The following is a 144,179-nucleotide window of genomic DNA, read 5'->3' on the forward strand; positions in this document are numbered from 1 at the left end:
CAATAATTGACTACAGCAGTCACGTACAAGAATGACATGTCATCAATACAGGAAAATCAACAGGGACCGGCACTTTCCTGTTCTTTGCTAATTTTTTAATACATAATAAACATTGAACCTCAAGCTCCGAAGCTCATTCAAATGGTGGCTACAGGTAGCCAGAATTTTATAATTTAACTCTGTCTATGCATGGGATTTGAAGATCAGTTTTAGAAAAACAGAACATCTACCACTATAAAGATACAATGCATTTGGAAAGCCTTCAGACCATATACATGTTTTCACATTTGTTATGTTCAGGCCTTGTGCTAAAATAACAAAAAAATTTAAGTTTTCCCTCCATCATTCTGCACTCAATACCCCATAATGACAAAGTGAAAACAAAATGTTCATAATCTTAGCTAATTTTTCGTAAAGGAAAAACTAAAATATTGCATTGAGACCTTTTACTAAGCACTTAGTTAAAGCACATTTGGCAGCGATAACAGCCTCCAGACTTCTTGGGTATGATGCTGCAAGGTTTGCACACCTGGATTTGGAGATTTTCTGCCATTCTTCTCTGCAGATCCTCTCAAACTCTGTCAGTTTGGATGGGGACCGTTGGTGGACAGCCATTTTCAGGTTTCAAGTTAGGGCTCTGGCTGGGCCACTCAAGGACATTCACAGAGTTGTCCACAAGCCACTCCTGTGTTGTCTTGGCTGTGTGCTTAGGGTCATTGTCTTGTTGAAAAGTGACCCTTCAACCCAGTCTGAGGTCCAGAGCAATCTGGATCAGGTTTTCATTAAGAATATCCCTGTACTTTGCTCCATTCAACTTTCCCTAAACCTTGACCAGTCTCCCTATCCCAGCCACTGAAAAACAGCCCCACAGCATGATGCTGCCACCATCATGCTTCACTGTAGGGATAGTATTGGGCAGGTGATGAGCAGTGCTTGGTTTCCACCATACATGACGCTCAGAATTAAGGCCAAAGAATCTTGTTTCTCACACTCTAAGGCCTCGTGCACACGACCGTGCCCGTAATTACGACCCATAGAAATGAATGGGCCCGTAATTATGGGCGATTTTACGGTCATGTGCATGGAGCCTTTGGCTGGGTTCACACGAAAATGTTACGTCCGTAATGGACGGAACGTAATTCGTCCGCAAGTCCTGGACCGAACACAGTGCATGGAGCTGGGCTCCTAGGATCATAGATATGTACGATGCTAGGAGTCCCTGCCTCTCCGTGGAACTACTGTCCCGTACTGAAAAACATGATTACAGTAAGGGACAGGTGTCCTGCAGCGAGGCAGGGACTCTTAGCGTCGTACATAACTGATGCTAGGAGCCCGGCTCCCTGCACTGTGTTCGGTCCGGGACTTGCGGCCGAATTACGTTCCGTCCATTACGGACGTAACATGGTCGTGTGAACCCAGCCTAAGAGTTCTTTAGGTGCTTTTTTTTTTTTACAGAGGAGAGGCTTATTCCTGGCCACTCTGCTATAAATCCCAGATTGGTGGAGTGCTGAAGTGATGGTTGACTTTTGGAAGCTTCTCCCATCTGCACACAGGATCTTTGGAGCTCAGCCTTCCAAGACAAGTGCCGGGCTGTCTAATGAAAGCCGGGCTTTTGCACTTACAGACGAAAATTAAGTTACCTCCTATCCCGGCCGTTTAACCACCTAGATGCCACAGTCGCTATTGACCACAGCATCTAAGTGGTTTCAGAGTGAGGGGACTCCCTCTGTCTCCCCATCGGCACACCTGCAATGCAATGTTTTCCATAGCAGCCAGGGGCCTAACAAAGGTCCCCAAGTCTGCCATCAGTGTATGCCTATTAGGCCCTGCCTATAGAATGCCAGTCAGTTTTACACTCACAGGTATAATACACTGCAATATGGTGCACTGCAGTCTATTATAACAGCGATCGATCAGGCGATCGCATAGGGAAGTCTCTTAGTGGGACTAAAAAACAGATTAATATGTTAATAATAAAGAAATGGAAAATCCCAAGTAACAACAATTAAAAATAGATTTTCCCCACTAAGGCTGTGTTTGCATCAGCATTGTCTTTCCATTGAGGGGTTTCGTCTGAGCTTTCCGTCTGGGGAGCCCCTTTAACGGAAAGGCAAACGGAAACCATAGTTTCTGTTTGCATCACCATTTATCTCAATGGTGACGGATACATTGCTAATGGTTTCTGTTTGTCACCGTTGTGAAAGGATTTTGTTTTTTTATGGAATCAATAGCGAAGTCGATTGCAATATTGATTCCGTCAAAAAAATGGAACCCTTTCACAACAGCAACAAACGGAAACGATTAGCCAAGTATCCATCACCATTGAGATCAATGGTGATGCAAATGGAAGCTATGATTTACGTTTGCCTTTCCGTTGAGGGGTTCCCCCAACGGAATGTTCAGATGGAACCCCTCAACGGAAAGACAACTATGATGTGAAGAAGCCCTTAGTGCGTTCACATATATCAGTTGCATCAGCATCAGGTTTTTTTTGTCTCTCAAGTGATTACAACTCATGCAAAAACTGATGCAAAAATGTATCAGTTGCCATAAGGCTTTTTCACAATTTTTACTTCAAAACCATCAGTTGTCATCAGTTTTTACCATCTGTGTTTAACATCAGTTTTTACCACAATCGTCCAGCCAAAAGGTAGTCTAGGGTCTGAAAATGTGCCAATTTTATCAGAGTGGTGCATAGTTTGTGATAGATTGGATATATGATAGATTAGATAGATGTTGTGTAACATGTCAGGGCTCTTCTTCTCTGCTCCGGCCTTGGTGCTTCACTAAAGTCTGACACTCACATTGTAATGTCATATGTGTCATATTCAGTGCAGCGCCAAGGCCGGCACCAAGAGAGAGAGAGCCCAAAAGGCAACTGCTGTCCACTGACCTCACCTCAGATCTTTGAAGCAGCCTTGTGAGCCTGCAAAGACACCAAAATACTAGCCCTAACTTTAGGGAGTAGCTAGTTTTTGGCGCCTTTACAGCTACCCAATCCCATCTCACATCTCCTGCCACCCCACACTATGCTGGGATTGCTGTTGTTTTTATTCACACAACAGGGTCCGCGTGTCGGCTGTTAAAAATGGCCGTCTATGTCCGTTTTTGACGGCCGTTTTGCATCTGTTTTGTATCCGTTCCAAGTCCGTGTTTCCGTTTTTGACAAATTTTTAAGAACAGATGAATTTCATGTGTAGATAATGAAACCGTGCCCTCTGTATATAGTGCCACACACCCCATGTAGATAATGCCAGTTCCCCCTGTAGAGTGCCACACTGCTCTCTGTATATAGTGCCACACCTCCTGTAATTAATGCTGCAGTGCCCTCTTTAGATAGTGCCACACCCCCCTGTAGATAATGCCGCAGTGCCCTCTAGATAATGCCACAGTACCCCTGTAGATAAGGTCACACAGCCCCCTGTAGATAGTGCCATACAGTGCCCCGTGTAGTGTCATGTACAGTACTCCCTGTAGATAGTGCCACTCACACTGTCCCCCTGGTAGATAGTGCCACTCACATTGTCCCCCCACAGAAGCTCCCTCTAAAGAGTGGAATCCCCGACTTCACAGCAACAGCTTCCAAATGCAAATGCCACACCTGGAATCAACTCCAGACCTTTTACCAGCCGATGCTGCTGCAGAATCAACTGTAGCCTCTGTCGCCTGGTGCCGATGTGTTCTCGCTCGTCCGACACGATGCAGGACCTGGGGCAGGAAGTGACGTCACAGCGTGATGTCTCGAGAACACGCTGTGTGTCTGTGCACTGCCAGAAGCTGGGTGGTAACGAAGAGAAGTGGATGATGCTGATTCGTCAGCATCATACACTTCTATTCACAACGCCCAGCTAGTAAAAGAAGTAAAAACGCCCAGATGTACATACACAATACACGCCCACTTGTACATAACTTTAAACACGCCCAGTTGTACTTAAGAAAGCCTCATTTGCATAAATATAAAAATGGTAAATGTTTTGGTAAACTGCTAAAATTCCAAAACTTGTGCCACTGTCCAAATAATTCTGGACCTAACTGTATATGGACTGTGGCATCAAGGGCTACCCCTGGAGGGAATCCCCTGCCACAGTGGCAGCAATGATCTGGGGATTACGCTGCTAGTGGGAGCTACTGTGGCGCTATCTACAGGGGACATGGGTGGCACTAAATTTCGCTCCTGCTGCCCGGCCAGAGCATCGGCAATGCTGTGGCTGCGTATTCCCACGCCAGGTGCTGCGTGGGAATCACAGCCAGAGCATTGCCAACGCTCTGGCCCGGGCAGCTGTAATCCCCATATATGGATAGCGATGTCAGCGGTTACCTCTAGAAGCGGAATCTCTGGCCAGAGTATTGCCGACGCTCTGCTGGCAGGGGATTCCACTCCAGGTGTGGCCCCTGACGTCACTGTCCATATATATATCCCCGGCCAGCTAGGCGTCGGCAAACAACTCCTTTTAAGTAGCATTTGTATTAACAAGTGCACAAAAAAAACATATGAAAAGTCCAGCCACAGATAGATATTTACTTTTATTTTAGGTATAAGTTCCAAAATGTTGTTATTTATTGCTATTGATTTTTAAACTATTTTTTTGGTGTATGCAATACATGTATACCTAGAAATAGAGTCACTAATCCGTGATCTCATTCTAATCACAGCTACGGTAAGTCTCAGGATCCAAAGCAATTTTTGGTATTACATGACTCGTGCATGACCCCAATGAAAATCAGTGCCTTCATTTCCAAGTACAATTTGAGAGACACTGATCCATGTTCTCATTGGTATTACCATGATTCACGCGCAACATCAAAGTTTCCCTAAAGGAGAAAAAGTTGCCTGACACTCAAGAATTCCGACATGGATGTAATTCTTGCAACTATTACAAGTTGCCTGCGACTTTTTTCCCCAAAGATAACAACGAGGAGTTGTAGTAAAGATGTGATTTTACTGTAACTAGCTGGCAACCAAAGTTCACTTCAGGGCCACTGACTTAAAGGAAGTGTGTAACTTTTGAAATTGTTATTTTTAATAAAAGAATGTTTTTAAAAATAGTGTAATTTCAATAATTGTATTTTTTTTTATTAATAATAATTTATTCTACAGGAAGTTTAAATCTTTATTAGCATCTATGTAGTGTCGCTGCAGGACACATATGCTGTACGACAAACGCACACACAAACACACACACACACACACACACACACCATAAGGAAATTAAGGATGTCAGGTGACCTTATCTCCTACTTGACAGCGGCGACAAGAACCTGTGCTTTGCCACTGAGTAGTCCCAAAAGGCAGTGGAGGTGTTAGGTCGCCAGCAGGAAAAGGTGCAAGGACAAAATTACAGCAACCGTTTTACAGTTTTTTTTTTACTTGAGCAGTTTTTAATATTAGCTCCCTCTGCTGGCTAATACTGGGAAAGATGAAAAAATACAATTATTTCATTATTAAATCTAAAAAAAATTGGTGACACATTGAAGGCCTTTGGCTTGTGTGACCTTTTTGAATGGTTAGACTATAAATTAAAACCAAACAATTTAACAAGTGTGGTAACAATGGTTGTGACGTTTGTGAACACATCTTTTATATTACTATACAGCAAAAGTTCATAGTATTACATTTGGTAGTTAGGGCCAAGTGGCGTAAATGCACCATCTGCAGCTAGTGTCAGTTGTATGTTACACCTGATATTTTTTTTGCAACAGCCTGGATCAAACAGAACTATGATCCCGGCTGTTCAACCCGTCAGAACCTGCTCCCTCTGTCATTTCATCAATGGACCCGCGACTTGATTGTTGTGTGGCGATGTGTTTGCATGCCATTTAGGAACTACCATCTTTGCGCTCCTATTAGGACGTGTGAAAAAAAAGTTTAAGAAAATGTTTCAAATATAAAAATAACATTTCCCATTAAAAAAATGCCTTTTTAGAAAGAAACAATATATATATTTATAAAACAAATAAAAAGTTTACATAATTGGTATCACCAACACCATAACGACCCACACGGTGAAGGAGTAAAAAAAAAAAAAAAAAACACACCTGAAGACTATGCCAGATTGGCTGGTTTTTGTTCATCTTGCCTCCCAAAAAAATGGAATAAAAAGTTGTATGTACCACAAAATGGCACCAATGAAGCTCTACAGCTCACCCCACAAAACATCAAGTCCTCACACAGATCCCTTGACGGAAAAATAAAAGTAATAGGACTCAGAATATGGCAACATAAAATCAAACAATTTTACTTATGTATAACAGCTTATTTTGAAAAGTCATCTGAAAGTTTAGGTAAATATTTTTATTTTTTTAAATTTATTAACATTTTCATTATCACTCACAGTATCTACAAAAAATATATATACAGTGAATACATACAAATGTACAATAACACATAGCAAGTCCCTTAGACTACAGATTTGATCAATGCAATGTAAGTTCAACAATAAAAACTATGGTTGCTATAAGTTTCTATAAATTTTTTACTGTGTAAATAAATTATTTCCTTTTATTGCGTTTTAGATTCCGATGCCTAGTCCCCCGAGCACAAATCTACAGTAATACTATGTTCACACATTACTCAGAAGTCTCTCCATGTTTATGGCTAACTTTTTATAGGGCACTGCAATTTACCCTTTAATCGTGAGGTCAATATAAAGAATTTGCAACAAAATTAAAAAAATTTGTACAGATTTTCTGAAAGACTGACTATTCAATTTTTTAGCTAAAAGAAATTGTATTCTTTGAAAAGTTATACCATTTTCCAATATATACTTTCTATATCAATTTCTGGAAAATGTTACAACTTTTCATTACACAAAAAATAACATTTATTTTCTGAAATGGGAAAATCCGCTTAAAGACTACATTTTGCCTTTTGGTGCATACTTTCTTCCTATTTTATATTTTTGGGTGGTGGAGAGAGGGATCTAATCCTAGTTTTCCTGATTGGAGGGATGAAAACTAACTTAGGAACATTCTACTGTAGCAGACACATTTTCGCACTTTTATCTTGTATAACTTTCATCTTCTTCATACCCGATGCACATCTTGCTTGTTTCCTTACTTAGGACACCTTTGAATATGAAACACAAATAACATGGATTACCTTTACGTGATATACCACTTTATGATACTGCTCAAAACAAAAACTGCTTTTATTTGCTCTATTTTATAACCTACCCCTTCCACATGTACCTAAATAGTGTCATCTTCTCTGATTCTATATGAAGCTGTGAGAAAACAAACCCACAGTACCTGAATATCAAATCAAAAGCATATGGAGGCACAATATGGGCCCGTTAGGCCTAAATAACCAAGCAATTGTTTTATTTTTTTCATTTTTGGAATTAAAAGAGTGATAACTCTTATTTTTCGTCGACATAGCTGTATGAGGGTTTTTTATTTTTTTTGCAATATTAGTTGTAATTTTCAATGGCACTATTTTTGGGTTTATATAATTTATTGCATAACTTCTAATAACCTTTTTTGGGAGGGGTAATTGAAAAAAACCAGCAATTGTTTTGAGCGTTTTAAGTTTACGCCGGCCACTGTATGGGCAAAATTATGTGTTACTTTTATTCTATGGGTCACTACGATTATGGCGATACCAAATATGTATAGTATTTTGTTAATTTTACTACTTTTGCAATCAAAACAATAATTATTTGTTTTTGCATTGCCATTACGTTTTTATTTTTCCACTGAAGTAGTCATATGTGTATGTGGGCATATTTTGTGTACGTGGAAATTGTTGATTTAACTTTTATTAAAAAAAGAGGGGGGTATTGGAAAAAAAAAGCTATTCTGCCATTGTTTTTTTTTTTTAGCTTTTATGTTGTTCACCATGCCATTTAAAAAATGTGTATGTCTTTGTTAGACCCCTGGCTGCCATGGCAACCCAGTCGCTGGCTGCCGATGGGTGACAGAGGGATCGCCCTCTCTCTGTAAACCACTTAGATGCCACGGTTACTATTGACTGCGGCATCTAAGGGGTCAAAAGGTTTGTTAGAGCTGGAGGTCCAGCCTGCATGGGAAATTGCAGGATTTACTGTAGATTAGGCTGTTGTAAAAAGGCAGTGGCCTAGCCTATGGCCTGTTAGTGACCGCCTTAAAAAGGAGCCAAATTGCACGAAGAATCGTACTAATCACAATTTTTTTTTTATTGCATAAATGCAAAATAAAAAATGAATCTACTTTGCAAATAATCTAGAATATTTTGTGAATACAGCTTCTATGCAGACCTTTGTGTCTCCATAGTTAGAGACTACAAACAAACCCTGTGTGTAGTCTGATTCTACAGTTATGTGTAACTTCCTGCATCTAACGAACCCCTATTCTTGCTAAGTTGCAAACTCTAGAGAGGGGGAGGCTTGTTGGAAAGGAGTAAAACATAGCTGCAGGATCAGACTACACACAGGGTTTGTTTGTAGTCTGTAACTATGGAGACACAAAGGTCTGCATAGAAGCTGTATTCACAAAATATTCTAGATTATTTGCAAAGTAGATTCATTTTTTATTTTGCATTTACGCAATAAAAAAAATTAGTAATTAGTCAAATTCTTCCTGCAATTTGGCTAGTTTTTAATGCGATGAAAACACATAGCTCAACATATAAGCTCTATACACAGATTAGTAGAATGTTTTAATCAAGACCATCTAAATTTTGCTCAATTTCTTTTTCTTTTCAGTTTCGATTGGAACAATAAAATTGGTTGCAAAAGTGTGCATAGTCTTACGTGACACAGAATACTATACATTTTTGCATTAACAACCAGAACTAAAACACTTACCTTAAATATATTTCCAGTGCTTCTTAAAATGGTTTGGACTAAATAGAAACATAAAGCAAGGTCTTTATAGCGGACCTGTCATAAATAATCATCATTTCTTTAGCAATTTATGATGGAGATTCATTATTTAACAGGAGGAATTTATTTTAAAGCAATACTTTTTTTAACATAAAAGCCTACCTTGTTTGCTTTCCGGTCTGTAAAAACAAACAAGGAAAAAGTTAATGCAGATTGGTAGGGACTAGAACAAAAAAAGCATATTATGTGTGTTAATGGGAACATTACATACATTTTTGTTTGTGTAAAAAAAAAACTGTTTCTAAAAATGTGTATAGGGTTGCTGCATACATATATTTTTTTCTATAAATCAGCTATTGCCATAATTGTACTTAATTTTTCGTTCAGCCCCCAGAAAGATATTCATAAAAAATTTTCAACACATTTTATGTAGCCCAACAACAAGCTGTCATTCGGCTAGGTCATTGGAAAAATTTAAACTTTAGGTCATTAAGGAATTAAACCCACAAAAAGAATTGGACATATAGATAAGGGTAGTTGTTATTTTAGGCCTTGGATGATTAAGGCTAGATATAAACATTAGAAAGCGGTTGGTCCGAACGCTCGTTCAGCTATTCCTCCCGATTCCCCCATGCACTCGGCCATATACACATACTCAGGTTTAGCGTGCTTGTGTTTTGAAACGTTTTGTTTTAAACAAGAGAACTTCAGGTAACAAACAAAACTATTAAGAACTAAATTTTTTGACTAAATTTTTTGAAAAATGTTATATTAATTTAGAGATTGATACAGCAGAGGGAAAATGTTTATCGGGTGCTAAGGTACACAACCAAGGTTCCAAAAGGGAAACACAGAGGAACGATATGCAATTTTATTAAATTTTTTTAACTAATTATGGAAAACTATGTGGTTAGAAATACATTAAAAAACACCAGGGAAAGGGGGACCCTGCAATAGGGAATGTAATCCCCCAGATCCAATTCATTAATTCATAGGGCACCTAATATTCAGGACTTAGAATTCTAGAGTTTAAGGTAAAGGGAGACATTACCTATAAACATGAAGGGGTAATATATGAACTATAGTTCCATTATGGCCTCCAGTAGGTGGGCAGGGGACTACCCAAATTAAAAACTACAGTAGGGAAATACCTGTATTTTAAAAATAATTGGGCTAGAGTCCATAGTTGGTCTGTGCATTTTAAAAAATATGGCTGCTCCCCAAAGGGATTGATATTTTGTGGAATAGAATTAAGGAGGTACTCTTGGAGGGGGGCGGATAGGAAAAAAGAGATCAGTAAAAGGGAGATGGAATGGATGTATAATAAGGGCACCATGACCCCTAGGGGTTTAAATATTGATTTTGAAATTAAACCTTTATAGTGGATTAGTATGAACTTGCACTTTATTTATTGGCACTTTGAGAGATATTTTGATATTGAATTATCAGCGATAATAAATGTATACATATAGTACATTTGTAAACATTATATAGTATTTGCACATCTTACCATTTGACAGTACAATAGCACATTATTCTGTATTGTTAACTATATGGAAAGTATCGTTTTCTTTTAGTCATATATTGGCACTTTATATGGAAAAAGTAAGTTAAATTGATTATTCTGTAGGTAGGTCATTTATTTACCCCACAGCATAGGCATGGCGTCATGATTAATAATATCTGTCAACCCCGGTCAAAAAGAAAAATATTTATGGTAACCACAATAAAAGGAAGATCGAAAATGGGAGTCTACTTTTTTCCAATGCTGATCAATCCTCTTGGTCAGGCCCCATGCACACGACCGTATTTTTCATCCATCCGTAAATACTGTCCGTAAAGCCAGATCTGTAGTCATTTATAGTCATCCGTAAATAAACTGCATTTATGGAAGGGTGTCCGTATTGCATCCGTATTTACGGATCCACTAAAAAACAGGGAGAAATCTAGGGTTATCCCATGGCGTGGCATAGCAACGCTTCCATAGTCACGGACGGCTACGGATGCAAATCCGTAGCAATCCGTAATTACAGAAGCGCCCATAGACTACTATGGAGAGTCTGTGCTGTAATTATGGTAAAAAAAAAAAAAGACATGTTCTATCATTTCTACGGTACAGACACCCATCCGTAAAAATACGGAAAGGTGTCCGTAGCCCATAGAAGTAAATGAATGGGTCCGCAATTACGGTCCGTAATTATGGATGAAAAATGCAGTCGTGTGCATCGGGCCTTAGTCTGTAATAGTACGTGATCTAAACGGAGTATGTTTAAGTTGTTTTTATTGTTAATTTTAATTGTCTTATTGGTTAGTCTGTAATACCATAGTAGGTGATCTAAATGTAAAAGTAGGTTTGTTTTTATTGTTCATTTTATGCCTTAAACCTATTTGAGCCTTTGACAGTAGCGCTATTTAAGCTTCCTATTTGTCTTTTATTTATGTTTAAGTTGTACGATTCTAAATAAACTTCTGATTACGAGCTTCTTTTATTAATAGTAGATATGATTGACTGGCACGAGACCTCATGTTCTAAAAACTTATTTTATGAATCGGATAGTAGTGAACCAGCGTTGGCTAATATGGATTACATGGCTGCTTAATAAATTTAAGAAATAAAAGGCAATATAGTTTATTAACTGGATTAGGGCGTTCGTATAAATGAAACCATGCTGGTCTTTCATGGAGGCTTAATGATTTTAGAGAGATTGCACGTGCCTAATGCAATTCATTTTATTATGTTTTTAAGGGCACTATTGTAATATGGGAATAGATGCATCAGTATTTGGTGTGCATTGTTTTATCTTTTAGGCTGGGTTCACACGACCATGTTATGTCCGTAATGGACGGACGTATTTCGGCCGCAAGTCGCGGACCGAACACACTGCATGGAGCCGGGCTCCTAGCATCATAGTTATGTACGACGCTAGGAGTCCCTGCCTCGCTGCAGGACAACTGTCCCGTACTGTAATCATGTTTTCAGTACGGGACAGTTGTCCGGCAACGAGGCAGCGACTCCTAGCGTCGTACATAAGTATGATGCTAGGAGCCCGGCTGTGTTCAGTCCGGGACTTGCGGCCGAAATACGTCCGTCCATTACGGACGTAACATGGTCGTGTCAACCCAGCCTTATTGAAATAGCCGGATGAGACAAAATTGTAGTCAGTCCCGGCAGCCTATTTAAAGGGGAATCAGCCGGTTATGCTTTGCCTGAAGATTGAAGTGCATCTTTGTCTAGCTATTTGTTCTTATATAGTGACATCTGTCCTGACATCAATGTACAAAGGACGGCTAGATCTAATTCTGTTGGGCTTTGCACGTAACTTTAGATCATTCTGGTGCTGTTATTTCCACTGACTTTGAATCTGTCCTGACATCAGTCTTGATCCTGGATTATCCTGCTGTTTCCTCCCATGGATTTGTCGCCTGGTTCTTGTGGTTCTAGTCCTGGTAGTAAATACTGGCCTGTCTATCGATTATGATGCGGTTAAAGACGAGATCAGAAGAACTCGTTGCCGAAACTCATTGCTAAAGCTGGCCGAGGTGAGTATAGTAACAAAGATATTGCTTAATTTATTTTTTATTTGTGCCGTTAGAATATGAGTCAATAGCAATAGAAAGTTATATAATCACTTATGTTAAAAATTGCCTCCCCTGCTGCGCCTCACCAACAACTGGTGAGGCCGACTTCACAGTTTGAGATACACGGTCCTATATTAATGTCAAATTGTGGGAAGATTCCTGCTTATTACTGTCTCACTCTGGATTGCTAGTTCTAGTATTTTAGTGTTGCGATATAAATTTTTATTTTATTTTAAAATAACCTTTTTATTCAATAGTTACTTCCTGTCTGAATAAAAGATTGGAGACTGAAATTCAGAGAATGCAGTTCATCTGAATGTAATGACTGAGTTGGTAAGAGGACATAAGCCAGGAGATCAGCCCAGCTGATGTTCACCAAGAACTTGCCAGTAACGACTGGTCACCATCCGACTCTTCATTTATGACCAGCTGGTAGCTATTTAATTCCATTAGGACGGACTGCTTGGGCTTTGCTAATCTGAAATACAATGGTTGCAGCCCATGTGGCAGACAGATGATCAGAACATGAGGGAGTGTTATATGGAGGCACATGCAGTTTATAAGCCGAAACCAAAGTGATTATAGAGCCAGAAGCACAAAAAGGCCACACATGGCTGACACCTGGTACAGCTGAGACAAGCAGAATCCATTTGGGTTGGCAGGAAAAAAAAATTATATTATAGATTAGAAATATATTATTTTCAGATACATCTTAGAAAATGTTAATTTTTTAAGTGTATTAAAAACTTTAACAAATATGTTTTACATAACTAAAACGATTTACAAAAACAATAGAAAGTCATGAAAAACAGCAGTAATTACCTTTAAAGTATATAATCACACAGCAGAAAAGAACCAGAATCATAAAGACGATAAAGACCATTAGAAAGTTCCAAGCCAGAGAATCTGTCAAACAGCAAACAAGAATATTGTAAATGATTTGCAGCTACTGATTGTTGAAACCTGAACATATAGATCGTTTTCTAATAATCCCCAGCAGTCAGGCGCTGTGGAAAATGAAAGGTTTTAGAAAGACTGTAGGATGTTAAAAAGTACTCCCACACAACATTTATTTAAACATATTAGGCGAACACACCAGCAATATTCTAGCATTTTTATTTGTTTCCTCCCAGCTCCGTGACATTTATGCAATTTGAACCCTTTCATTATGGGCGACTGAGTCATGTGATCTCAGCAGGGGAGTAGCTAAAGGCTCATGGGCCCTGGTGCAAAAGTTCTTCTTGGGCCCCCCCAAATTTCTTCTCATGGTCGACGGCCCGCAGATTTCAGCTGTATCAATAGGTCTCCTAAGTGACTCAATGATGCAACACTAGCAGCGAGGGGCGTCACTAAGGTCTGAAAATATATGGGGCAATATATATATATATAGATATCTATAGCACTACGACCCTATAGATATTGATAGGATTAGATACATTGGCTCAGCAGACAGTATCACACATGATAGGCTTAGATACAGGGCCCATTCGCTGACATTGCGGCTCCAGCGCTGGACCTCGGAAAGGTAAGTATAAGAATTGTTTTGCTTTTTTATGCGTTACAAATTCTTTTTGGGTTTGTGTTTTTTTACAGGTTCGGATGTTGGACTACTTTGATGGCGCCATTTCTTTATTCTCAATAAAATGGTTAATGAGGGTTCTGTGTTTTTTTTTTTAATTTCAATAAAATATTTTTACTGTATATTTGTATTTTTTTTTAACTTTATTACTACCGCCTTCGTAATTGTCTCCCCACACAACCCTCATTAACCATTTTATTCAAAATAAAAAAAAGATGTCATCAAAGTCTTCCTCAAATCCAAAGTAGCCCGATGACCGAACCTGCAAAAAAACACAAGCAAACAAAAAAAAACATTAGTAACACACATTGTAGGGGTAGAAAACAAAGGGAGGAATCCTCCAGCTCACCTGACACAATGTGAGTGTCGCTGTCAGCGCCTGGATCTTTTTCGTGTCGGTACACGTAGCAGGAGCAGAGGTAGAAAGGAAGTTAAATCCAGCGCTTGGGTAGAGGTAAAACGGAAGGAATTTCCAAGTTTAATGAAGTTCCATTAAAAAGTCCATTGAAGTATGGTCCTGGTGTGTGGGTAATGGGAGGAATGATCCTGTAAAGCTTACGCGTTTCGGACGATAGCGACGTCCTTAGACTTGGCTGTAGCTACAGCCAAGTCTAAGGACGTCGCTATCGTCCGAAACGCGTAGGCTTTACAGGATCATTCCTCCCATTACCCACACACCAGGACCATACTTCAATGGACTTTTTAATGGAACTTCATTAAACTTGGAAATTCCTTCCGTTTTACCTCTACCCAAGCGCTGGATTTAACTTCCTTTCTACCTCTACACATTGTAGGCTTAGATACAGGGCCCACGTTTGTTGGACTGTGTTTAAGCCTAACACGAGCTAGGCTTAGATACAGGGTCCAGCAGACAGGATTACACATGGGCCATGTATCTAAGCCTACCATGTGGTTGGCTTAGATACAGTGCCTAGCAGACACCCGCCGGGACCCCGGCTAATCAGCTATTTTGAAAGGGGAGCAGTGCTCGTATGAGCATTGCTTCCCCTTCATTCCGGTCACTTGTTCACTCTGTGAATCGCCGACACACCACAATGATATGAGAGATAGATAGATAGATAGATAGATACAGTGAAGGAAATAAGTATTTGAACCCTTGCTGATTTTGTAAGTTTGCCCACTGTCAAAGACATGAACAGTCTAGAATTTTTAGGCTAGGTTAATTTTACCAGTGAGAGATAGATTATATAAAAAAAATCAAAAAAAAAAATCACATTGTCAAAATTATATATATTTATTTGCATAGTGCACAGAGAAATAAGTATTTGATCCCTTTGGCAAACAAGACTTAATACTTGGTGGCAAAACCCTTGTTGGCAAGCACAGCAGTCAGACATTTTCAGTAGTTGATGATGAGGTTTGCACACATGTTAGATGGAATTTTGGCCCACTCCTCTTTGCAGATCATCTGTAAATCATTAAGATTTCGAGGCTGTCGCTTGGCAACTCGGATCTTCAGCTCCCTCCATAAGTTTTCGATGGAATTAAGGTCTGGAGACTGGCTAGGCCACTCCATGACCTTAATGTGCTTCTTTTTGAGCCACTCCTTTGTTGCCTTGGCTGTATGTTTCGGGTCATTGTCGTGCTGGAAGACCCAGCCACGAGCCATTTTTAATGTCTTGGTGGAGGGAAGGAGGTTGTCACTCAGGATTTGACGGTACATGTCTCCATCCATTCTCCCATTGATGCGGTGAAGTAGTCCTGTGCCCTTAGCAGAGAAACACCCCCAAAACATAATGTTTCCACCTCCATGCTTGACAGTGGGGACGGTGTTCTTTGGGTCATAGGCAGCATTTCTCTTCCTCCAAAAACGGCGAGTTGAGTTAATGCCAAAGAGCTCAATTTTAGTCTCATCTGACCACAGCACCTTCTCCCAATCACTCTCAGAATTATCCAGATGTTCATTTGCAAACTTCAGACGGGCCTGTACATGTGCCTTCTTGAGCAGGGGGACCTTGCGGGCACTGCAGGATTTTAATCCATTACGGCGTAATGTGTTACCAATGATTTTCTTGGTGACTGTGGTCCCAGCTGCCTTGAGATCATTAACAAGTTCCCCCCGTGTAGTTTTCGGCTGAGCTCTCACCTTCCTCAGGATCAAGGATAACCCACGAGGTGAGATTTAGCATGGAGCCCCAGGTCGATGTCGATTGACAGTTATTTTGTATGTCTTCCATTTTCTTACTATTGCACCAACAGTTGTCTCTTTCTCACCCAGCGCCTTACTTATGGTTTTGTAGCCCATTCCAGCCTTGTGCAGGTCTATGATCTTGTCCCTGACATCCTTAGAAAGCTCTTTGGTCTTGCCCATGTTGTAGAGGTTAGAGTCGGACTGATTAATTGAGTCTGTGGACAGGAGTCTTTTATACAGGTGACCATGTAAGACAGCTGTCTTTAATGCAGACACCAAGTTGATTTGGAGCGTGTAACTGGTCTGGAGGAGGCTGACCTCTTAATGGTTGGTAGGGGATCAAATACTTATTTCTCTGTGCACAATGCAAATAAATATATATAATTTTGACAATGTGATTTTCTTTTTTTTAAAATATATAATCTATCTCTCACTGGAGAAATTAACCTAGCCTAAAAATTCTAGACTGTTCATGACTTTGACAGTGGGCAAACTTACAAAATCAGCAAGGGATCAAATACTTATTTCCTCCACTGTATGAGAGATAGATAGATAGATATTAGATAGATAGATGGATATGAGATAGATAGATATGAGATAGAGATAGATAGATAACTAACAGATAGATAAATAGACTTTGTCTGTTATGCTAAACAGTCAGTCCTGAAGTGTGACTGCTCAGCATGACAGACTTACACACAGTGAAGGTGCTACTTACATACATCGGGTGTGGGGTCAGGGAGCAGCAGGAGTCAGGATTCCTGGGAGGAGCAGACATTACACGATCTTCTTGCTGTAGCCATTCCTTTCCCTCTGCACAGGCCACGAGGAAGAGGGAAACAGCTAGAAGCGAGCTGATTGGCTGGACAGCACAGTGGGCGGGCAAGAGTCTCCCCCCTCCGTGCAATGACTATTTCACCGCCGAGCTGCCACCAATGCTTTAAAATACATTACTGGGTCTCTTTTGTACCCCAGCAGGGACCCAGCAATGCAGAGGAATCATTGTAGCACTACCGTGCTACTGCGGTGAGGGGGGCCTGCGGGCCCCCCTAGCTGGGGGCCCGGTCACAGTTGCGACCCCTATAGCTACGCCACTAGATCTCAGTCTGACCACCAAAACTCTACACATGCTCTCATGGGTAGACAGGAGGTCAGTCTCCCTTGTGTGGAAGACTTTCTGTAAACTACATGATTACATCATCACCTATCAAATCCCTCCTGACATCTCTGAGACCCCTCCTCTCCCCACCCAGCTCCACCTTCCTTGTTCCTCTGTATGTACCCCATATATATAGGGCTTCTGAAGATCTTGTTTCTACCCTAAAGGGATCAGGAGTGAAGGGATATAATAGGTAAGTGCATATAATTATTAAATGCAGCGCTATAAAACTGCCCTGACTCGTACTAACTGTTTATACTATCTGTGAGTGTTGTGTGCAGAGTCCAGTGTATTTATAGGAGATGCTGCTTCTCATTGCTCTCCTGTGTAAAAACTCAGATAAATTTGTCACTAACAGGAGGCAAGGAAACAAGCTGAAGCTGCATCACAAAGGAATATACTGATACTCTGCAGTGTGAATTATAAGACAAAAGTTCTGTCACTGATCCATCACTTGCTGCACTTAGATAGGACTCAGAGCCAGTGGCGTAACTATAGAGGTCACAGCGGTCGCAATTGCGATCGGGCCCCGAAGCCAGGGGGGCCCACCCCCCTGCACCACGTCAATGAAAAGTTACTATAGTAACTGGGGCCTATGTAATAAACTACACAGGCCTCCGTTACTATAGTAACTGACAGTACTTACCCTGCTAGTTCTGGAGCGCAGTGGAGGTCCTGACGTCACAACGCTTTGCGCATCGCTTGACGTTAGGACGCTGTGCGCTACGCACAACATCCCGACCCTGGATGGAGTCGGGACCTCCGCTGCGGCTGAAGAGGAGGGTAAGTTTAATGGTACTTTCTACTGAAGCTGATAGGTCGGGGTCTGACTCCTGGGACCCCCTGCCAATCAGCTGTTTTCATTCCGCCCACTTGACACTATGAATTACAAACAACGTCCGTGTCGGCGATTTACAGTGTGAGCAAGTAAGGAAAATTAAGAGGAAGCAGCGCTCATACGAGCGCAGGTCCCCCTTCAAAACTGCTGATTGGTGGGGGTCGCAGGAGTCGGATCCTGACCCATCAGCTATTGATGGCCTATCCTGAGGATAGGCGATCAATGTTTAGGGATTGGACAACCCCTTCAAGCCTACCATGTGGTAGGCTTAGATACAGGCCCTCAGCAGACAGTAATCTTATACTGTATAGGATTACTGTCTGATGGGGCCCTGTATCTAAGCATCTTACCATAACCACATGGTAAGCTTAGATACATGGCCCATGTGTGATCCTGTATCACACATGCACATTGGCCCTATATCTAAGCCTACCATATGCGTTACTAATGTTGTTTTTTTTTTTTAAAAAGATTTTTGGGGGGACCCAAGAAGAACTTTTACATCGGGGCACATGAGCCTTTAGCTACGCCCCTGCTCAGAGCAGGGCAAGTACAGTGTGATGAGACTCTGCAGCGCTTGCTTCTGCAAAGTCAAAGGCATGATAGAAATTGTAGGCTACATTAGGAGATCCATATCAGATGGGAAGAAGGAACCAGGTTGGCAGACAACTCATAACTCACATATTAACTAAAATAGGTATACACAGGTCACACACAAGAGCCTCTACATTATTCTTTTAAAATAGCCTATGTTGAACTATATAAGCAAAAAAAATAATGCTTCTTTAAGTGGCTGCTTCGTAAACATGAAAAATAAATAGATTCTCCATCTACTTCTTGGAGAAAGGGACCACGATTAGGGTGCTGAGAAGCTCCATGATGATTACTAGTTGATATGGTGCTTGAATTATCTCCTGTGGAGAAGATGACTGGCAGAGGGATTAAAGAACAGTATGTGTTTTAAATTCTGCACATTTGCAGGATTGCAAGTTATAGTAATTTCTTCTACATTTTACTACCACAATTCTATATTTTTTTAATAAGTACCCCCTCCTGTGTGTGTAATTATAACTCAAAAGCTGGGGTGCACAACCTGTGGTCTGGAGGCCTACAAGTCTACAAAAATCCCTGCTCCTATTATCGCCACTTTAGCTTATATATAGATATTTTCTTAGATATCAAACGTCTTCTTTTTAGGTTAAGAGCTCCATTAAAGGTATACAAGTATGGGAGAGCAACAACCACCAAGAAGCATTCAAACAGGGTCAGACTGGCCCACAAGATACCCAGAGGATTATCCTGTGGGTCCAGGCTCTGACAGAACAATAGGCCCAAAGGTTCAACAGAAGACAGCCCCATTTGGATCTGACTGAAACCAGTCTCTTAGGCCCCATGCACAAGGCCGTACCCGTAATTGCGGGCACAGCCGGCTGCCGACTGCCATCTGCATTTTCGGGCTGTGCTCCCATGCATAGTATGGGAGAACGGCCCGCAAAATGCAAAAGAACGGAACATTTCTACGGCACGTACACCCATCCGTAGCAATACGGAAAGGTGTCCGCGTTCAATGGAAGTGAATGGGTCCAATGGAGGTTTTTTACGGTCGTGTGCATGGGGCCTTACTCATATGATCTCTTTTTTTATGGGTTAATTGACAGAAAACGATAAGACCTTATTAATATGTCCTTTTGTGTAAAATGATAACACTTACAGTACAATTAATATCGGACATACACATGTTCTGTATAGTTGGTGGGTGGGCCCTCAGAATCGTGGTTGAAAGGAAAACCCAATCTGACATTGTATACAAAATTTACACTATATATGAATATAATACACATTGTATTGTTTCTTTTTAATTGTAATAATACCATGCCAACATTACCTAATACTGTAAGCGTCACGCTCTTTCGGATTGCTTTCTTAAGACTTTCATGTTCCACATGGCAAGTGAATGTGACACCATTGTCGTGGAGGGAAGCTTTGTATAAGAAAGAGCCAGAAAGGTTGTAAGTACCATTCCGATTGATCCTGTGACTGCTATAGATGACATTCGACATTAAAGATGGCAAAAGTGCAGTATTTTGATGCTCACGCAGCCATTCGATACGGACATCTAATGGATAGTAATTGGAGGCATCACAAACAAACTTCTGCTCGTCTCCTTCTCTCAGAGTCACTGAATCCACATTAAGGCTAACCTTGGGGCTTTCTGTAGGAAGAGATGTTATTCAGAAAAGGTTTTAAAACAATTTCAGTAATTTATCCGTAGCGTACCTCTTTACAGATTGCACACACAAGCTGTAATAAATATACAGAATTAAAATAGTCTCTAATGTACAGGCGGAAGAGGAGGGTAGACATCTGTTTAGCTACAGAGGGTGCAGAGGTAGCAGTGGCACCCAGGCCCCGGTGTCCGAGGGGGCCCAAAGGTCCCTTATTTACATAAAAAGATATCAGTATTGTAAATGGCACATGGTAAGTGGGGCACCCGTTACAGATTTTGCTGTTGCGGCTAGGAACTTGAAGTTATACCTCTGAGGAAGGTAGAGAGCAATGATTAAGGATGGAGATGCACACAATTGGCTTTGGCTTAAAAAACGGCAAGGACCGTGTGCATGAAACGCAGCAAAAAAAAAAACAACAAAAAAACTAGCGTCGCATTGATTTAATGGGAGATCAAAGACGTAAACCACTCAAAGAAAGCGCATGCTGGTCCTTTTTTTTTTTTAGCGACCGAAGGCCATCTGGGAAAAAAAAATGTGTCTGCATCCCATTGAAATCAATGGTGGGCGATTCCCTTCACACAGCCACAGAATTATATAATAATATTTTGTCTGCCTGCAGCCTCCACTAAGGGGGAGTTTACTGAAGAAACGTATACAGCTTTCATTAACCCCTTAATGACCGCCGATAGGCCTTTTCACGGCGGTCATTAGTGGGCTTTATTCTGATGCATAAGCCTTTTCACGGCGCTGCATCAGGATAAATAAACAGAGCAGGGAGCCGTTAAATCTCCCTGCTCTCAGCTGCCAGAGGTAGCTGAGGGCATCCCTGCTCGAACAGGTGAGATCGATATTAGTATCGATCTCACCTGTTTAACCCCTCAGATGCGGCGCTCAATAGGGAGCGCCGCATCTGAGTGGTTTTGGAGAGAGGGAGGGAGCTCCCTCTCATCCCACTGACACCCGGCGATAAGATCACTGAGTGTCTGTGTCTTCGATGGCAGTCAGGGGCCTAATAAAGGCCCCCAGGTCTGCCTGTAGTAAATGCCTGCTAGGTCATGCCAGAGGCACTTTTTCCCCTTACAAAATGCTTTACTATTAAAAAAGACTAAATAAAGCAAAAAAGTTACACATATTTAGTATCGCCCTGTCTGTAACGACCCTGACTATAAAGCTATTACATTATTTAACCTGCACGGTGAACATCGTAAAAAATTAAATAAAAAAAACAATGGAAAAAATTGCTGTTTTCTGTGAATCCTGACTTAAAAAAAATGTGATAAAAAGTGATCAAAAAAATGCATCTACTCCAAAATGGTACCAATAAAAACTACGAGTCGTCCCACAAAAAAAAAGCCCTCATACAACTGCATCGGCGGAACAATAAAAATGTTATGGCTCTTCAAATATGGAGACACAAAAACAAATAATTTTGCAAAAATAGTGTTTTTGCTGTGTAAGTAGTAAAACATACAAAATCTATAAAAATGTGGTATCGTTGCAATCGTAACAACCCGTTGAATAAAGTTATTGTGTTATTTATACCACACGGTAAACTACGTAGATTTAGGACGCAAAAAAGTGTGGCAAAATTTCTGACTTTTTTCTACCCCCCCAAAAAAAAGTTAATAAAAGTTAATGAATAAATTATATGTACCCCAAAATGGTGCTATTAAAAAATACAACTTGTCCCGCAAAAAATAAGACCTTATACAGCTATGTCGACGCAAAAATAAAAAAGTTATAGCTCTTTGAAATTGACGATGGAAAAACGTAAAAAATGGCTTGGTCATTAGGGCCCAGAATGCAAGCAGGGGGAAGGGGTTAAACTCCATAATAAACTTGTACACAGTATGCTCCCCCTAGTGACAGCTGCAGGTAGCATCTTTGTCTAAAGCCGCTTCCAGAAGAGCGTAATATGGGTGTTTTTTTTAACCTGCATTACGGATGCATCACCAAGACCTCCAACGATTCATGAGAACTGGAGTTAGAGTACCATAAAAGGTGTTCTAAATCTGTTTTTGATGAACCACGGGAAGTCCATGTCTTGCGTCCATAATACAGGAGCTAAAAAGCACCCATACAGCTGTTTTAATGAATAGTGCCCCCTATAAAGAATTTCATACGACTGCAAAATGTTTCTATATACAACTCTATAGATAATTCGTGGTGTAGTGTATCCCCCACCTGGATTATTGTGAATTCACTTCTCCGTAGTATCGAAAATAAAGAAAGAATAGATCCGGAGTACTAAAATATAACTTTTACTGATGTAGGTAAAAAATGAACAAACATGTAAAACAACATGAGGATCCTATCTGCCAATACTGCATGCAAATATATATTTTTTGATTTCCATCAAAATATTGTCAAGATTTCCTGTTGACAGCGATGAACAGCAATAAATCAGTCCACCTTTTGTATGGTTTCCTAGTGTGAATGGTGCTTGATTCTTGGATCACATGTGGAAAGAGTGTAAAAAAACAACAATGGGGCAATTGCCCTCCTACCCCGTGTCTGGTTGGTAGTCTTCCACGTGAATGTGTCCAGAGTAAAATATTAAATCCTCTCTTTGGAAGGTGAAAAACGACAGGTAATTCTCCCAACGCGTTTCCTGCTGACCAGGCAATTCCTCAGGGGAGATAGGTCGCTGAAGCAGTGATGTCCAAAGTCAGGGCTTACTGCTTAAAATGTAGCTGTCAATCTTGATAGAGAGGAATGCTCAATAACTTAGAGCATGTTAAATCAGAGCAGCAGTTATTTTCAATGTGCTGCTCAGCTGTCATTTCTTGCACAGGGAAAAGCTCGATTAGAGCAAGTTTGCAGTGGCAAAAGGAATCCTTTAGATCAATCTTGCAGTGGCAACGATTATATCCTTCCTGGTAGGAGGTAAACAAAGAACGCCTGTCCCTGGCGTGTGCCGTCAATGTACTGAGGGATTCCCTGCTTTTTATGCTCGATTATTTCCCCTAGCCCAACCCACCTATCACACCCCCTTGTGACGTATCGAGGGAGGTGTGTGTTAGAGGTGACAGATCTCTCCTCCCCGCGGCTGAAACGCACGCCGGGCATGAAAATCATGCCACGGCTGTGTGAGCAGTCGCGCCGAGAAAGAGTGCCACTTAGAACCCCCGGCAAACTTATCCAGATTAGTATACTGCAGATATAACTGCATATCCTGTCTGCGAATGAGTGCAGACAGGATATGCATTAAGGTGACGTCCCTTATGGTGACGTAGCGGCCAATGATTGGCTGTGACGTACCCAATGTATTTCTCGTGCACCAGGTCCGTGTGCCGATACAGGCATCACGGGTCTGTGTTAGAGAAAGTAACATGGAAGATATCCATGCTTGGTGATAAGGAGCGTGGTCAGGGAATAACTGGTGGGATGATGAATAGGGAAGTGTCAGAACGGAACAAATGCCGTGTGCAAGGGACAGTGATGCCGACATAAACATGTCAGCACTCATTGAACCAGGGACACAGCATTATATCTGAACATAATCAAAAAAGCTATGTTTAGTTTAGGGTAATCCATTTGTAAATAGTGAAGTGACTAAAATTCTTTGGATATTTAAGTGGCAAACTGAGTTTGATATTTTTAAAGCTATTATCAGAAGTTGAAAAAATTCAAAATGTATTAAAGATACTTAGCAAAGATATTCTTCAATATTTGAATATTGAAAATAAAGTGTATTTAAATGAAACAACCAAAGTCCAGTTGTTCATTTAAACCATTTGGTACCATAGTTCCTAGTTTGAAAATCCACTTGGATTCTCTTTGTAACAGAGTTCTATCCAGATCTCCACCCCTTATGGATGGTCGTAATTGTTCAATTACCATAAATTTAAGGCAATTTGGATCTCCTTTGTGTTTCAAGTGTACATGACGGGAAACTGGTTTATCTCTCTTATGGCGCACGTCACCTATATGTTCTAAAATTCTCTTTCTGAATTCTCTTGTTGTTTTTCCAATGTAGTCCAAGGGGCATGAGCAGGTGATTTTATATACCACGTTGTTGGAGCTACAATTTGAGAAGCTTTTAATCGGGTAATAAATTCCTGTGTGTGCACTGTTGAACATTTTAGTGATTAGTATGAATGTACACGCTTTACAGTGCCCACATTTGAAGGATCCATTTATTTTACGATCCAGCCAACAGCCTTCACTTTTTGTGGTTTCTAGATGGCTGTGCATTAGTTGGTCCCCGATACTTCTACCTTTTCGATAGGTAACTTGTGCTTTAGGTGTAACTATCCCCCTAAGATCTGTGTCCATCTGGAGAATTCTCCAATGCTTGTCTAATATACTCCTGATTGTATGGTTTGCCATATCAAATGTGCCTATTAGTCGTATAGGTTGTTGTATAGTTACTTTCTTTTTAGGTATAAGTAATTCCTCCCTTTTTGATGAGTGTGCATGTTGAAAAGATTCTTTCAAAATTTTTGATGGGTAACCTCTCTCCATGAATCTAGCCTTAAGGTCCCTGGCCTTTACTTTAAAATCATGCGGGTCAGAACAATTTCTTCTAAGACGAAGATATTGGCCCTTAGGTATACCTTTTTTAAGTGGTAGAGGATGGTAACTCTCCCACCGCAGGAGACTATTAGTGGCTGTGGGTTTCCTATAGATTGAGGTTTTTATTTTTCCCCCACCATCTATAAAAATATGCACATCCAAAAAGGGTAGGGAATTCTGACCAATTTCAAAAGTAAATCTCATTCCTATGTTGTTCTGATTTATGGATTGAACAAATTCTCTGAATATGTCATGTGGATCGGTCCATAAGACAAATATATCGTCTATGTAACGCGCCCACATTGAAATCGGAAGGTTCTGTAAACACCGTTCGTCAGTGAATATAATGGTTTCTTCCCACCAACCCAGGAACAAGTTGGCATATGTAGGAGCACATGAGTTGCCCATTGCAGTGCCCCTGAGTTGGTGGTACATTCGTCCGTTAAATAAGAAATAATTTTTAGTTAGAACAAACTCCAATAATTTCAATGTGAGCGCGTTATGGTCCCTATGATGTATTCCTCTAGTGTCCAGGAAGTGATGTACTGCTCTAAGTCCCATTTCGTGAGGGATGGATGAGTATAGAGCTTCTACATCTATACTGCATAAAACAGTACCTGGTTCAGTTGGTAAACCATCAATTTTGGAAAGCAGGTCCATAGTATCCCTTGTGTAGGAGGGTAGTGTTTCCACAAATCCTCTCAAGACCCTATCCAAATAGACCCCCACATTCTGTGTCAAACCCAAAATACCAGAGACTATAGGGCGCCCCTTCAAGGGATTAGTACCCTTGTGTATCTTGGGAAGAGCATAGAATGTGGGGGTCCTAGGCTTATCAATCATCATGAATTTGAATTCATGCTCACTGATGAGGTTGTTTTTCATTGCTTCATTTAATATTTTAAAGAGCTCTCTTTTATATTTGGATGTGGGATCTTCTGTTAAGATCTCGTAACTGATGGGATCATTCAAAATATTTTGGCACATTTCGATATATTTTCTTTTATCCAGTATTACCACATTACCCCCTTTATCTGATGACTTAATCACTATCTTATCATCCCTTGCTAAAGCAATTAATGCGTTGTTATCATTTCTGGTTAGATTAGTGAACTTTTTTTGTATATTGATCTTCATTAGGTCATTAATGACCAAATCCTGGAATACGTCAATAACTGACGTCTCTCCTATTGGGGGCATTTTCTGGCTTTTAAGTTTGCAATTGGTGAATGGACCTGTCCCTCTTTGTTTGTCATTGGAGGCCAATAAGTTAGCTAGGTCTCTTGCATGCGGTAATTCTTCGAGTGTAATCCCTAACTCGGAGCATTCTTTTTTGTCTTTTAAACTGAATAATTTGTGCCATTTCAATTTTCTCGTGAACAGATTGATGTCTTTCACCCAATTAAAGGTATCAAATCCTGTTGTTGGTACAAATGATAGTCCTTTAGTAAGAATAGAGGTCTCGATATCAGAAAGTTCTCTTTTGGATAAATTAATGACCGTAAGCTCTTTTTTGTTGTTTATTTGCGGTTGTTTGGTTTGTTTCGTAGTTGGTAAGGAGTTCTCGCTTCCTCTCTGTCTAAAAAAGGAGAAATTTCTGCATTTGGTCCAAGGTTTTGACTTGCTCCTGCAAAGTTGGAGATACCCGAATTTTGCGCAAAGTCCCATCGTCTATGAGGGTTTCTATCTCTCTGGGAGTATCTGCTCCTTCCAAAACGGCTGGGATTCCTTCCTCTGTTGTTTTTTGACCAATTCTGATAGTTTGATTCTTGGTCTGTATGGTCTGTATCAGATGAGGATTGATCTGTTTCGATTCTGGATTTTCCTTTTTTTACTTCAAATGTATATATTTTGTTGTCCTTGAAATCTTGCAAATCCCGAACGAACTGGTTGTGTTTTCTTTCTGTGAGATTAAATTGAAATTTTTCAAAAGTATTTTGTAACATCAATTCTTTCGCAGTGTATTCTGGTTCAAACCAGGTTTGAGAATCTTGCTTACACCTGCAATTAGATTGCAGACTCCTGAATTAATGCACAAATGGGAAACTGAAGCAACTAACAGCTCCTTGAGACTAATTCAGATCTTACTGGATGAAGAAAAACGCATTCTGGACATTACTACAAAAAACTTGAAAGAACAGATCGAAGTTGTCCTTAAATTCAAATCCGAACCAGAATACACTGCGAAAGAATTGATGTTACAAAATACTTTTGAAAAATTTCAATTTAATCTCACAGAAAGAAAACACAACCAGTTCGTTCGGGATTTGCAAGATTTCAAGGACAACAAAATATATACATTTGAAGTAAAAAAAGGAAAATCCAGAATCGAAACAGATCAATCCTCATCTGATACAGACCATACAGACCAAGAATCAAACTATCAGAATTGGTCAAAAAACAACATAGGAAGGAATCCCAGCCGTTTTGGAAGGAGCAGATACTCCCAGAGAGATAGAAACCCTCATAGACGATGGGACTTTGCGCAAAATTCGGGTATCTCCAACTTTGCAGGAGCAAGTCAAAACCTTGGACCAAATGCAGAAATTTCTCCTTTTTTAGACAGAGAGGAAGCGAGAACTCCTTACCAACTACGAAACAAACCAAACAACCGCAAATAAACAACAAAAAAGAGCTTACGGTCATTAATTTATCCAAAAGAGAACTTTCTGATATCGAGACCTCTATTCTTACTAAAGGACTATCATTTGTACCAACAACAGGATTTGATACCTTTAATTGGGTGAAAGACATCAATCTGTTCACGAGAAAATTGAAATGGCACAAATTATTCAGTTTAAAAGACAAAAAAGAATGCTCCGAGTTAGGGATTACACTCGAAGAATTACCGCATGCAAGAGACCTAGCTAACTTATTGGCCTCCAATGACAAACAAAGAGGGACAGGTCCATTCACCAATTGCAAACTTAAAAGCCAGAAAATGCCCCCAATAGGAGAGACGTCAGTTATTGACGTATTCCAGGATTTGGTCATTAATGACCTAATGAAGATCAATATACAAAAAAAGTTCACTAATCTAACCAGAAATGATAACAACGCATTAATTGCTTTAGCAAGGGATGATAAGATAGTGATTAAGTCATCAGATAAAGGGGGTAATGTGGTAATACTGGATAAAAGAAAATATATCGAAATGTGCCAAAATATTTTGAATGATCCCATCAGTTACGAGATCTTAACAGAAGATCCCACATCCAAATATAAAAGAGAGCTCTTTAAAATATTAAATGAAGCAATGAAAAACAACATAATCAGTGAGCATGAATTCAAATTCATGATGATTGATAAGCCTAGGACCCCCACATTCTATGCTCTTCCCAAGATACACAAGGGTACTAATCCCTTGAAGGGGCGCCCTATAGTCTCTGGTATTTTGGGTTTGACACAGAATGTGGGGGTCTATTTGGATAGGGTCTTGAGAGGATTTGTGGAAACACTACCCTCCTACACAAGGGATACTATGGACCTGCTTTCCAAAATTGATGGTTTACCAACTGAACCAGGTACTGTTTTATGCAGTATAGATGTAGAAGCTCTATACTCATCCATCCCTCACGAAATGGGACTTAGAGCAGTACATCACTTCCTGGACACTAGAGGAATACATCATAGGGACCATAACGCGCTCACATTGAAATTATTGGAGTTTGTTCTAACTAAAAATTATTTCTTATTTAACGGACGAATGTACCACCAACTCAGGGGCACTGCAATGGGCAACTCATGTGCTCCTACATATGCCAACTTGTTCCTGGGTTGGTGGGAAGAAACCATTATATTCACTGACGAACGGTGTTTACAGAACCTTCCGATTTCAATGTGGGCGCGTTACATAGACGATATATTTGTCTTATGGACCGATCCACATGACATATTCAGAGAATTTGTTCAATCCATAAATCAGAACAACATAGGAATGAGATTTACTTTTGAAATTGGTCAGAATTCCCTACCCTTTTTGGATGTGCATATTTTTATAGATGGTGGGGGAAAAATAAAAACCTCAATCTATAGGAAACCCACAGCCACTAATAGTCTCCTGCGGTGGGAGAGTTACCATCCTCTACCACTTAAAAAAGGTATACCTAAGGGCCAATATCTTCGTCTTAGAAGAAATTGTTCTGACCCGCATGATTTTAAAGTAAAGGCCAGGGACCTTAAGGCTAGATTCATGGAGAGAGGTTACCCATCAAAAATTTTGAAAGAATCTTTTCAACATGCACACTCATCAAAAAGGGAGGAATTACTTATACCTAAAAAGAAAGTAACTATACAACAACCTATACGACTAATAGGCACATTTGATATGGCAAACCATACAATCAGGAGTATATTAGACAAGCATTGGAGAATTCTCCAGATGGACACAGATCTTAGGGGGATAGTTACACCTAAAGCACAAGTTACCTATCGAAAAGGTAGAAGTATCGGGGACCAACTAATGCACAGCCATCTAGAAACCACAAAAAGTGAAGGCTGTTGGCTGGATCGTAAAATAAATGGATCCTTCAAATGTGGGCACTGTAAAGCGTGTACATTCATACTAATCACTAAAATGTTCAACAGTGCACACACAGGAATTTATTACCCGATTAAAAGCTTCTCAAATTGTAGTTCCAACAACGTGGTATATAAAATCACCTGCTCATGCCCCTTGGACTACATTGGAAAAACAACAAGAGAATTCAGAAGGAGAATTTTAGAACATATAGGTGACGTGCGCCATAAGAGAGATAAACCAGTTTCCCGTCATGTACACTTGAAACACAAAAGGAGATCCAAATTGCCTTAAATTTATGGTAATTGAACAATTACGACCATCCATAAGGGGTGGAGATCTGGATAGAACTCTGTTACAAAGAGAATCCAAGTGGATTTTCAAACTAGGAACTATGGTACCAAATGGTTTAAATGAACAACTGGACTTTGGTTGTTTCATTTAAATACACTTTATTTTCAATATTCAAATATTGAAGAATATCTTTGCTAAGTATCTTTAATACATTTTGAATTTTTTCAACTTCTGATAATAGCTTTAAAAATATCAAACTCAGTTTGCCACTTAAATATCCAAAGAATTTTAGTCACTTGACTATTTACAAATGGATTACCCTAAACTAAACATAGCTTTTTTGATTATGTTCAGATATAATGCTGTGTCCCTGGTTCAATGAGTGCTGACATGTTTATGTCGGCATCACTGTCCCTTGCACACGGCATTTGTTCCGTTCTGACACTTCCCTATTCATCATCCCACCAGTTATTCCCTGACCACGCTCCTTATCACCAAGCATGGATATCTTCCATGTTACTTTCTCTAACACAGACCCGTGATGCCTGTATCGGCACACGGACCTGGTGCACGAGAAATACATTGGGTACGTCACAGCCAATCATTGGCCGCTACGTCACCATAAGGGACGTCACCTTAATGCATATCCTGTCTGCACTCATTCGCAGACAGGATATGCAGTTATATCTGCAGTATACTAATCTGGATAAGTTTGCCGGGGGTTCTAAGTGGCACTCTTTCTCGGCGCGACTGCTCACACAGCCGTGGCATGATTTTCATGCCCGGCGTGCGTTTCAGCCGCGGGGAGGAGAGATCTGTCACCTCTAACACACACCTCCCTCGATACGTCACAAGGGGGTGTGATAGGTGGGTTGGGCTAGGGGAAATAATCGAGCATAAAAAGCAGGGAATCCCTCAGTACATTGACGGCACACGCCAGGGACAGGCGTTCCTTGTTTACCTCCTACCAGGAAGGATATAATCGTTGCCACTGCAAGATTGATCTAAAGGATTCCTTTTGCCACTGCAAACTTGCTCTAATCGAGCTTTTCCCTGTGCAAGAAATGACAGCTGAGCAGCACATTGAAAATAACTGCTGCTCTGATTTAACATGCTCTAAGTTATTGAGCATTCCTCTCTATCAAGATTGACAGCTACATTTTAAGCAGTAAGCCCTGACTTTGGACATCACTGCTTCAGCGACCTATCTCCCCTGAGGAATTGCCTGGTCAGCAGGAAACGCGTTGGGAGAATTACCTGTCGTTTTTCACCTTCCAAAGAGAGGATTTAATATTTTACTCTGGACACATTCACGTGGAAGACTACCAACCAGACACGGGGTAGGAGGGCAATTGCCCCATTGTTGTTTTTTTACACTCTTTCCACATGTGATCCAAGAATCAAGCACCATTCACACTAGGAAACCATACAAAAGGTGGACTGATTTATTGCTGTTCATCGCTGTCAACAGGAAATCTTGACAATATTTTGATGGAAATCAAAAAATATATATTTGCATGCAGTATTGGCAGATAGGATCCTCATGTTGTTTTACATGTTTGTTCATTTTTTACCTACATCAGTAAAAGTTATATTTTAGTACTCCGGATCTATTCTTTCTTTATATACAACTCTACCAGGGCCACTACATTTATGAAAGCATGCAATCTTACTGCAGCGACAAATTCTCTTTGTATTTTAGTCGTATCTGTTAAGTACCAGTAAGTATCAAGATATACAGATAGGACTGAAATGCAAAGAGAATGATGAAGCAAAAAAAGTTAAATTACATACCTCTGATTTGCAGATGAATCTGCTGATCTGCGAAGAGAGAACCTATAGATACAGAACACGTAAAGAGTCCTTCATTGTTCAAAGCTACATTGTTCACAAGTAGCGAGGCATTTCCAATTTGTAATTGTTCTACTTGCATGTAAATATCATTCCTGTTATATTGTAACTGTTTTGTGAATCCATTGTAAGAAAGTATTTTTACTTCTTGACCTCTTCTACCCCTATAACTCCAGGTGACTGAGACATCGGCCTGGTGATCCACAGTGAATGCACAATCCAGGAGCACACGGTCTGTTAGTCTTGGATAGACATGAGGGGTTTTGGTAAAAATCATGAAAGTAGCTGCAGAGTAAACATAAATGTGATAAAAGGACTGAACTATCATTAAAACATTTAGTAGTGACAATTGTTGTTTAATTGATGTTATTTCTAAAGTTCCTGGCCCAACTAATAAAATCCAGTGACAGGTTGAATATACACAGTCACGTACGGCAATATACTCAATGACTTAAACTGAATGTTCACCTTTAAACACCATTTAGTTTTAAGGTCCACAATTTTAAAGAACTTCATGATATATCTTTAATAGGGTTGGCTCTCTGATAGAGCTTCAAAACACCCCACAACCCTTCACATAGCCATAGAGTTAAAATTCTGGCTACCTGAAGCCACCACTAGGGGGAGCAGAGGAACTTCCTGTATACAGATTTATTAGTGAATTTATTGGACGCCACATGTAGTAATTTCCTAAGCCTCACCTACTGGTGACTGAACGCAGCCACAATCTGATCATTTCACTCTATAGCCAGCCATACACATGAGATAGATACATGGGACAGTTGATGACATTTCTGCAATAAATCTGCCACGTGTCCACATAACCTAAAAAAAACAACTCAGCTCAAAGCAGCAAAAAAAGTCAGCCTATAGGATGGTCACCTAGTTTTGCAGATTCAAGAACATTACGATAGCAATTCTATATCTGTGACTGTTTTCTATATCAGCACTGTATTAACTAGAAGTCCCTATTTAAATAATTGAAATTTTGCTTAGACTTTTCTTATTATCGACCTACCTAACACATGATGCTTGTCATCTGCGCTGTCTGAAAGTTTTGTGAAAAATGTTGAAGCGTGAAATTTGCCACCAGTTTGCTGTACTGTGTAGATATACCAAGAATCAAGTGCATTATTTGTATTTGTAACACCAGGCCAAAGAATCTGTGTGTTGTCTGTGAAATATGGTTTGATATCACATTTCACATCTTCTAAATCCTCCTTTAAAAATGGCCTTAGATTTACTGGTGAATCTGAAATAAAAAAATTAAAATATAACTTTGAATAGTACCTGCAAACGTTAAAGCAATGATATATCACAAAAAAAAAAAAAAAACAGAACGGAACGGAACAATAAAGAACAATCATTTAGATAGTCAGCTCTTATGGGCGTTTCTGCTCTCCTTTTACATAGTTACATAGTTGATAAGGTTGAAAAAAAGACACCGGTCCACCAAGTCCAACCTATAATCCTAAGGAAGGCAAAACCCCCATGAGGTTGATGTCAATTGCCTCATTATGAGAAAAAATCCTCCCAGACTTCAAATATGGAAATCAGGATAAATCCCTGGATCCACGTCCCATTTTCCAGATTCTAATACTCATAACCTGTAATATTATATTTTTTATGAAAGGAATCAAGTCCCTTCTTGAGCTTGTTCAAAGAATCAACCACCACAACATCCTGTGGCAGAGAGTTCAATAGTATCACCGCTCACAGTAAAAAAATCCCCATCTATGATGATGGTGAAACCTTTTCTTCTCTAGACATAGAGGATTCCCCCTTGTCCTTGTTACAGGCCTTGGTGTAAAAAGTTCATTACTTGTACATTGTAATTAGATCTCCCCAAAGCCGTCTTTTTTTCCAAACTGAATAGCCCTAAGTTTGATAACCTTTCTTAGTACTGAAATCCGCCCAAACCCTTAAATTACCTTAGTCGTCCTTCTTTGCACCCGTTCTAGTTCAGCCATGTCGTTCTTATACACAGGTGCCCATAATTGTACACATTATTTCATACATGATCTGAGTAGTGATTTGTATAGAGGCAAAACTATGTTCTTGTCACGAGCATCTATGCCTCTTTTGATGCATCCCATGATTTTATTTGCCTTGGCAGCAGCTGCCTGGCACTGGTTGCTAAAGGTAAGTTTACTGTCCACCAATATCCCCAAATCTTTTTCAGTGGTAGTTTTACCTAGTATTTTACCATTTAATGCATAATTGTAAAATCTGTTTCCTTGGCCTTACATTTATCAAGATTAACCCGTTAGTGACCGGCCCATATTCTTTTTACGTCGGTCACTAACGGGCCTTATTCCGATGCCATAGACTTTTTACGTCGCGGTATCGGAATAAGTAAACAGAGCAGGGAGCTGTCAAATCTCCCTGCTCTCAGCTGCCAGAGGCAGCTGAGGGCTGGAGGCGTCCCTGCTCTGCCGGGTGAGATCGATATTAGTATCGATCTCACCCGTTTAACCCCTCAGATGCGGTGCTCAATAGTGAGCACCGCATCTGAGTGGTTTTGGAGAGAGGGAGGGAGCTCCCTCTCATCCCACTGACACCCGGTGATACGATCGCCGAGTGTCTGTGTCTCCCATGGCAGCCGGGGGCCTAATAAAGGCCCCCAGGTCTGCATGTAATGAATAACTGCTAGGCTATGCCGGAGGCATGACCTAGCAGATGCCTGTCCGTTTTAAACAGAAGTACAGAAGTATTGCAGTGTATTATAATAGCGATCGCAGAATCGCATATTAAAGTCCCCTAGTGGGACTAGTAAAAAAGTTAAAAAAAAAGTTTAATAAAGTTAATTAAAAAAAAGTGAAAAAAAAATGAAAAAAACACTTTTTCCCCTTACAAACTGCTTTACTATTAAAAAACCAAAATAAAGTAAAAAAGTTACACATATTTGGTATCGTCGCGTCCGTAACGACCCCGACTATAAAGCTATTACATTAGTTATCCCGCATGGTGAACGCCGTAAAAAATGAAATACAAAACGACAGAAAATTTGCTGTTTTCTGTGAATCCTGACTTTAAAAAAATTTGATTAAAAAGTGATCAAAAAAGTCGCATCTACTCCAAAATGGTACCAATAAGTCGTCCCGCAAAAAAAAAGCCCTCATACAACTGCATAGGCGAAAAAATAAAAACGTTACGGCTCTTCAAATATGGAGACACAAAAACAAATAATTTTGAAAAAAATTCGTTTTTACTGTGTAAAAGTAGTAAAACATACAAAAACTATACAAATTTGGTATCGTTGCAATCGTAACAACCCGCTGAATAAAGTTATTGTGTTATTTATACCACACGGTAAACGGCGTAGATTTAGGACGCAAAAAAGAGTGGCGAAATTTCAGATTTTTTTCTATTCCCCCCCCAAAAAAAGTTAATAAAAGTTAATCAATAAATAATATGTACCTCAAAATGGTGCTATTAAAAAATACAACTTGTCCCGCAAAAAACAAGACCTTATACAGCTATGTCGACGCAAAAAGAAAAAAGTTATAGCTCTTGGAATGCGACGATTGAAAAACGTAAAAAATAGCTTGGTCATTAAAGGGGTTGTCCGAGATATATTTTTATTTTAAAGTTAAACACACAATGCACACATTAAGTATTCCCTAATATACTTACCTGTGCAATCTTGCTTCTGTTCTCCGTTCTGGCAGCTCTTTTCTGCCGATCACATGTCTTCTGACGTCACGTTTTCTTCCTCCTCCACTGTCGTGTCGTGTCCCGATCACATGGTCTCGCCCCAGCGAGACCTCGGATGGGACACGACACGTCACTGGAGACGTGACGTTTCTGCGCGTGCCCGCCCGCCCAGCCTATGCATCTTTTCACTGTGAACGCGCCTATGCATGTTCACAGTGAAAAAAGTGAAGAGGGACGGCACCCGCGGACTAGAAAGGTACAGTGACCTCTGTACTTTTAGTTCTTCCCCTATCAAAGCCTACACATAGTAGGCTTTGATAGGGAATTATACAACACTATGCAGCACACGGGTCGCATGCAGCCCTTGAGGCTGTTATCTGCGGCCCGCGGGACACCGTGCACTGTTTAACAACTGGTTCCTGACCGCTGGCTGTATTTTTACGGCCAGCGGTCAGGGACGGGTCCTTAAAACCCGAGCCATAGACTTTCTACGGCTCGGGTTTTAACTTGCTGCCCGCGCGATCGGGCAGCTGTATGTCGGGTCTCCGGCTGTCAGTGACTGCCGGGGACCCTGAGGAGAAGACAGAAGCAGCTTTAGCTGCTTCTGTCTTCTCCGATGTCTTTTTACACAGCGCTCAATGAACGCTGTGTATAGGAATAGAGACAGCAGCGGCGCTGTCTCTATTCCTCCCGGTGATCATGTGACTGGTCACATGATCACCGGGTGCCGTTAGTGGCAGACTGCTGCTGTGTCTTACTAGACCCAGCACAGCCCTATTAGTGACAATCGTCACTATGAGAGGGCTGATTTCCCCTGTAACTGGGGCTGCTGTGCAGCCCCAGTTACAGTGGAAAAACATGTAAAAGAAAGAAAAAAAATATATAAAGTTCCCCAAAGGTCTTTTTTGACCTTTGAGGATCAGACTACAGTAATAAAAAAAATAGTAAAGTAAAGTGCAAAAAAAAATACAATAATAAATACACATAAAATACCCACCCCAATAAAATACCGTTCCCCCCCGACAATCATTGTTATAACGCTAGCGCTGACCCAATTACCCTAATATAGACATGTAATATATTAAAATTTACGGTAGACAATGACGATCACAAATAAAAGGTATATTTTAGGGTAAAACTATGTTATTACCAAAAAAAAATAGCTGAAACGTAAAAAAGCTTTTTTTTTACTAATATTTTCAAACTTTATGAAAGAAAATTCTAAAATGGCAAAAAAGGTGTGTATAAAAATGATAAAAAAAAGAAACCTGCATTATCTACGGAAAAAACGTCGCAAAAATCACGTCGTTAGCCCAACAAATAAAAAAGTTATAGCCATTTAACTAACGCGTGCTAAAAATGGCTAAACGGTGTCTGGTCCTGAAGGCTCAAAATAGCGCGGCCCTGAACTGGTTAAGATCTTCTGGGGTCCTGTATCTAAGCCTACATTGTTAGGGTATGTTCACACGAGGGCGTCCATAACGGCTGAAATTACGGGGATGTTTCCGCCTGTTTTTTTTTTAAGCGGAAACAGCGTAGCAAAACTTGTAAAAAACGGCCCGAAAATGCGTACCATTGATTTCAATGGGAGGCGTCGGCGTCTTTTTCCCGCGAGCAGTAAAACTGCCTCGTGGGAAAAAGAAGCGACATGCTCCATCTTCGGGCGTTTACACCTCTGACCTCCCATTGACTTCAATGGGAGGCAGAGAAAGCGTATTTCCGTTGTTTTATGCCCGCGGCGCTCAATTGCCGTGGGCGAAAAACATGACGGAAAACGACGCGAAAAACGCAGCAAAAAAAGCCGCAAAAACAACGCCAAAAAGGCTACGATAAACGCCGCGAAAAACATCGCAAATAAAGCCGCGAAAAAAGAGGCAAAAAACGCCACGAAAAACGACAGGAAAAACGCCATGAAAGACGCAACGAAAAACGCAGAAAAAAAACCGCAAACAGCGACGCAAAAAAAAGAGGCGAAAAACGACGCAAAAAAGGCTACGATAAACGCCACGGAAAACGTTGCGAAAAACATCGTGGAAAAAGCCGCAAACAAAGAGGCAAAGAACGCCGTGAAAAACTACTGGGAAAACGCCACGAAAGACGCAACGAAAAACGCTGCAAAAATAGCCGCAAACAACGATGCAAAAAAAGAAATGATACGAAAAAGGCTACGATAAACGCAACGGAAAACACAGCAAAAAAAGACGCAAACAAACAAGCAAAAAACGCCAAGATAAACGAAGCGAAAAACGGCCCGAACAAAGCGGCAAACAAAACCGCAAACAGCGCACAAAAAACTCCGGGAAAAATGACGCAAAAATCAACGTGCAGGGAGAGGTAAATCTGCCGCAAACTTCAAGACGGAATTTTGAGGCAGATATTCCTCCGGCAAAAAAACTCTGTGTGAACATAGCCTTAGTGGAGAGAGACGTGAGATAGAGGAGGGTGGGCGAGGGTTAGGGTGAGGGTTAGGATGAGGGTTAGGGTGAGGGTGGACGAGGGTGAGGGGAGACACGAAGAGGTTTATAGACCTGAAAAGAGAAATAAAACATAATGGGGGGAGAACGGTCACCATCCTTCAAGAATGTCAGCAAGGAGACAAGTCCAGTGAAGGAGGTCAGCGGGAGGAGCAAGGACAGCTCACGTGAACTCTTGGAAGGTACGTGCACGCTCATTGCAGCCTGAATGAGCGTGCACGGGAAAAAAGTTTCATAACAAGGAAAGATCAACAAACCAGAGCTGAACTGCATGTAAACAAACCGTGCTAAATTCAAAGAAGAAATGTGCTAAGTAGAATTTTTTTTTAAAATAATGCTTTATTTAGGTTGTCTGTATAAGGGGTAATGTATGACAGAGTTTTTGAAAAAATGTTGGTATCTCGGACAACCCCTTTAAGGTCTAAAATAGGCTGGTCATTAAGGGGTTAAACTTAATTTACCATTCATGTGCTCTATGGGTTCATTGCATGTATATCCTTGCTAGTAAGCCCATCTGTATACTGCTATCTGATCAGCAGGATCGCTTATATCCATGGATGTTATGTCATTTGTAAATTACCTTGGTTAGTATGTTGCCTCCACTCACTACATTGTATCTGATTCATCCACTTGTGTGGCCTGTATTGAAGTAACTTACTACTTGATACTATTTGTTATATGGCCATGCTAAATGAGAATTTTTCTTAAAACTGATTTATTTGCCATTCATTACCCGGCCGGGTTTGTGATTTCTGTTTGTAGGTTTTTGTGCAAGATTGCATAATTTTAAATATATATTAATAAACTTTTGATAATTAAATTGCGACTTTATTGAGCCGAGTGCCTTTTTTACCAGGTTTTTGTTTTTTCTTTTCCTCACATTTCCATGTCTGGTTGGCACCGTATATATATATATATATTTACATATACTGAGCTCTTTAGTCCAGAGATCATTGTTTTTTTTTTTTTGTTTTTTTTTTTGTTTATATTTAATTTACCATTACTCTGCCCAAACCTCCAGCTTCCCCAAATCCCTCTGTAGTATTACATTAGCCTCCTCTGTGTGGATTACTTTACAGAGCTTAGTATCATCTGCAGATACTGAAATTATACTCTAAACCTTCTACAAGGTCATTAATAAACATATTAAAAAGAAGAGGGCCCAATACTGACCCCTGTTGAACCCCACTGGTAACTGTGACCCACTCTGGGGATGTACCATTAATAACCACACTCTGTTTTCTATCACTGAGCCAGTTGATAAGCCAATTACATATATTTTCCCCCATTCTCAGCATTTTCATGTTATATACCAACCTTTTATGCAACACAGTAACAAACACCTTTGTAAAGTCTATATACACAACATCCCCAGCCTTACCCAGAGCCTGTCTAGAACTTCCTCATAGAAGCTAATCAGATTGGTTTGACAGGACCGATGGCTCATAAACCCATGCTGATGCTGCGTTAACAGTTTATCTCCATGGAGATACCCCAGGATAGCAACTCTTAGAAAACCCTCAAACATTTTACCCACAATAGAGGTTAAACTTACTGGTCTATAGTTTCCGGGCTCACTTTTTGACCCCTTTTTGAATATTGGCACCGCATTTGCTATGCGCCAGTCCTGTGGAACAGACCCAGTCATGATAGAATCCTTAAATATTAGAAATAAGGGTCTGTCTATCACGGTACTTAAATCCTGCAGAACGTAGGGGTGTATAACATCCGGACCTGGTGATTTGTCTATTTTAAAGTTTTTAAGGTGGTGCTGCAGTTCTTGCTAGGTTAAGCAGGTGACATTTAATGGAGAATTTACTTTCTAGATACAGTAGAGAAAAAGGCGTTTTAATAGACTGGACTTTTCCTCATCCTCCTCCACCATTATACCCAGACTATTTTTGAGAGGGCCAACACTTTCAGTTTTGAATTTCTTATTATTTATGTATTGGAAAACAGTTTTTGGGTTATTTATACTTTCTTTGGCAACGATTCTCTATTTATAATTATTTTATGCTGTCACGGCTATGGGGTATGTGGATCCACTAGGCTGCTCCGCCGTAGCGGAGTAGCAGCTGGCCAAACAAAAAAGTCAACAACAGTCTCTAGGACAAGAGTATCTGGATAGATGATTTGGCAAACACTCAGCGTGGCAGACACTAGGCTAGCAGACACGTGCCTTAGCAGACAGCAAACACGTGGCATAGCAGACACTTGGCACAGATGACACTCTCACCTCCGACACTAGATAACGCACTGGAACAAACAATTATTGGATAAGGGATACAGAAAACGGGAATACTGGATACAGGATACAACTAAGGGACCATTTGCAGAGACTAACATGGGCAGACACAACAACGCTCAGGCAAGCAGAGGCAGGGCAGGGTGTAAGGCGATTGGCTGGTGAACTTTGCACTGGTGCGTGCTGGCCCTTTAAGGCCTGGGAGTGAGCGCGCGTGCACCTTACAGGGCACATTGGGGAGCAGCAGGCGCGCGTGCTGGCGCCTCTGGGGAGGTCGACGCCGGCATGAAGAATGTGTACTGCGGTCGCGGCTGCTGGTAAGTAGGACGTGCGACAGCGTGCACAACAGTAACCCCCCCTTAGACCCCCTCTTCTTAGGTCAAGAGCGTAAGAGGAACTTCTTGATGAGAGCCGGGGCATTGGTGTTCTCTTCTGTCTCCCAAGACCTCTCCTCAGGACCAAACCCTTTCTAGTCTACCAGATAAAAAGTCTTTCCTCCTACCCTCTTGTAGTCCAGGATTTCCTTCACCTCGAAGATGTCAGAAGAAACACTGGGAGCAACTATAGAACCAGGGCATTTGCTGTAGCAGTTCAAGACCATAGGCTCTAAGAGGGACACATGGAACGAGTTAGGAATCTTGAGAGTAGGAGGCAGCCGAAGCTTATAGGATACAGGGTTTATTCGTTACAAAACCTCGAAAGGTGCGAGGAGCTTGGGAGCGAATTTGTGAGAAGGAATCTAGAGACAAATGTTTTTACAAGATAGCCAGCATACCTCTTCATGCGATCAACCGCCTGAAGGATCGCGGACTTGGTTTGTTGCCAAATGTGAAGGAAAGTCCCAAATGAAGAATTAGCTGCCAGTACTTGAGTCATGGTTGGCACAAGAAGAGGAACTTGTGGATGCGGACTGTTCACAACGTAGAATGGAGAAGAAGCAGTAGACTCACCAGTATGGTTAATTATGGTTACTCTGCCCAAGAAGGAAGCTGTACCCAATTGTCATGTTGGGCAGAAACAAAGTGACGAAGATAATTTTACAATATTTGATTGGTCCTTTCCACTAGACCATTAGACTGTGGATGATAGGCAGAAGAGAAATCCAACTTCACATCCAAGAGATTACACATGGCTCTCCAGAATTTAGAAGTGAACTGTACACCCTGGTCCGAGACAGTATGGAGGTGCAGTACATAAAGATGAAAGATGTGCTGAATGAACAAGTTGGCTAGACGGGGAACAAGAGGGAAGGCCAGTTAAAGGAACAAAATGTGCCATTTTGGAAAAATGGTCCACCACTACACAGACAGTAGTACATACAGTAGAAGGAGGAAGGTCTGTAATAAAGTCCGTAGCAATGTGTTGCAAGGGGGCATCAGGCAATGGCAGAGGTTGAAGCAGACCAGCAGGCTTGGAATGGGTAGATTTATTTAAGGGACAGTTTGTACAGGAGGAAACATAGTCCACAACATAGGCAGCGTGGGCCACCAGTAGTGACGAGTAATAAAGTTCAGAGTCTTACAGATACCTGAGTGCCCAGCCAGTTCGGAACTATGTCCCCAGCGGAGGATTCTTTTCCAGTCAGCAGGACAAACTAAGATTTTTCCATGAGGGATATCCTTGATCTGTAGGGGTTTTACTGCAATAGTCCTGGAAGGATCAATGTGTTGAGGACTTTCTTGAGAGTCGTCTTTCTCAAATGACCGGGACAGGGCATCAGCCTTAATAGTTTTGTCTGCAGGACGTAAGTGAAGAAGAAAATGAAATCAAGCAAAGAACAGCGACCATCTGGCTTGACAAAGATTTAGTCACTGAGCAGACTGCATTCACAAAGATGATGATCGGATGAGCAGCCCCTCCAGCAGGTGTCTCCACTCTTCCAATGCCAACTTCACTGCGAGTAATTCTCGGTCCCCAATGGAGTAGTTACGCTCAGCAGGAGAGAAAAGTCTGGAGAAGAATCCACATGATACTGTTTTTCCGTTGGAATTCCTCTGAAACAAGAGTGCTCCTGCTCCGATGGAAGAGGCATCAACCTCCAAGGAAAACTGTTGAGTCACATCAGGATGATGAAGAACAGAGGCAGAAGTGAAGGCGCTCTTGAGATTGAAGAATGCCGACTCTGCCTCAGGTGACCAGTCCTTAGCATTCATTCCCTTCTTAGCAAGGGCTGAGATTGGAGCAGTAAGGGACGAGAAATTTGGGATGAATTGCCGATAAAAATTAGTGAATCCAAGAAATCTTTGAATAGCTCGCAGACCTGGCCACACCAAAACAGACTTCACCTTCTCCAGCTCCATTTGTTTCTGGGGAGGGGGGTGACGGCATGAAGAAAGTGTCCTGCGGTCGCAGCTGCCAGGAACTTGGAGGTGCCGGAGGTTAGCGACTGCGGGCACAACAAATGCCTCGTCACTACCATCTTGCTATAGTAGTTTGAATGCTTTCTTTTTATCATTTATTGCTTCCCTTACTGTTTTATTTAACCACATCGGTTTCATCTGGTTTCTAGCTTGTTTATTCCCATAAGGTATATATTTTTCACAGGAATATATTATTATTGGCTAATGTTTTTTCCCCTGTTAGTATATCGCTAAGGAATATGTTAATATGTCAATGCTATAGAAATAAGTTGTTATTATTAATAGTAATAATAAGAATACAACTGTGTTTAGAATTAGACTATTAACGTGTTTCGAAATTTAAAGTAGAAGCGTCACCAGAAAAGGTCTGATTGACAAAAACCTTACGCATGATCCAAACAGTAGGATCACTATCTTTATGGACTGTCCATGAAATTATGGATTGTTAGCAGCCCTGTACCTAGAGCTCATTTTTTCTAGAATTAGCTATAACCATTGCAGGAAGAAAGATAAATGATAAAATGCATGCATGGTGTTATACTGCCATCTGCTGGCTGTAGATGCATAGTACGCTATTTACAAATATTCTCAAATTATACCAATTTATTTCTGACATTTTTTTAGGGGGAATTTACCAACCTTTCTATGTCAGTTATCAGGCGTAAAAAAAATAAGTGGAAAAATGGCCCAAAAGTTGCAAATTGGCCCACAAACCCTCCACTGCCCTCAGATGGACACAGCGCTGACGTCATCAGCACTGGTCCTTCCGAGGTCAGTGGGGGGCGTGTTTCAGACAACGCCTTCCACACGTAAATCTGAGGCAGTGGTGGCTATATTGGATACTGGACAATGGGGGCAGTAACGCAGGAACGGAGCAAGGAACAAGCAGGAGGCCACCAGGTATGTTAACTATAATTTAGCAGTTTATAGTTAATTTTTTGTTTTGACTGGAGGGTCATCTGGTACAATACATTGCAATACCTATGTATTGCAGTGTATTGTAATTTTTACCAGCTCCTTTTAAAGACCCTTCATTAGGCCCCCAGGCTGCCATGACAACCATCAGCACCCCACGATGGAATAACGGAGGGGGCCACTCCCTTTTTCTAACGGCTTAGATGCATCGGTTGAATTTGAGTTAACTCCGATCCCGGACGTTACAGTAAAGTGACAGTTGTAACATATAGCCAACACCCTCTGAGTATGGAGCGGGCTCAGCCCGTCAGCACGCTCCTCATTCCTGGCCATGACGTACAGTAACGTCAAATGTCAGGAAGAGGTTAAATCCTAGCTAATCATATAGTGTTACAGTAAAAAAATATATATATATATATTTGTATTTGCCATAATCACAATTTTGATATACTACACGTACGTGATGGGTGTGTGGGGGATTTATTAACTTTTTATTTATCTATTTTTCCTTTATTATTTCTACTTTATTATTTTAGAATATCTCATAACAACAGAAATCTGACGTTTTACTTTTTCTTTCCGTAAGTCTCACAGACTTCAGTGGAGGGGGCCGCACCTAAGTGCAGCCGCATCTCCATGCAATTCTATGGGGAAAGTGGTGGCCACCTCATTCCCTAGAGGTAAGCGACCTAAGGATGAGGGACCCACAATCAGGAATTTATGGCATATCCTGTGAACATGAAATGTTGAAGATGGAAAAACCCCTTTAAGTATATGAAGTTCTCACCTTTAAAAATAAATGTAACTCCTTCAAAATCTAAATTGTCCACATTAATGTCCTGTCCACTTCTTAGCACTACCCAGGCTGGACTTGGAGAGACAGATTGGTCATGCAGCGGTTGCAGGCTTCCATACAAACAAGGTAATTTTATAAATGCCGTTTCTTCAATGGACCAATTTCCTGCAAAAAAATAAAATAAAAATTAGTAGTAATATCTATTATTAATAAAGAAATGATCCAACAAAAGAGAATCTGCCGCAGTAATAGACCTCTTAAATTAGGGTATCTATCATTTATTACTACTAAAGGAATTGTGGAGCCTCGATGAGTTCTTTTCTTTTTCAGGACTCATAAGGGTTAGTTTACATGTAGCGTAAATATTGCGGATTTTCCGCAACAGATTTAGTTATGGAAAATCCGCAGCATAATACGGCAGAAGCAAAGTGCATGAGATTTGAACGAAATCTCATCCACACGCTGCGTAAATGATGAGCTGAGAAAACGCTCAGAAATTTACCTGTGGTACAGTTTTTTAATCCGCGGCATGTTAATTGTATTTGCGTAATCGCTGCTTTTTTGTTGCAGGTTTTCTCCATTGAATTCAAAGGGGAGGTAAAACCCGCAACAAATAGCAGATGTTAAAAAATTTTTGCGGCGGAAAAGCTGCCATTCCGCTGAAAAAAATTGCAACTTACAAAAAAAAAAAAGAGTCTTATACTTACGCAGAATTCTGTGCTTCTACATCCAGGCCAGCCCCCTGGTAAGACGTTTCATCCCATGTGACCGCTGCAGCCAATCACAGACTGCAGCGGTAACATGGGATAAAACGTCATCCCAGGGGGCTTGCCTGCAGGGCGACAGAGGGACAAGTCGACCAGGTTACCGAAGTATGACCGGAATTTCCTGCGGCGCCCAGGGCCGAAACACTGTGTGCTTTTACGCAGCGTATCCGCCCTCTGTGAACATAGCCTAAGAAGTAGTATTGTCATACAAAAAAGGAAATGGATGCCTCCAGCTCACCTTATTTAGACATAGATATTTAGGAATCTGCGCACGGATCTTCGCGACGGCACACGATGATTGTAGAAGAAACGAGGGAAGGGTAGATCCAGCGCTGATGAAAATATAAAAGGAAACTTTTTCCAAGTTTTAATTCGGTTGATTAAAATAAGGATCCATAGAAAAAATATAGAAGAAATAGTGTCCTGTGTTACCAAGATGATAGGAAAAATGGATGGCCTACGCGTTTCGAACGCTGCTTGCGTTCTTAATCATGGCTTGTGGATACTGACTGCGAAAGTGGAATTTATATATCCGGGGTGACATCTGTTTATATTGATTGCGTTTTAGAAGGATTCCATTGGAACGCAAGCATTAGTTCGTTGGTGCCCGCCTTCATTTAATCAAGGAGTCAAGATTCAAATAGTTGGTAAATATTGTGATCCTTTATTTTCAATAATGTTGTTGCCTCTTTTGAAGATAGGCAGCAACGTACTGACGTGTGCGTTTCAATAGAGGAAATCCCCTGAAACGCAATCAAGTAAACAGATGTCACTCTCATTCATAATTTACCATCAGTTTCTATACATGTTATGCATACACAAGAACGAGCTGGTATTCAAATCAAGAAACTTCAGACAAATACAATGTTGACAAACAACATTATTGAAAATAAAGGATCACAATATTTACCAACTATTTGAATCTTGACTCCTTGATTAAATGAAGGCGGGCACCAACGAACTAATGCTTGCGTTCCAATGGGGGAATACTTCTGAAACGCAATCAATATAAACAGATGTCACCCCGGATATATAAATTCCACTTTCGCAGTCAGTATCCACAAGCCATGATTAAGAACGCAAGCAGCGTTCGAAACGCGTAGGCCATCCATTTTTCCTATCATCTTGGTAACACAGGACACTATTTCTTCTATATTTTTTCTATGGATCCTTATTTTAATCAACCGAATTAAAACTTGGAAAAAGTTTCCTTTTATATTTTCATCAGCGCTGGATCTACCCTTCCCTCGTTTCTTCTAGTATTGTCATACTTTGTATAGAACTATTGTAGACAAAAGTGGTTGTGCATAGCAACCACAAACATTCTGTTAAGGTTATTTTGTTTTCTATGAAATTGGCCTTCGTGTGTGTGTGTGTGTGTGTGTGTGTGTGTGTGTGTGTGTGTGTGTGTGTGTGTGTGTGTGTCTGACAGGAAAATGAGGGACAAGTACTGATGTGTATGGTGACAATCCCTACATCGTAGAGATCGTACGCAAAGACCCCCGCGGTTGTAAGTAAACATTGCAGTAATGTAAAATTATCCAGTGCACTTGGTAGTCTTAGCTCAGACTGTGTTGCAATGTGTTTTTTTGATGTGTATTGTTTGCAGTCACAGCGTACGGGCACCTGCACATTTTCCATTCTGTGAGGATGTGCTGACAGACTTTTTTGTGTTTTTATATATAAAACTGGACACTGAATATTGTTATTATTTTTTTTAAATAGTAGGAAAAAAAATTGCTGCAAAAACGCCAAATCTATTTGCAGGCGTTTCCCCCTCTTCATATGATCTACCCCCATTCACCTCTCCTTATATATATATATCTGATATCCCCATGTCCTTAATAACCCGTACAATAAACTGTGGTGCTGTACGGTGAATGACAAAAAAAAATAAAACCACTAGTGGAAACGTGTTGTTTTTTTTTTTTCATTTTCACCGTCAAATAAATGGAATGTTAAAAAAAAATCTATAGAACTCATGACGAAAAATAATAATAAAAAAAACAAACTTACCAACCGTATGCGGAGGGATGAACAATTGTACTGGTCTTTTTGAATATCTTTGCGCATGGGGTTCTGCCTTGTGCATGACCCCTCAAAGTGGAGCTTGACCTTGGAGTATTAGGAATTATCTTTCCAGCAATTTCCCAGCACACATCTAATCACCAGATGTGCTCATTTCTAGCAATAGAGCCATTTGACATTACTGATATTGTTGCTGCAGGAATTTAATACTCTCACTCACTCAGACGGTCCATTTACAGCAGCCTGTAGTTAGTAAACGGAGCTCTTACTACAGACTGCTAAAAATCTAAAGGGTAGCCACAGGAATTTAGAATTTTTTGCAGCTCCCAGCGCAGTATATGCAGATAACAGTGAAAACCCCCTCAGCCACTTTACACTAGAGTCAGTTTGTATGAAGCCCTTTAAATGGTCTGGCAGATGAACATATGAAAGGTCCATATACGGTGTATACAATCTTGACTGTATATGGTAAATGCATAGATTCTTACCGCATATTAGCAGAACACATAGTACAAGGGAGATCGGGCAGTTGGAGTCCATTCTAGTGTTTTCAATGCAGTTTCAATCCCTCCCTTGTCAAATTACTTTTACTTTCGATTCCTAACATGCAGAGAATATGAGTCTCCTGGAAGACATCGGCTGCTTCTTGTTCTGAAAAGCAGGGCAGATCTGCATTATAAAGCCATGTACAGAGACTAAATCTAGTGTCTCCGCACACCCAGGATGATCTATAGGTTACGGAATGTGTATAATTCATGGAGCATTGGAGATAATAGGAGCAGCAAGCTACTATTAGGGTATGTGCGCACAAAAAACCAAAAACTTCTGAAAATACAGAGCTGTTTTCAAGGGAAAAACAGCTCCTGATTTTCAGCCGTTTTTTTTGGAGCTGTTTGTAATGACGGGGTAGGGAGACAGACAGGTGAGCCCTAATCTACCCGCCACTCAGTCCCTGCCTACTTGCAACGACCCGTCCTAGGCGACGGCGTACAACTGGGCGACGGTCCCTACGCTCAGTACGTGCACGACGGACAAACAGACAAGGGTACACAGAAGCTAGGGAAACGGGGCAGCTGCCCACGGAGACACCGTGAGCAACGAGAGTAGTGAACGAGCCGAGTCAAACCAGGAGTGCACGAGGTACAAAACGCTGAGCAGGAGAGTGGTCAGTAAGCCAAGGTCAAATAACAAGCAGAGGATCAGTAGTTCAAGCAGCAGCAGAGCCAGGAAACAAGCAGAGCAGAATCACAGGCAAAGGAGGAACAGGAAAGGCAGGTATAAATAGACAGTGGGCGGGAGCTAGCTCCGTCTGGCCAGGCTGTGATAGACTCTCCCACTCCGAAGCCTGCCATCCTGAGTGGTGGAAGATGGAGTCAGTCTCACAGACATAGGAGCAGGTGCAGACTGATTACCCACGGGCGTCGACACAGAAGCTGTGTCTGGCAGATCCTTTACACTGTTTTTCTACAGACAATGAAAAACGGCTCCAAAAACAGCTCAAGAAGTGACATGCACTTCTTTTTCGCTGGCATTTTTTTGAAGCGGCCGTTCTTCAAAACTACTGCGTAAAAAATTGGCCCGTCGGAACAGAACAGAGTTTTTCACCTTGAAACCAATGGGCAGATGTGTGGAGGCGTTCTGCTTCCGATTCTTCGGCCATTTACGGCCCGAATAACGGACGAAAATAAACTGTGTGAATATACCCTTATACATACTGAAAACTCTGCTAACAGTAAGGCTGGATTCACACGAGCATGTTCGGTCCGTAAAGGACGGAACGTATTTTGTCCGCAAGTCTCGTACCGAACACAGTGCAGGGAGCCGGGCTCCTAGCATCATAGTCATGTACGACGCTATGGACCGAACATGCTCGTGTGAATCCAGCCTTAAGCTGCAACTGTTTCAGTGGTTACCCTTAGGCTATGTTCACACGCTAAACGAAAAATGGCTGTAAAATACGGAGTTGTTTTTCAACAGCCATTTTTGAAACCACAAACGTTTTTTGAGCGATTTTTCTATTGACATAATGAAAAACGGGTCCAAAAACGGCTCAAGAAGCGCCATGCACTTCTTTTTACGGGGCATTTTTTTACGCGTTTGTTTTTAAAACGGCCGTGTAAAAAACACCCCGTTGCAACGAAACATCATTTTTCCCATTGAAATAAAAGGGCAGATGTTTGGAGGTGTTCAGCTTCCATTTTTTCATTCATTTATGCCCTGAAAAACGCAGTTTGATTGTAGGATCTAGGACACATATCCATAATATGCTCATTTAGGTTGTTTGGGACATTTAACTTTAAAAACTTTTTTTTATAAAATGGTTATTGTATATTTGAGAATTTTTGTTGCTTTAAAGCCCCCTCCTGTATGTCCACACCTTTTTACACACAACATTTGCTTCATTTTTGTGGCGTTTTTGAATGGCCTTTTTTAGTGCGGTCAGATGTTACATTAAAGTCTATATAAAAATATAATATGCACTACACACAACTGTGTTTCGGTTTGTGCCGTTTTTTTTAGGCAATTTTGTGGTTTTTTGTTTTCAAACACCGAATGCTCTGGGTATGGCATTTTTTTTCAGATGTTTTTCCCATAGGCTTCTCTACAGGGACTTCAAAAACACCAGAAAAAAAAAAAGCATGTACAAAATTACACCAAATGAAAAATGGCTTAAAGAGGCTCTGTCACCAGATTTTGCAACCCCTATCTGCTATTGCAGCAGATCGGCGCTGCAATGTAGATTACAGTAACGTTTTTAATTTTTAAAAACGAGCATTTTTGGTCAAGTTATGACCATTTTTGTAGTTATGCAAATGAGGCTTGCAAAAGTCCAAGTGGGTGTGTTTAAAAGTAAAAGTCCAAGTGGGCGTGTATTATGTGTGTACATCGGGGCGTGTTTACTACTTTTACTAGCTGGGCGCTCTGAAGAGAAGTAACATCCTCTTCTCTTCAGAACGCCCAGCTTCTGGCAGATCACGCTGTGTTATCACTCACAGGTCCTGCATCGTGTCAGACGAGCGAGGACACCGGCACCAGAGGCTTCAGTTGATTCTGCAGCAGCATCGGCGTTTGCAGGTAAGTCGATGTAGCTACTTACCTGCAAACGCTGATGCTGCTGCAGAATCAACTGTAGCCTCTGGTGCCGAAGTGTCCTCGCTCGTCCGACACGATGCAGGACCTGGGGCAGGAAGTGAGTGACGTCACAGCGTGATCTCTCGAGAACACGGCTGTGTCTGCACTGCCAGAAGCTGGGCGTTCTGAAGAGAAGTGGATGATACTTCTCTTCACAGCGCCTAGCTAGTAAAAGTAGTAAAAACGCCCCGATGTACGCACATAATACACGCCCATTTGGACTTTTACTTTTAAACACACCCACTTGGACTTTTGCAAGCCTCATTTGCATAACTACAAAAATGGTCATAACTTGGCCAAAAATGCTCGTTTTTTAAAAATAAAAACGTTACTGTAATCTACATTGCAGCGCCTATCTGCTGCAATAGCAGACAGGGGTTGCAAAATCTGGTGACAGAGCCTCTTTAAAGTCAATTTTATGAGCGTTTTTTTGATGCAGTTTAAATTGTCAGAATTGTGTGTGTGAAGAAGGCCTTACAGCTATTGAGAACATAATTTAAGGGGTTTAGCTTCCAGAATATGAATGATCTCCGATCTTAGTCGTAATTGCAAGATGTCAGCTGTCAGTTACAGCCGATTCCCACAAATGATTGCGTGGACACAGGGAAGTACCTGTACAGGTATTGTGCGGTGCAGAAAAGGGTTAAATTCCACTAAGTGTTTGTCACTAATATTTTTTTTATTACTATAATGTACTGGCATGTCTGTGCCAATATATCAAGACTATGCATAATTATATGCATAAGCATCTGTAAGAAAGAAAGGGTTAAACACACAAGATCACCGGTAGTGTGGCTATGTGATCCAAATTAGGGGACTACTGCCCCTACATACGACCTGGTGAGGTAAGGGGTTATGTTTTATTACATAACACTGTACAACCGGATTCATAAATATAAGTTCATATTATTTAGTTATCTTTTCAGTCATTCCATATAATAAAATATAGCAGCGCTGAAAACGTCTTTATTATTTAAAACTATTTTAGATGGCAACACATTACACATGTAAATTCATTAAAAATAATGTCAATAAAAAAATGTAATATTTTTGTGTATAAGATACTGGTTTCCATAGTCCCACATGTAAGTGGACCAATATAATACATTACCTTTACAATCAGTGTTAATAGTCAGTATCAGATAAATGGCGCATCATTAAGTGGAGGTGAATTAAAAACATAACAACTTTACGGCCGTCATTTCAATCTCTTGTTCAGAGTTCGTAAAGCGATACTTCTAGTTTTCTGCGCTCGCCATTCACAAATGCTTGAATACTCGCACATTCTGCACTTCCAGGCATCCTCTATGTCTACCCCTTGGACTTCCCTAAGTCCTTTCCAATAAGATAAGTTAAATGTTAATTGCTCCAAAACTTTCTCCTTCTGAAATGTCACTTCTTCACATCCCAGAAGGGAACCATCCCCCTGAAAGCAATATTCAAGCTTCAGACTGTCAATCATTGGCAAGTCACTATATGTGAGGTTCAGACAAGTCAACTCCAACACATCTCTGAATGTCGACACATTTAAGTCAGACGTAATGGCGTGCTCCTTCACTTGAGATCCTAATTCTTGTTCTGGTCTCAGCTTTAAGTGCTGCATGATAACATCAGGCTGGAGATCTCCACTTACCATGCGATCAAATATTAGCTTGTAAAGAAAGACCTACAAGACACATTGTAATGTCTGTTAGATAATCTGGCGTCATACACAAAATGGTATATTTACGTTAAAGTAAAATGAGACCAAACCATAAACCGTACAAACCAAAACGTCAAAACTACTAATACACAGAATTCAGAAAACATGCGAAAATAAATTGTCTGGTGTGGGCAACCTCTTTTCCCATTATCTGGGACACAAATTGCATGGTCCTTCTGCTGGCACTGGAGGCCAAATACACCTTTTCCCCAAAAATGACACTGGATGCAAAAGTGCCCATTGAAATCAACAGGTGTCAATTGATTTCTCCGGACGGCGGAGGTCCTTCAAAGCGAGAGATACTTTTTGCAGTGCAATCTGGGTAAAAGATGGAGGTCCTGATCTGCTGCCCCCCTTTTATTACCCCAAAATGTCTGAATAGGATACATGCAAAGGGAATATGTATCAAAGACAATCCCATAATAAAATTATGACTGCTAGTAGGAGGCCCAGCAGCTTACAGCTATACAGCACCAAATAGTAGGTGTGTAGTAGGATTAAAGGAGTAGTCTCCATACAAAACCCTGCTATTATTTTTCCCCGGCAGTCCCTATTCTGTTGTGGTAATCATTTTTGACAAAGTAAAGCAATATTAGCTGTCGCTTTTGTGCCAGCATCTTAAATTAAAGGCGTTGTCCCCCTATTAAATGTTGTTGCAATATAATTCAGCATTACAAATTAATTAGTTTTGTATTTTCCTTATGTTACAAAAATGCTCTAGTTGTGAGATTTTCTTTTACATCATTATTATGGCGCCCGCTGGTGTTCAATCTGTATAGTAATGTGCACGTCCTCCTACTGAGCTGAGTGAGGGAGGACGTACAGTGAAGGAAATAAGTATTTGATTCCTTGCTGATTTTGTAAGTTTGCCCACTGTCAAAGACATGAACAGTCTAGAATTTTTAGGCTAGGTGAATTTTACCAGTTAGAGATAGATTATATAAAAATAAATAAATCACATAGTCAAAGTTATATATATTTATTTGCATTGTGCACAGAGAAATAAGTATTTGATCCCCTACCAACCATTAAGAGTTCAGCCTCCTCCAGACCAGTTACACGCTCCAAATCAACTTGGTGCCTGCATTAAAGACAGCTGTCTTACATGGTCACCTGTATAAAAGACTCCTGTCCACAGACTCAATTAATCAGTCTGACTCTAACCTCTACAACATGGGCAAGACCAAAGAGTTTTCTAAGGATGTCAGGGACAAGATCATAGACCTGCACAAGGCTGGAATGGGCTACAAAACCATAAGTAAGACGCTGGATGAGAAGGAGACAACTGTTGGTGCAATAGTAAGAAAATGGAAGACATACAAAAGGACTGTCAATCGACATCGATCTGGGGCTCCATGCAAAATCTCACCTCGTGGGGTATCCTTGATCCAGAGGAAGGTGAGAGTTCAGCCGAAAACTACACGGGGGGAACATGTTAATGATCTCAAGGCAGCTGGGACCACAGTCACCAAGAAAACCATTGGTAACACATTACGCCGTAATGGATTCAAATCCTGCAGTGACCGCAAGGTCCCCCTGCTCAAGAAGGCACATGTACAGGCCCGTCTGAAGTTTGCAAATGAACATCTGGATGATTCTGAGAGTGATTGGGAGAAGGTGCTGTGGTCAGATGAGACTAAAATTGAGCTCTTTGGCATTAACTCAACTCGCCGTGTTTGGAGGAAGAGAAATGCTGCCTATGACCCAAAGAATACCGTCCCCACTGTCAAGCATGGAGGTGGAAACATTATGTTTTGGGGGTGTTTCTCTGCTAAGGGCACAGGACTTCTTCACCGCATCAATGGGAGAATGGATGGAGCCATGTACCGTCAAATCCTGAGTGACAACCTCCTTCCCTCCACCAGGACATTAAAAATGGCTCGTGGCTGGGTCTTCCAGCACGACAATGACCCGAAACATACAGCCAAGGCAACAAAGAAGTGGCTCACTTGTAATGTAATGGGGGGCATTTGTAAAGCTTCTCCTACAGCTGTCAGCAACCTTCGGCACTCCAACTACAATTTCCAGCATGCCCTGACAGCCTTTGGCTGGAATAACAAAGTTTTTTGACTGTAGAAAATCTAGCAGAGCTATACTAAAGGATCATCATGTTTGGCCCCATGCACATGAACTTATTTTTTTCCTCCCGTAAATACTGGCGTAAATACGGGCCCATTGTCACACGTATTTGACCCGTATTCCACCAGTATTTACGGACTCGTTTTCTTTGCACTAATTGGCAGCCCCTTCTCTCTATCAGGATAGAGAAGGGGCAGCCCTTTCGGACAGAGTTCCCGCGGCGTTTCAAAGTAAAAAAAAAGTTCATACGTACCCCGGCCGTTGTCTTGGTGACGCGTCCCTCTTTTGACATCCAGTCCGACCTCCCTGGATGTCGCGGCAGTCCATGTGACTGCTGCAGCGGTCACATGGGATGAAACATCATCCCGGGAGGCCGGACTGGAGGAAGAAGCAGGTAAGTTAACTTTTAATACTATTAACTCCAGCGGTAGTCACTGTCCCAGGTGCTGTAAGAGTTACTGCCGATCAGTTAACTCTTTGAGCACCCTGGACAGTGACTATCCCCTGACGTCGCCTAGCAACGCTCCCGTAATTACGGGTGCACACACGTAGCCACCCGTAATTACGGGTGCCCCATAGACTTCTATGGGCCTGCCCATGCCGTTATTACGGCCTTAAAAAGGACATGTTCTATATTTTTTAACGGCATGGGCACCTTCCCGTAAGCATACAGGGAGGTATCCGTGGCCAATAGAAGTCTATTTTTACGTTCGTGTGCATGAGGCCGTTTGTTTTTAGGCTCTGCTCACAGTTGCACTGCGTTCCATTTCATCAGGGTTTCATTGTTTTTGCCATCAAACACTTGTAGCCCCTAAAGAAAACCTGACAAACTCCATTATATTAATGAGCTCCGTCAGAATTCATTGGGATCCGTTTGAAAAAGGTCTGTTTAAATGTCGTGGCTCCATTAGGAAAGGAAGCCACTAAAGTGGTGTGAGCAGAGCCGCAAATCAGAACTCAACACACTAGACTCTATACAGAATATTTTGCATCTTCTCTCGGATTTAGAAAGTGCTCTTACATTACAATTTGCCTAGCATGAGTTAAGTCTAGTATCAGCTCATTTACCTGTGGAGAAAAGTACGTTTGAAAAACATGCCCCAGTCTTTACCCTTTATGCCCCCTGAAAAGAAACACATCAATAGGAAGGATCAGTTGTGTTGAAAATATGAACTGTAGACAGTTTACAGACAGGTGACATTACCTGCATCTCATGACTTCTCTTTTGAGAAGATCCTGGTAGTGTTGGGCTAGCCCGGGTTTTTAGTTCTCGGAGTTCCAGCTCACCTTTGGAAGAGTAACCCAATTCATCTATCACCCCCACCACATATAGACCATCAAGCTCCGCAAAAATTGGAAATTCACGAACTCGGCCACCTGTCAGCAGTAAAGGGGTAACAGGTTATTTCTATAGCTAATACACAAGGCAGCTAAACCTAACCATCTACAATTGTTTGAAACAACAAACTTATGTCTACAATGAGGAAGAGAAATAAATTACGTCACATTAAACAGTGTCTTATGCTGCTTCCCTACGTAGCAAAACTGACAGCAAAAATATTGCAGCCAACAGGATCAGAAGATTTAGTTATTTTCCAGGTTATTAATAAATTTGCAATAAATTTATTTTTCTGGAGCTGAGCTGTCGTTCCCATTATTCTGGATCCCTCAATGTTCCCACAATCCTGCAGCTAGTAACTGCACTATGTACATCAGGCTGGCCATGTCCGAGGTATTCCCATCTGCAAATTGTTCTCTGTTAGTATTCACCCACATCCTCCCACTAACAGGTACATTCAGCTCAAACACCTCTGGAATAGACTGTATGCAAATAGGCACTAAACAACATGTTATTATCGCTCGTTACCGGGCATGTATCCCATCCGCCCGTGTATAACCACACTTACTCACCAGACTGCAAAACTGGTATCATAGCTAAAATATTCAGGCATTTAATTGCCCAGGAGTCTTCACGAGTCTTTGTGGTCACCGATACAATATCATGAACTTCTAGCTCTGAAGAGGAAAACAAATTGTCAATGGGTAATCCATTAAATGACAATGGGATATAAAATCAGCCATTTTTTAATAGATCATTAGAATTTTTTTTAATTATTATATGATATTATGCACAGTGATCAATCTGTAAATCAGGTAATAAATGTAAGTGACTTAAACAGTCTTTGTTTTATTTTACGTCTCTTGCATTTGGAACAGAAGAGAATGAAGCTGAAATGGAGTAGAGAGCTCTCAGTATTAACAGTCTTATGTGCAGAGCAGGAAGTCTGTGAGGTGCAGCTTCAGCCAATAGCTGCATAGTACTGAGTGATGTCAGATAAGAGGGCGTCATTTTGGTAAGTTCTCCTGTACAGCCCAGTAACATGCATCATTAGTTATTAACTGTGGTGCCAAGGACATATAGGGGGTAATCTGTCAAACTTTCTACGCTGGTTTTCTGGTGTAGAAAAGTTGCAAAACGGCCCAAAAAATTTCCTTTTTGCGCCACCCCACTACTTTTGTGTGAGAAGGGTGTGGCCTCGGAAAAAGGTGGCGTGACCACCGTGGCCTTACAAATTTATCAGAATTTACGCCAGTTTTCTGGTGTAAATTATAGTAGAAATCTACACCAGCTCCTAGCTGCTGTACATTTTACTCTATGGGGCGTAGCAAGTTAGAGGCCCGCACTGGGCCCCTACCTTGGCATCCCTGAACAGACCGCACGTCGGGACATTGTATTCAAAGCAGCGCTGATGACGTTGAAGTGCTGCGTCGCATATAAAGGCCCCGACGCTGCTTGGTGTCAGGTCCTTGTATTAGCGGCGCTGAAATGATGAGGGAACCGGAAGAGAGAAGAGAATCATTGAGGTGAGTATATGGTTTTTTTTTTTATGTGGTGCCGATGGGAGGGAATGTATGGAACATGGCTACGGTTAGTGTGACACATATATTTAAGCGGCTTTTGTCTCTAAATAAATGCGTCAAGAGTTTATTCCAAATTTTCAGTCCATTAAAACTGGCGGATGAAATTCCCCCAATAATGTTGAGAATCTTTAACCCTACATTTGAGTGATCAGAGGGAAAGAATTAACAGCCCTGGTAGATCCATTATACTAATTACACAAAATCAATGGAGACGGAAACCTCTGGTTTTTGTCGTCAGTTTGTGTCTGCTCAGGGTCCCGTTCTGACGGAAACCTCAGACGGAACGTCAGAACGGGACCCTAATGCAGATGTGAACGAAGCCTAAATCAGTAAGCAACGCTGCATTTCTAACTGCATCCTATGGGGGTCTCCTGAAATAGACATTTAATTGGCCCTTTCATAGAGGAGAACACAGAAAAAATACACATTGAAATAAGCCATACACCGCAAATCAAGTTCATTAAAATCAATCGCAAGAATTTTCTAACCTCTGGCCAAATGTATACTAGATCCTTCGCTCATGGCGGCCGATTTCTCCACTAGTGCTGGCAGCTCCATTTTATATACCATCTGTTGTTCACACCAGACCTGGGAACAAATGTCAGTCACAGTCAAATATCTCAGGGAATATTTCTCCAGTGGCGTTCCTACTTCCTGTTTTCTTTTTCTTCGCAGGATGTCTCTCTCTCTTGTCCCATCTTGATAGAGATCTTCCCCAGATTCTGCATTTACATCACTTAAAAAAAAAGCAAACCAGAAAGTAAAAATATGGGGAAAATATGTCCAAGATTCACTTGCCACAAAACAACCAAAACCCAACTTTTATTTACATTTGAAAATATAATATAGATAACAAAAGTGAAATTTCACGTAAAAAAAATTATACTTAAAAGAGGTTCTCTGTGACTTTTATCTTGAAGGCCTAAACTTAGTATAGGCCATCAATATCAGATTGATGGGGGTCCTATTTCCGGCACCCTCACCGATCAAATTTTCAGTTTACAGGCAAAGCGCCATACACTTCCGTAATGGCTGTGCTTGGAATTGCACTTTCGGTCCCATTCAAGTAAATGGGACTGAGCTTCAATCCCAGGCCCAGCCGCTACTGACGTGCACGACGCTGTGCCTGGTAAACATTGAAGAGGCCATATCGTTCGTCACCATGGCCTCTTTAGTCAGCTGATCGGAGGGTGGTCCCAGCAGTCGGACCTCCAACGATCTTATATTCATGACCTATCCTAAGGATAGGCCTTCAATATAAGAGTCCTGGAGAACACCTTTAAGTAGGTTGTCTCATGACGGACATTGGTGGTATTTGGACAGGATATGCCACCAATGTCCGATCCGGGGGGACACGACCGCTGGGACCACAGCAGATCTGGCTAAAAAAGTGCCACGTCACTTTGTCTACGGGCGGCTGTTTTTTTTATACTATAATGGGCTTGACTAGATGGCATCTGACAAAAGCCAAGCGGAGCCAAAAAAAGACGTATGGGAGAGAGTGGAAGCAGGCCTTACTTGTTATTGTCTCCAGTGTTGGTAGCTTCTAGCTGTCTAATAGGAGTTTCAGATAGTCTACCCCCTGCCCCATCAGAGGCTCAACCTGTTTTGTCCTTCCCTAATGCTTTACACTACAGCTCTGCTATTTCAGATTAGCTGCTGTGTATGAGAACAAACTCACCTGGAATCAGTGCATTTTAAAAGTGAATTTCCTTTACAGCAATAGACTACTGGCACACATATACTGAGCCAAATGAGTCTCAGCAAGGGGAGGCTGAATTTCTGATGAAAGCGTCTATCAAGCAGGACAGCCACTTTAGGTATGATGTCAGGGCTGAATAGCTATATATTTTATTGGAAGTCTCCAGGACCTTCAGAGGTAAGACTGATTAGACATCAGCACATCCTAAGTCAATGGAACAAGGGGGGCACAGTTGGTGACATCAACTTCCAGTGTTTGCCTACGCTATTCTGATACAGCAATCCAGAAAATCAAAGGGAACAGGAGCAAGGTGTTGTTTTTTTTTTTTTTTTTAAAAAACAGTATGAGGCTGGGTTCGCACATTGCGGCTACAAATGCTTGCATGTCGGTGCGATTTTCAAATTGAGTGCAGCTAAAGGCAGTTTGATTGTTATTGGCTGCCCGGTATTGAAGCGGATACCGACAATAACGCATGGCCATTCACCTTCAATTTGCTTTTAGCTGCACTGAATTTGAAAACTGCGCCGACTGGCATGTTGGCACAGGTTCAGCCACTCCGCGGCCACAACATGTGGACCCAGATTTATTCTCACTAATAATTTATAACATGCACATGTCTGCCCTGTACAAACCTAACAGGTGCCACAGTACATGACTGAAACTGCCGGATCTCTCGGATGTGCCACCTGTTATACCGACTAAGTCCCTTTGAGTTTCTATTATGGACTCGTAGACGCTCTGTATAAAATCGGAGCCACATAGGTGCAGTATAGCGGGCAGTGGGCGCTGTATTACTGATCAGAACAACTCGGATCCATAATACAGCAGTGCACGTGAGACTGAAGTGTTGGTGGTTGAACTGATATATACGTGTACACACACACACACCTGTGAAGATACAGTAATGTATATTATATCCACTGTCTATCATGAAATAAAATACAGTCTTACATTGATTCCAGGCTTGTGCCGTCTTCTGTTCGCTTGTTCTTTATCTCTGGTAAAGATCTGTCTCCTGTAAATGAAAATATAATTACAGTACATTGTTGAAGAAAACCTGGCGAAAAAAAATAAAAATAAAGCGGTTTCTAAATATCTGACTACTCTGTAGAAAAACATTTTTTTAAGTAACAAGCCTAGAACCTGAGGCTGCACTAGAGGGGCCCATAACTCAGCTTACAAGATATATAAAAAAGGGAGTTTTACATTTTTAATGCACAATGAAGGGATTTTGGGACTCCTTTAAAGATATTTTAAAGGTGTGTGCAAAAACACAGTATTTATTAAGTGCACTCAGGACTGCCTTCTGTTCAAAACATGGAACAGCAGGAAAGCCTGCAGATGCGTGGCCTGCCAAAAATTACAAAAATATTTCCCTTTAAGCAAATTAATGTTATTTTGTGTATCATTACACACTATATCATTTTCCAGTATACCTCTCCGCTTGTTGTTATTCAGTAGGAACATTCATTGTTTACTTCTAGTGGATACAATTCTGTCCATGGTCATGTGATGGACACACAGGTGCTGGGATCATTAGAAGACACAGCTCTGATACACGTACTGTAACGAGCCGTGCACCTGTGTGTCCATCACATGACCATGGACTGAGTTTTATGGATTCGAAGTAAACAATGAATGTTCCTCTTAAATAACAACAAGCAGAGATCTTGAAAACCGTGAGGAATTAATACAGAAACTATATTGTATAACTTTTAATTGTACAGAAAAAAAAAAAATTTGTTTGCTGAAACCGGACAACCCTTTAATGATTTGTTCAGTGTTTCCTCCATTTTTTTTTTCGTTTAGCAACATTTAGGGTATGTGCACACACACTAATTACGTCCGTAATTGACGGACGTATTTCGGCCGCAAGTCTCGGACCGAACACACTGCAGGGAGCCGGGCTCCTAGCATCATACTTATGTACGATGCTAGGAGTCCCTGCCTCGCTGCAGGACAACTGTCCCGTACTGTAATCATGATTACAGTACGGGACAGTTGTCCTGCAGCGAGGCAGGGACTCCTAGCATCGTACATAAGTATGATGCTAGGAGCCCGGCTCCCTGCACTGTGTTCGGTCCAGTACTTGCGGCCGAAATACGTCCGTCAATTATGGACGTAATTAGTGTGTGTGCACATACCCTTAGCAGTATATCCCAGCAGCTGCGCACCTTGATGGGAGATACGGTGCTTGCTACACGGCTCATCCACACTGGTGTATCTGCTTTCAGGTACATTATATGGCTAAAAGTATATGAACACCCCTACTTACTGAGCTCGGGTATTTCCGCCATACCCACACATTGCAAATATTTGCATTGCCTCTTGATAAATGTGCTGCACTTTACACCAATTTTTCCTTTCTATAAAGACTGGTGTATGAAACGAGTCTTAATATATTACCCCCATAGTGTGTCGAGTTTAGTGTGGAGGAACTGGCGAAACCTACACAGAGCCCTGACCTCAACCCCATCAAACACATTTTGGATGTATTGGAACGCCGATTATGAGCCAGACTTTCTCATTCAACATCAGTGTCTGACCTCACAAATGCTCTTATGGCTGATTGGGCTAAAATTGCCACAGACATGCTCCAAAATCGTGTGAAAAGGAATTTCAGATAAGTGGAAGTGCTATTAGTCGCAAATCCATGTTAAAACCCGTGGTTTTGGAATGGGATGTCCAACAAGCTTATATAGAAAGAGTATTTATGGAATGCACACCTCTGTTAATGGCGTGGTGCAGGTGGGGTTGGGATGAAGTCCAAATGTATACAGTCTCGATATACCCCAGCACTCACAAAAAAGCAAGTAGATATATTGCAAGTTGGATAGATTTATTTTTCACAAAGCTGTATATCATATACATGAATAGATAGATGAAAAAGTAGGATCTGTGGTGGCGCTGCTGTGTGGAAGGACGAGGAATATGCTCGTGGAGTCGGTTCTATATAACAGATATTTATTGTACAAGGTGGCTACGCGTTTCAACGCCGAACTGGCGTCTTCATCAGGCATGAAGAACAGAGGAAAAGGCATCAATATATACACAACTAGACTGGTCTCGATTGGGCCAGTTCAGACATGGTAATTAACAAAAAAAACGCCAAAAGCAGGCAGGTGACAATTCAAAAAGTGCATATACATAATAACAATTGGATACATATCCAGGGGCGGTTAAAAGTTAGTACAAAGTAATATGGTAGAACAATTTGATTAAAACTTAAAAGAATGAAGAGAATAGAGCAGAGATGGTTTATACATAATTAGCATAAAATCGCGTATGGATGGCAGAACAGTTCATAAATGATGTGTTCAAACTGACACTATCGTGGAGATGTTGAGTTAACACTGTATATATGTGTTGGATTCGAGTGGTTTATATACATTAGAAGGATAAAACGAGTCCCTGTGTTGTAAACAATGACCGTAGTCAAGGGGATTGTAAACAATACGGAGGCCGATGGGGTCCAAAAGAGGAAATGGAACGCATGGTGACCCGCAGGATACGAGGAATCGCGGAGCTATACCCTGGTGAGACAGAGGAACGGAAACACAGCTGACAGCAAGAAGGTAAGTGTAAATACGGACAGAAGATGTATATAGAGGGTATATTTCATATTTAAAAATTTTTACTCAGAAACATTGCCAGAAGGAATATCGCAAATCGGGGGGCCCAGGTTCTTCCCTGTGGGATATCCGCTATGTTATGAAAAAGCCATTAGTGGTAGGCAATATGTGGTACAACTGGAACGGGGAGTACATAGTGTGTATAATTAATAAAAAGTCAGGGGTATCTTTATACTTTAAAAACGGTTCATAAAAAGCCATGAGAGCCATGAAGATAAAAGGGGAATAGAAGATATATATATGGGGATGATGGGTTCCTAACTCGAGGGACTTATTCATGAAGGAAATTTATAAAGGAAATTTGTTAGACTTCTGATTGCTGAAGGATAAAGCACCAAAACGTCCAGAGGAGTCTGAGGGGAAAACCGCACCCGACGTTGGGTGAGTAGCCCAAGATAAAACGCTGAGTGTGTATATGGTTGATATATCTAAAGGTAACTAATAGTAAATTTTAAAAAACGAATGTGTTTGATAGATCGTTCGTTTGCGATCTACATGGGGAAGAAGAAATTTGTTTGATGGTATAGGCATGCAGAGAGAAATAAATGTCATGTCAGTAATAAGAAAAGAGGAGAGATCTTTTGGATTTTATTGAGGATTAATAAGTCAATCTAGTGCAGACTCTGAGATGTCGTTGAGGCCCCCTGGGTGTAATGTCTTCATTTTGAATATCCAGAAATGTTCTCGCTGTTTAAGCTTGCTAAACCTGTTTGGGACATCTGAAGGGATGTGCTCAATGGGTGTGATCTTGATTTTGTTGAATTGGCAATCGTGTGCCTGAGCGAAATGACGGGACACACTATGTTTAAGAAAACCAGTGTTAACGTTAAACCGATGTTTGTTGACTCTCGTTCGTAGACATTGGGTAGTCCTGCCTATGTATTGTAGTTGGCAAGGACATTCCAATAGGTAGATAACATATGAGCTACCACAGTTCAGGAAGGTTTTAATTGTGAATGATTCGTTAGTGACAGTAGATGTGTAGGTGTATTTTTTGTGATTTATGGTATTACAGCAGAGGCACCGTGAGTGTCCACATTTATAGGACCCATTAAGGCTTGAGAGGAAATTCGTATTTGATGTTGTATGCTTTCTTATTCTGCTGAAAAACCGAGCATTACATTTAGACGGTCTCTAACCCTCAAAAATATCCTGGCACCCAGCAGAATAAGAAAGCATACAACATCAAATACGAATTTCCTCTCAAGCCTTAATGGGTCCTATAAATGTGGACACTCACGGTGCCTCTGCTGTAATACCATAAATCACAAAAAATACACCTACACATCTACTGTCACTAACGAATCATTCACAATTAAAACCTTCCTGAACTGTGGTAGCTCATATGTTATCTACCTATTGGAATGTCCTTGCCAACTACAATACATAGGCAGGACTACCCAATGTCTACGAACGAGAATCAACAAACATCGGTTTAACGTTAACACTGGTTTTCTTAAACATAGTGTGTCCCGTCATTTCGCTCAGGCACACGATTGCCAATTCAACAAAATCAAGATCACACCCATTGAGCACATCCCTTCAGATGTCCCAAACAGGTTTAGCAAGCTTAAACAGCGAGAACATTTCTGGATATTCAAAATGAATACATTACACCCAGGGGGCCTCAACGACATCTCAGAGTCTGCACTAGATTGACTTATTAATCCTCAATAAAATCCAAAAGATCTCTCCTCTTTTCTTATTACTGACATGACATTTATTTCTCTCTGCATGCCTATACCATCAAACAAATTTCTTCTTCCCCATGTAGATCGCAAACGAACGATCTATCAAACACATTCGTTTTTTAAAATTTACTATTAGTTACCTTTAGATATATCAACCATATACACACTCAGCGTTTTATCTTGGGCTACTCACCCAACGTCGGGTGCGGTTTTCCCCTCAGACTCCTCTGGACGTTTTGGTGCTTTATCCTTCAGCAATCAGAAGTCTAACAAATTTCCTTTATAAATTTCCTTCATGAATAAGTCCCTCGAGTTAGGAACCCATCATCCCCATATATATATCTTCTATTCCCCTTTTATCTTCATGGCTCTCATGGCTTTTTATGAACCGTTTTTAAAGTATAAAGATACCCCTGACTTTTTATTAATTATACACACTATGTACTCCCCGTTCCAGTTGTACCACATATTGCCTACCACTAATGGCTTTTTCATAACATAGCGGATATCCCACAGGGAAGAACCTGGCCCCCCCGATTTGCGATATTCCTTCTGGCAATGTTTATGAGTAAAAATTTTTAAATATGAAATATACCCTCTATATACATCTTCTGTCCGTATTTACACTTACCTTCTTGCTGTCAGCTGTGTTTCCGTTCCTCTGTCTCACCAGGGTATAGCTCCGCGATTCCTCGTATCCTGCGGGTCACCATGCGTTCCATTTCCTCTTTTGGACCCCATCGGCCTCCGTATTGTTTACAATCCCCCTGACTACGGTCATTGTTTACAACACAGGGACTCGTTTTATCCTTCTAATGTATATAAACCACTCGAATCCAACACATATATATAGTGTTAACTCAACATCTCCACGATAGTGTCAGTTTGAACACATCATTTATGAACTGTTCTGCCATCCATACGCGATTTTATGCTAATTATGTATAAACCCTCTCTGCTCTATTCTCTTCGTTCTTTTAAGTTTTAATCAAATTGTTCTACCATATTACTTTGTACTAACTTTTAACCGCCCCTGGATATGTATCCAATTGTTATTATGTATATGCACTTTTTGAATTGTCACCTGCCTGCTTTTGGCGGTTTTTTTGTTAATTACCATGTCTGAACTGGCCCAATCGAGACCAGTCCAGTTGTGTATATATTGATGCCTTTTCCTCTGTTCTTCATGCCTGATGAAGACGCCAGTTCGGCGTTGAAACGCGTAGCCACCTTGTACAATAAATATCTGTTATATAGAACCGACTCCACGAGCATATTCCTCGTCCTTCCACACAGCAGCGCCACCACAGATCCTACTTTTTCATCTATCTATTCATTTACCAGGCGGTTATCTGCACTAACCGGTTCGGATCTGGCAGCAGCACCCGTGGATTCTTAAACGCAAACTCCCTATGGCTAAATGGTGAGCATGGTTTTATCATTCCTTGCCTGCCTATCCGTATATCATATACAAGCTTATATAGGTGACAGTCAGGTGTCCACATACTATTGGCAATAAAGTGTACGTAGTACAGCTGAACATATTGTCACTTCCGGTGGGTCTTGATCTGCAATTTCACAAACATTTACATAGTCATCAGTACGGCTAGGTTTAGAAAGTTGGATACCCTGGGTCGCTGATACAAAATCTTGAATATCGCCTGCTCTACGTTGTTTTCTGAAGAATCAGCACTAGGAAATTTTCCTAAAACGGCTTCTATTGAAAAAACACATCTCTGTAAGGACCCATTCACATCTTGTTTTTTCCTTCCGCCAGAGGTATACGTCTGCCAGGGGACTCTGGGGCTGAGAGCCCCTCACGTCACCAAAACGTCAGGGGCTTCTACAGTCCCGAAGTCCCTGAGCACACGCTCTGGCCAGGGACTCTGTAGTTAAATGCCCCTGACAGCACTGTCCATACATGGACAGTGACATCCAGGGATTCCCCAGGACCAATATCCCCAGGCCGAGCGCTACCTGATGCTTTTCCTGGGGATTCCGATGCTGGGGAAGCTCCCTGAGGTATACGTTTAATGTATACCTGTGATGGATGCCATACAGGGGCATCCGTCACACATAGGCTCCCATGTTCAAAAAATATATATACTGCATAGTATACTTTCTTTTTTTGCGGGATCCCTCAGGATAGAATAGCAAAGTATACTACGTTATTCCATCCTGCAAAAAAAAGGTATACCAACCTATACCAGCCCGACGGAGGCCAAAAGTACAATCTTTTAGCCTCCGTCTGGCTACGGAGCCTTATGGACATGTTTAGCGTGTACGTAGGGATCTTTTCCAAGGTACACACTAAATGAAGGTTAAAAATGTGATGTGAACAGGGCCTCACAAACATCAAATCCAGAATTACGTTGTTTTTTTTTTAAATACTGTTTTTTTTTTTACTTGCCCTTTTCCATATTGAAGTCAATGACAATGACAAAAGGAAGACTTATTTGTTTGAAGCTGAAATGTCACCATCCTTATATGCACCTGTATTTGGTATGAATAAATAGTGAGTCTTTTTCAATAAAGATGCTATTGTCTATCCTATTTCTTATTTGGTAAAAGAAACATCACAAACACGTGACTTGGGGTAGTTCACGCGGCTTCTTTTCAGGGCCTAAACGCCTGGAAAAACGCCTGAATATTAGGAAGCTGAACACCTCCAAACATCTGGCCATTGATTTCAATGGGGAAAAACGGCAATTAGTTCAGACGGGGAGTTTTTATTTTTTTACACAGCTGCTTGAAAAAACGGCGTGTAAAAACACGCCCTGTAAAAAGAAGGGCATGTGATTTCTTGAGCCATTTTTCATTGTGTCAATAGAATAACAGCTGCAAAAATGGCTCCAACGAACGCATCAAAAAATATATTCGATGCTTTAAAAACCGCTAAAAATCAGAGGTTGTTTTCCCTTGAAAAAAGCTCCGTATTTTACAGCCGTTTTTACTTTAGCGTGTGAACATAGCCTTATAGGTTGCCCGCTGCAGTGTCAAACGAGTGCAGGAAGAGGAACAACAAAATTGACGACAGTCGAATAAAACGTATAAATCTCATTCATGTAACGAAAACTTTTTTAGAATGTTGTTTTGTTTTAATTCCATGTAAAATGTCTCTACGTGTGGGTCAGGAATGATGAACATCGTGTTGGTCCTGGATGGTCTGAAGTGTGGAGACCACGATGGAGCTGCTTGGCCTTTTACACAAGTCACAAATGTTGAGAAGTTGGGTGTTCCCAGCGAGGATAACAATGATATTCAGGGGTTCTGTCCACAAAGTCGTTTACTTGTTTATCGCACCGCAAACTATTTTTATTGGGTGGTTAAACATTTTTTGAGGAAAAAAAAGGCAATTGCGATATTGCAGAACATTGCACAATATCACATGCAATTTTACTCTGACACTATAGAGGGAATTGCATGCAATTTGCATTTTTTATTTTATTTTTTAAATCAACAATGCAATTTCATAAAACGCAACAACGCAATGCGCTCGGAATAATTCATTACCAAAGGAGTGCCAGCGGATGTTCAGGGTATGTTCACACGCTGAGCCAAAAACGTCTGAAAATACGGAGCTGTTTTCAAGGGAAAACAGCACCTGATTTTCAGACGTTTTTTGAGCAACTCACGTTTTTTGAGCTGTTTTCAATAGAGTCTATGAGATAACGGCTCCAAAAACGTCCCAAGAAGTGTCCTGCACTTCTTTTGACGAGGCTGTAATTTTACGAGTCGTCTTTTGACAGCTGTCAAACGATGACGCGTAAATTACAGGTCGTCGGCACAGTACGTCGGCAAACCCATTCAAATGAATGGGCAGATATTTGCCGACGTATTGTAGCGTTATTTTCAGGCGTAAATCGAGGCATAATACGCCTCGTTTACGCCTGAAAATAGGTCTTGTGAACCCAGCCTTAAAATCAATCCGATTTTTGGGGCAATAATTGCAGACATCTCCCACTATAGTCTTATAGTAAGGGCTTATTTACACGAGCGTGTTAAACGTCCGTGGGATGGCCGTTGAAACAGCGGCCGTCCCACGGACCTATGGAATTCAATGTGGCCGTTCACACAGCCGTTGTTTCAACGGACCGTGTGAAGGATCCGTGCGAAAATATGACATGTCCATTCTTTTCGCTCATCACGCATCCCTCCATAGACTCAACTATGGGGGATGCGGGACATCGCGTCCCGCAGCGCAGAGCACGGATGCACCTCGGACGTGAAAAACTGCAGTTTTTCACGTCCGAGATGCGCAGCGCTCGTGTGAATCAGGCCTAAAAGTGCAATATCGCGATGCAATTTAGTTTTATCCTTCTCAAAGAACTCTTTTAGCGCTGAAATCGATACACTAGAGTAGGGGTCTGCAAACAGTCACTGCAGCTGTTGTGAAACTACAACTCCCAGCATACCCTTACAGGCGCCAGCTGAGAAGGCATGCTGGGAGTTGTAGTTTCACAACAGCTGGAGTGCGGCTGGTTGCAGATCCTTGCACTAGAGGGTCTGGCACATGCTACAATTCTAGTGTAGGACGCAAAATAGTTATAAAGAGATGAGGTAACACTAGAGCCGGTCACAGCACCACGTTATACAATACATTGGTCACAAGTCCGAACTAGTAAACCGTAACCACGCCCCTACCGTGACGTCACTCACCCTTTTCCGCTGTATCCTGAAGCTGCTGCAGCTCGGAGTCACTGATGTCGGAGAAGTCTTCATTGTCCTTGTTCTCCTCACAGAGCTGCCGGTTATCCGGTCTTCCCGCGGTAGCGTCCTCCTCTTTTAGCAGGGATGCTGTGCAGTTACCTGGGTCGCTCATAACGATGCGATTCCTTACTGTAAGCGCCACAACCTGATGTGACGCGCTGTGGGCGTGTCCAGAGTCATGTGACATAAACATGCTCAGACAATATAAGACACTGCAAGTTTTGTCATAAAAGAATTAACTACTCGGTTACCCGGAAAAGCAAAAAATAGAACCTTAACCCCTTAAAGACATCCCTTTTTAGTTCTTCCATCTTTGCATTCCAAGTGCTTTACCTTTTTTAATTTTTCATTCAACATGTTTTTTTGGGAAGGGAAGTATTGAGCGGGCGCACGGGCTGAGCACGCTCCATACTCAGAGGTGTTGTTGGAGATAACTCCGATACTGTCCGTTTAACCACTTAGATGCCGTGGTCAATAGCGACCGCAGCATCTAATCCGCTAGAAAGAGGGGATAGCCCCCTCCAGTAGCCCATCACGTTCCCCTGACGCGATTGTGAGGTGCCGATGGATGTCATGGCAGCCTGGAGGTCTAATGAAGGTCCCCAGGTGTGCCATCTGCTCCTATTCAGCCCGAATAGGAGTTGGTCAAAAACATAATATACAGCATTACATAAATATTGCAGTAAATTGTGCAAGCGACCCAATGATCGCTGGTTCAAGTCCCCTATTGGGACTAATACAAAAGAGTTAGGCGGGATTCACACGACCGGGTCGGGTCCGAGCCCGAGTGCCGGCCGGTAAAATCGGCCATTCTGCCCGGCCGGTTTGCATAAAGTTATGCATCCGTGCCGGGCCGGGCAGATCCGGACAGTGACATCAGCGGCAGCTCCTGAAGGGGAATCCCCATGTGTTCGGGGATTCCGCTTCAGGAGTTTCCCCTGATGTCACTGCCCAGATATGGACAGAGACATCAAGCGCTCTGTCCAGGAGCGGAATCCCCGAACACACGGGGATTCCGCTCCTTCAAGGAGCTAAAGTGCGGCTAGCACATAGCAGAGCGGGGAGATACCTCCCTGCTCTGCTATATTGGCGTCGCTACAGTAGTAGCAGCCGCAGCAGCAGCAGCTGCTGCTACTAGCGGCGCCATCTAAGGTGTCGCCGAGCCAGGGTGCTTTTAACAAGCAGGGGAAGGGAGCCAGCGCAGCGCTCCCTCCACCTGCTGTACACCCCGGCCCTGCAACACAGTGTGCAGCGATGCCATTCGTCAGAATGGCATCAACTCCTCCTCCTCACATGCACTCTGCGCTGTGAGGAGGAGGAGATAGAGCGCAAGCCACGGGAAACCCGGCCATCACTCGGAACACATTCCGGTGATGGCCGTGTAATACCCGGCCCCATAGACTTCTATGGGAGCCGGGCGGCCGGGTGCCCGGGCAAAGATAGAGCATGTCCTATTTTTTGACGGCCGGATTTTCCGGCCGTCAAAAAATCGGTCGTGTGAATAGCCCCATTAGGGGTCTATCATTCCTAATGCAGCCGGGTGCCGGCCGATTTATGAACGGCCGGCACCCGGACGGGAAACCCTGCCGTGTGAATGAGGCCTTAAGGTTTTTGTGTATATTCAAAAACAAAAATATTAAAAGTTAAAAAAAAAAAAAATTTTCCCATTTCTCCCCAATAAATAAACATAACTGATATTGCCGCATCCTTAAAAGTCCAAGCAATATGACATTGCGTAACTCGCATGGTGAGCGGCGTAATTGTTGTTTTTGGTCACTTGGTCTCCCACAAAAAGCCAGTTTCCCAGTACATTATATTGTACAATAAATGGTGGCGTGAAAAACAACAACTCGTCTTGCAAAAAACACGCACTCCAATGGCTTTATCGAAGGAAAAATAAAAAAGTTATAGCTTTTGGAAGTTGTGGAAAGAGAAAAACTAAATGAAAAATGGCTGAGGAGAGAAGGAGTTAATTGTACCTTTTAATATGCCATATAATCTACTGGGAATCTTTAAAATATTATTTTGTGATGTGAAATTCAGAAAAGAAACCAATTCTGCCACTGTTTGTGGTGTTTAGTTTCTACAGCGTTCACCATGCGGTAAATATTACATGGTAACTTTATTCTGCGAGTCAGCACGATTACAGCGATACCAACTTTATATTGTTTTCTTTTATCTTTTACTACTCACTAACCACGTGATGATGTAACACAGACAACTAAATGTTCCGCGGGGGAGGGGGGGCAGCAAGAGGACAAGCCAGGCCCACTACACTAAGGCAAGCTGTGACGTGCCAACACAGAGCTGCGGGAAGGAGTATGAGTGGCGCTGGACCCTGTGTAGACACGATATTAGGAGGCATGGAACTGCTGAACTTCTGGGCGGCCCTCAGGGTCAGAATGGCAGAGGTGGGCAGTATTTCAATTAGAGTTATATTATAAAACTATTTAACTCTGGACGCACTGTCATTTGACACATAATTTTGTTTTCCCGGAAAACACCTTTGCACAGTGACAGGGAGAAAAGTGTTAATCAGCGGCAGTAGGGGGAAGCGTGAATGTATGAATATGCTTGGACATGAATTCCTGGTGAAGTTGCCATTCAATGCGACGTCTTGTCTCCCATATTCCCTGTGAGGCAAAGTCATCTTTTAAGATGTTTGTCCAATTTTGCCGACTCCTGTCCATCAAACGCTTCCTTTAACAGATCTTGACACAACGTGGGCAGCAAGTAATAAAAAAGCCCACATATATATATAATGGCGTATTTTATGACACTCAAATTAGAGACGTTTATTGGGGAGGAATAAGCAAAATTTATAAAAAGGTGCAGGTCTCTTAATACATTTGGCGCATTTTCAAAAATCCCTGAGTGTATAAACTTTTTCTGCTTGCTATTAGCAGACGTATATTTGCGGCAAAGTGTTGTGTTGTGCCTTTTTTCCTCGCTCCATATAAATATAGCATAAACTACATCTCCTGGAAGACCACACGTTTTCTTGTCACATTTCTTGTATAACATATCATAGTAGACTATGCTATTCCATGCAGAAGCTTGCGGTAAAAAAAAAAAAACATATACCATGCTGTATACGTCTTTTTACAATGGGGTTCTATCAGTAATATCACACTGGCATACGTTACAGCCTTCTGTTGGAGGTATATGTCGGGAAATTCTCTAGACATATACCTCAGATGGAAGACTATAACGAAGTGTAGACAGGGCCTTATACTATACTTTCTTTATAATCCTTTACAGCAGTGTTGACATTTTCTTCTGCTCTCCCGGAGCTCTTTGCAATGTGATATAACTATATAATGTGTATATATACAGTACTGTGCAAACATTTTAGGAAGCTGTGGAAAAATGATGCAAAGTAAGAATGCTTTCAAAAATAGAAGTAAGAGGTTTTTTTTTATCAATTATCAAAATATAAAGTGAATGAACAGAAGAGAGATCTAAATCAAATCAATATTTGGTGTGACCACCCTTTGCCTTTAAAACAGCATCTCAATTCTTCTAGTTACACTTGCACAAAGTCATCGATTTTGTAGGATTATAGTCAGGTATATGATTAGCCAATTATACCAAACAGGTGATAATGATCATCATTTTCATATGAAAAACAGTCATTAACTGTAACAGAAACAGCGGTGTAGGAGGCTTAAAGGACGAGTGTCACGGAAAAAAAAATTTTGATATCAATTTGCATTTAGTGTTTTATTATAAAATCTTTTATTTATGTGTGTGTTTGTGTTTTACTTTTTTATATTTTTTAACTTTTTCTTCTCTATGGGGGCTGCCATTTTTTTTGCCATCTCTGTATGTGTCGATTAACGACACATACAGTGATGGAATACAGCACACACATCCCCATAGAGAATGCGAACGGGAGCCGTTCCATCCACTATAGCGTACGGGGTCTGTTTGGGAGCGGCGCATGCGCCGCTCCCACACAGACCAAAAGTCAGGTCTTCTCTAGAGCGAAATCCGGCGCCATGTTCATGTCGACCGGAAGCCGCGGCCGGACTGTGAGATGACGACTTCCGGTCGCGGCTTCTGGACTTGTGTTCTGAAGCAAGCACGAGGAGCGGAGCGAGCAGACCGGAGCGGACGGACCGGAGGGAGCGGCGGCGGCAGGAGCAGGTAAGTTAGGTCTGTGTATGTACGTGTTTTAGTGTGTGATTACTACTGTATGTAAACCTACTACACTGTGTGTTAGCTCAAAAAATGGCGACACACAGTGTAGGAGGTTTGACCGTTCAATCCCCTCCTTTCTCCTGGCACTAGCCAGGATAAAGGAGGGGGGATTCTGTGAGCTCACTAGAGCGAGTGAGTATTCCCAAATTTTGCAGCATAAAGCAATGTGGTTGCTTTACCACATGCAATGCTGCAATTTTGGGAATTGCTCCATCTAGTGACCAGCACTGGGAAATGTTATAAATTAGAATCTAATTTATAATATTTCCTGACTCGTGAAAAAATTAAAAAAAATTGGACAGTGTTTAAGCATTCATACACTAACTGTTTAACTAAAAAAAAAAAAAATTTCTAGCGACACATTCCCTTTAAAACTGGGTAAGGAACAACCAATGTCATTAAGAACTATCTTCAGCATATAGAAGAACAAGGCACCATGGAAATGATGATATGGCCCCCACATAGCCCTGATCTCAACATCATCAAGTCTGTCTGGGATTACATGTAGAGACAGAAGGATTTGAGGAAGCCTACATCCACAGAAGATCTGTGGTTAGTACTCCAAGATGGTTGGAACAACCTCTCTGCCGTGTTCCTTCAATAACTGTGTGCAAGTGTACCTGTCATGACGCAGGGTGTGGACCCACTGGGCCGTACCACGTAGCAGGTTAGCAACTGGCCAATCAGGTATATGCAAATGTCTATAGTTCTGAAAGGGTACCTGAGGCAACGTAGAGAGGAGCGGTGGTTTCAGGCTAAGATGAGGCTCCGGTAGTAGACAGACACCCGGCGGGGTGCAACACAGTAGATTCAGCGGATAGCACAACACGACTTCAACTCTTCAAGGCACAGGGGCACGGTAGCACAGGATACAGGGTACAGGCACAGGCAGAAGCAATGGGAAACACTGGGAACTGGAAAACACTTAGGAGACCATTTGCAAAGACAAACTAGGGTAACACAACAACGCTCAGGCAATGAATGGGAGGGCAGAGCCCTTTTTATAGTCCAGAGGCATCCTGGGCTAATTTGGCAGCTATTCTGCATGTGCGCGTACTGGCCCTTTAGGGCCGGGCACGTGCGTGCACGCGCACCCTGCAGGAGCTAGTCTCAGAATGCGGAAGTGAGTGCCGGCATCTCCCAGGAGGAAGATGCCGCCCGGAACTCACTCGTCCTTGGTCGCGGCCGTCAGGGGGTAAGTCAGGATGACGGTCCACGGCCATAGACGTTACAGTATCCCCCCTCTTATGCCCCCTCTTCTTGGGCCAGAGCGGGAGAGAAACTTCTTCACGAGGGCAGGAGCATTGGACCTCTCCTCTGGACCAAATCCCCTCCAATCCACCAAATAAAAAGTTCCTCCTCCTACTCTCTTGGTGTCCAAGATCTCCTTCACCTTGAATGTCTCAGACGAATCGCTAGGGGCCACTGCGGGACTTGGAGTCTTGGAGTAGCGTTTCAGGACCACAGGCTTCAGCAGAGAGACGTGAAAGGAGTTTGGGCTCTTTAGGGTGGGAGGCAGCCGAAGCTTGTAGGAGACAGGGTTGATCTGCAGCAGAATCTCGAAGGGTCCAAGGAACCTCTGAGCAAACTTGCAAGACGACACCCTCAGCCGGATATTCTTAGAAGACAGCCAGACCTTATTGCCTGGAAAAAACTGGGAAGGCTTTCGTCTTCTTGTTTCTGCCTTTCTTTTCATGTGGTCGACTGCCAACAGAATAGAAGATCAGGTCTGCTGCCAGATTTGTAGAAAGTCCCTGAATGTAGAGTCAGCTACAGGTACCTGGGACGTAGTGGAAACAGGGAGAGGTATTCGTGGGTGTTGGCCGTAGACAATGAAGAATGGGCTGGAGGCGGTGGACTCACTAGTGTGGTTGTTATAGGAGAACTCAGCCCAAGGAAGCTTCTGTACCCAGTCATCATGCTGCCTGGAGATAAAGTGCCGCAGATAGTTCTCCATAATCTGATTTATCCTCTCGACTTGACCATTGGACTGGGGATGGTAGGCTGAGGAAAAGTCCAACTTCACACCGAGGAGTCCGCAGAGGGCTCTCCGGAACTTTGAGGTGAACTGAACCCCCCGATCTAACACAATATGCAGAGGCAAGCCGTGCAGATGGAAGATGTGTTGGATGAAGAGACTGGCCAGTCGGGAACCAGAAGGCAGACCGCTCAGCGGAACAAAGTGAGCCATCTTCAAAAATCGGTCCACCACCACACAGACCGCACTGCATCCCGCAGAGGGAGGCAGGCAGGTCCATAACAAAGTCCATAGCAATATGTTGCCAGGGGGCATCGGGCACAGGTAGTGGCTGGAGCAGACCAGCTGGTCTGGAGTGGGCAACTTTATTTGCTGCGCACACCGTGCAGGAGGAGACAAAGTCTGTGACGTCTTTGGGCAGCGGCAGTCCATTTACTGAGGCAACGATCAACGGCTTCTCCAGAAGGGTTGTAGGCAAGTGAAGAACATCCACTAGGTCTCTGCGTATAAAATTGGCTGCAGCGACTGAGTCCAGATAGGCAGAGGCCAGGTGGGTCCTCTCGCCAGTGACAATAGTCACAGGGATAGACAGCTTGGAAGAAAGTTCTCTGTCAAATGCTGTGTTGCCCAGGGTTGTCTCCCCAATCAGCGTTGGAGTTTTTTGGCTTCTTGGGACACAGGCGCAGGACATGACCTACAAGGCCGCAATATAGACAAAGTCCAGAAGTGCGCCTGCGCTGTTTCTCCTGGACAGATAGTTTAAGTCGATCCACTTGCATAGGGACCTCGGATGGAGCAACAGATGAGGACAAGAGGGGTTGCTGGAAGTTGGGAGCCAACCTAGGAAGTCTTCTCCCTCGACAAACCTCTTGGGATCTTTCTCTGAGCCTCATATCAACCCGGGTAGCAAGTAAAATTAGGTCGTCCAAGGTAGGTGGTAGATCACGGGCAGCCAGTTCGCCTTTGATCTCAGATGACAGTTCATGCCAGAAGGAAGCTACCAATGCCTCGTTTGTTCCAGGACAGCTCACCTGCCAGGGTCCAGAACTGGATGGTGTACTCTCCCACGAAGGTGTCCTCCTGGCGAAGGTTCAGTAGGGAGGTAGCTGCCACAGAGACTCGTCCAGGCTCCTCAAACACAGTGCGGAATAACCGCAGGAACCCCTGGAAGTCATGGGTCTCGGGTCCCTGTCGTTCCCAGATGGGGTTCGACCACACTAAGGCCTTGCCGCCAAGCAGGGAAACAATAAAGGCTATCCTGTCCCCGTCCGAGGGAAATGCTCTGGCATGGAAGGTGAAGTGGATATAACACTGGTTGAGAAATCCCCTGCATGCGCTTGCGTCTCCGTAAAAACGAGGCGGTAGTAGCAGCGAGAACCAGGGATCAGAACTGGAGCTGACAGGAGGTGTAGCAGGAGGATCAGCCAGAGAAACTGGAACAGAAGCAGAGGAGGAAGCAGCTAGCGCCCCTAGCTGTTGTGCCATGGCGTTTACTGCCACAAGGAGTTGATCCTGTCATTTTCGCAGGTCCTGCAGATCCGCTTGCATGGCTTGAGAAGGTGACAGGCCCTTGAATTGACCAGTGGGGACCATGGCCTGAGCATACTGTCACGATGCGGGGTGTGGACCCACTGGGCCGTACCGCATAGCGGGAGAGCAGCTGCCCAATCAGGTATATGCAAACGTCTATAGTTCTGAAAGGGTACCTGAGGCAACGTAGACAGTAGCGGTGGTTTCAGGCTAAGATGAGGCTCCAGCAGTAGACAGACACCCAGCGGGGTCGGACACAGTAGTTGCAGCGGAGGGCACAACATGACTCCAACTCTTGAAGGCACAGAGGTGCGGTAGCACGGGATACAGGGTACAGGCGGCAGGAAGGGAAACAGGAGACCATTTGCGAAGACAAACTAGGGTAACACAACAACGCTCATTCAATGAATGGGAGGGCAGAGCCCTTTTTATAGCCCAGAGGCATTCTGGGCTAATTTGCAGCTATTCTGCACGTGCACGTACTGGCCCTTTAAGGCCAGGCACACGCGTGCACGCGCACCCTGCAGGAGCCAGTCTCAGAATGCTGAAGTCAGTGCCGGCGTCTTCCAGGAGGGAGATGCCGCCTAGAACTCACTCGTCCATGGTCGCGGGCCTCGCGGCCATCAGGGGGTAAGTCAGGACGACGGTCCGCGGCCATAGACGTTGCAGTACCTAGAATAATTGATGCTGTTTTGAAGGCAAAGGGTGGTCACACTAAATATCGATTTGATTTAGATTTCTCTTCTGTTCATTCACTTTGAATTTTATTAATTGATAAAAAAAACTATTAACACTTCTATTTTTGAAAGCATGCTTACTTTGCATCATGTTTCCACCGCTGCCTAAAACTTTTGCACTGTATAAATATATAGTCTATTTGTTTCTATTAAGAATTTATATTGTTTTCTGTCCAAGTTGCCTTTATAAGAAATTATTATTCAGTTTATTGTGGAGGAGAGTAGAACTAGGACATTTAATGTATTCATGACACTGCATAAATATGAGGCAGCGGTACAGATGGTACTTGTGATTTAATACACCTGTTTTTTTTACATAAATGTACCTGAGTTAAAACAGTGCATACATTAGCATTAGATTATGGCGTCTCTATTAGGCTACCTACCATCTTGATGGATGAGGTTTGCTGAAAATTGTTGAGAGACATCTTGCATTTTACCCAAATTGATGTTTCAGCGGCAAAAAATGGGGATGTATATAGGCTTCTGACCAGGAAGTTTTTGGGGACACTGCACTTCCGAGATTTAATATCTAAGCCTATGATGTGATATTGTGTCAGTTAGAAGTGTTTACTAACAAAACACTATCGAACATGTCATGTCAAGAGACCCGTAGAGATCTAAAAGGTCCAGATCCTCATTTTTATGGGAAAATAATCCCCGCCTAGTTCATTTATCTCTCCAGAGAAATCCATGGTAATTACAGTATTCTAGGAGTGATACATTCTATATAGAGTTAATTCAATCAGTGAAAATGTGCCTTTTTGACAACGGGAGGATTTCCTAATACGGGGCCATATTTGCCTTCTGTAAGGCCTCATGCACACAAACGTATTTATTCCCTCCCGTAAATACTGGCGTAAATACGGGTCCGGTGTCACACGTATTCGACCCGTTTTGCACCAGTATTTACGGACCCGTGCCCGTAAATATGGTTCCGGTGTCACCAGTATTCCACCCGTATTTACGGCCACTTTTTCTATGCAAAATTTCACTGCACTAATCGGCAGCCCCTTCTCTTTATCAGTGCAGGATAGAGAGGGGGCAACCCTTTCCGAGGTAAAAGTAAAAGAAATTCATACTTACCCGGCCGTTGCCTTGGTGACGCGTCCGTCTCTTGACATACAGCCCGACATCCCTGGATGACGCGGCAGTCCATGTGACCGCTGCAGCATGTGATTGGCCTGTGATTGGCTGCAGCGGTCACATGGGCTAAAACGTCATCCAGGGATGTCGGGCCGGATGTCGAGACCGGACTGGAGGATGAAGAAGCAGGAAGACCTCGGTAAGTATGGAGGTTTTTTTTTTTTTTTACAGGTTGATGTATATTCTGATCGGAAGTCACTGTCCAGGGTGCAGAAACAGTTACTGCCGATCGCTTAACTCTTTCAGCACCCTGGACAGTGACTATTTACTGACGTCATATATAGCAAAGCTCCCGTAATGACGGGTGCACACATGTAGCCACCCGTCATTACGGCAGCTCCATAGACTTCTATGGGCTGCCCGTGCCGTTATTAGGGCCTGAAATAGGACATGTTCTATCTTTTTCAACGGCACGGGCACCTTCCCGTAAGAAAACGGGAAGGTACCCGTGGCCAATAGAAGTCTATGAGCCCGTTATTACGGGTCGTAATTACGACCCGTAATAACGGGAGTTTTTACGGTCGTGTGCATGAGGCCTAAGACAATGGAGGCTAAAATACAAATCTGTACTTTAGCCTTCATTGTCTTATACATATACTGATGCAGATGTGTAACAAGAAATCTTCCCATTGACAATAAGTAACATTTTCACTGATCCTCTCATCTCTAATACTAAGCAAAATGGGAGTTTAGATTGCCATATGTCTTTGGATCAGAAGATTCATGTAGTGACAATTCAGTATAATGTAATATTCCTATACAGTAGTGGATTTGGAAAAAGTTTAAGGGAGGGGTTCCTAACCTGTTCTGCACCGAGGACCACATTGTCGGATTAAACCAGTCCCAAGGGCCGCAACAAAACGTAAAGGGCTATTCCTATCTGAGATATTGATGTAACCATGACAGTATATATCATAAAGGTCTGATAAGTGTGGGATCCATGTCTGGGACTCCCACCTATCGGGAAAATGGGGATCCCCTGCTCTCCCATTTGGAACTCTAGAGAAGACTAGACCGCCATTGTCGTTTATGGGCATTGTGGAGTCAGCCAAGCATTTTACAACTCCCATAAATTACAATGCATGGACAGACACCTCTCTGTGCCCACCATAAAAGTGCCAGCACACAGACAGTGCTTTTCAAGAAGACCTTCAGCCACCCAGTTCCCCACCGCAGCTGTTCAAACCATACAGTGCCCACCACAACTGTGCCAGCTGCACTGCGCCAGCCACACAAGGCCCCACCATAACAGCCATACAGTGCTCCAGCACAACTATGTCAGCCACACAGTACCCCACCACAACTGTGCCAGCCATACAGTGCTTCCATTATTGCTAGCTGCACCATTAGTACTTACCTGCTCCAGCTCTGTGCTCAGCTACTTTTCTCTCTGAGCAACCACCAGACCGCACAGAATAACATTGTGGGCGGTATTCGGCCCCCTGGTCGTAGGTTGTGCATCCCTGGTCTAAGAGTTTATGAAACTTTTCTAGTGTATCAGTATGTGGCAAGATCCGTCTCATGATGCCATTTCCTATAAATCTGAATCAAGTAGTTCATTGCTGTACAATTGATTGGCATTGCTGTAGTTGCCAAGGCTGTAGCTGACTGCAGTATTTGGGATCTGCCATTGTTGCACCCCATAGAATTCTATGGAATTTTTTCTTGACTGACTGAAGTGTGCACTATTTTCATTGATTTTTACATGGAGTTTAGCAATGTTAGAGCCGCGCCATCCCACAGCATGTAATGCTTCTTAGCTCTAGTCTAAAGCCTCATTCACACTAGTGTATTTTAGTGAGTACAGTATTTTGCATCAGTATGGGTCCAAAATACGGAAGAGGTACAAATCCTTTCACAACTTTTCTCTGTGTAAGGCCCCTTGCACACGACCATCATTTTGATCCGCAATTACGGATCCGTAATTGCTTATCAAAATACGGATCCATTTAATTATATGGTCCACGGACACCTTCCCGTATATTTACGGTAAGTGTCCAGGCCGTAGAAATGACCCGCAAAAAATAGGACATGTCCTATTTTTTGATTTTGCGGAAACGTGCTCCTATAATTTATAATCGGAGCATGGCCCGCAAATGCGATTGACAGTCCGTGGCCGTCTGTGCCCGTAATCACGGAGTGTGCACACTGCTGGGGGTATTAGTTTCACTCCTGGTATTGGCTTTCAAATACTGATGCAAAATACTGAACAAAAACCCAAGTGTGAATGAGGCCTTAGACACATTTGTAGTCATTGATAAATGAGAAACCAACATCACATAAAAGGAACAATAACATTTCACAGTAATAAATGTTGCAAAAATTTGTATATTGGCTTTTCTAAGGGCAGATTCAGACGAACGTTGCGTTTTTGCACGCGCAAACAATTTGACAGCTGCGTGTGTCATCCGTGTATGATGCGCGGCTGCGTGATTTTCGCGCAGCCGCCATCATAGAGATGAGGCTAGTCGACGCCCGTCACTGTCCAAGGTGCTGAAAGAGCTAACTGATCGGCAGTAACTCTTTCAGCACCCTCGACAGTGAATGCCGAGCACAAGATCGAGAAACCTGTTACAAAAAAAAGAAAAAGTTCATACTTACCGAGAACTTCCCTCCCGGCCGTTGCCTTGGTGACGCGTCCTTGGTAACGCGCCTCTCTTGACATCGGGCCCCACCTCCCTGGATGACGCGGCAGTCCATGTGACCGCTGCAGCCTGTGCTTGGCCTGTGATTGGCTGGAGCTGTCACTTGGACTGAATTGTCATCCCGGGAGGTCAGACTGGAGGAAGAAGCCGGGAGTTATCGGTAAGTCAGAACTTCGTTTTTTTTTACAGGTTCATGTTTATTGGGATCGGTAGTCACTGTCCATGGTGCTGAAACAGTTTAACTCTTTCAGCACCCTGGACAGTGACTATCTCCTGACGTCGCGTACCGGAATTTTTTTTGCCGGGTTCGGCCAAAACGAGTTCGGCCGAACCCGGTGAAGTTCGGTTCGATTGTCCGGGTTCGCTCATCTCAAAGACACTCCATTTGGATGTTTGGAAACAGAAAAGCACGTGGTGCTTTTCTGGTTACATTCATCGTTTTGACAGCTGGTGCGCTGTTTCAGTCGGTTCGCACGGAAGTGCTTCCGTGCGACCTGCGTGGTTTTCACGCACCCATTGACTTCAAAGGGTGCGTGATGGGCGAAATACGCGGAGATATTGAACCTGTCGCGCTTTTTGCGCAGCTGACAAACGCTGCGCAAAAAGCACGAACTGTCTGTACTGCCCCATAGACTTGTATTGGTCTGTGCGTGGCGCGTGAAAACCACGCGGCCCGCACGGACCGAATACACGCTCGTGTGAATCCCCCCTAACAGAGTAGATCAGGCTAGATGCCTAACTACCTTTTGGGAGCTTTCATAATGTTTGCTGCCATTCAGTAATGGTAATGGATGCAGAGAAACAGGCAGCAACTACATTTTTTTAAGATTTTCCACTACCATTACCCCACCCTTTATAATTCTGACTTCACCTTCAAAACTTTAGAAAATAAGTATAATTCCTGTACAATCCCAACAAACTTTGACAGATCAAAGTAGATACAAAGCATCTTACTTACAGACGAGGCCCTTGCGGCTCCTCATAATCTGGACACTGCGGCTGACGGAAGGGATAGGACTTACTTCTTTCCTGGGTACGCCGGCACTTGAAGTACTGGTCCCGCACAGTCTTCCACCTTGTCCGTATGTCCTTTTTTAGAATGAAGTACAAAACGCACAGTTTATACTACATTTCCTTTGTTCTTCACAGGCGTTCAAGACAGTGATATCACCTGAACCTTGCAGTGTGAAACTGATTCCTGTAGAGAATAAAGGACAGGTGCAGAATCCATGCCTAAATCCTCAATCTGTGAGCAATACCTTAGAAAGAATAGCAATTCAATGTATGATATTTACTATTTTCTAAACCGTACTAATGTTTTAATTGTTAGAAAGTTTTATTAATATATATGCTCTGCATTTATAAGAAACACCACTAGAGGGCATTGCTGCAATGCAGCAATTTGATTTCAAGTTGTTAGACTAGTTGCCTGTAATCTGTGCTATATAATGTCTTATTATGAATTGAGGCTATATGTACGTATGACGTGCGAGTACAGCAGTGGTTGTATGCATTCATGCTATGTGCTGGGTGTGCATACTATAGTTAGAAATAAGCGAATTATCGCCGAACCTGGCAAACCAATTTACCATGTCTAACCATAATTGCACATTAAACAATAAAATTACATTATATGTATATATCAGGACAATTGAAAATATTGTTAATTAAAAAAGTCAACATTTTTGGTACCTTATATATACAGTTGCGTTAACAATAGTTGGAAGCTCCGCCACGTTGGCGTTTTTACTGGCGCACTTACACTAATCGCTGCAGACTCTCCTTCTAAGTTTGGACATCAAATGGCCCATCATTTATACAATCATCGTTTCTGTGAATTAACACTCATTTTCCATGTTCCTTTTTGCTTCATCAGCTTTTCCCCTAAAAATGATTGGCGTCTCAATACGTGTATTGTCTGACTCTGCTGTTTCCAGTTTGCTGATATGTGCACCAGGCTTTAATTCCAGCATTACAACCATCAGAGAAGGAATTTGACCAAATATATGATTGGTTTAGCACAGGATTTGTTATGGTCATTACAAGTGCCATATCTCTAATCTTTGTTGGTCTTGGTAATGTTATGGGCAAGGGTTACACTTTTTTCTGCAATGGATCCAATTGGAGTGGACAACTGGACGCACAATGATATCTGTTTAGATCAGGGGTCTCAAACTCGGCCGGGTAAGTGGGCCGCATATAGAAAAAATGGGAAGTTGACGGGCCGCATTACTTTCAAATTTGATACAATACAAAATTATTGTTAATCAATTAGTTATTTGAACTACTATAACACTATATTACTATAATAATAATACTACATTACTATAATAATAGCGCTAGGTTTAAAATGTGAGATATTTCTCCACGTGCTTATTTCAACAATCCAGCTTTCCAGTTTAAGTGTCGCTAAATGCAGTCCGGCGGCTCAGTTAGCACACATGTCAAGATTGGGCAGCCCCTTTTTAGATAGTGCCGCAGTGCCCTCTGTGGATGCTGCCGCAGTGCCCTCGGTAGATGCTGCCGCAGTGCCCTCTGTAGATAAGGCCACAGTGCCCTCTGTAGATAAGGCCACAGTGCCCTCTGTAGATAAGGCCGCAGTGCCCTCTGTAGATAAGGCCGCAGTGCCTTCTGTAGATAAGGCCGCAGTGCCCTCTGTAGATAAGGCCGCAGTGCCCTCTGTAGATAAGGCCGCAGTGCCCTCTGTAGATAAGGCCGCAGTGCCCTCTGTAGATAAAGCCGCAGTGCCCTCTGTAGATAAGGCCGCAGTGCCCTCTGTAGATAAGGCCGCAGTGCCCTCTGTAGATAAGGCCGCAGTGCCCTCTGTAGATAAGGCCGCAGTGCCCTCTGTAGATAAGGCAACACACCCCTAGATAATGCCAGTGTCCTCTTCAGATACTGCCACACACCCACTTGTAGATGCTGCCACAGTGCCCTCTGTAGAGGCTGCCACAGTGCCCTCTGTAGAGGCTGCCACAGTGCCCTCTGTAGAGGCTGCCACAGTGCCCTCTGTAGAGGCTGCCACAGTGCCCTCTGTAGAGGCTGCCACAGTGCCCTCTGTAGAGGCTGCCACAGTGCCCTCTGTAGAGGCTGCCCCAGTGATGTCAGGGGCTTGCCCAGAGCTGGAGTCCCAGGCAGAGCGCTAGTAGGCTCTTCCTGGGACTCCAGCTGTGCTCCTGACATCACTGGGACTCCTGCTCTGGGGAAGCCCCTGACATCATTGTCGATGTATGGACAGCGATGTCAGAGGCTTCCCCAGAGTCCCGGAGCAGAGCCGATAATAGCGCTCTGCCCGGGACTCCGCTCTGGGGAAGACCCTGACACACTGTCCATATATGGGCAGCGATGTCAGGGAATTCCACAGAGTCCCGGAGCAGAGCCGATACTAGCGCTCTGCCCGGGACTCCGCTCTGGGGAAGACCCTGACACACTGTCCATATATGGGCAGCGATGTCAGGGAAATCCACAGAGTCCCGGAGCAGAGCCTGTACTAGCGCTCTGCCCGGGACTCCGGCTCTGGGGAAGCCCCAGACATCGCTGTTCATATGTGGACAGCGATGTCAGGGAATTCCACAGAGTCCTGGAGCAGAGCCGACACCAGCGCTCTGCTCGGTACTCCGGCTCTGGGGAAGCCCCAGACATCGCTGTTCATATGTGGACAGCGATGTCAGGGAATTCCACAGAGTCCCGGAGCAGAGCCGACACCAGCGCTCTGCTCGGGACTCCGGCTCTGGGGAAGCCCCAGACATCGCTGTTCATATGTGGACAGCGATGTCAGGGAATTCCACAGAGTCCCGGAGCACAGCCGACACCAGCGCTCTGCTCCGCTCTGGGCAAGACCCTGACACACTGTCCATATATGGGCAGCGATGTCAGGGAATTCCACAGAGTCCCGGAGCAGAGCCGACACCAGCGCTCTGCTCGGAACTCCGGCTCTGGGGAAGCCCCAGACATCGCTGTTCATATGTGGACAGCGATGTCAGGGAATTCCACAGAGTCCCGGAGCAGAGCCGACACCAGCGCTCTGCTCGGGACTCCGGCTCTGGGGAAGCCCCAGACATCGCTGTTCATATGTGGACAGCGATGTCAGGGAATTCCAGTCTCGGAGCAGAGCCGATACTAGCGGCTTTGTGTCCCGCGGGCCGCAGATGACAGCCCCAGGGGCCGCATGCGGCCCGCGGGCCGTGTGCTTGAGACCCCTGGTTTAGATCATGTGACTTCTACAGACAAAGTAATAAGGGTGGAGTGCAGAAGGGAGACATTGAGTCAGTGGTCGCCCATACTGCGTCCTTCAATGGCTGCACTGGGGGAGGGGCAGTAACATCACTGTGGCTTCCCGACATATACGTTTAACGGAGGCTTGTGACAGATTCTATACAGTGGCATCCGTCACCCATAGGCTATTATAGCATCCGTTAAATGTATATATTTTTTTACTAAATACTGTGTATGGAAAGTGCTGTCTACTACACTATTCCATACCTTTTTCTGACCACAAGGACAGTCTTTTGGCCTCCGTATGGCAATGGACGCCTTTTGACATGTTTGGCGCATTTGTTGGGAGCTTTCCCGGCGTATATGCTAAACAGAATAAAAACTTGAAGTGAACAAGCCTTAATGTTGGAGATCTGAAACCTCTGATCTCCGCCATTTAAACCTTTGTTCTTCATTATCAATACTGATCATGGTGGGCAGGAGGGGAGAACAAAGTAAGGCCATGTTTACACAAAGTGAAATCACCTCCCATTGATTTTAATGGCAGATGACGGCATTTTTTTCCCGCAAGCAGAAAAAACGCTCATGGGAGAAAGAAGCGTCATGCCCTTTTTTCAGGCGTTTCCGTCTGTGACCTCCCATTGACATCAATGGGAGGCAAAGAAAGTGGTTTTCGCTGTGGCTTTTACCCACAGCGCTCAATGGCCGCGGACGAAAAATACTGCAAAAAAAGTGGCAAAGAGTGCAGCCAGGTCAATATCTGCCAGATTTTTCCACCAGCAAATAACTTTGTGTGAGCAGGGCCTTAGGGGAGCCCCTTACTTAGAATCAACAGGATGTGCTTTGGGTCTTCTGAAAGGACCTCATGTCCATTCAGATTGTTAGGGCAAAATAAATCCGTTACTATAAATAAAAAGTTATAAAAATATAATAAACAAGATTTTTCTTTAAAAATTAAATGAAAGGAAAAAAATGGAATATACATCACATGATTATAAATAATGATATACAATTTTGCTATCCCCATAACCATAAGTCTTTATGCGCACAAGGGTATTATGGCTCTGTACAATCTCCAGTTGTATGGAGCCGTAATATGGTGCCCATAGAATTCTATGGGGCCCTCCTTTACCTCTGCATTCCTGTGATGTCATACAGAGGTATGAAATAGTGGCATGCTCTATCGGATGCCGTATTACAGAGTCTATGGCTCCTTAGTATAGAGCCGAAGGGGCTCCATGTGCCTCTGTGCATCCTTGGTGTACAGAGTTCTACCTACGTTTTCAGCCTCTGAATGTATACAAGAATTTTTCCATTAGTTGACAGTAAGCAATTATTTTGAAAATGGGGAGGAATTAAATCAAAGTATTAGAAAGTTGCAAACCCTGTTATTATACTGTACAGTGACTGAAGTGGTTGTCCGGGCAAGGGACGTTTTTTCATACTGATGACCTACGCACAGGATAGGTCATCAGTACATGATCGGTGGGGGTCTGACGCCTGGATCCTGCACCGATCAGCTGTTCCTGTGCCCGGACAACCCCTTTAAGTTTGATATACATAAAGGCAGAAAACCCCTTTAATAAAGTAGCTCACAGTATAACGATGCAGTGATGTCACTGCTAAGCGTTAATTTTATGTAAACTATAACGATTACAAAATGTCTTATATTTTCACATACTAACCAAGTTCTTATTTTAATATTCAGGTGGACTGATCCTTTAAAAGCATTCCTGTATCTGACACATGGTGGCAGTCATTTGCTTTCAGACGCTAAACAGATTCATTTCGCCAAGTGACCTGAAAATATAGTCCCACTCTGGTGTAAATGTACACAGCTTGATTCAGACTCTGGTTACTAATGTTTTCACGATGTTGGAAACTTAGAAGTATAACCATCAATTTTCAACAGCAACCTTCAAAATGTTGACAACTTGGAGTAGAATAATTACGAGGAACACTGAATGTAATATGGACTGTCGCCATAGAAAGCTATTCTCTTTTTCATTCAACTAAAGTAAGGAGCACCTGTCTGTCCTCTAAGGCCCCGTGCACACGACCGTATATTTCATCCGTAAATTACTGACCCATTCATTTCTATTGGCCACGGACATCTTTCAGTATTTTTACTGATGGGTGTCTGTGCTAAAAAAATTATAGAACCTGTCCTATTCTTGTCCGTAGTTATGGTACGGACTCTCCCATAAAAGCCTATGGGCCCTTCCGTATATACGGATGGCTAATGATGTGCACCTGTAAACTTTCCGTATTTACGGAAGCATTGAACATGTTGGTGATATATCGTTTGCAGCCTCCCTCTTTTTTTATAGATCCGTATATACGGATAAAATACGGATGCAATACGGACCGTATTTACGGCCTACGGATCCGTATTTACAGACTATTTACGGAAAGATGAAAATACGGTCGTGTGCATGGGGCCTTAACCACTTTTTTTGTAGATACTATTTCACAATATAAGGCTGCATTCACATCTGGGTCAGGGCTCCGTTCCGACGTTCCGTCTGAGCTTTCCGTTGGAACGGAGCCCTGACTGACACAAACGGAAACCATAGGTTTCCGTTTCCATCACCATTTCCATCACGGAACATCGGAACGGAGCCCTGACACAGATGTGAACGCAGCCTTAAACTTATGATCGATACAAATCCATGTTGCTTGCCTTTTACAGGAGGAACTGAACATTTCCATAGACAGAATAAAACTGGGTTTCCTGGGTGCTGTTCCTGGAAAAAAAGTAGACTCTTTTTTTCTAATCACAGACAACCCATTCAGGGGGCAGTCACATGTTGTGTATTCGCCTTGTATTTTCAATGTAATCCTATGGGGAATATTTTAGGATTAAAGTGTTAAATTTAAAAATAGGAGACAAATACGTCACGTGTGACTGCTCCCTTAAAGAGAACCCATCACCTCTCCTGACATGTCTGTTTGAGCAAATACTTGGATTCCCCATAAAATGACAATTCGAGAGCTTATGTACTTAGAACTTTTCATTGTGCCGTTCCTCTGTTATTCTTGATCACTGGGTGTCACCATTTCCCTTGTCAATGTGGTGTGTCGCTACACATTCTGACACTGTCCAATCAATGCTATAGCCCCTATGTAGATATAGCCCACCCCTGTATATAGTGCTCCATAGATCGCCCACCCCTGTATATAGCCCCCTGTAGATATAGCCCACCCCTGTATATGGTGCTCCATAGATAGCCCACCCCAGTATATAGCCCCCCTGTAGATAGACACCCCCCGTAGATAAAGCCCCCCCGCGTGTAGATAAAGTCCCCCCGTAGATAATGTCCCCCTTGTAGATAAAGCACCTCCCGTGTAGATAAAGCCCTCCATAGATAAAGTCCCCCTTGTAGATAAAGCCCCCCCGTAGATAAAGTCCCCCCCGTAGATACAGCCACACACTTTTTTATTACAATAAAAAAAAACAAGTATTCAAACTCACCTTAATCCCGCTCCCACGCCGGCCAGCAGCCATGGAGACCTGCTCTCTTCTGCGCAGGTCTCCTGGGGGTTGAACGAAGCGTCTATGAAAGGCACTGATTGGCTGGGCAGGATGACTTTGCCTGTCAATCAGCGCCTTTCATCGATGGAAGCTTCACTGGTACAAAAGGTACCAGTCGCTTCACTGGTACAAAAGCGCTGAATAGCCGGGCACGGAACGTACCCGGTCATTCATTGCTTCTAATTGTACCTATGTCCTATAGACACAGGTACAATTATAGTGCAGGAGGAGGTGGCGCTGGCGCCCCCCTCTAAGTTATGCCCGGGGCACGTGCCCCGCCTGCCCCCCCCCTAGCTACGCCCCTGGTGTAAGGCCGGATTCACACGGGCCTTTTGCATCTCGGACGTGAAAAAACGGCAGTTTTTCACATCCGAGGTGCATCCGTGCTCTGCGCTCCGGGACGTGATATCACGCATCCCCCATAGACTAGAGTCTATGGAGGGATGCGTGAAGCGTGAAAAAATAGCACATGTTCTATTTTCTCACGGAGTCTTCACATGGTCCCTTGAAACAGTGGCCGTGTCACATGAATTATATATGTCCGTGTCACGGCCGTTGTTTCAACGGCCGTCACACGGACGTTTAACACGTTCGTGTGAATAAGGCCTTAGATTGTGTAGGGAGACACTCTATTGACAACGGCAATGGTGACGCCCTGATATCAATGTATTCGTTCATTTCCAGGAGGAATTAAAGACCAACAGCACAATGCAAAGTTCTAAGAAATATTGATCCAGCCATATTATTTCATGGAGAATACAAGTCTTTACTAAAACATGTCAGGAGGGCTGACAGGTCCTCTTTAAGAACCTTATATTGGGGAATTGCACTGTCAGAAATTAGAATGAGGTATCGCTTCCATGCTAACGCCATCAAAAGGAAAATGAGGGATTGTCTTTGATATCTGTGATTTTCCATAAGACTACACGTAAACTTAGATTTATCTTAAAGTGGGTATATGGAATCCAGTAAACAACTTAGTAAGGCATCCTTCAGGCTTTCTTCACACACTTTTTGTGTGGTGTTTTTTTTTTTACATAAAAATGCTATGAATTTCATGTATTTTTTACAATAATTTTTTGGGTAGCGTTTTTTAGTCATGTGCAGTTTTTTTTTCTTGCTATAGAGATGCCTATGGGAAAATGCCTGAAAAAAAACACCAAACCACCCCCTTGCTGCAATTTAAAAGAATCACCACTGACTCAAAAAACACTAGACTAAAGAAAAAAATACCCTATTTAATAATACCCTAAACATCAGGAAAAACTTGAAATTTTTCCTAAAAACACTGTGTGTGAAGGTATCACACAAGGGTTTTCGTCTGGTATTTTAAACTGCATGAAAAAAAGCATGTAAAAATGGCAGTGTTTTTAAAAAATGTGACGTTTTAGTGTGTGCCATTTTTGAAGTCCTAGAGAGAAGCCTATAGGAAAAACACCAGAAAAAAACAAAAAAAACTCCACAACCTAAAATCTTGAGTACTGTATTTACACTTTTTAATAATTCACTCTAGACTTTAAAGTAACATCTTGGCGCAGCATATTCAGCCTAAAAAAAATGTGGCAAATTCCTGTGTGTGAATGCAGCCTTAGGCCTCATGCACATGACCATAATAGTTTTTACTGTCCGCAAATATGGATCGGACGGCTATCGATACAAATCCATAGCCGTCCGAAATTGCAGAAGCGCATTTTTTTAATGCGGTAGTATTGCAACAGTAAGCTGCACCACTACCATTTTATGTCAAAAGTAGCCTATACTTTTTTATTAGGCTCTGTTCACATTTGTGTCAAATTTGACAGGAGGAATAGCACTTTGTGTAGCGCTATTCTCCCCGTCAAAACGACAGACACCAAGATGCAAACACTGACAGAACCCACTGAAAGGTAATGAGGTACGTCAGGATACCGTTAGGGCACGGCCAGACGTGGAGGAATTGCTGTGGAATTCCGCTGTGGACAGTCCGCAGTGGAATTCTCCAGCGGAAGTTTTTTACATTTGTTTCAATACATTTTTAGGCAAACGTTCAGACGTTGCGGAAAACTCCGCTGCGGACCATAGGCTGTGGTGTGGAATTTTCAGTCCGCAGTATGCACTGACTGTTGCGGAGAACAAGCGGAATTTCACTGCGTATTTCAGCCTTTGCAATGCAAAAACTGAAATCTGTGGCAAATCCGATGTGTTTTCTGCAACGTCTGAATTACCTGCCAAATATGCAAATGTTGGTGCAGATTCATTGCGTAATTGCCCCAAATCTGCACCAACATTTGCAGCGGAAAAACTCTGACCGTGCCCTTAGTATCCATCATACAGCGGATTAGACAGACCGTTGTAGCTTCAATTATATATACGAAGCCACGACACAAGTGTAAACATACTCTTCCTGTGCTGACATTTGACATGTCACCTCAGGTATTAATAAAAAATGACTGCACAAGTTTTAAGGTCAGGGGGCTAAAAATACGGAACTTTTGAGACATTTTTAATCTGTTCTGAAATATATATTAAACGCATTATATATAGGTTAAAATAATAAGATCTATGAAAAATAGCTTGTAAAATGCAGAGGTGAGCTGGTTGATCTATTTCCTTCTGTGGGTGAATAAACAGAATCCACCTTGTTCTCTATACAATGTAAAGAGGTGTATTGATTTTAGTTCAGATCTGATTGCTTGTATTTCTGACTTGCTCCCAGATAAGTAACATGCAGACTATTTGTTTTCTTACACCAAGTCTATTGTCTGCCTTTTTTTTTTTGTTATCGTCCATTGATCATAATGAAACTGATTCATTTGAACAAGCCATTATTTTTAAATAGCAATCTTCTTTCAGATCGTATTCTTAGCGTTTATGAGTCTGACAAAGAGAGAAAACATTGATAATTTAAGAACAGGTATAAATAAAAAGAATTACAGGTAACAGGCAAAGAAAATTATTTATGACATATATTTTATTTATGAGAGCCTTGTAAATGATCACCAGAAGTTTAAATTTTATTCTAAGGGTTAGTTCACACGTTGCGTAAATACTGCGGATTTTCTGCAACTAAACTTCAGGCCGGCCTCCTGGGATGACATTTCATCCCATGTGACCACTGCAGCCAATCACAGGCTGTAGCTGCAGTCACATAGGATGAAATGTCATCCCAAGAGGCCGGCCTGGATGACGTCAGAGGACCGGACACCTGGGAGGATGCTTCATCCCATGTTACTGCCACTGTAGCCAATCACAGGCTGCAGCGGTTTCCTGGGATGAATAGCCAGCTAAGTGCTGCAATTTTCCACAGCAGACATTCCAGGCGAAAAACTGCACCACAGTTTGGTGCGGTTTTTCACCCGTAATTCCCTGCGGCACACAAGATACGCTGTGTGCTTTTATGAGGCATATCCACCCCATGTGAACTCAGCCTAAAAGCAACAGGTGGCCAGTGTAATGACTGGGTAGAGCAGGGGAGTTAGCATTACCATTGGATAGAAAGATAACCATAGCTACTGTGTTTATGACAGCTTGAATAGTGGCCAGTTTGGCTAACGGAATACCAGTCTGGTATGATTTACAGTAGCAAAGGTGACAAATGACTAGGGTTTAAAGTGCATTTCCTTATAAATTTGCTGAAATCCTACAACCCCTTTAACAGTAGACTTATGTCTATATCCAGCCTTGGGCCTTGTGTGCATGGCCATGATTTGCAACTTGGACGGCCGCAAAGTGTCACTCATGAGCCGCTTGCATTAATTTCTATGAGCCTGGACCGCAAAACACGTCCGTAATAAGACATGTCCGTTCTTTTTGCGGTCCAGGCTCCAGGGCCATGCACGGACCGTGAAAACCACGGTCGTGTGCATGGGCCCACTGAAATGAATGGGACCGCAATTCACAATTCACAAGCGACTACCAAAATATGTACGCATGAAATCATGTTACAATCGTAGACAAGGTCCATTTTGTATCGCCGAGGCCGATTGTAATAATACGTAATTTAAAGTCACCTTGATGTGACATTCCCAAGCTCACACACACACACGCGCCCACACACGTTTAGGATTTTACCCACGCAGTACATTTTGGGTAATGCTAACACCGGCGGTAGCCGATAATAAAGATGATAACTTTAACGTTAAATATCTCAGCGAAAAAAAATCCTTTCGATTGCGGCATTGTTTTCGTATTGAAAAGAGCTTTAAAATGAGCCCCCACTCGACCCCCCGTGCCATTTAAGATTTTTTTTTGGCATTAACTGGTAGATTTTATGACCCCATTAAATCCCACCAAATTTCAACCCTCTACCTCGAGCCGTTCAAAAGTTATGAGGGTGTTCCGGAACTTTTGGTGGGCAAAAAAAGATATATTTTTTCTCTCTCTCTCTCTCCGTTAGATAATAACCTTGTTTTTATGTAATTTTGGTTAACAAAAAAAAAATAACTATGTAAAAATTTATTTTTTTATGCATGTAATGCTGCATTTCCCCTGTAGTGGCTAAGGCAACATCTTATCATATTAAAGGGGTTTTCTCTGATGAGGCAATATCTTTAAGGCCAAGAGTGGGTCTATCAGCTGAATATGCTACCCTAGGTAAGGACAGTGTTAGGGTATGTTCACACGGCAGCGTCCGTAACGGCCGAAAATTACGGGGCTGTTTCCAGGAGAAAACAGCCCCGTCATTTCAGCCGTAACGGCATGTGCAGGCGCTTGAACGCCGCATCCATTACGGACGTAACTGGAGCTGGTTCTCCATGGAGTCCATGGAAAACGGCTCCATTTACGTCTGAAGAAGTGACATGACACTTCTTTGGCGTGGGCGTCTATTTACGCGCCGTCTTTTGACAGCAACGCGTAAATATACGCCTCGTGTGAACAGACAAACGTCAGCCCATTGCTTTCAATGGGCAGATGTTTGTCAACGCTATCAAGGCGCATTTTCGGACGTAATTCGAGGTGTAAAACGCCCGAATTACGTCCGTAAATAAGCCGTGTGAACATACCCTTAGAGTGAACTCCATCATTCTTGAGTTACTTTTCTCGATACCAGAATTTGTCCAGGATTCATTCAAATTCACAAAAATGACCAATTGGGAGAGATTGCACATACAATGGTTTGATGTACAGAAATCTAAAATGGCTGTGAACGGAGCCTTTATTTATAGGTTCATGCTTTCACTTAACACACATTAACTAATCAGATGATGCCAAGTATACAATGTGTAGTCCACTTCTATACAAGATTCTTCCTCCTTGAATCCCTTCAAGAATATCTGGTAGTCATTAGTTTGGAATGCCTGATGACATCATCTTTATCCTATGTATTCAAAGGATGGGGAATGTCTTCTTTTAAGAGAATCTTAAAACATATCTCATATCTCATTGAATATAATGCAGATATTTTGATAATTATACAATTTATACGAATTACTCTAACAGTTCCCCTCTTTTTGAGAAAATACTACATCCAACTATTCTATTCCTAAGGGACCTGATACTCCCTAAAGGTGAAAACTTGGATCCTCCTATCCCTTCCTAACCTAGTATGGTGGCCATTAGATTGAGGAATCTACCTATCATGAGTTACAGCCAAAACTGTGGTATATCACGTTTTACTTGGGTAGACATATAAACAGTGGGATCATCAAACTTGCCTTGAGATACTTTCCCACAGATCATCTATAAATCATTTACCTAAGAGTGGGGTGTTCCTGGCCACACAAATCTATCCCTAATTATCTGATTCCTTCCTAAAACACCACAATGGACACATATGTCGACTTGAGAAGGGTTTCATCCATCACAGTAGGCGCATATCCATCCATCATCCTTGATGAATTGAGGCATGTGAACTGTTACTGGAAGCAAGGATGTAGAAGTTATTTTATGTCCCAATGTTTCTCCTTTTTCTACACACAGAACTTTAATCTGCATTGCGTTTTTATAACCATTACAACACTTTGTCATCAGCATAAAGAATTAGTTTGACAATCAGATAAATCCGTATTCCTATAATAAATACCTACAAAGCTGCATGTAATATTCCTCAAAACCAACCACCTAATCCCATAAACCAGTTAGCTAAGTTTAGCCAACTAAGTAAATCTGGCCACTTAAAATTCCAGTTATCCTGAGAGTTATTAACTTTCCTGAACTCTTCCTTTACCTTCTTAGCCTGCTCGATATCATACTTGACTTGCAACAGGCCAGGGGGTTCTATATAATGGCAGCAGGCAGGGCCTACTATCTGACACATACCGCCTTGGGATAGTCCAAGACTATAGCATGCTGGTTAGTTACTAAGATAAGCTGACTGGTATGTGTGCTAGTTATATTTAAAGCATCTATAACATATTCTGTAATAATGTCAAATAAGTCAGCAAGCTTTTCAATATTATGTGCATTTCTGCCCTACTAGTGCGAGTGATAAGCCTAACATTTCTTTCCAGGGAACATGTACTAGGGATTTAGCCTTACTCGGGTTGGCTTCCCTCTTGAACAATATATGATTTGGTATGTTACTGTAAGGAAAATCATTATCTTCCCATACCCATGTGGCTGACTGGAGTCTAGCTAATGTACAGGTTGCTTCTGCTCCCATAGGTATCCATTTATATGCATTATGACCACACAATATATAGATATCATTTGGAAGCTTAAAGGCGCCTCTCATATGTTGTACCATCATATCTGCTAGTTCCACAAGCCTTAGGGAATTGTGGAAAAGGCACCAGGGTTCACTAGTCTTGTTACACCCATGGGGCTATGATATCTTCCCTGTTTGTATATAGAAGGATCACCTTGATTATAATTATCACCAAGATCAGGAATAGCTCCTGTTTGGGTACAGGTGGTATTTTCTCCTTTCGTGAAATTTGATGCCCATCTCCAACTGGATCATGCACATACCGGCCCAAACAGTCTTTTGAATATGGCATGTGACAGCCTAGATAATCTGAGGCCTTCTGAAAGCTAATCTTCAAATTACTACTAGTAGTATCTCCCAACTTAAGTGCCGTAATATTAACCCTTTTTCAACTTCCTGGGATTCTTTGTCTATTCACTCTTTTAGTAATGTTGACCACCCATCAAGGGTCAAAAACATGCCCCACTATTGAAGGAGGGACACTAACATTCGTCCAAATATGGTAATCGTACAATGTCAAGTTCCAACTATCAGACACAAGTTAGTCATTTTTTACGACAGTCTGATGATATTTGATAAACTTGTCTCAATTCTCCTTTAGGATTCAAGGTTGTAATACATGGGAGTAAAAGATAGGTTACAAAGATGAGGCCTCTGGGTTCAGAACCTTCTTGCAGTGACTGGTATATATCCAGGAGGCTTTCCCTTCAAGTTTTACCGAAGTAGGAGTGGTCAACTGAACTTGATACGGTCCGTCAAATCTGGGCTCGAGAGTTCTCCGGACATGTTTCTTTACCATTACCCAGTCTCCGGGCTTAACACAATGAGACCCTGCAAGGGAATCTGGATCTGGAAGGGAACCATAAACACGATGATACAAATAAATTCTATTTTAATTCAGTGATCCCACAAATGCAGTAAGATCTGAGTGCAAATGTTGAAGCTGTTTAGGAAAAAATAGTCCTGTTTTGGGTGGACATCCAAACAATATCTCATATGGGCTCAACCCTATCTTTCTGTTTGCAGTGACTCTGACTGAGTGTAACGCTATTAGAAGGCATTCTGTCAATGGTTTACCTGTCTCAGCCATTGCCTTTTGAATTTTTAACTTCAGTGTACCAATTCATTCTTTCTTTCTTTCTACCTTCCCACTGCTCTGGGGGTGATGGAGTGTATAGAACGCTTGTTCAATGTTTAATGCTGAAATTACTTCTCTAAGTATCTCTTCTGTGGAATGTGTAGCTGGATCACTTTCTATGGTTTCTGGAACTCCATACTTACATATCACTTCATTGTGCAGTTTCTTAGTCTTATTTTTGCATTGGCTATTACCACAGATCATGCTTCAGACCATCCTGAAAAGATAACAACACAGACAAGGACATATTAATACCGATCTACCTTGGATAGCTGTATGTAATCAATCTGTAGTCGCTGGAATGGGCACAATGTCCTTGGGGTATGCTTCTCTGGGACTTTTACTGTTCTCCCTGTGTTATGGCTGGGACAGCGAAAACATGTCTGCACATATCGGGTAGCAGTGTTGTTGTACCCAGGGGCAACCCAGAACCTGGAAACTAAACTTACCATTGTATCCTTAGCCGCATGTGTTGGTCCATGTGGCGAATGATGTGTCATCATAGGGTATAGGACCAGGGGTAGGCACAGTTTACCTTCTGTCTACCATAGCCGCTCTTGGTCCTCTTTTGCCCCTTTTTCCTTCCATTTTCCTTTTTCTTCCATTGCAGCCTGTTTTTGGAGTAATCTGAGAATTGTAATGTCATCCGCCGCCTGGCCTGCTTGAGCAGGCTCATATCCTTATTGTGGGGAGAGGCATTAGTGCAGCTGCCTTGGCCGCCTCATCTGCCTTTTGGTTCCTTGTATGTGCCTGGACTTTTATAATGCTAGCTTCACTGTTTTTCACAGGTTTAACTGATAAGCCAACAAAATCTCTGCTCCTCCAAATTGGGCCATATTCATGTGCAACACCAAAAGCCTCGAGACCGTATAAAAGCTTACAGTATGACCCTCGGCCCGTGTACATGCTGCAGTGAGCGCCTTCAGCTCCGCCTCCTGGGCCGAAATCCCAGGTGGGAGTGGTTTACTGAATCAATCTTTCATACAAGGTGGTAATGGCATATCCTGTCTTGGGTTCTCCGTTGTAATATGATCAGGATCCATCTACAGAAAGCTCAAGATCTACATTAGCATTGGGTGTTTTCACCACATTATCAAGTTAATTTGCTTCTTGGTTTCATTAATTCAAAACAATCATGTATGTCATCTGTAGTATCAAATAAGAAAAATTTGTGTGGTATTTTATTATCACCTTTCTTCCTAATTCCCAATCTTATCTGACTATGAGCTTCATGCTCTGCTCTCTCTGATGCTTTCTCATGGGTGTCTTCTTTCTGTTCTAGCCTTTCTTCCCATTATTCATTCCCCTCTTCTGGACTAAGCGTAAGTAATGTCGCTGGGTTCTGAACCGCGGATCTTTTGATGGTGAGGTTGGGGGGTGTAAGTAATGCTACCTCATATTTTGTAAGTCTTTCAGCTGATAGATGTTTTGTACTGGCCTGTGACAACATGTCCTGCACTGTATGTGGTACCTGGATGGTGAGAGGGCTCTCAAATACAATATCTGCTACTTTATCATTTAAAAGTTCTGCTGCTTCTACTGCTCTGATGCATGACGGAGCCCCTCTGATCACAGGGCCTAGATGTACGGAGTACTACCCCAATGGTGTTTCTTTTGACCCATGTAGTTGTGTAAGGACACCTTGTGCATGTCCTTTTATCTCATGAGAAAAGAGATCAAAGGATTTCATGTAGTCTGGTATGCCTAAGGCTGATGTAGTTAAAAATGTCCTCCTTTAGCTGCTGAAGTGTTGTCAATTCCTCAGCAGTCAAGTGAAATTTTTCTGTCTTTTTCCCAGTCATCATACCCTTAGTCTGGTACTACCGAATTTAGGTTTGAAAAATCAATAATTTGTACAGCAAAATCCTTAAACATCAGGATGTTCAATTCCATAGACTCCCATCATGTTAACACCACACCTCTCAGTCTTCCCATCTACAGCTGAATGCTGTTTCATGAGACCTTTCATAACAACAACTTCCACAATCCCATGCAGATTTCACTATAAAAGACTAGAGTTGCTGCAGGCTGGTCTCTTATATGCTCAGAGTACACAACCTGCTGCAGCTGCACTAGTGCAGGTAAGTGAAATAGTTACACAGAAACACTAATAAAAAAACATCGGCTCTTATTATTGGGAGTATTTCCTTGGTTTTGGTGCATTGTTCCCTATCACATATATAGGTTGATGGGCACGGGCTCCCTCATGCCCAGTAACATCGCTAGCCACGGAGGCGGCATCCACATTCACTTGCATCTTCTTCCTCAGGACGCAGATAAAATATACGCTGCAGGCCACGTTAGGCCTGCAGCTTATAAGGCACTGGGAAGACTCCCTGCGCAGGCTGGCATGATGATGTCACTGCATCACACTGGTCTGCGCAAGTGTCCCGCCCGCAATGCAGTGCAGCGCTTCGTCCGTCGCGGGAATAGGGAAAGGTAAGTACAATATTTTTTTTTTGGGGGGGGGGGAGCTTTGCTGCACTCTATACAAGGGAGGAGCGCTGCGTGGCACTATATACAAGGGAGGGGAACTTCGTGGCACTATATACAAGGGGGGGCTGTGTGGCACTATATACAAGGGGAGGGCTATGTGGCACTATATAAATGGGGGACTGTGTGGCACTATATACAAGGGAGTGCTGTGTAGCACTATACAAGGGGGGTCTGTGTGGCATTATACTAAGGGGGGTCTGTGTGGCACTATCTACTATGGGGCAGTATGGCACTATCTACAAGGGGGAGGACTGGTGCTATCTACAGGGGGTCTGTGTGTTGCGCTATCTACATGGGCACTTTGTGTGGCACTACCTACATAGACAGTGACTACCAGCAGCACAAATAAAGAAAGCGAATGGGGCCACCTTGTGACTTGCAAGTAGAAGCAACTGGCATAATACAGTGGAAAAAAAATCCAGCAGGTTTGGATATCTTGCGACAGTCGTGTCTCAGTTGCGGCAATGTACGGGTCGCAACCCGACCTAAATCAGCTTTTATTAGTAGCAGTGCAAGCAACTCGATACTGCTACCTTTGGCTGTGCAACAGATGATGCGGCCAAAGTTGCCATGTAGCCCTAGATTTAGTTACACATAGAAGCATACACACATATGTACAGTATGCATATATCTCACATATTTATCTATATATGTGAGATATATAGTGTACATATATAGGAGATATATATATATATATATATATATATATATATACATACTGTACAGATAGATAAATATATATATATATATATATATATATATATATATATATATATATATGATGTGTATATATTTATATCTCACATATAGATATATGTGAGATATATATGATATAAGAAAACTGTACATATATAAAAACTGTACATATGAGAGATATACATACTGTATGTGTACAGATATGAGATATGTATGTATATTTCATATATATAGTGAGATTTATAGTGTACATATATACAAGATATATACATACTGTACATATATGATATAAGAAAAGTGTACATATATAAAAACTGTACATACAGTTAGGTCCAGAATTATTTGGACAGTGACACAATCTTCATGATTTGGGCTCTGCTGCCACCACATTGGATTTGAAATGAAACAACTGAGATGCAGTTGAAGTGTAGACTTTCAGGTTTAATTCAAGGGGTTGAACAAAAATATCCTGTGAAACGTTTAGGAATTGCAACCATTTTTCTACAAAGCCTCCTCATTTCAGGGGCTCAAAAGTAACTGGACAAATTAACATTACCATAAATAAAATGGTTTTTTTAAATTACTTTGTAGAGAATCCTTTGCAGGCAATGACTGCCTGAAGTCTGGAACCCATGGACATCACCAAACGCTGGGTTTCCTCCTTTGTGATGCTTTGCCAGGCCTTTACTGCAGCTGTCTTCAGTTATTGCTTGTTTGTGGGTCTTTCTGCCTTAAGTTTTGTCTTAAGCAAGTGAAATTCAGCTCGATCGGGTTGAGATTTGGTGATTGACTTGGCCATTGCAGAATATTCCACTTCTTTGCCTTAAAAAAAACTCCTGGGTTGCTTTTGCAATATGTTTTGGGTCATTGTCCATCTGAATTGTGAAGCGACGTCCAATCAACCTTGCTGCGTTTGGTTGAATCTGAGCAGAAAGTATATCCCTGAACACTTCAGAATTCATCTGGCTGCTTCTGTCTTCAGTCCCATCATCAATAAACACTAGTGACCCAGTGGCTTTGGCAGCCATGCATGCCCATGCCATCACACTGCCTCCACCATGTTTTATAGAGGATGTTGTGTGCTTTGGAAAATGAGCCGTTACAAGCCTTCTCCATACTTTCTTCCTCCTATCACTCTGGTACAGGTTGATCTTAGTTTCATGCTGTTCCAGAACGGGGCTGGCTTCTTTAGATGTTGTTTGGCAAAGTCTAATCTGGCCTTTCTATTTTTGAGGCTGATTAATGGTTTGCACCTTGTGGTGAACCCTCTGTATTTGCTCTCATGAAGTCTTCTCTTTATGGTAGACTTAGATAGTGATACACCTACTTCCAGGAGAGTGTTCTTCACTTGGGTAGATGTTGTGAAGGGTTTTTTCTTCACCATGGAAAGGATTCTGCGATCATCCACCACTGTTGTCTTCCGTGGACGTCCAGGCCTTTTGAAGTTCACGAGATCACCAGTGCGCTCTTTTTTTCAAGAATGTACCAAACTGTTGAGTTGGCCACTCCTAACATTTGTGCTATCTTTCTGATGGATTTCTTAATTTTTTTCAGCCTAACAATGGTCTGTGTCACTTGCATTGAGAGCTCCTTTGACCTCGTGTTGTGGGTTCACAACAACAGCTTCCAAATGCAAATGACACACCTGGAATCAACTCCAGACCTTTTACCTGCTTAATTGATGATGGATTAATGAGGGAATAGCCCATGCAGCCCATTAAAAAGCTTTTGAGATAATTGTCCAATTACCTTTGGTCCCTTTAAAAAGAGGCAGCTACATATTAAAGAGCTGTTATTCCTAAACCCTTCCTCAAATTAGGATGTAAATACCCTCAAATTAAAGCTGAGAGTCTGCACTTTAATCACAATTTGATGATATAACTGTATATTCAATTTGTTTTGGTAAACAGCTAAAATGCCAAAATTTGTGTCACTGTCCAATTAATTCTGGACCTAACGGTATATGTGCAGTATGTATGTCTCATATATTTATACGGTATATGTCGTTTTATATAATATATTTATATACAGTATATTTCTGATATATATATATATATATATATATATATATATATATATATATATATATAATATATATAGCTCATATATATATATATATATATATATATATATATATATATATCTCACATATATATAAATATATATATGAGATATATACACTACCGTTCAAAAGTTTAGGGTCACTTAGAAATTTCCTTATTTTTGAAAGAAAAGCACAGTTTTTTTCAATGAAGATAACATTAAATTAATCAGAAATAGACTCTATACATTGTTAATGTGCTAAATGACTATTCTAGCTGCAAACGTCTGGTTTTTAATACAATATCTACATAGGTGTATAGATGCCCATTTCCAGCAACCATCACTCCAGTGTTCTAATGGTACTTTGTGTTTGCTAACTGTGTTAGAAGGCTAATGGATGATTAGAAAACACTTGAAAACCCTTGTGCAATTATGTTAGCACCGCTGTAAACAGTTTTGCTGTTTAGAGGAGCTATAAAACTGACCTTGCTTTGAGCTAGTTGAGAATCTGGAGCATTTGTGGGTTCGATTAAACTCTCAAAATGGCTAGAAAAAGAGAGCTTTCATGTGAAACTCGACAGTCTTTTCTTGTTCTTGGAAATGAAGGCTATTCCATGCGAGAAATTGCCAAGAAACTGAAGATTTCCTACAATGGTGTGTACTACTCCCTTCAGAGGACAGCACAAACAGGCTCTAACCAGAGTAGAAAGAGAAGTGGGAGGCCCCGCTGCACAACTGAGCATCAAGACAAGTACATTAGAGTCCCTAGTTTGAGAAATGGATGCCTCACAGGTCCTCAACTGGCAGCTTCATTAAATAGTACCCGCAAAACGCCAGTGTCAACGTCTACAGTGAAGAGGCGACTCCGGGATGCTGGCCTTCAGGGCAGAGTGGCAAAGAAAAAGCCATATCTGAGACTGGCTAATAAATGGAAAAGATTAATATGGGCAAAAGCACACAACATTGGACAGAGGAAGATTGGAAAAAAGTGTTATGGACAGACGAATCGAAGTTTGAGGTGTTTGGATCACACAGAAGAACATTTGTGAGACGCAGAACAACTGGGGTTGCTTTGGTGCTGGTAAAGTGCGAAATTTGTACAAGGTAAAAGGGATTTTGAATAAGGAAGGCTATCACTCCATTTTGCAACGCCATGCCATACCCTGTGGACAGCGCTTGATTGGAGCCAATTTCATCCTACAACAGGACAATGACCCAACGCACACCTCCAAATTATGCAAGAACTATTTAGGGAAGAAGCAGGCAACTGGTATTCTATCTGTAATGGAGTGGCCAGCGCAGTCATCAGATCTCAAACCCATAGAGCTGTTGTGGGAGCAGCTTGACCGTATGGTACGCAAGAAGTGCCCATCAAGCCAATCCAACTTGTGGGAGGGGCTTCTGGAAGCACGGGGTGAAATTTCTCCCGATTACCTCAGCAAATTAACAGCTAGAATGCCAAAGGTCTGCAATGCTGTAATTGCTGCAAATGGAGCATTCTTTGACAAAAGCAAAGTTTGAAGGAGAAAATTATTATATCAAATAAAAATCATTATGTCTAACCTTGTCAATGTCTTGACTATATTTTCTAGTCATTTTGCAACTCATTTGATAAATATAAGTGTGAGTTTTCATGGAAAACACAAAATTGTCTGGGTGACTCCAAACTTTTGAACGGTAGTGTATATATATATCTCATATATATACATCTCATCTATATATATCTCATATATATCTCATATATCTTATATATATCTCATATATAACTTCTATATATATATATATATATATATATATATATATATATATATATATATATATATATACATCTATATCTCATCTATCTATCTATCTATGTATCTATCTATGTATCTATCTATGTATCTATCTATCTATCTATCTATCTATCTATCTATCTATCTATCTATCTATCTATCTATCTATCTATCTATCTATCTATCTATCTATCTATCTATCTATCTATCTAAACAAAAAAATGTTAACCGCACAGTCAGTTCATAAAGATGAGGGTGTAAGCCCGCCAGGGACACGACCAAAGTCACCCAAAATTTAGATTCCAAGAATCAGGCAGCACTCCAGAGATGTAGCAAAAATAGAAAAATGTGCTTTATTCCATCAGTCAAAACAGCAACATTTCAGCTCTACAATAGAGCCTTTCTCAAGCCTTTCTATCTATCTATCTATCTATCTATCTATCTATCTATCTATCTATCTATCTATCTATCTATCTATCTATCTATCTATCTATCTATCTATCTATCTATCTATCTATCTATCTATCCAGTGAAGGAAATAAGTATTTGATCCCTTGCTGATTTTGTAAGTTTGCCCACTGTCAAAGACATGAACAGTCTAGAATTTTTAGGCTAGGTTAATTTTACCAGTGAGAGATAGATTATATAAAAATAATTAGCAGAGAAACACCCCCAAAAAATAATGTTTCCACCTCCATGCTTGACAGTGGGGACGGTGTTATTTGGGTCATAGGCAGCATTTCTCTTCCTTCAAACACGGCGAGTTGAGTTAATGCCAAAGAGCTCAATTTTAGTCTCATCTGACCACAGCACCTTCTCCCAATCACACTTTTTATATAATCTATCTCTCACTGGTAAAATTAACCTAGCCTAAAAATTCTAGACTGTTCATGACTTTGACAGTGGGCAAACTTACAAAATCAGCAAGGGATCAAATACTTATTTCCTTCACTGTATATCTCATATATATATATATATATATATATATATATATATATATATATATATATATATATATATATATATATCTCATCTATCTATCTAATCTATCTATCTATATCTCATATATATACCATATATATATATATCTTAAATATATATCTCTTATAGATCTATCTATCACATATATATATATATATATATATATATATATATATATATATATGTATATATATATATATATATATAAAGACCCTTTATGGGCAATCTTTATTAAAAATCGATTTTGTGCCACAAAACACATGCGTCCCCCCACATGATAGGGGATACATGTGTGATCGCTCGGGGTACACCGCTGGGACCCCCAGGGATAAGAAGAATGGGGAACCGAAAGTCCCCCTAAGTGTTCCATGGGAAGCTTGGGACTTGTGGGTTCTGTGTCTGGCTTCTCCATAGAAATAAATGGAGTGCCTGTCGCGCTTGTGCGCATGCGAGAGAGGCGCTCCATTCATTTCTATGGAGAAGCCGGACATGGAATCCGCAAGTCCCAAGTTTCGCATGGGGGATTTTCGCGTGGCTTGCCATAACTGGCGTAGAAGAGCAGAAGACATTATATTAGTAAGTAAGTTGTTTTCCTCAAGACACAACTTAGAAGCATTTTATCGTAAACTGGCCAACCCCTTTAAGTTCCCCTTTAAAAGTTTCCCTATCCTGGAAATTTTAACCTAAATTTCCTTTAACCTGGAACCTTTTTTTTTTCCCTTAAGAATGGCTCCCTGACTTTCTGGAATCAATATTTCAAACACAGATATAATACATCACAATAAGAACACAATGCAGCGGCTATTCTAGTGACCAGTTTTTACCTTACAAACATTTGAGCATTAAATGTTACATACAAATGTATGACCTTATTCTGGTTCAAACAAAGTATTTTAAATCTACAAATGCGATTACCCACTTAAAACTATTATTTTATAATAAAGATACAGAAAATACTGGACAAGTCTTTCAGAAGGGGAGGGGAAGGGCGATAAGAACGGACATAGTTGGATGAGCTGTTGTAACAGGATCTCTTCAAGAAGAGATAAGGCAGCTGTGGGAGGACCAATCAGGATGAGGCACATGCAAGAAACTGGAGCTTGTAGTACCACAACATCTACTTCCTGTTTCCCTCCCACCTTTTCTAAAGTTCAGCTATGCACAACAAGATTCACTATTAACCCTTTATGTGAGGATTACTAGCAGTTCTGGAGAGCTTAGTACTAGAAGTTGTGGTGGGATAATCCCTTTTAATACCATACTGTAGAGGACCATTTCACTGACTCAGATATGGCTCATATCGTACATTAATAGAAGCATGCACCTATATACATCATTTACCTTGCACAGCACAATTTAGACACTAATAGAGACAAACAGCTATTCCCCTCATATTTCAATCACACACTAAAGCACACACATATAACACGTACAGTATCCCAGACAAATTCACAGAGATTCTCTGCTGCCCACCAGACCCGCAAGGGAGTTACCCCACAGAGAGAGGGGGAGAGTTTGAATAGCAAGACCATAGCTTACTCACTGCGGTTTTCTCTCCCTTCCTCCAAAGGGAAATTCCACACTAGTTTCGGATCAGGCGGGCTTTGATGAGATCTCGCTGGGGCCTTCAAACGTTATAGTGAACTCCATCATTCTTGAGTTCCTTTTCTCGATACCAGAATTTGTCCAGGATTCATTCAAATTCACAAAAATGACTGATCGGGAGAGATTGCACATACAATGGTTTTAGGTACAGAAATCTAAAATGGCTGTGAACGGAACCTTTATTTATAGTTTCATGCTTTCACTTAACACACATTAACCAGATGATGCAAAGTATACAATGTGTAGTCCACTTCTATATAAGGTAACAAGATTCTTCCTCCTTGAATCCCTTCAAGAACATCTGGTAGTCATTAGTTTGGAATGCCTGATGACATCATCTTTATCCTATGTATTCAAAGGATGGGGAATATCTTCTTTTAAGAGAATCCTAAAACAGATCTCATATCTCATGAAATATAATGCAGATATTTTGATAATTATACAATTTATACGAATTACTCTAACAGCAGCATATAGCAGGGACAGGTTCATTCCCCTATAAGCCAAAACGGCACAAAAAAAATATTGCCGTTTGGCTAACATGCGCAGTCAAAGAATACACAGAATTACAAAGTGATTGAGCAGCTAGTCATCTGTAGCCAGCCGTCAGTAACCACTAAGATGGGTTAGGGGAGGTGCACTGGACTCTAAACTCTGAGTCCGGTATATTCTTTGATCGCTCCTATTAGCCAGACGGCAGAATATTTTTTGTGCTGTTTTAGCTAATAGGGGAGTGGACCAGATCCTGTAATATGCTGCCCTTACCTAGGGCAGGAGAACCACTTTAAGGGGTTATGTAATTTCTTACCTTATTAACACAGGCAGGAATATAGCGTAGAGTTCAGCTGAGCAAACGTTGTACCAGTTGGGTGTTCCGGTCTCCTGTTGATGTTTTTAACCTGCTTTTATAGACGGCATCTTTCAATGTGTTTTACAGATTTTTTTGGTAGTGTGATATTCCAGTGTCACAAATGATTATACAAAGCAGAGCTGGTTCCACTCCTTGAGGAATAGTATTTGACGTCCAGCAAAGCTGGTTATAGTCACATTTTTCATTTTGTTTTCATATACACCATCCATTGCCAAATGAAAGGATGTCAATTAAATTTTCATTACAGTTCCAGACTTGACTTTGGCATAAAAGCAATGGATTGAGGGGAAAGCTTGTCTGCATATATTTGATAAGATTGTGCTACATAAATTTATTTTCCATGTATTTTCCCTGGATATTTTTGGTTGTTTTAAGTTGTTTTTTTTTAGTTTTCCATTAGGTAGTCTTTGTTCTGCATTAATGAATTGGATTATTAATATTGTGTCTGTTTACTTTTTTCACAACATAAAACCAAGGCAAATAAGTAGGAGTAGATAGTTATGAAAATGAAGGATTCGTGTATAAGTTATTAAAATAAACTATTTACCGTTAAAGACAAAAAATTCCCAAACACAGCCAAGCAAATTACCATTTTTATTAGGTAATTTCAAAATGAGTAGAACCCACCCCCCCAAAAAAAAGTAATAAATATATATATATATATATATATATATATATATACAGTACCGTGCAAAAGTAAAAATGCTTTAGAAAATAGTTTTTTTATTGAATTAATAAAATACAAAGTGAATGAACAGAAGATAAATCTAAATTAAATCAATATTTGGTGTGACTACCCTTCAAAACAGCCTCAATTCTAGGTACACTTGCACAAAGTCATCAAATTTGTTGGATTATAGTCAGGTGTATGATTACAGTCATTAACTGTAACAGAAACATCTGTGTAGGAGGCTTAAAACTGGATGAGGAGCAGCCAAACGCTGCTACAAAAATGAGATTGTGGAAGACTGTTTCATGTCACAGGTCCACCATGGCAAGACTGAGCACAAAAACACACAAGGTAGTTATACTGCATCAGCAAGTTCTCTCCCAGGCTGTTAGGGATCTGCCAGGTACTTCATCTAGGTATACTCCTGGGATTAATCAATCCACACCTGAGGCCAGACCTGTTCGACTGACACCATCTCCCACCAACCAGGGTGGCAGGCTCAGGAGTGGGAGAGCCTATCGCGGCCTGGTCTGTCGGAGTTAGCTCCGCCCCCTGTCCTTTATTACCTGCCCTGTTCTCTCCCTCAGTGCTTGTAATTCTTTTGGATTCCTGGCCCCACTGCTGCTTGCTCCAGCCTGCTTCTGCCTTGCTTCTGCCTTGCTGCAGTTCTGCTTGACCTGCTTTGCTTTGCCCCTGGCTTGCTTCTGTCTCCTTGCCCGCTTGGGTGTACTCACTTCGTCCTGGTCCTGACTGTCCGTTCGCCGCTCCGTTTCCTCGTGGCGTTCCGTGGCTACTGCCCCTTCCCTTGCATGTTCCCTGTTTGTTTTCCTGTGCACTTAGACAGCGTAGGGACCGCCGCCCAGTTGTACCTCGTCGCCTAGGGCGAGTCGTTGCAAGTAGGCAGGGACAGGGCGGTGGGTAGATTAGGGCTCACTTTCCCTTCACCTCCTTCCGGCCATTACATAATTACAAGCCTTTACCTAGTCTACCATTTCTCCTACGCTGACGCTATCATGGACCCCCTTGAGACCCTGGCCCAGCAGATGCAGGGCCTCTCCCTACAGGTCCAGGCCCTGGCCCAAAGGGTCAATCAGGGTGACGCTGCTTTAGTAGTACCCCTCACCTCACCTCTAGAACCCGACCTCAAGTTACCTGACCGGTTCTCAGGGGACCGTAAGACGTTTCTCTCCTTCCGGGAGAGTTGCAGACTGTATTTCCGCCTAAAGCCCCACTCCTCAGGTTCCGAGAACCAGCGGGTGGGTATCATCATATCCCGACTCCAGGAAGGGCCCCAAGAGTGGGCCTTCTCCTTGGCTCCTGACGCCCCTGAACTTTCCTCTGTTGATCGTTTTTTCTCTGCCCTCGGACTCATTTACGACGAGACTGACAGGACTGCCTTAGCCGAGAGTCAGCTGGTGACCTTACGTCAGGGTAGGAGACCGGTTGAGGAATACTGTTCTGATTTTAGGAAGTGGTGCGTAGCTTCTCAGTGGAACGATCCGGCCCTAAGGTGCCAGTTTAGGTTAGGATTATCTGACGCCCTGAAGGATCTGCTGGTTAGCTACCCCTCGTCTGACTCCCTTGACCAGGTTATGGCCCTAGCAGTACGACTTGACCGACGTCTCAGGGAACGTCAGCTAGAACGCTTCAGTGTGCTCCCCTCTGACTTTTCTGCGATCCCCCCCGAGGTCCCGTCTCCTCGCCCCTCCACGGAGGACTCGGAGGTACCTATGCAACTCGGGGCCTCCATGTCCCCTCGTCAACGTAGGGAGTTTCGCAGAATGAATGGTCTCTGCTTCTACTGTGGGGACGACAAGCATCTACTGAACACCTGTCCCAGGCGCAAGAATAAGAAGCCGGAAAACTTCCGCGCCTAAGTGATCATCGGGGAGGTCACTTGGGCGCACAGGTATTTCCCGTTAATGTGAAACGCAATAAAATTTTGCTTCCCTTTCAGGTCTCGTTTGCTGGCCGGGCTGCCACGGGCAGTGCTTTCGTGGATTCAGGGTCATCTGCTAATATCATGTCTGCGGAATTTGCTATGTCTCTAAAGATGCCTTGTATTGATTTACCTTATCCTATCCCTGTAGTAGGAATCGACTCAACTCCCCTTGCTAATGGTTATTTTACTCAGCATACTCCTGTTTTTGAACTCCTTGTTGGCTCCATGCATTTGGAGCAGTGCTCTGTACTGGTGATGCAGGGATTATCGTCTGATCTGGTTTTAGGCCTTCCCTGGTTGCAGTTGCATAATCCCACGTTTGATTGGAATACTGGGGATCTCACCAAATGGGGTAATGAATGTCTTATGTCATGTCTTTCTGTTAACTCTATTTCTCCCCGGGAGGAGGTAAACACGCTTCCTGAGTTTGTTCAGGACTTCGCCGATGTGTTTTCTAAGGAGGCCTCCGAGGTGTTGCCCCCCCATAGAGATTACGATTGCGCTATCGATTTGGTGCCTGGTGCCAAGCTTCCTAAGGGGAGGATATTTAATCTTTCATGTCCTGAACGTAAAGCTATGAGGGAATATATCCAAGAATGCCTGGCCAAGGGTTTCATTCGCCCCTCGACTTCTCCTGTAGGTGCTGGCTTCTTCTTCGTGGGGAAGAAGGATGGTGGTCTTAGGCCGTGCATTGATTATCGTAACCTGAATAAGGTCACCGTAAGGAACCAGTACCCACTTCCTTTGATTCCGGATCTTTTTAATCAGGTTCAGGGAGCCCAATGGTTTTCTAAGTTCGATCTACGGGGGGCATATAACCTTATCCGCATCAAAGAGGGGGATGAGTGGAAAACTGCGTTCAACACACCCGAGGGTCATTTCGAATACCTGGTCATGCCCTTTGGGTTGTGTAATGCCCCTGCTGTCTTCCAGAATTTTATTAATGAAATCCTGAGAGAGTACCTGGGTAATTTTCTTGTTGTGTACCTTGATGACATACTGGTGTTTTCCAAGGACTGGTCCTCCCACGTGGAGCATGTCAGGAAGGTGCTCCAGGTCCTTCAGGAGAATAATCTGTTTGCTAAGACTGAAAAATGTGTCTTTGGGGTACAGGAGATACCATTTTTAGGGCAAATCCTCACTCCTCATGAATTCCGCATGGACCCTGCCAAGGTTCAGGCTGTGGCGGAATGGGTCCAACCTGCCTCCCTTAAGGCGTTACAGTGTTTTTTAGGGTTCGCCAACTATTACAGGAGATTTATTGCCAACTTCTCGGTCGTCGCTAAGCCTCTTACGGACCTTACCCGCAAGGGTGCTGATGTCCTCCATTGGCCCCCTGAGGCCGTCCAGGCCTTTGAGACCCTCAAGAAGTGCTTTATCTCGGCCCCCGTGCTGATTCAGCCCAACCAAGAGGAGCCATTTATTGTGGAGGTTGACGCTTCCGAGGTGGGAGTGGGGGCCGTCTTGTCCCAGGGTACCAGCTCCCTCACCCATCTCCGCCCCTGTGCTTACTTCTCTAGGAAGTTTTCGCCCACGGAGAGTAACTATGATATTGGCAACCGCGAACTTCTAGCCATTAAATGGGCTTTTGAGGAGTGGCGGCACTTCCTGGAGGGGGCCAGACACCAGGTAACGGTCCTTACGGATCACAAGAATCTGGTTTTCCTAGAATCGGCCCGGAGGCTTAATCCTAGACAAGCTCGGTGGGCACTATTCTTTACCAGATTTAATTTCTTGGTTACCTATAGGGCTGGGTCCAAGAATATTAAGGCTGATGCTCTGTCACGTAGTTTCATGGCCAATCCTCCTTCTGAGAAGGATCCTGCTTGTATTTTACCCCCTGGTATAATCGTCTCTGCCACGGATTCTGATTTAGCTTCTGATATCGCGGCTGATCAGGGTGCAGCTCCCGGGAACGTCCCTGGGGACAAACTGTTTGTTCCCCTGCAATACCGGCTGAGGGTACTCAGGGAAAACCATGACTCCGCTCTATCTGGTCATCCTGGCATCTTGGGCACCAAACACCTCATTACCAGAAACTATTGGTGGCCTGGGTTGCCTAAAGACGTTAGGGCTTACGTCGCCGCTTGTGAGGTTTGCGCTAGGTCCAAAACCCCTAGGTCCCGACCTGCGGGCCTACTACGTTCCTTGCCCATTCCCCAGAGACCTTGGACCCATATCTCCATGGATTTTATCACCGATTTGCCTCCATCTCAGGGCAAGTCGGTGGTGTGGGTGGTAGTCGACCGCTTCAGCAAGATGTGCCACTTTGTGCCCCTTAAGAAGCTACCTAACGCCAAGACGTTAGCTTCTTTGTTTGTGAAACACATCCTGCGTCTCCATGGGGCCCCAGTCAATATCGTTTCTGACAGAGGGGTACAATTTGTTTCCTTATTTTGGAGAGCTTTTTGTAAAAAGTTGGAGATTGATCTGTCCTTCTCCTCCGCCTTCCATCCCGAAACTAATGGCCAAACGGAAAGGACCAACCAATCCCTGGAACAATATTTAAGGTGTTTCATCTCTGACTGTCAATTCGATTGGGTCTCATTCCTTCCCCTTGCTGAATTTTCCTTGAATAACCGGGTCAGTAACTCGTCAGGGGTCTCCCCGTTTTTCTGTAATTTCGGGTTTAACCCAAGATTCTCCTCCGTCTCCCCTGGTTGTTCCAATAATCCTGAGGTAGAGGATGTTCATCGGGAACTGTGCACCGTCTGGGCCCAGGTTCAGAAGAACCTAGAGGCGTCCCAGAGCGCACAAAAGATTCAGGCGGATAGTAGACGTTCTGCTAACCCCCGGTTTGTCGTCGGGGATTTGGTCTGGTTGTCGTCCAGGAACTTGCGCCTTAAGGTCCCGTCCAGGAAGTTTGCTCCCCGATTTATTGGACCTTATAAGATCATTGAAGTCCTCAACCCTGTATCCTTCCGTCTGGAGCTCCCCCCATCATTTCGCATACATGACGTCTTCCATGCCTCCCTCCTTAAACGCTGCTCCCCGTCCTGGTCCCCCTCGAGGATACCTCCTGTTCCCGTTCTCACCCCTGAGGGGGTGGAATTCGAGGTGGCCAAGATTATGGACAGTAGGATGGTCCAGGGCTCCCTCCAGTACCTGGTCCATTGGAGAGGATACGGGCCGGAGGAGAGGACTTGGGTACCTGCCCGTGATGTTCACGCTGGGGTATTGATCAGGAGGTTCCACCTTCTCTTCCCCACTAAACCGGGTCCCCTTAGTAAGGGTCCGGTGGCCCCTCATAAAAGGGGGAGTACTGTTAGGGATCTGCCAGGTACTTCATCTAGGTATACTCCTGGGATTAATCAATCCACACCTGAGGCCAGACCTGTTCGACTGACACCATCTCCCACCAACCAGGGTGGCAGGCTCAGGAGTGGGAGAGCCTATCGCGGCCTGGTCTGTCGGAGTTAGCTCCGCCCCCTGTCCTTTATTACCTGCCCTGTTCTCTCCCTCAGTGCTTGTAATTCTTTTGGATTCCTGGCCCCACTGCTGCTTGCTCCAGCCTGCTTCTGCCTTGCTTCTGCCTTGCTGCAGTTCTGCTTGACCTGCTTTGCTTTGCCCCTGGCTTGCTTCTGTCTCCTTGCCCGCTTGGGTGTACTCACTTCGTCCTGGTCCTGACTGTCCGTTCGCCGCTCCGTTTCCTCGTGGCGTTCCGTGGCTACTGCCCCTTCCCTTGCATGTTCCCTGTTTGTTTTCCTGTGCACTTAGACAGCGTAGGGACCGCCGCCCAGTTGTACCTCGTCGCCTAGGGCGAGTCGTTGCAAGTAGGCAGGGACAGGGCGGTGGGTAGATTAGGGCTCACTTTCCCTTCACCTCCTTCCGGCCATTACACAGGCATAGATTTCAAAGCAGACTGGGGTTTCAAGATGTGTGTTCAAACTCTTTTGAAGAAGCACACAGAAACGGACAACGTTGAGGACCGTAGATGCAGTGGTTGGCCAAGGAAACTTAGTGCAGCAGATTAAAGATACATCATGCTTACTTCCCTTCAAAATCAGAAGATGTCCAGTAGTGCCATCAGCTCAGAACTAGTTGAAACCAGTGGGCCCAGGTAAACCCATCTACTGTTCGGAGAAGTCTGGCCAGAAGTGGTCATCATGGAAAAATTGCGGCCAAAAAGCCATACCTTTGATGTGGAAACAAGGCCAAGCAACTTAACTATGCATGATAACATAAGAACTGGGGTGCAGAAAAATGGCAGCAGGTGTTCGGGACTGATGAGAAGGAACAGAAGGAAGTTTGTTTGCCGAAGGCTGGAGAGCGGTACGATCAAGAGTGTCTTCAGGCAACAGTGAAGCATGGTGGAGGTTCCTTGCAAGTTTGGGGCTGCATTTCAGCAAATGGAGTTGGAGATTTGGTCAGGACTAATGGTGTCCTCAATGCTGAGAAATACAGGCAGATACTTATCCATCATGTAATACCACCAGGGAGGTGTCTGATTGGCTCCAAATTTATTTTGCAGCAGGATAAGTGATAAATTATTTTCATGGGACAACCCCTTTAAATACTGTCTATTTTGCAGGGCCTTGTCAATAACTCATGCTGCCCTAAGATCTGGCTGCTTCAGCTTCGTTCCCTTTGAGTGATGTCACCAAGTATGGTATGAAGTCACACGTTGCAGCCTTAGCCCAGGATGGTCTTAGTCCCTTACACCTTCAAGTATTGCAAATTCACTGCACTTATCAGTGCATAGACACATGCTCCTAAGTATTTGATAAATTTTGTTTTTGCCTTCTGATGGTTAGGTAGAACCTGATTACTCAACTAGCTCACTACTTCTAGGTTACTGTATCTAGAAGTTGGTGCTAGTTTATAGTGGTCTGCTTGGTTTTCTAGCATTTTAACTGTTCAGTACAATAGCAGATGACTCGCAATACAAAGTTTTCTTCTCAACACATAGGATTTCAACTTCTTAGTGAATAACATACTTTTGAGAAAGTTCATTTTAAATAAAAGATAAAAGCGGATATTTTCCTTCGCTGTTTTTTCATAAAGATTTTTTTCTGTTCTCTTGCAATGAATACAAATCCTACAGACTGGAATATATTCGTTCCTGCTGTGAATTGCATGCACCATGCATAAACATCAAGTTGATGATAATTAATTATTAACAATCCTATTTATACATTATTTGCAATGTTTTTAATATAATTTTTAATGAAACCAGGCTCATATTTACGAGCGCGCTTTAATTGCGCTCTATTACTAATTTAAAATCTTCAAGTAAATAATGCAGCCATCCAGCAACTAATATTGATTCAGTCTGGGGGAGTCAGCTGTTTTTGGAGGGATATGCCTCAGCACTTTGGCTTAGTGACAAAATACACACAGTTTATCTGAATGCTGTCTTATTGGCACGGTTTGTAAATGAATAACTATACACCTTTCCACTGATCGTTACTTTAGTTCCAGGCTAAATTAATTCAATCCACGGCATTGAGCCAGGTGCCTGCTACTACCATTATAGAAAATGAGAAAGTGAAATGGAACAATGCTTCTGTAGACGACGCTGCAATTACATTGTTTTTTCTGTTTCCCCAAAACAAAATAATATGTAAATTAATGGAACACATCATTTATTAGTTTAACATGCTGGAGGGGATGATCAGGGCTCCCAGCATTAACCCCTTGGTGACACGTGACTTAACTGTGGCTGAGCACACTCATTACTCAGCGAGTGTCGGCTGTATGTTACCTCCAATCCTGGTCCTTTAACCACTTAGATGCCATGGTCAATAGCGACCGCGGTATCTAAGCCGTTAAAAAAAAGGGAACCCTCGGTTAACCTGTTAGCACCCCTGCAACACAATAGGGCTTAAAAGGAGCTAGAAAAAAACCACAATATACTTCAATACATAAGTATGACCGTACGTTGTGCAAGCGATCAACAAATTGCTTGTTCAAGTCCCCTAGGGCGACTAAGAAAAAAAGTAAGCAGAGCTGGAATGGAGCGTTGCTATGGACAAGAAAAGGTACTAATTATGGACTGAGAGGCAAAATACTAGGAGGTATGACTTCCAGGAATACCTGCGGCTCAATTCAGATTTTTTTTTTTTTCAAATCTTTGTCCCTGAAGTGAAAGTTACACTTTAAAAGTATTTTTCCCCTAAAGTAATGTGAAAAATATATAAAAATAAACTTAATTTATATCGCCGCATCCATAAAATCCCAAACTATTACAATATCTTATTATTTGACACAGTGAACACCGTAAAAAAAAAAAAGCCCCAAAATTACTGTTTTTTGGTTACCATGCCTCCCACAAATAATGGAATAAAAGGTGATGAGAAAGCTGTATGTATCGTAAAATGACAACAAGAAAAACTACAGCTCATCTCGCAGAAAACAAGCCCTCACACAGCACATATACAGGAAAAAAAAAAAAGTTATGGATATCAAAATATAGCAATACAGAGGTCGCCTTGTCGTGGCAGGTGGGCTAACACTTTTTGATCAAAATGTGCACTAAGAACCTCCCTATTTGTAGGTAGATTGAGCTTTAGTGCATATCTATTTATATTTAGTGGTTTAGGTGGCATTAGTGTTGCAGGGTGCTGTCGCCATTTTTTTATATCTGCTGTATATCTGCAGTCATAGGTGTTCTTGCACCTGCATATTTTGTATCATTTAGTTGGAATGTGCTGTTCAATTTTTGTTGTGTTTATGGTATCCATATATGTGGGGTTAGTGACTGCCTCCACTTGTTGTTCTTGCACTCCTCCCATTCTGCCCTGGGTGATTTTAATCAGTTCAATGCTGGATCCTACCATCCCCAGGTATATATGTAGGCTTAGTCCCAGTTCTGGGTGTATGTGCAGCGTAGGTTCCCACCTTACAGAGGTCGCCTTGTCGTGGCAGGTGGGCTAACACTTTTTGATCAAAATGTGCACTAAGAACCTCCCTATTTGTAGGTAGATTGAGCTTTAGTTCATATCTATTTATATTTAGTGGTTTAGGTGGCATTAGTGTTGCAGGGTGCTGTCGCCATTTTTTTATATCTGCTAAAATATAGCAATATATTTTTTTTGTGATTGTAGTAAAACATGAAGAAAAAATATATACGTTTTGTATCACCGTAATCATATTGACCCGCAAAAAACAAGCCCCTATATAGCTATATCGACAGAAATATAAAAAAGTTTTATGGTTTTTGGAGTGTGGGGAGGAAAAAACAAAAAAACAAAAAATGGCTGCGGCGGCAAGGGTTAAGAGGGGTTGTCTATGCTTTTAAAGCACTGGATCATCTTTGGTGAACATTTGTTTGCAAATTAGGGAATTTCATACTGAATTCCTTAATAAATGATGTATTAATCGCATTGCAAGAAATGACCCATTGGACAATGGAATTCCCTGAAACTGCTGCATAGCATTATAAAAAAAAAAAACAGATTTCCACCAAATACGCTACTGATATTACAATATTAAAAAACAGGGCCCCATTTAGTAAAACTGATTAAAAAACGTACCTTGTTGCTTGTAGCAATCACAGTGTAGATTTAGTTTTTAGAGCAGTTTAGCAAATGAAAGCTGAGCTCCGTTTGTTTGCTACAAGGCCATTTTTTCTGTTACAAAGTTTTGATAAATCTCCACCATAGTTAGCAGCTTATTATCTGTATATATATATATATATATATATATATATATATAATCTGTTCTTGGGAGATTGTAAGTCCTCGTGGGCAGGGCCTGTGCTCAGTAGGTGACCACCCGTCAGATCTTGAAAAACTCTGAGAAATTGATGCAGAAAGTACAAAACACAAGCACACCTCTCACAGCTTGTGGCAATATGTGTGGGCAGCTTGTAGATCGCCAAGACAAAGAATGAATGAAACAAAATCTATATAACATCCGCCCTACAACTCATACAATGCACTAACATGAAATAGTGAAAACAGCTGATTGAAATCAAATGTCACCATCAAACTGTGTTCAGACCTATATACAGCACAGACTTCTAAAATAGCATTAATACACTAAACACAGTCCCTCACTTTCTGACATGAAAAGGTAGTGATAGAGTTGCTACCTGTATCCAATGTAGCTGCTATGTGGGAATTTAAAGGGAGACTCACCAGAAGTCAGTTTTTAACTAGCAGCATACTAATATAGATGATACTAACCTGATTTTCACTTTGTTTTTCTTGTTTCCCAGCGTGTCTCCTCTGCAGTAAAAACTCTTTTATAAAATTTTTGCAAATTAGCATTTTGGAGCAACGAGGGCATCTCCGTTGCTCCAAAATGCTAGCATGTCATTGCCTTGTACAAACCCCCTCCCTCCCTGCTTGCTGTGATTGACAGGGGCCAGGCAGCATACTCAGCGAGTTCATGCCTGGCCCCGTAGTGCTTGCTTTTACGGTCTTGTTGCGAACGCTGCTTAATAGATGTATAGCTCCGAAAGCCTCTTTAGTTTGGATTCCAAGATGTAACTCAGTGAAGAAAACGCCAGCAGCAGGATGGTACCGTCTCCTGTTTTCCTGTTTTGCTATATATACTAGATTTTGATACAGAAAATATATGGGAAAATTGTATAACTTTTCATTACACATAGGAAGAGCATATATTTTATGTCCTGAAATTCACCTTTAAAGATGTGTAATAAATTTGGTGGACCGGAGTGAAAGATTTAACAGATCTGGTATGTTAAATTACCATAGTCGGTCTATTTTCCTAATTGTTTTATTTTACTATTTATATTGAATAGTGATTCTGAGTATTTCAGACATGATTTTATGGAGTTGAAGTGCAGGTTGATCTTGAATTGAGTTAATGAAGCACCTGGGAGAAGCTACCGGACAGAGCTACACTACTTCTTTCTGTATTGTAGGGAATTGCTTTATAAACAATTCCCTAATTTGGAATCGTAGGTTCACTGTTGACTCGCCAAAGTTGAATTTATTCTTTAAGGGAGATAAAAAAAGGTTCAGATTATCTTTATTCTAAGCAAAAGGATAGCAAGATTTTTAGGTCCATTTTAAGTCAAGTCAGCTTCAAAGATCTATTACTGCTGGTGACAAAAAGGTGCAACTTTCTAGCAGCTTTGCATTATTTAAAATGTGATGAATGAAAATATGGAAAGGAGTTCATTATTAATACATTGCTTCAGAAATAACAACAAAGTAGATGGTGGCTGAGTTATGTGGATCTGAGAACTATATGCAAAGATGTGACAGCCATACTTTAATCAAGCAGTAAGTTCAGTGTGGAGGATCTGGAATAAATTTGCTACTTCATTAGCAGTTCCCTGCCATTTCATTCTGCATATTTTTATATAAAAATATTTTGCAGAGAGGAGCAATATGTTACATTGCTGTGTCCCCGCTATTTACGAAAAATTATTTTAAAGGGCTCTTTCCACCTATGTGTTTATGTGATTACCATGTATAAAATCGTCGACATGCGTCATACCTTTATGGCGCTGTGTAGTTAGCACCAAGCTCCTTATCATTCGTATCTGGTGTTAGCTGTATATTACAGTTGACACTTTACTGCAATGGTCGGGATCGGAGATAACTCCGATCCAGGGTGTTTTACCCCTCAGAAGCCACGGTGAATTGCGACCACTGCATCTAAGTGGTTAGACAGAGGGAGAGGGCCCCATCTATCACCCCATAGGGGACTCTTCACGATGCAATTGCGGTGTACCGTTGTGTTTTAATGGCAGCCGGGGACCTAAGGAAGGCCCCTAGGACTGCCATCTGTATATGCCTGATGCCTTATTTATCCCGCACATTGATCATTGTTATAATAAAAAAAGACCTGGAATAGCGTTTTTTTTTAACATCCCATCGCAAAAAAATTGTTACGTTAATATGTCCTATGTAAAAAATTACAACTTGTTCCGCAAAAAAACAAGTCGTCCCGTGAAAGAAATTAAAAGCTCTCAGAATGCAGCAACACAAAATCTGTTAGTTTTTTCTTGTTTTTAAATCGTTTTTATTGTGGAAAAGTAGTAACACATAAAAAAACTATATAAATTTGGTTTTGCTGTAATCATACTTACCCGCAGAATAAAGTTTGCATTTCATTTATACAGAACAGCGAACGCCGTATATAAAAAACAACAACTAATGGAAGACTGTTTTTTACATTCTCCCCCAAAAAATTTATATACGTTTTTCAATATATTATATGTGCCATTAAAAGATACAAATTTTCCAGAAAAAAAGAAATCCGTAATCATAGACCCATTAATTTCTATGGCCGACGGACACCTTCCCGTATATTTATGGGAAGGTGACCGTGACGTAGAAAGGCTCCACAAAAGATAGGACAGGTACTATTTTTTTCTTTTTATGGACCGCAACAACTTTGGAATGTATTTATTGCTAAAATAACACCTTTACCTCCGGCTGCTGGTATTCCATGCCACTATGACTAGGCCACAAGGACTTTTGGTTCTCATCCAGAGGAAGAAATCATGAAGGTAACGGCTTATGCACATGACTTTATTACAGCTTTATGCTGGTGCTGTATATTTAGTGCCAAGGCTTTCCCTCTGGATGTGATCCGATCCTGTCATTGCCACTAAATATACCGCTGCAATTTGGATATGTGCATGAGCTGTTGGTCTCTTAGAAAATACCCTAAGTCCTGATCTTACCCTTTTTAAAAAGATTTCTCAGGTAAATAGTAATGTTCTAATAAGTAGTCCAAAAAGTGGCTCACCAGAAAGTCAGTGTATGGAGTGTAGATTCAAGAATGTCACCAATGAAGAAGAATACTATCAAGCTTTGCTATTGTGGTCCAGTTTATCAGACAGTCCCGTGAAGCAGCAGTCTGTTGGCAGATATGCAATAATAATTATGTCAGTATTTAGTGCAGGTATCTTTGGCAGCAATGACAGCTTTTGTTACCAGGTCTCTAGCAGGTTTACACATGCAGACAAATCAAGTTTTTAATGGCACAAAAGCTCAGTTAGTCCATGTAAGCTTTTTTATCACTTGAATTTAGAGTCTCCCACAAGCCTTTTGGCAAACTACATGTCGTATGATTTTTTTTCCGTGATGTTGTTTTTCCTTACCACTCTCCATAAAGCAACAACTGATAAAGTACATATCAACAACAGTATGCACAGTCACTCTCATTTCAGCTATGAAACCTTGGTGACGTCCCACACTAGTCCCTTCATTGCAGGGTCACTTTATGGCATGTTCTATGTAGATTTACAGATGTTCTATATTCTTTCCATATTTTAATGATTTACTTAACCGGTTCCCGACCGCAGGCTGTGTATTACGGCCGGCGGTCAGGGTCCTTAAAACCCGCGCCATAGACTATTTACGGTTTTAGCCTGCTGCCTGAGCGATCAGGCAGCTAATTGTCGGGTCTCCGGCAGTCAGTGACTGCCGGGGACCCTGAGGAGAAGATAGAAGCAGCTTTCGTTGCCTCTATCTTCTCTGATCTCTTTTACACAGCGCCCAATGAGCGCTGTGTATATGAATAGCGGCAGCGCCGCTGTCTCTATTGGTCGCAGTGATCATGTGACTGGTCACATGATCGCCGGGTTGCCGTTACTTGCAGACTGCTGCTGGGTCTTACTAGACCCAGCACAGCCCTATTAGTGACAATAGTCACTATGAGAGGGCTGATTTCCCCTGTAACTGGGGCTGCTGTGGAGCCAATTACCCTAAAATAGACATGTAATATATTAAAATTTACGGTAGACAATGACGATAACAAGTAAAAGATCTATTTTAGGGTAAAGCTATGTTAGGTTATTACCAGAAAAAAATTGCTAAAAAGTAAGAAACCTTATTTTTTTTCTATTATTTTCAAACTTTAAGCCTAAAAATTCTAAAATCGCAAAAAGGATGTCTAGAAAAGTGATGAAAAAAGAAACCTGCATTGTCTACGGGAAAAACAACGCAAAAATCACGTCGCTAGCACAACAAATAAAAAAGTTATAGACGTTTAACTAACGAGGGCTAAAAAGGGCTAAACTGTGTCTGGTCCTGAAGGATCAAAATAGCCCGGTCCTGAACCGGTTAAAGGGGTTGTCTGGGCACGGATTGGTTTTTCATACTGATGACCTATTCACAGGATAGGCCATTAGTATATGATCGGTGGGGTCCGACACCCGGACCCTGCACCGATAAGCTGTTCTGGCTACCTCCGGGCATCGGATGTCATGCAATCTTGAGTGCCGGAGGCACATGGCTGCATACACTGCATAACATAGCATAGCAGCTGATTGGTGCGGGGTCCGGGTGTCGGAACCCCACCAATCATATACTGATGATCTATCCTGTGGATAGGCCATCAGTATAAAAAAACGGTCCGTGCCCCGACAACCCCTTTAACTGTACTCTGAGAAATATTCAGTGTTGTACAGATCTGTATAAGAGTTCGCATGACCTGCTATCTGTCTAAGTTGTACCTCCCTGTGTCTCCAATCTTATGTTGAGTCAAGCAGAGCTGATTTCCTTACTGCTTTAGTAAGCATCTACAAGAAATACAATTTTATTACCGAAGTTCAGGGCGGTCATAGATCTTCATCATTATGTGGTTTTTTTTCTTTTTCTTTGCTTTTTATTGCTAGAATTAAAATCTGTATATAAACTAAAAATAATACAAGGTGCTTGAGATTTAAAAAAATAAATGATAAAATAAATTGTAGCATGTTCCTTAGCATGCCGTATTAAAGAGGTATTCACCCCTAGAAGCAATATTCATAATGGTATCATATGGTAGCATGCAGAGTGCCTACGGCAAGTAATACGGATCTGTTAGGACTCCATATGTCGCCTTACAGGGTCCTTCCATGTGGCTTTGCTATCTGCACAAGCTCTTATTATTGCTTTTCAGTATCCTTGTCATAAACTTTTTGAAATAATTTTATGCGTCTATGTTGGAGTGTTTGGCAGGAAACTGACTTTATCCTCGCTGTTTCCTGACTGGTATCGTTAAGATAACGGGCTCCTCTTAGCTAAGTAAATTCTATGTGTTATGCTGACTACGTTTTTTTGTGTCTATTACCTATCTAATATTGCCTATATTGTTGAATTATTAAACTTGTTTATCAGACTTGTTAACCAAGTCAGCAGTGTGTCTACATCTTTTTATTCCCTAAAAATAAAAAAATTAATTCATGTTAAAACACACCTACACAAAGATCTAGCATTTGTAAATGGACTGAACTTTTTTAATATGCTTGCAAAAAAAAACATGTAATATGCCAAAGATGATGACACTTTATGGTGCTCTGCATTGGACTAAAGATACGTAAAAAAGCATGAAAGGCCTCCGTCAGCAGATGTTGTATTTGTATTAGACGTTTTGTATGTGTTCTTTTAGTACTTGCAGTACTTATAAATTATGGGGTTATCCAGCCACTTAAAATCCTCTCTTTAGAATTCTTTTGCTTCAAAATCAGTACACAAATACAAATATAATCTGGCTAAAGCCATTTACATTAATACTTCTGCAATATAGCTTAAATGAAATTGCGCCGAGCAGAAGTCACCATGCTAGAGCCTGGATTATTGTGAAATACAGCTGAAATGTAGTGTTATTCAACAGCTCTCATTAATGGTTTTCTTCTGGTGCTCAAATGATGTAGGTGCTTAGTGCAAAATACTTTTATCCTAAAGCACTTCAACAGAAATAATCCGTAGAGACATAACCTTTGCAAAAGTTTTCTCCTGCTAAGCTATTTTGAGACCACTGGTTAATTGACCATTGAAAGGGCCCTTGGAATAGGTATATTTCAGCGGAAACCCATTATCTGCCTGTTAGACTCAATGTTCTTATACACTAATGTGATCCAAAATAAATCAGAACATTTATTATAAAGATGAGCAAGAACCAAACAGTTCTCTTATTCTTGCAGTGTTCCTCTAAATGCTGTTCTGACGATCCACTATGCTACTCACAATGCACAAAAAGCTGAAAGTTAATTGTCATTTTTAAAATGTCCAGTCTACTGTCATTATAAATCCTGTCTCTATTGCGGTGGCGGTATTTGTAGAATGTGAGCCAACAAGAGGCACTGAGATTCTTTCAGAATTTCCTGGAGCAAAGATTTTTGATCTTCACACTTTAAAGGGTAACTAAACTTTCAAAAACTTTTGAAATGCAACGAAACACAGAAGGGTATGTAGGAGGCAAAAATAGAAACTCTATATTCCACAAAAATATATTTTATTGAAAATAAACGTACCACATAAACACTTTTAAAATAATTTAAAATAGCAATAACATGCTAAACCTTGTCACTTGGGGGATGTCACCCTGATAATTTACCAGACTAAGAAGCCCCCACTAGACTACCTAAGAACCCCTCAGATTGCATAATGATAACATGGACATAAATAAAAGGAATGTTGCATCAAACCGTTTGCATCAGTGCAGCGTAGTAGTGTAATGTCCAAAAAAGAGAGCGGAGAAGGGGTCTCAATGCTCCACGCGTTTCACCACAATGTGGCTTCCTCAGGGTTATATTTTTATTTCTTTTTTGTACTGAGGTACCTTATATTTTATAAAGGTAACATATAAATTATAATTGTTGTAAGATGTGGGCATAATTAAGAACACTTACCTCTCTCTCCCCGGCGGGCGCCATTCCAACACCACAACCAGTGTCCTTCCATATGCAATGCACATGCACCGGGGCAGACACCACGCTTACATGACGCGGCTCCCTGCTCATGCACAGCGCAACAGAAACCAGGCTCCAAGAACAGCTCCCGTTGGTATGCAGTGCGCATGCGCCGGGACCCACAGCCCTTAGGTGACGCGGATCCCCGCGCATCCGCAGCGCAACAGAAAAAGAGACACAGACCCCAACCGTCTCAGAGACAGCGTGGAACACATCAAAGAGGGATCGATCCGTTACCACCTCTATGAATGTATGAACCAAGCAATCACAAAACAAAAACTATGTGAATTAAATCGTGTGCATACATCTTTATGATGCCCTTAATAGTGAGTTTATTTTGATAGCAAAAATCTACAAAATTAGGACTCAAAAAGTTGCATATTATAGACAAAAAGACGTCCATATGAATATACTAAATCCTTGTGACAATAAGAAAAAATAGCAAGTGTGTTTACTCAAATATAATAAACATTTCTGTGTAGACTAATATAAAACTATGCTAGACACCATCACCTGTTGGTACCAACCTTATTGAAAACAATATGAAAGTTATAGAAATAGTGCAAAACGCCTAAAAAAAAAATGTGCCTTATAATGTGCATATAATAAAATGTGATTGGATTACCATCACAATTCATAGAATCTTATTAGCGCTGGGTTGTGATCCCCAGCATAAATATATATATATATATATATATATATATATATATATATATATCACCCTATAAAGCCAACATGAATATTGTTAAAAGGCGGGCAAATGAGTTCATCAATATGAGACGCCCACCGTCTGTGTCCCAAAACAGGCGTTGCACCGGGCAAGAGAGAGAGAGGACAAGCAAGGACATATTGAGAGCCAAGAGGCACAACGTATGGAAAAAGTACATTCATATATATATATAGCATCAACGTGAAAAGAGAAAACAACAACTCATAATTTTCATGGATAGTTTCTTCTTGCTTGTCCAGGTTGCAAATCTCATGTATTTGGGGAAGAGCAGATTCATGATGTTAGTATAGTAATGTGGCCTAAAAATATAAGATAATCACTTCTATATGAGCTTCATTACTTAATCCCTTCCCGACCCATAATTTGCTGGCACTTCATGGAGGGAGCGGGGGAGGGGGGGTGGGGTGATGAATGGAGTGGGGGGGGTGATGTATGGAGCAGGTTGGGGATGATGTATGGAGCTGGGGGGATAATGTACGGAGCAAGCTCACGCACTGAGCCCACTCGATACTCTGCAGGTGTCAGCTGTGTTTTACTGAAGCAGAATGCCTCCAAACATCTCCCCATTGATTTCAACGGGAAAAACTGCGTTCTGTTCCGACAGGCCTTTTTTTACACGGCCGTTTTGAAAAAATCCAGTATATAATAATAATAATTCTCACGTGAGCGTGGCCCCGGCGCATGCGCATTGCATACGGATGGACGCTGGTTGTGGTATCAGAATGGCACCCACCGAGGAGAGAGAGGTTCTTAAATATGCACACATCTTACAACAATTATAATTGATACATTACCTTTATAAAGTATAAGGTACCTTAGTATAATAAATAAAAATATACCCCTGAGGAAGCCACATTGTGTCGATACGCATGGGGCATTCAGACCCCTTCTCTGCTCTTTTTGGACATTACGCTATTACGCTGCACTGATGCAAAGGGTTTGATGCAACATTCCTTTTATTTATTCCCATGTCATCATTTTGCAATCTGAGGGGTTCTTAGGTGGTCTAGTGGGAGCTTTTTAGTCTGGTCACTTATCAGGGTGACATCCCCCTAGAGACTAGGTTTAGCATGTTATTTCTGTTTGAAATGATTTTAAAAGAGTTTATATGGTACGTTTATTTTCAATAAAATTTATTTCTGTGGTAGAGTTTCTATTTTGCCTCATACATACCCATCTGGGTTTCATTGCATTTCTGAAGTTTTGTAGGGTATGTGGCAGTACATGTGCGGTGTCCGCCGGTGGTCATAATACTTTCAAAAACTTTTGACATGTCATAGTGATATGTCAGAAGTTTTGATCGGTGGGGGTGCGAGCACTGAGACCCCCACTGATTGTTAAAATGAAGCAGCAGAGGCACTCGGGTGAGCGCTGTGCTGCTTTGTTTCTGATCGTCTTTCCTCGGAAGGCTGAGCATGTGGTGTATGGGCTCATAGACTTTCTATTGAGAAACACCACTTGCTTGGCTTTCCAAGAAAAGCCGATCAGAAACTACGCAGCACAGCGCTCACCCGAGCACTTCCACCACTTTGTTTTAGCAATTGGTGGGGGTCTCAGTGCTGGCACCACCCACCGATCAAACTTCTGACATGTCACTATGACAACTCAAAAGTTTTTGGAAAGCTTAGTTACCCTTTAAATATACTTAATTGTTTAATTAGTACCAGTTTTGCTTAAGTTACAATGGAAAATTAAGAAAGACTGTTATTCTTAGGGCTCATATTATGGACATATTACGGACCCGTGAACACATCGTGTTTACTGTGTGATGCCTTCAGGCAAAGTCGGATTATAGGGAGGGCACAAGGGGCATGTGTCCAAGGGCCTCCACCACCTTTGTGACTTAGGGGACCACTACCAAGGTCCAGTTTTGTCTATCTATCTATCTATCTATCTATCTATCTATCTATCTATCTATCTATCTATCTATCTATCTATCTATCTATCTATCATTGAAATGGGAAATGAATATTCTGATGACCACTGGGACCCCCACCGTCACAGAAGAGAGCCACACACATGCGTGACTACATCTCCGTTTTGTGGCTGCTAGACGGGGTCATGTGGCTTTGGTTCCAGATGTGTAAGAGGGTCCCCACCAAATATGAGCTTTAATTTTATTGGTACCATTTTGGGGTACATGCGACTTTTTCCGTTGTTCTGCTCCGTCAGAGGAGCAGAACAAGGGAATAACAGAACTAAAAGTTCCGTTGCACAACAGATACCGTCGGTTGCCGACGGAACCCATTGACATGGGTTCTGTCGGCTTTCCGTCGGGGTATCCGTGAATTTAACGGACACAAAAGCACAGTATGCTGTGCTATTGTCTCCGGTAAACTCCGGCAAACCCTTCAGGATCTGCATCAGAGGCCCCTAACGAAGCCTCCGACGCAGATGTGAACATAGCCTAAAATGTAACACTCCAGAGGCTGATTCATTGCATTTGATTTGGGCCTGTCCGGGGATCAGGGTCTACTCGGCAGATGTCTTAGCATTGATTCTGCTTATGATTAATATTAAAGTAACTTTTGATTCTTGTATTTGCCTCTTGTTGATATGTCTGTATTTACTTCTTTGCTGAAACAGAAATAAAATCTCATTAGAAGATTGCTATTTCTGGCAAGACTATACTTGTCATGGTGATGCTTCCCTCTGAAATTCTGCAGCCCGGCCTCCTGGGGTGACATTTCATCCCATGTGACCTCTGCAGCCTGTGAATAGCTCCTGCAGTCACATGGGATAAAACGTCATCCCAGGAGGCTGGCCTAGACAGAGAAGCATAGAGATCTGGGTAAATACAGCCTTTTCTTTTTCTGAGTTGCTATTTATACTGCGGAATCATAGGGTTTCTGCCACAAAAATCGCAACATTTGTAATTTGTTGCGGGTTTTACCTGCCTCTGAATTTAACCCCTTCGCGCACCCAGATGTGCTATTACGTCCGGGTGCGGAGGGTGATGTTTGGAGCGTGCTTCATATGCTGCGGGTGTCCACTGTATTTTAAAAAGACAATGAAGAGAAATGTGCCAAAGCACAGAGTCCCAGTTTCCCAGCCACCAGTCGACTAGTCGATAAGTGTCAGTAAAGGCAGTTAAAATATAACTTTTATTATGTATCAAACAGACAGACAACACTAAAGAGTTAAAATTATATCAAGAGACGGCCAGTGTGTGTACCGGGAGTCAGTGTGCATGCACCCAGTACAACGCTGGACGCAGTGAGAGAGACTGATTCGGCAGCTGCAGACTGCCGTGCATATAAACAGTCCCCCACGGGTAGAGACAATGACTGGACCGTCAGTGATAGATTAAAATGGCGATAGCCCCCCCGACATGTTTCGCTGCAGAAGCAGCGTCCTCAGGGGATAACACGGGGCTAATGAGCGCGCGTTTGAAAACCTGCTCCCTATAAAGACTCGTGTATCTGACGTCCGCATGACGTGTAGCGGCAACCACTCTCCTCAGGGCCAATCAGATACTTGCAAATGACAAGCCCCCACGCCGAGAAGAGTGGCATGGCAACAAGCCAATAGAACACCATGATCAGGCATCCAATCACCACGGGAGCTGGGCGCATGCGCACACCAGTCAAAACGGGTGATAGTCATTCAGAGAGCTCTATGTGCGGGGAGATTGACAACATGGGCAGCCAGTAAAGAATACAGAACGGCGTCCAATCGAAATACACAAATCCAAACAGGTGGATAACGCTAAGAGCCTCAATCACTGGTGACAGTAAATGCCAAGTAACATATAAAATATGTATTCAATACAATATACACGTCATGATAACCGCGGGGAGAGCATAAATCTAGCTACACAACGTGACATGCAGAGTCAATGTACACAAGTACATGACACTATATTCACATAAACACGTCCAGTGGACAGAGCTAAAAGTAGGAGAGCAGGAATCAGAGCAAGTCGTCTGTTGTGTCAAATAACAACATCAATGGTAATACAAATGCTTATCAAGCATTAATATGGTATAACTAGATATACATCAAGACTGTATATGTGGTGATCAGTGTATCACATACCTGTCGGACCGACAGAAATATCACAAGAAAAAGTATGTTCAGCAGGAACAATTAATTCAACAAAAAAGGTTTAGCAAGAAAGGTTTATGACAACAGGAGAAGAGGGTTCAGTACCTCCTACAGAAAAGCCATGAAGGTGAACCCCTCATTTAGGCCATTAGGACTCAGAGAGCTGAGCCTATGTATCCATCGTGCCTCCTCCTGCAGTAGCCTCCTATCTAGGTTGCCGGCCCTGGGTCCAAGTTTCAACTGCGTAATGCCCCAAAATTGAAGGACCCTGGAGTCACTCCCATGGAAAGATCTCACGTGTCTAGAGATAGAGGTGTCCTCTTTCATATTAATACTGCTAACATGTCTAGAGATTCTTCTCCTGAGTTGCTGGGTGGTCTTGCCAACATACAATTTGGGGCAGGGGCATCTGGCGACATATACAACGCCAGTAGTTTGACAGTTAATAAAGTGTCTGATGGTGAATTGACAACCACGAGCTTTGCGTATTTTGGCCAAAATAACAACTAATACCCCATGTTTCATGGATATTTCTTACTACGTATACTACACTTTTTTCAGGACGCAGCCGGGTCTTATATGCTGGGAGGGCATGATGTGCTGGCGTTTGGTTTGGAATGCAGAGCAGCCCGCTTTAGCTAACACTAGCGGCGTTACAAATAGGCTGTTATTCGGCAAGATACGCCATGCCTGACGACCAGCACATTATCCCTCCACGTATTACACATAGTACTGACACCCCATGTACTATTCACAGCACTGACCCCTATTCATCACATTTATTTATTTATTTATTTATTTATTTATTTATTTATTTTTATTACATTATTACACAGTTCTGACACTTTCATGCATACATATTTATTTTTTACCATCCATTCACACCCTAGCACTACACTGACACTCATTTATCGCACACCTTTGAGCACTTAGTTCGCCACTCCCCTCAAGACTAGTGGGAGGGGCTATCACTATTTAATGCACACTCCTTCTGCAGCATTCTTTGACCCGTCTGCGTCCTGATGGGAACGGGTTTTCACCCACCCACCTACCTAGTAAGTATGGCCTTTTTTGTGGTTTTGATTATATCTATGTCCCATTTTTTCTGTTTGTGTTTTTAAATTAGGAACGAAAAGTTCTGGTTAGGGACTCGCAAGGCACTGGGGACCCTTGACGTTGGGTTGCGAGCTTTGCGTATTTTGGCCAAAATAACAACTAATACCCCATGTTTCATGGATATTTCTTACTACGTATACTACACTTTTTTCAGGACGCAGCCGGGTCTTATATGCTGGGAGGGCATGATGTGCTGGCGTTTGGTTTGGAATGCAGAGCAGCCCGCTTTAGCTAACACTAGCGGCGTTACAAATAGGCTGTTATTCGGCAAGATACGCCATGCCTGACGACCAGCACATTATCCCTCCACGTATTACACATAGTACTGACACCCCATGTACTATTCACAGCACTGACCCCTATTCATCACATTTATTTATTTATTTATTTATTTATTTATTTATTTTTATTACATTATTACACAGTTCTGACACTTTCATGCATACATATTTATTTTTTACCATCCATTCACACCCTAGCACTACACTGACACTCATTTATCGCACACCTTTGAGCACTTAGTTCGCCACTCCCCTCAAGACTAGTGGGAGGGGCTATCACTATTTAATGCACACTCCTTCTGCAGCATTCTTTGACCCGTCTGCGTCCTGATGGGAACGGGTTTTCACCCACCCACCTACCTAGTAAGTATGGCCTTTTTTGTGGTTTTGATTATATCTATGTCCCATTTTTTCTGTTTGTGTTTTTCAGGGTTTGGCCCCTTAGTTCCAGTAGGGGGTCATGTTAATGCTATAACATACAAAGACATGTTAGACAATTGTATGCTTCCAACTTTGTGGCAATAGTTTGGAAGATGCCCAGACAGGATTTTTCCTGTTTCAGTGTGACTGTGCCCCTGTGCAGAAAGCAAGGTCCATATAGACAGGGTGTGATGAGTTTGGTGTGGAGGAACTCAGGTGGCCTGCCCAGAGCCCTAAACTTAGCCCCATCAAACACCTTTATGATGAATTGGAACGCTTGGATTGGATTGTGAGACAGACCTTCTCATCCAACATCAGTTTCTGACCTCCCAAATAGAGATAAGCGAACTTATCAAAAGTTCGGTTCGGCTAGTTCACCGAATTTCCCGAAAAAGTTCGATTCGGACCGAACCTGTTATTTCCGTGCGCCGAGCATGCTACTGTCCAGGGTGCTGATAGAGTTAATGTGCTGCACTAACTCTTTCACCAACCTTGACAGTACATGCTCGGCGCGCGGAAAATAAAATTTTAATGTAATAAAAAAAAAATAATAATACGTTCATACTTACTTTCCTCCTGTCCGGCCTCCAGCGATGACGTTTCATCCATGTCGCCGCTGCAGCCAATCACAGGCTGTAGTGGCGGTCACGCACGTCAGGATGACGTCAGAAGGCCGGCCTCCAGGGATGACGCTTCATCCCACGTGACCGCCTCTGCAGCCAATCACAGGCTGCAGCGGTGACATGGATGAAACGTCATCGCTGGAGGCCGGACAGGAGGAAAGTAAGTATGAACGTATTATTATTTTTTTTTTATTACATTAAAATTTTATTTTCCGCGCGCCGAGCATGTACTGTCAAGGTTGGTGAAAGAGTTAGTATTATTATTTTTTTTGGGCATGTATGTATGTTGTCATGTATGTATCTTGTCATGTATATATGTATGTATATATGTGCATGTATGTTTGCATGTATGTTGGCATGTATGTATATATGTGCATGTTTGTATGTATATTTGCATGTATATATTTGCATGTATGTATGCATGTATGTATGTTTGTATGTATGTTTGCATGTATGTATTTTTGCATGTATGTATGTTGGCATGTATGTATGTTGGTATGTATGTATGTATGTATGTATATATATATATATATATATATATATATGTATGTATGTTTGCATGTTTTTATTTTTGCATGTATGTTTGCATGTATGTTTATATATATGTGCATGTATGTAATTATGTTTGCATGTATTTATGTTTGCATGTATATTTGTGCATGCTTGTATATATGTATGTATCTTTGCATGTTTGTTTGTATGTATGTATGTTTTCATGTGTGTGTGTATGCATGTATGTATGTATGTATGATAGTTTGCATGTATGTATGTATATATGTGTGTATGTTTGCATGTATGTATATTTGCATGTATATATGTGCATGCTTGTATATATGTATGTATGTTTGTATATATGTATGTATGTATGTTTACATGTATGTTTGTTTGTATATATGTCTGTATGGCCATGTATGATACTGTCTGCTGGCGCCCTGTATCTAAGTCAACTTCGCGGCAGGCTTCTATATATGGTATAACAGTCAGTATCACACATTAAACTGAATCTAAGCCTACGACATGTTTTATTTCATTTTTTTTTACAGGTTTGGTGTTTGGACTACGTCGGTTTCGAGGACTACTTAGATGACGTTTTTTTTTTTCTACAATAAAATGGTTAATGAGGGTTGTGTTGGAGGTGCTTTATTTCAATAAAATATTTGATCTATATCTTTGTCTTTTCTTTTCAAATTGTATTACTACTACTTTAGTAATGGCCGCTGTCTGAGTGACAACATCCATTACTAAGGCGAGGCTCAGTGTTAGCCGGTGCAGAGGCTAACACTAACCACCATTATTACCCCGGTACCCACCACCACCAGGGGTGCCAGGAAGAGCCAGGTACGATCCAGTACCCGACCATCTGTTGTGATGGTCGGGTTCTGGGGCGGCCGCAGGCTGTTATTATGAGGCTGGGAAGGGCCAAAAACAGTGGACCTTCCCACCCTTGTAATGCTAGGCTGCTGCTGCTGTGTTGTATCTGGCTGGTTATAAAAGTGGGGGGGACCCCACGTCATTTTTTAAAATTATTTATTTATTAATTTTTTATTTTTTTTAAAAAAGACATGGGGTTCCACCCAATTTATCATAACCAGCCACAAACAACACAGTGTTATTAGCCTGGGAATGGACAAAACCAGTGGCCCTTCCCACCCATGTAATGCCAGACTGCTGCGGCCTTGTAAACATTACAAGGGTGGGAAGGTCCACTGTTTTTGGCCCTTCCCAGCCTCATAATACCAGCCTACAGCCACCCCAGTACCCGACCATCACAACAGATGGTCGGGTACTGGATCGTACCAAGCTCTTCCTGGCACCCCTGGTGGTGGTGGGTACCGGGGTAATAATGGGTGGTTAGTGGTAGCCTCTGGACCGGCTAACACTAAGTACCGCCTTAATAATGGACGCTGTCAATCAGCCAACTGCCATTATCTAGGCACTAATAAAGTTTAAAAAAAACCACAAAGACAATTCTTTTTTATTGAAATAAGAAATCCCCAACAAAACCCTCGTTAACCATTTTATTAAAATTTGAAATAACGTAGATCTACGCAGTAGTCCAACGAATCGAAGATGTAGTCCAATCGGTACATCAAAATCTGCAACAACATAAAAAAACAGTTATCAATGTGAACAATAACAATACTTCTACTCACCTACACACATATATACACGCACACACAAACAAACAACCATACACAAACACACACATATATACACAAACACAACAAGATATACACACACACACACACACACACACACACACACACACACACACACACACATAAACAGATAAACACACACACATAAACAGACAAACACACACTCACACATATACACAAGCTCACACATATACAAACAAAAACACACATATCCAAACACACACATATACACGAACACACACACACACACACACACACACACACACACACACTTATACACAAACACAACAAGATATACACAAACACACACACACAAAGAGACAAACACACACACATACACACACATATACACGAACTAACACATATACACAAACACATATACAAACAAAAACACACATAACCAAACACACACATATACACAAACACACACATATACACAAACACACACATATACACAAACACATGTACACAAACAGACCCATATATACACAAACACACATATACACACAAACACACACAAACATATACACAAACACATATACACAAACACACCCATATATACACAAACACACACACATAAACACACAAACACCCATATACACACATATACACAAACACATATACAAAAACACACACACACATCTACACACACACACACACACACACAGTTCACAGCAGCACAGAGTATTTCAGGAGATGAGCGTGCGGATCTTGTGTGGGGTGGTGACTTGCCAGTCATGTGAAGGTGTTATTTAGGACAGGAGTGGAGGAGAGTTAACAGACTGAGCTACGTAATGGTAAGAGCAGAGTTCACAGCAGCACAGAGTATTTCAGGAGAGGAGCGTGCAGATTCAGTGCTGCTGTGAACTCTGCTCTTACCATTACGTAGCTCAGTTGTACCTCTCCTCCTCTCCTGTCCTCAATAACACCTTCACATGATTGGCAAGTCACCACCTCGCACAAGATCTGCACGCTCATCTCCTGAAATATTCTGTGCTGCTGTGAACTCTGCTCTTACCATTACGTGGTGACTTGCCAATCATGTGAAGGTGTTATTGAGGACAGGAGTGGAGGAGAGGTACAACTGAGCTACGTAATGGTAAGAGCAGAGTTCACAGCAGCACTGAATCTGCACGCTCATCTCCTGAAATACTCTGTGCTGCCTTAAACTCTATGGACAGGTCAGGATCCTGTTTCTTTTAAATGCTGCACTGTAGTGCAGCCTTATATAGTGGATCGAGCGGGTTCCCCAGCAGCATTTAAAAGAAACAGGATCCTGACCTGTCCACAGAGTGTAAGGTAGCACAGAGTATTTAAGGAGATGAGCACGGCCGGCCACGGGCAGCCGGTCGTTTTTCCGAGCCGTCCTCCCATTATAAAATATATTACCCGTAATGACGGGTGGCTACATGTGTGCACCCGTCATTACGGCAGCGTTGCTAGGCGACGTCAGTAAATAGTCACTGTCCAGGGTGCTGAAAGAGTTAACTGATCGGCAGTAACTGTTTCAGCACCCTGGACAGTAACTACCGATCACAATATAGAGTAACCTGTAAAAAAAAAAGACGTTCATACTTACGAGAACTTTCTGCTTCCTCCAGTCCGGTCTCCTGGCCGTTGCCTTGGTGACGCATCCCTCTCGACATCCAGCCCGACCTTCCTGGATGACGATACAGCCCATGTGACCGCTGCAGCCAATCTCAGAAAAGAAGGTCGGACTGGAGGAAGAAGAGGGACTCGTCACCAAGACAACGACCGGGTACGTATGAAATGCTTTTTATTTTATTTTTAATCAGCAGCCTCTTTTCTCTATCAGTGATTGATAGAGATAAGTGGCTGCCGATTTGTATATTATTTTTGACCGGGTTCGGTCAAAACGGGTTCGGCCGAACCTGGTGAAGTTCGGATTCGCTGCGAACCGAACTTTTCCGGATGTTCGGACCGAAACCGGGTTCGGTTGTCCCGGTTCGCTCATCTCTACTCACAAATACTCTTTTGGCTGAATGACCCGCCTGCAAAATCTTGTAGAAATCCTTCCCTAATAGTGGAGGCGGCTATAACCGCAACCGGGGAGCAATGCCATATTAACGCCCATGGTTTAGTAATGGGATGTCCAACAAGCTTATATAGGTGTGATGGTCAGGTGTTTACATGCTTTTGGCAAGATAGTGTTTGTCCAAACTGTACTGGAAGCCCCCTCTTCTGAGATTAGTGGGTCTCTTCTAAATTATGGTTTACACTTCTTTTGGGTTGCATTTTGTGTATCATGCTAACTGTCCAAGTTATATTATGCAGTAGGTTTCTTTGTACTTCTATGTCAAACCATAAATGCTGATTCTATTATTACGAGTTATGCAAATGATTAACTCTGTAGCTGTTCTATAACTGTATGGTTTATGATCAATATTATCACAAATTTGCATCTGTTCTGAATCCATATGATCATCGAAAATAAAAATGGATCATACATTTTTTAATGATCATAACATGTTGTCATATACTGTATGCCCCAGAGTGTACTGCATTCGATTTTCATAACCCCACCTGCCTAGCAGCAAAGTGATCCTTGGAACTGTATGCAAATGATAGACACTATGCATTATTTAAAGGTAATATTAAAGGTAATAATGCCAAGAGTACATCCGGGGGATTTCATTTGAGAATGTAAAATTAGTGTGTGCATACAGACGTAGACACATTTCATCTAGCCTCACATCTGTGTACGCTATAGATTTGCTGGGTTTAATAACTGGCTTCAGATGCTAATCCTTGATATGTTTCACTCCATAAAAGCTGTGATTTGTTGACTTAAATGTAGGATATGGACGAGGCAGGAGGGAATTGGCAAAGCAGCCTGGCCTCTTATTATGAATTTTCAGCTGCAGGTATAAAAAAGCAGCCTGGATAGAATGCAAATATCATCATAGATCCTCATCTCAACCCTCGAAGAGAAATCTGTTGCTAGAAAAATGTTCTATTTTAAAAGAGATTTGAAAGGCAAATCGTTTCCACTGCGTTTATGTGGTGAAATAAACTCTGGTAACAGCTCTAAAATACCTGTCATTCATCACTGAGTGATGGACTGTCACTGAGCAAGCATTTTATGGTGGGTTCTAATGCTAAGTGGGCAGCATGTTTTTATCTATCTATCTATCTACAGTTAGGTCCAGAATTATTTGGACAGTGGCAAAATCTTCATGATTTGTGCTCTGCATGCCACCACATTGAATTTGAAATTAAACAACTGTCCAAAGATTCTGTTCCAGAACTGGGCGGCTTCCTTAGATGTTGTTTGGCAAAGTCTAATCTGGCCTTTCTATTTTTGAGGCTGATTAATGGTTTGCACCTTGTGGTGAAGCCTCTGTATTTGCTCTCATGAAGTCTTCTCTTTATGGTAGACTTAGATACTGATACACCTACTTCCAGGAGAGTGTTCTTCACTTGGGTAGATGTTGTGAAGGGGTTTCTCTTCACCATGGAAAGGATTCTGTGATCATCCTCCACTGTTGTCTTCCGTGGCCTTTTGGAGTTCACGAGATCACCAGTGCACTCTTTTTTTCAAGAATGTACCAAACGGTTGATTTGGCCACTCCTAACATTTGTGCTATCTCTCTGATGGATTTCTTCATTTTTTTCGGCCTAACGATGGTCTGTTTCACTTGCATTGAGAGCTCCTTTGACCTAATTTTGTGGGTTCACAGCAACAGCTTCCAAATGCAAATGCCACACCTGGAATCAACTCCAGACCTTTTACCTGCTTAATTGATGATGGATTAATGAGGGAATAGCCCATGCAGCCCATTAAATAGCTTTTAAAATAATTGTCCAATTACCTTTGGTCCATTGAAAAAGAGGCAGCTACATATTAATGTAATTCCTAAACCCTTCCTCAAATTAGGATGTGAATACCCTCAAATTAAAGCTGATAGTCTGCACTTTAACTGTATATTCAATATGCTTTGGTAAACCACTAAAATGCCCAAACTTTTGTCACTGTCCAAATAATTTTGGACCTAACTGTATCTATCTATCTATCTATCTATCTATCTATCTATCTATCTATCTATCTATCTATCTATCTATCTATCTATCTATCTATCTATCTATCTATCTATCATCTGTCTGTCGGTCTATCTATAATTAAAACAAATCAAAAAGAGAGTTATGTATTAATTTTCTCTTCTAAGAAGAATACACATTCTCTGCATTATAAGAAAATGCACTGTTTAGTAAGCTATGTGTCACGGACACTGAGTTTGTGGACCCACTAGGCCGCTCCGCCGTAGCGGGGAGGCAGCTGACCAGGTCACAGTCTATGTGAAAGTAAGATGGCAGACAGTAATGCTTAGGTACCTGAAATAGTCCGGGCTGTGGCTTCAGCACGGATGGAGGCAGGTGCGGAAAGTGGCGCCAGACGTGGCGGGCAGTATCCGATGAGCAGATGGCACTTGACGTGGCAGAAGACACTTGACGTGGCAGATGGCACTTGACGTGGCAGATGGCACTTGACGTGGCAGATGGCACTTGACGTGGCAGATGACACTTGAACACGGGTAGGCACAGGAACAATGCGGAATACAGGAACGGTAACAGGGCACGGGTAACAGCTGGAACGGGAGACACTAAGGGACCATTTGCGAGACAGACTGGGAAAGACTAACAACGCCCAGGCAAGGATCAGAAGGGCTAGGGCATTCTTATAGAGCAGGAAATCATGTGGGTTAATGATCATTGTTTTAATGTGCGTGCGCTGGCCCTTTAAGAGCGGGCGCGAGCGTGCGCGCGCACCCTACGGGACCCAGCCGGACGGAGCGGAAGTGAGCGCTGGCATCTCCTAGGAGGGAGACGGAGGCCAGCGCTCACAGATCCATGGCTGCGGGCGTCGGGAGGTGAGTGAACCCGACGGCCCGCGGCCATGGGCGCTACAGTATCCCCCCTCTTACGCCCCCTCTTCTTGGGACCAGAGTGAGAGAGGAATTTTTTAATAAGAGTAGGGGCGCTGAGGTTCTCTTCTGGCTCCCAGGACCTCTCCTCAGGACCAAACCCTCTCCAGTCCACCAGATAGAAAGTCCTTCCTCCTACCCTCTTGCGGTCCAGGATCTCCTTTTCCTCGAATACATCAGAAGGACCGCTGGAAGCAACTGTGGAACTAGAGGTCTTGCTGTAGCGGTTCAGGACCACTGGTTTCAGGAGGGACACATGGAAGGATTTAGGGATTCTGAGGGTAGGGGGCAGCCGCAGCTTATAGGAAACAGAGTTAATTTGATGCAGGATCTCGAAGGGACCAAGGAACCTGGGGGCAAACTTGTATGAAGGCACCCTCAAGCGAATGTTTCGAGAGGACAGCCAGACTTTAGTCCCAGGAAGATACTGAGGCGGCTCTCTTCTTTTGGTATCTGCCTTACGCTTCATGCGATCTACCGCCAGCAAAATAGAGGACCGGGTCTGTTGCCAGATTTGCAGGAAGTCCCCATATGCAGAGTCAGCAGCGGGTACCTGAGATGAAGTCGACACTGGAAGAGGAACTCTGGGATGTTGACTGTACACGATGTGAAACGGAGTGGATGTGGTGGACTCACTTGTGTGGTTATTATAAGAAAACTCTGCCCATGGTAGAAGCTGTACCCAGTTATCGTGCTGTGAAGAGATGAAGTGGCGGAGATAATTTTCCATGATCTGGTTGATCCTCTCAACTTGCCCATTGGACTGGGGGTGATAGGCAGAGGAAAAGTCCAAACTCACATCCAGGAGTTTACAGAGGGCTCTCCAGAACTTGGAGGTAAACTGAACCCCCCGGTCGGACACAATGTGAAGAGGCAAGCCATGCAAGCGGAAGATGTGCTGAATGAAGAAGCTTGCCAGTCGAGGAGCAGAGGGTAGGCCGGTCAGCGGGATAAAATGTGCCATCTTAGAGAACCGGTCTACCACCACCCAGATGGTGTTGCATCCTGCTGAGAGAGGAAGTGCTGAGAGACGAAGTCCATAGCAATGTGCTGCCAGGGGGCACTGGGTACAGGCAGGGGTTGAAGCAGGCCGGCAGGCTTGCTGTGAGCCACCTTGTTAGAGGCACACACCGTGCAAGCAGAGACAAAGTCCAGAACATCCTTAGGTAGCGTGGGCCACGAGAAGTGACGAGCGATCAGGTCTTGGGTCTTACGGACACCGGCATGCCCAGCTAGTTTAGAACTGTGTCCCCAGCGGAGAATTCTTTTTCTGTCTGCCAACCGAACAAAAGTTCTCCCTGGAGGGATATTTCTAAGCTGCAGAGAATTGGCGGTGACAACGCAGGATGGGTCTATGATTGTCTGAAGGGACTCCACCGTGTCTTCCGTTTCGAATGATCTGGACAGGGCATCGGCCCTCACGTTCTTGTCAGCGGGACGGTAGTGGAGCAGAAATTGGAAACGGGTGAAGAACAGTGACCACCTTGCTTGATGAGGATTCAGTCTTTGAGCGGACTGAAGGTAAGTGAGATTCTTGTGGTCGGTGAAGATCAGGATGGGGTGAGCAGCGCCCTCCAGAAGATGTCTCCACTCCTCCAGGGCCAATTTGATAGCCAGTAGCTCCCGATCTCCAATGGAATAATTGCGCTCAGCAGAGGAAAACAGTCTTGAGTAGTAGCCACACACTACTGCCTTTCCTTTGGAGCTCCTCTGGAACAGAAGTGCGCCTGCACCAACAGAGGAAGCGTCCACTTCCAGTGAGAACTGCCGAGATATGTCAGGGTGATGGAGGATCGAAGCTGAAGTGAAGGCTTTCTTGAGGCTAATGAATGCGGACTCTGCCTCCGGAGTCCACACCTTGGCGTTCACACCCTTCTTGGTAAGGGTAGAGATGGGGGCCGTCAGAGAAGAAAAGTTCGGAATAAACTGCCGGTAGAAATTGGCGAAACCCAGGAACCGCTGTATGGCCCTTAGGCCTTGAGGACGTGGCCATTCCAGGACAGACTTTAACTTCTCAGGGTCCATCTTAAGGCCTTGATCCGAGATGACATAGCCCAGGAAGGGCAGAGACCTCTTTTCAAAGGTGCATTTCTCTAACTTGGCATACAAGCGATTCTCTCTTAGTCGCAGAAGAACTTGACGAACGTGCCTCCGATGGGTCATCAGATCTGGGGAGAAGATTAGAATATCATCGAGATAAACTACAACACACATATAGAGGAGATCTCGGAAGAAGTCATTAACGAACTCCTGAAATACTGCGGGAGCGTTACATGGTCCGAAGGGCATCACTCGGTATTCGTAGTGCCCATCGCGGGTGTTAAATGCCGTCTTCCATTCGTCACCACGGCGAATCCAGATTAGATTATAGGCCCCCCGCAGATCTAGCTTGGAAAAAATTTTGGCTCCTCGTATGCGATCAAACAGCTCGGAAATGAGTGGCAACGGGTATTTGTTCTTGACCGTGATCTGATTGAGACCACGGTAGTCAATGCAGGGTCGGAGAGATCCATCTTTCTTTTTAACGAAGAAGAATCCTGCCCCTGCCGGGGAGGAAGATTTTCGAATAAAACCCCTCTCCAAGTTCTCCTTGATATAGGCTGACATCGATAAAGTCTCTGGCAAGGATAGAGGATATACTCGTCCACGGGGAAGAGAAGCATTGGGAACCAGTTCAATGGGACAGTCATAATTCCGATGTGGAGGCAACGTCTCAGCCTCTCGTTTGCAGAAGACATCCGCAAAACTGGCATACTGAGAAGGTAGATCGGAGAGTGACTGAGGCAGAGGGGGCACAACAGGACGGACTTGTGACAGGCAATGGCTATGGCATCTGGAGCCCCATTGAAGAGCCTCTCCAGAACTCCAGTCGAGTGTCGGGGCGTGTAGACGGAGCCACGGCAGACCCAGCAGGATAGGATTGATAGCCTTGGGTAGTATCAGGAAGGAGATCTGTTCTGAGTAAAGAGCTCCGACCCGTAATGTCACCGGCTCAGTGATGAGCATGATTGGATCAGGCAGCGGTAGACCATTCACAGAGGCAACTGCCAGGGGTCTCTCCAGACGGACTGTGGGTAGTTGAAACTGATCCACTAGATCTTGGTGGATAAAATTAGCAGCCGCTCCAGAGTCAAGATAGGCGGAGGAAGGATGTGAAGTCTGTCCGTGGACGATGGCCACAGGTATCGATAATTTGGAAGAGGTTTTAACGTTTGGAGACGTTCCACCTAGAGTTGCCTCTCCAACCAACCCTAGGTACTGGATTTTCCCGGTTTCTGGGGGCATTGACGTACAAAATGACCCTTGAGGCCGCAATACATGCAAAGTCCAGAGGAGCGTCTGCTCTGCTTCTCCTGTTCAGATAACCGGACTCTGTCTACCTGCATGGGTTCCTTAGGTAGCGCACTAGGAGTGAACAATAGTGGTCTCTGGGAAGGGGGTGCTGGTCTGTGGGCCCGGCTCTCCTGACGAACCTCTTGAGAGCGCTCCCGGATTCTCATATCAACCCGGGTGGCTAACAGGATGAGGGCATCCAAGGTAGAAGGAAGGTCGCGGGCTGCCAGTTCGTCCTTGATGTGAGAGGACAGTCCCTGCCAGAAGGTCGCCACCAGTGACTCATTGTTCCATGCCAGCTCGGCTGCTAGGGTACGGAAGGAGATCGCATACTTCCCTACTGTGGAGCCTTCTTGCTTGAGGGTCAACAGAGTGGCTGCGGCAGAGGATGTTCGACCCGGCTCCTCGAACACGGCACGAAAGGACTGCAGGAACAAGGCTAGGTCCGAGGATACAGGTCCCTGTTGCTCCAAGATTGGGTTCGCCCATGCGAGGTCCTTGCCAGCGAGGAGGGAGATAATGAACGCTACTTTAGCCTCCTCGGAGGGGAAGAGATGAGGCCGTAGCCTAAAATGCACCGTGCATTGATTAAGAAATCCTCTGCATGCTCTGGGGTCACCGTCGTAGCGAGGAGGAAGAGGCAGACGAACTGAGGATCTGGAACAAACAGGGGGAGCAACAGGCAGTGGCACGGCAACAGCCTCTGGAGGAAGAACCGGGGGTTGAACAGCGAGTAGATCCAGGCGGACCAGAATAGAATTCACCACCTCAAGGAGTTGATCCTGACGAGTGCGTAGGTCATGCATCGCTGTCTGAATCTTCTGTACTGGGGTCTTGGGCTGGCCAGCGGGTTCCATGGCCTGAGTGTACTGTCACGGACACTGGGTTTGTGGACCCACTAGGCCGCTCCGCCGTAGCGGGGAGGCAGCTGACCAGGTCACAGTCTATGTGAAAGTAAGATGGCAGACAGTAATTGTAATGGCAGGAAGGAGGTGAAGGGAAAGTGAGCCCTAATCTACCCACCGCCCTGTCCCTGCCTACTTGCAACGACCCGCCCTAGGCGACGAGGTACAACTGGGCGGCGGTCCTTACGCTGGCTAAGTGCACAGGGAGACAAACAGGGAACACGCAAGGGAAGGGGCAGTAGCCACGGAACGCCACGAGGAAACGGGGCGGCGAACGAACAGTCAGGACCAGGACGAAGTGAGTACACCCGAGCGGGCACGGAGACAGAAGCAAGCCAGGGCAAGCAAAGCAGGTCAAGCAGAACTGCAGCAAGGCAGAAGCACGGCAGAAGCAGGCTGGAGCAAGCAGCAGTGGGGCCAGGAATCCAAAAGAATTACAAGCACTGAGGGAGAGCACAGGGCAGGTAATAAAGGGCAGGGGGCGGAGCTAACTCCGAGAGACCAGGCCGCGATAGGCTCTCCCACTCCTGAGCCTGCCACCCTGGTTGGTGGGAGATGGTGTCAGTCGAACAGGTCTGGCCTCAGGTGTGGATTGATTAATTCCAGGAGTATAGCTAGATGAAGTACCTGGCAGATCCCTAACAGTACTCCCCCTTTTATGAGGGGCCACCGGACCCTTACTAAGGGGACCCGGTTTAGTGGGGAAGAGGAGGTGGAACCTCCTGATCAATACCCCAGCGTGAACATCACGGGCAGGTACCCAAGTCCTCTCCTCCGGCCCGTATCCTCTCCAATGGACCAGGTACTGGAGGGAGCCCTGGACCATCCTACTGTCCATAATCTTGGCCACCTCGAATTCCACCCCCTCAGGGGTGAGAACGGGAACAGGAGGTATCCTCGAGGGGGACCAGGACGGGGAGCAGCGTTTAAGGAGGGAGGCATGGAAGACGTCATGTATGCGAAAGGATGGGGGGAGCTCCAGACGGAAGGATACAGGGTTGAGGACTTCAATGATCTTATAAGGTCCAATAAATCGGGGAGCAAAGTTCCTGGACGGGACCTTAAGGCGCAAGTTCCTGGACGACAACCAGACCAAATCCCCGACGACAAACCGGGGGTTAGCAGAACGTCTACTATCCGCCTGAATCTTTTGTGCGCTCTGGGACGCCTCTAGGTTCTTCTGAACCTGGGCCCAGACAGTGCACAGTTCCCGATGAACCTCCTCTACCTCAGGATTATTGGAACAACCAGGGGAGACGGAGGAGAACCTTGGGTTAAACCCGAAATTACAGAAAAACGGGGAGACCCCTGACGAGTTACTGACCCGGTTATTCAGGGAAAATTCAGCAAGGGGAAGGAATGAGACCCAATCGAATTGACAGTCAGAGATGAAACACCTTAAATATTGTTCCAGGGATTGGTTGGTCCTTTCCGTTTGGCCATTAGTTTCGGGATGGAAGGCGGAGGAGAAGGACAGATCAATCTCCAACTTTTTACAAAAAGCTCTCCAAAATAAGGAAACAAATTGTACCCCTCTGTCAGAAACGATATTGACTGGGGCCCCATGGAGACGCAGGATGTGTTTCACAAACAAAGAAGCTAACGTCTTGGCGTTAGGTAGCTTCTTAAGGGGCACAAAGTGGCACATCTTGCTGAAGCGGTCGACTCCCACCCACACCACCGACTTGCCCTGAGATGGAGGCAAATCGGTGATAAAATCCATGGAGATATGGGTCCAAGGTCTCTGGGGAATGGGCAAGGAACGTAGTAGGCCCGCAGGTCGGGACCTAGGGGTTTTGGACCTAGCGCAAACCTCACAAGCGGCGACGTAAGCCCTAACATCTTTAGGCAACCCA

General features: G+C 42.6%; 2 protein-coding genes and 1 long non-coding RNA gene across 3 annotated transcripts; 1 reads left to right on the top strand and 2 right to left on the bottom strand.

Annotated features, from left to right (window-relative positions):
* Positions 1-6,363: 6,363 nt before the first annotated feature.
* On the bottom strand, positions 6,364-47,390 carry LOC142743457 (tapasin-related protein-like). The gene is made up of 9 exons (XM_075854241.1): positions 47,249-47,390; positions 43,957-44,130; positions 32,537-32,770; positions 31,462-31,803; positions 19,994-20,320; positions 13,203-13,286; positions 8,964-8,980; positions 8,784-8,821; positions 6,364-7,066 (listed from the first exon to the last, which is right to left on the bottom strand). Exons 1-8 carry the CDS (start codon positions 47,298-47,300, stop codon positions 8,807-8,809), a joined length of 1,245 nt encoding a protein of 414 aa, XP_075710356.1. The 5' UTR covers positions 47,301-47,390; the 3' UTR covers positions 6,364-7,066; positions 8,784-8,806.
* A 3,472-nt stretch (positions 47,391-50,862) lies between these two features.
* EXO5 (exonuclease 5) lies at positions 50,863-68,499 on the bottom strand. Its single transcript, XM_075854240.1, has 6 exons — positions 68,280-68,499; positions 59,249-59,312; positions 57,084-57,331; positions 55,585-55,689; positions 54,878-55,050; positions 50,863-51,558 (listed from the first exon to the last, which is right to left on the bottom strand). The coding sequence occupies exons 1-6, from the start codon at positions 68,440-68,442 to the stop codon at positions 51,091-51,093; spliced, it is 1,221 nt and encodes a 406-aa protein (XP_075710355.1). The 5' UTR covers positions 68,443-68,499; the 3' UTR covers positions 50,863-51,090.
* Positions 68,295-87,223, top strand: LOC142743459 (uncharacterized). Its single transcript, XR_012881567.1, has 4 exons — positions 68,295-68,389; positions 70,548-70,741; positions 81,719-81,851; positions 86,493-87,223. It is a non-coding gene; the product is annotated as an uncharacterized LOC142743459 (long non-coding RNA).
* Positions 87,224-144,179: the final 56,956 nt, after the last annotated feature.

The sequence above is a fragment of the Rhinoderma darwinii genome, chromosome 2 (assembly GCF_050947455.1).
Source record: "Rhinoderma darwinii isolate aRhiDar2 chromosome 2, aRhiDar2.hap1, whole genome shotgun sequence".
Taxonomy (NCBI): domain Eukaryota; kingdom Metazoa; phylum Chordata; class Amphibia; order Anura; family Rhinodermatidae; genus Rhinoderma; species Rhinoderma darwinii.

Excerpts from the sequence above, each read along its gene's own strand:
- LOC142743457 (XM_075854241.1), bottom strand. The coding sequence starts at position 47,300 with ATGGACTCCAACTGCCCGATCTCCCTTGTACTATGTGTTCTGCTAATA. Across the intron at positions 32,771-43,956 it reads AGTTACATTTATTTTTAAAG|ATTCACCAGTAAATCTAAGG; the intron begins GTGAGAACTTCA and ends TTTTTATTTCAG. Across the intron at positions 13,287-19,993 it reads CGTGACGCTTACAGTATTAG|ATTCTCTGGCTTGGAACTTT; the intron begins GTAATGTTGGCA and ends GCTGTTTGACAG.
- EXO5 (XM_075854240.1), bottom strand. The coding sequence starts at position 68,442 with ATGAGCGACCCAGGTAACTGCACAGCATCCCTGCTAAAAGAGGAGGAC. Across the intron at positions 59,313-68,279 it reads TCAGGATACAGCGGAAAAGG|GAGACAGATCTTTACCAGAG; the intron begins GTGAGTGACGTC and ends TTTCATTTACAG. Across the intron at positions 57,332-59,248 it reads GGCACAAGCCTGGAATCAAT|TGATGTAAATGCAGAATCTG; the intron begins GTAAGACTGTAT and ends TTTTTTTTTAAG.